The 135,207-nt window shown below is 46.4% G+C and overlaps 7 protein-coding genes across 13 annotated transcripts; 2 read left to right on the forward strand and 5 right to left on the reverse strand.

Annotated features, from left to right (window-relative positions):
• Positions 1-1,233: 1,233 nt before the first annotated feature.
• Positions 1,234-12,368, reverse strand: FUCA1 (alpha-L-fucosidase 1). The gene is made up of 8 exons (XM_075604445.1): positions 11,881-12,368; positions 7,636-7,770; positions 7,384-7,521; positions 6,412-6,517; positions 4,904-5,104; positions 4,452-4,642; positions 3,908-4,007; positions 1,234-2,782 (listed from the first exon to the last, which is right to left on the reverse strand). The coding sequence occupies exons 1-8, from the start codon at positions 12,255-12,257 to the stop codon at positions 2,642-2,644; spliced, it is 1,389 nt and encodes a 462-aa protein (XP_075460560.1). The 5' UTR covers positions 12,258-12,368; the 3' UTR covers positions 1,234-2,641.
• Positions 12,369-12,431: 63 nt separating this feature from the next.
• On the forward strand, positions 12,432-39,640 carry HMGCL (3-hydroxy-3-methylglutaryl-CoA lyase). Of its 3 annotated transcripts, none has more exons than XM_075604447.1 (9): positions 12,432-12,585; positions 17,189-17,272; positions 20,894-21,001; positions 26,868-26,963; positions 27,690-27,838; positions 29,343-29,406; positions 30,215-30,403; positions 32,871-32,996; positions 36,066-39,640. In XM_075604447.1, the coding sequence occupies exons 1-9, from the start codon at positions 12,502-12,504 to the stop codon at positions 36,165-36,167; spliced, it is 1,002 nt and encodes a 333-aa protein (XP_075460562.1). In that variant the 5' UTR covers positions 12,432-12,501; the 3' UTR covers positions 36,168-39,640. The 3 variants fall into 3 exon arrangements, with proteins under 3 accessions (XP_075460562.1, XP_075460563.1, XP_075460564.1); XM_075604448.1 differs by having other exon boundaries at positions 12,456-12,751; XM_075604449.1 differs by having other exon boundaries at positions 12,456-12,736.
• Positions 39,641-46,077: 6,437 nt separating this feature from the next.
• Positions 46,078-74,277, forward strand: GALE (UDP-galactose-4-epimerase). Of its 4 annotated transcripts, XM_075604453.1 has the most exons (13): positions 46,091-46,234; positions 49,778-49,868; positions 59,394-59,531; positions 66,191-66,315; positions 66,626-66,741; positions 68,284-68,397; positions 69,261-69,437; positions 69,963-70,076; positions 70,163-70,229; positions 71,661-71,746; positions 72,114-72,191; positions 72,402-72,516; positions 73,388-74,277. In XM_075604453.1, the coding sequence occupies exons 4-13, from the start codon at positions 66,195-66,197 to the stop codon at positions 73,444-73,446; spliced, it is 1,047 nt and encodes a 348-aa protein (XP_075460568.1). In that variant the 5' UTR covers positions 46,091-46,234; positions 49,778-49,868; positions 59,394-59,531; positions 66,191-66,194; the 3' UTR covers positions 73,447-74,277. The 4 variants fall into 4 exon arrangements, with proteins under 4 accessions (XP_075460566.1, XP_075460569.1, XP_075460568.1 ...); XM_075604451.1 differs by lacking the exon at positions 49,778-49,868 and having other exon boundaries at positions 46,078-46,234; XM_075604454.1 differs by lacking the exon at positions 59,394-59,531 and having other exon boundaries at positions 46,089-46,234.
• A 261-nt stretch (positions 74,278-74,538) lies between these two features.
• LYPLA2 (lysophospholipase 2) lies at positions 74,539-82,530 on the reverse strand. The gene is made up of 9 exons (XM_075604456.1): positions 82,324-82,530; positions 76,931-76,962; positions 76,575-76,640; positions 76,315-76,362; positions 76,168-76,238; positions 76,017-76,090; positions 75,694-75,795; positions 75,431-75,604; positions 74,539-75,348 (listed from the first exon to the last, which is right to left on the reverse strand). The coding sequence occupies exons 1-9, from the start codon at positions 82,399-82,401 to the stop codon at positions 75,298-75,300; spliced, it is 696 nt and encodes a 231-aa protein (XP_075460571.1). The 5' UTR covers positions 82,402-82,530; the 3' UTR covers positions 74,539-75,297.
• Positions 82,531-82,787: 257 nt separating this feature from the next.
• On the reverse strand, positions 82,788-85,614 carry PITHD1 (PITH domain containing 1). 2 transcript variants are annotated; one of them, XM_075604457.1, is made up of 6 exons: positions 85,365-85,613; positions 84,904-84,947; positions 84,753-84,830; positions 83,787-83,891; positions 83,265-83,373; positions 82,788-83,099 (listed from the first exon to the last, which is right to left on the reverse strand). In XM_075604457.1, exons 1-6 carry the CDS (start codon positions 85,551-85,553, stop codon positions 82,998-83,000), a joined length of 627 nt encoding a protein of 208 aa, XP_075460572.1. In that variant the 5' UTR covers positions 85,554-85,613; the 3' UTR covers positions 82,788-82,997. The 2 variants fall into 2 exon arrangements, with proteins under 2 accessions (XP_075460572.1, XP_075460573.1); XM_075604458.1 differs by lacking the exon at positions 84,753-84,830 and having other exon boundaries at positions 85,365-85,614.
• Positions 85,615-85,781: 167 nt separating this feature from the next.
• ELOA (elongin A) lies at positions 85,782-112,267 on the reverse strand. Its single transcript, XM_075604450.1, has 11 exons — positions 112,143-112,267; positions 100,664-100,720; positions 98,432-98,544; positions 97,209-98,226; positions 96,462-96,558; positions 92,995-93,156; positions 90,912-91,009; positions 89,003-89,183; positions 87,937-88,048; positions 87,549-87,742; positions 85,782-87,286 (listed from the first exon to the last, which is right to left on the reverse strand). Exons 1-11 carry the CDS (start codon positions 112,212-112,214, stop codon positions 87,225-87,227), a joined length of 2,166 nt encoding a protein of 721 aa, XP_075460565.1. The 5' UTR covers positions 112,215-112,267; the 3' UTR covers positions 85,782-87,224.
• Positions 112,268-113,578: 1,311 nt separating this feature from the next.
• Positions 113,579-118,583, reverse strand: RPL11 (ribosomal protein L11). Its single transcript, XM_075604459.1, has 6 exons — positions 118,449-118,583; positions 117,122-117,269; positions 116,872-116,978; positions 115,464-115,595; positions 114,411-114,521; positions 113,579-113,650 (listed from the first exon to the last, which is right to left on the reverse strand). Exons 1-6 carry the CDS (start codon positions 118,452-118,454, stop codon positions 113,621-113,623), a joined length of 534 nt encoding a protein of 177 aa, XP_075460574.1. The 5' UTR covers positions 118,455-118,583; the 3' UTR covers positions 113,579-113,620.
• Between the last annotated feature and the right edge of the window lie 16,624 nt (positions 118,584-135,207).

Genomic DNA, 135,207 nt, shown 5'->3' on the forward strand with positions numbered 1-135,207 from the left:
TGTTACCATGGTAATGCAACACCATGTGACATTGCAGTATCCTTCGACGCTGCAGGATAGCGGCACGAAGAAATACGGCATGTAGGTTTGACAGGTGTCCAGTATTAAACCAGACTGTCCTGTATTTGGACACACTGCTATATATATATATATATATATAAATAAAACAAAAAAAGGGGGGGGGGGGGAAGGACAGTCCGGTTCAATACTGCACACATGGCAACCCTATGTGCCAACCTTCTGCTGCTTCCTCCTTACTTTGGCCACACACCCTAGGCTGCTGACACCTTCCCCCGATTGGCTGCTGCTGGGTAATTCAGCCATTCAGGATGGAGAAAACTGTCCAGCCCCCTGGCAACTGCCCTCCTCTGGGAAATTGGGGAAATCCTGCAGCACTCTTTTGATCCTCTCACACAGAACCAGTAGTGGGATTCAGCCAGTTCGAGCGAATCTGTTCCTGGGACTTCCCAAGCTTGCCGAACTGGTGCATTAGCTGGTAGTAGAATCACTTGTCAGTCAGAGCAGGACTGCCTGTGAGGTGCGCCCTCTAGCAGTCTGACCCGGAACTTCCGGTACTGCTGCTATAGAACACTCCTCACCTCATGCTGCACTCTCCTGCTCTGCTTCAAGTGATTCTTCTGTCGCTGCATACCATCTCCCTGTGCCCACCCACGTAGGCATGGGGGAGGGGGACATGTGAGGGGGGGACTGGGGGAGATGTGAGGATGAGGCCTCGGGCATGGTCAGCGCTTATGCGCTGACCCGTGCTGCTGCTCGAAACTGAGCCCCTGCAGCCGCAATGAGAGCGGCTTTAGCAGGGGCTCCCGCACGCTTGCGGAAGCGTGTCTGACAGAGTTTTGAAATTTGGCGCGCGCCGGTCACGTGAGCGGTTCGCCCAATGAGGGCGAACCAGCTCCGTGACGTCACTGGCCCGCCCCCTGACGGCGCGCTGTGTAAGGCCAGGGAAAGCACCGCTTTCCCTGAGCCTCAGCACTGTTTGCGGCACTATGTCCCAGGCATGATGAGGCAGACTGGGAGGAAATCTAATGATGAGGGGACTGGGGAGGATGATGATGAGGCGGACTGGGGGAGAAGCTGATGGTGATTTTTCACTATGAAAGGGCGGTAAGGCGAGAGAGAACCGGTTGCTAAAATTTCTGAATCCCACCACTGCACAGAACCCCAGTTGGGGAACACTGGATTAAGGGGTCATACATTATTGAGAACCAAAAATGGACAAAAATATTCATTTATTATAAGAAGTATAAGATGAAAAAATGTTGCATCAAGGAACCTGTCCCCCAAACAATTCAGCACCCGTTTGCAAATCAAATTAAGGATTCAAAAAGGTCAGAAAGCACACCACATTTTCAACTAAAAAAAAGCCATAATTCTCTGGCACTGCAAACCTCACACACAACATAAGAAAAGCTTCAGACAAGCAAGTGGTGAGACGTGCATCAAACCCCAGCAGACACCTTCTTCCAATAACATACTGTACATTTAAGTGCATTAGACATGAAAATAATTCTTCATATAGTGCAACGAAACTCTGGACTTGTTCTTGTCCCAGATTCGCAGAACGTTTGCCCCAAAAGACATGGGCCTTTATTCCAAGTGTGATTAGCGCCGCATGAGCACTATTGCAATTTACAGAAGGGCCCTTGTGTATATTGATGACAGGAATTTTCATTGTGTTAGATGAAGTGACGGAAAAGAAATGGAAGTATACAAACACGCGGAGCTGACTGTATAATGAATGAATCCTTCCTGTTAGCTGTCATGTGTCTATTAGAGCAGGAGTTCTCGTCTCCAGTCCTCAAGACCACCCCTCGCTCCCAACAGGTCAGGTTTTAAGGATATCCCAGCTTTAGCACAGGTGGCTCAATCAGTCCCTGCTTCAGCACAGGTGGCTCAGTCTTCGACAGCCTCTGATCGAGCCACCAGTGCTGAAGCTGGGATATCCATAAAACCTGATCTGTTGGGGGGTGCGGGGGGGTTGAGGACTGGAGTTTAGAACTCCTGCATTAGGCCTGGGTACCGTTGCATCCGGGGGCCCGCGCGCACTTCACTCACACGGCAGAGGGGTCACGCCCCCCCCCCTACCTGCTCCCAAAAAAGTTTCCTGCAGATCACGGTGCAGTGAGTTGCACGCGCCACCGGCAAGCAAGACAGCCGTGGGGACGCGTGCAACGGGGCCTTAGCCTTAGAAGGTTTGGTCAGTGAGATTACAGCTGCACACGGTGTTTGCGGGGAAGAAGTCATCATTTAACTGATACTGATCATTTACAAAGGGAACAGGCTGTGACTGTAGAGCTACACGATTGATTGGTTACTTCAGAGGCAACAGAACAGATTAAACAACTATTTGATTCTCTTACAAAATATATATATAAAAAAAAAAAACTAGATACAATTAATGTGTGAGATTATGACTGTGGGCAGTGGTCACAGCCATAACTATGCAGGTGCTTATCACAGGTCCGCCCGAACAGCTAAGGATTTATTAAATCATCTCTCCAAAAAGCTTTCCCTGATTACACAACAACAACAAAAATCAGACAACAGTTTTAAGGCCTGCGGCCGTCCTGAGTTTGGACTAATCCCAGCAGCGTCTGTGCCAATTCAGTTCTGCGACAGCTTATTTTACTCCGTCTAGTTTAATGGTCCATCCGGATTCCACTGGAAAGGCTCCTGGAGGAATGAGAGGCAGAGAGATGACCAGTCCTTGCGTTGAGCTTGGTTTCCAGGCGAGCTGGCCCGTCATCCCCAACATTGTCACCTGCAGGAAGCAATTCAATGGATATTTTAAAGCTATGCCCATAAAAAGTACAAATGATCTTCCGGTTTTGTGAGATTGTTTATTATTAGAGAAGATGAGGGGTACAATGGTTTGTACACCAAAAGAAATTCACTTATATGCACACTAACCAAAATTTAAAATCTAACCATTAATAATCTATCCTTAAAACATATATTACCAATATATAAATGTGAAAACATATAAAAATAAATTAAATAAATAACTAGTGCAACCATACAGTCTTAGTATATATGCTCAATGCTGGAAAATAAGAGACTGCAGGGATGCATATCAGCCTGAGTGAGCAAAAAAGCCCACTACTGCATTGATCAGCCTAATAGATAATAACCTTCATAAGGGTGGTTGGCTAAAAGTCTTGAGCAGAACCTAGACTAGTACTGCAAGTCCTGCCTGGCCACTACCCTATTTTTATATATAATTGGCTGATCTAATGAATGGCTGCCTAGTACTGTATTAAAACACCCCCATGAAGGGGGCTGACATCACCAAACACGCGTCCAACGCGCGTTTCCCTCCTACTACGGAGCTTCCTCAGGGACAAAATTTGCACCTACCTCTCATTATCAATTGTATTATTATTACACTTATACACATTTAGTATGGTTTAGTCGATCACTCCCTTACCCCCCGCCTTCTGTGCAATTGTTTATTATTAGCACTGACGTTTGAAATAGAAGTGGCGAGGAAATCTCCATGTTGCATCTCTTGAGACGTTACTTATGGTGCAGGAAATGACAAGTACCATAATCATCAATGTTATTTCACAGAATTGTCACCTCTCTGTGTACCCAAATTTTCTAGCAGCAGAGACACGGGTAACACTGGAGGTGGGTTCAGCGCTAGCTACTAAAGAAATTCAGGCTAAAATGGAAACTTAAACCACGTCCATTACATGGGATGATTTACCTGCTTTTTTGTACTGATATTTCTTAATATCTATAACACATTAGGTTATTACCTAACATGGATACAGAGTTGAGTCTTAATTGGGGTGTGGCTTCTTCCCTCTGGAAGTATACCAGGATAGGAGTAAGACTAATTATAGCGAGTTGACAGTTTGAGTAAACAATTATTAACACTCACATTAGTCAAGGAAGAGGTCTTGGGTGAAAGCAGCTTCAATACATTGTCTTCTGGCCAGTTCAGGAAGATACTGTAAACCCTGGAACCTTTTGACGTGTACCTAAGTAAAATATGATATTCAAATGTTTAATTTGTCCTGGTGGGAGGACGATCCAAAGCAGCAGAAGAACAGCGGTCTGACCAGAGCCTGTGACATCTATGGGAGAAACGTAGCCTTGTATTACACAAAGCTGAAGCCCAGCTCATATAATGTCAATTCAATCTCCAGGAATACCCTCTTAGATCCCTCCAGTGGCCAGGTAATAACAATCATGTCTAAAGGGAACCAGCTGCTTTATTGCCTGCACACACACATGTTCATAACATCACACAGGAAATACTATGGCCACCAACACCTTCTACCTCTGGATATTTAGTGACCACATCTCAAGATGACTCATCCATTAAGTCATTGACCGCCAATCTTCATGAAATGTCAGCTAGTGTCACAACTTGCAGTCACTGTGTGCTCATTCCCCGTGTTACAACCATGACAGAGCCTTACCAAATATTGACTGTAGTGTTCTCCCTCTGCACCCGCCACGGTTTGGTTGCATAAATCGCCTCTCCATTGATGCTCAGCCACTTCCCAACAGCTCGCAATCTCTCTTGGAAAATAGGCATGATCAGACCTTCCTTACTGGGCCCAACATTGAGAAGATAATTTCCTCCATAACACACAGTCTGAACAAGTTCCTGTGGGGCAAGAGGCAGCCAAAATAAAAGGGGGAACATGTTAAAAGAAACAACGCAGGACATTGATATCCCTACAAGGAACATGCATACAGAAATAATACTGCACGGACCTCTGTAACACTACAGGTAATAAATAGAAATAAGTGGGACATTGTTCATGTCACGGTAGACCAGTGCTTAGCACTAGGACTGATAATCAATGTTAATTAAGCAGTGGATTCATAGTGGCAGGCAGTATAAAATGATCATGGCTTCACTCACTTCAATGATGCCATGCTCATCCATCAGCTGGTTGACCTGAATGTTGCGTCTGTATCCCCAAGAGTACTTGTCAATTGTTGTGCACATCTCCCACTTGTGGTCGAGCATAGTGGTCGGCTTGAATTTATCAGCACAGTTGTAGTATCCTCCGTGATAGCAAGAGCAATTTTGACACCATCGGTCGTTCACCACCACAGTGTCCTGGGAGACAAAACAAATGTTAGATGTATACAGTAGAATAGTAGTGTATGCTGTATGTGCTCCCACATTCCATATACAACAGGACAGAGACATCTCTGCAGCGGCAGGCAAGGGGCCCCACACACAGAGCAGCGGCAGGCAAGGGGCCCCGCACACAGAGCAGCGGCAGGCAAGGGGCCCCGCACACAGAGCAGCGGCAGGCAAGGGGCCCCACACACAGAGCAGCGGCAGGCAAGGGGCCCCACACACGGAGCAGCGGCAGGCAAGGGGCCCCACACACGGAGCAGCGGCAGGCAAGGGGCCCCACACACGGAGCAGCGGCAGGCAAGGGGCCCCACACACAGAGCAGCGGCAGGCAAGGGGCCCCACACACAGAGCAGCGGCAGGCAAGAGGCCCCACACACAGAGCAGCGGCAGGCAAGGGGCCCCACACACGGAGCAGCGGCAGGCAAGGGGCCCCACACACAGAGCAGCGGCAGGCAAGGGGCCCCACACACAGAGCAGCGGCAGGCAAGGGGCCCCACACACAGAGCAGCGGCAGGCAAGGGGCCCCGCACACAGAGCAGCGGCAGGCAAGGGGCCCCGCACACAGAGCAGCGGCAGGCAAGGGGCCCCACACACAGAGCAGCGGCAGGCAAGGGGCCCCGCACACAGAGCAGCGGCAGGCAAGGGGCCCCGCACACAGAGCAGCGGCAGGCAAGGGGCCCCACACACAGAGCAGCGGCAGGCAAGGGGCCCCACACACGGAGCAGCGGCAGGCAAGGGGCCCCACACACGGAGCAGCGGCAGGCAAGGGGCCCCACACACGGAGCAGCGGCAGGCAAGGGGCCCCACACACAGAGCAGCGGCAGGCAAGAGGCCCCACACACAGAGCAGCGGCAGGCAAGGGGCCCCACACACGGAGCAGCGGCAGGCAAGGGGCCCCACACACAGAGCAGCGGCAGGCAAGGGGCCCCACACACAGAGCAGCGGCAGGCAAGGGGCCCCACACACAGAGCAGCGGCAGGCAAGGGGCCCCGCACACAGAGCAGCGGCAGGCAAGGGGCCCCGCACACAGAGCAGCGGCAGGCAAGGGGCCCCACACACGGAGCAGCGGCAGGCAAGGGGCCCCACACACGGAGCAGCGGCAGGCAAGGGGCCCCACACACGGAGCAGCGGCAGGCAAGGGGCCCCACACACAGAGCAGCGGCAGGCAAGGGGCCCCACACACAGAGCAGCGGCAGGCAAGGGGCCCCACACACGGAGCAGCGGCAGGCAAGGGGCCCCACACACAGAGCAGCGGCAGGCAAGGGGCCCAAGCGAGATACCTTGACAGGACTTTCGTTGTAGAGCCAGGCTAGGAAGTGTGTGGAGTTCCAGTAGGTATCTGGTGCTTCCCAGTCGCCATCTGACCAGATCAGATCTGGTTTATACCTAAATACACAGAAGTTCAATGGAAGATTGTCTTATTGTGCTAAGAGCACAATGTGACAGAGATAGCATACAAAAGCACCAACACTATATCGTGCCTCCATAATGTTTAAATAGTGATTATCAATAGTAAAACAAAAAAATCAAGTGGTTACATGCCCAAACTTGGTAAGTCTCTTAATTAAATCAATGCCCTGCAGCCTAAAAAAATTAGTTTCTCTCAAAAAACCTATGTGGAAAATTGCTTGGCGCAGTCTGTCTGTTCACAAGAAGAGATAGAGCAGAAATAAAAAAATTCAAAAAAAAGGTGGGTACTCACATTTCAAATGTGTTGATTAAAAGCATAGAGGTGTGGTTAATAGTTCTTCTGTTAACAAGGCAAACAGACTGCACGATGTGCTTTGTTCTGTTTTTTGTCTCCCTTCCTGAGATGCAGACCTGAAGCAAGGATACGGCTTGTGACCATTTAATTCCGCATTAGCTGCGGTTCTTGCACCAAGCTCAAGCTAGCGAGTGTGAGTGTAAATTTCATAGGTCCTACTGAAAAGTTGTGCCATTTATGTTGAACAGATTATACTATATGCTCTTTTTTCTTGTTTCCGCATAATTATCCGGATCCACTACCTGCGCCCAAGAGAACCCGCACCAAGCAATTTAGCACCATAAGACAAGCAGAGGCCCACTGAGGAATAGGGTCACATACTCTGCCCTCAGGACCATGACACAAGAAGCAGCGCACAGGGGAACATGGTCAGATATTCCATGAGGGATCACTTGGTGCTGACACTTCAGCAGAGAAGGTGTTAGGTTCAGTAAGATGTGGCAGAAAACGAGCCGACTGTGCAGTGTGTGTTCCTAGCAGGTCTTACCTCGTCACCAGGTCATACAGCTCAGGCATGGTCTTTGCATAGACAAAATGCTGGGTTTTGAAGCCGTTCTTTTTGTCGATCAAGTAAAGAGGATGAAACCACTCCATTAAAGAGTGGTACAATCCATACCGCAGGCTCCTAAAACAAAAACAGGAGGACAGATTTGAGAACGGATTTCAGATAGTATGCGACAGAGCAGCTTGCTCAGCTGTGGTCACACAAATGATCTGACCAACAAGCTACAGAACAAACCTTTTCTTCAACGCTTCTCCGAGATCCCCCACCAGGTCGCGATGCGGCCCGGTATCCATAGAATTCCAGTTCCAGGACACGGGCGAGCCCCAGTTTGTGAAACCTTCATGGTGCTTTGTGGTCAGAACCACATATCTATAAGGAGGAAATAAAGACTTATTTACATAAAGAGACAGGCAGACGAAATCAGATCGACTGTACAAACATTCGTATTATTTTACAGACAAGGGGGAAGAAAAATCAGACTTTCTCGCCCAGCAGGTTTCTAAACATCTTGTTCCGCTGCTTAGAATGAGGAAGCTGTGGGAGAGCTGGGGATGGGGGGGGTGGGGAGGGGGGGTTTGGTGGAGACGAGAGGATGAAGCCCAGAACTACACTTCATGACTCAGCATTAGCCACACAATGGCTGCGGTACAATTATCAAGGTGCTGGGCTTTGTGCATCTCATGATACTCTCCCCCCTCCCGTGTCTCTCACTCTGCGGTAAGAAGGTCACTGCCTCTATATTTTCATGATTTGATATCCTGTTGCTGCAGGAAATGTCACTTCAACCTTGGAACATTCGCTGTATGCAGCTGGCGTGCTGGTTAATAGGTGCCTGGGCCTATCCAACCAACACTAAACACCAATTAGAAGGGCTGAAGGAGCGGCTCAGCGAGTCAAGACACTCACTGAGAACAATGACAGAGTTTGGAGCTCCTTGTGACCTTGGGCAAGTCACTTTGTCTCCCTGTGCCTCAGGCACCAGAAACAGATTGTAAGCTCATCTGGACAGGGGCTATGTCTGTAAAATCCTACGTGCTGCGTACCGCGCCCTATTCTGTAATTGTGACGCGCTTTGAGTCCCATTGGGAGAAAAGCGCTATATGAAATAAAGTTATTATATAGAAAGTCATATTACATGGGTTTCAAACGCCTGAGCAATGTCTGCAACACTGACGGGGGAGGGATGGATATTAGGGAGCTTCACGTACACATATTTAAAGCCTGCTAAGGAGGTCTGAGATAATGTCCGATCAAATGTGAACAGGTATAAAATGGAACAGACACAACCGACCCAGAGATCCACATTCCCCTGAAAGAGCTCATGAGACCAGTGTAAAACTTGTAGTCCATTTAAAAGTACCCTGAAAGATGGGGTGCTACATTTTACGCTCTATATTGGATTTGACTACTAAAAATACAACCATTTCATGTCCTAATGGGAATGCCCCAGCCCAAAAGGAACATGCTGGGCTATTAACCAGCACACAGATTACAGCCAGGGCTGTCATGAAAAAGTTAAAACCCAATAATAAATAAATTACCCAGAAGTTGACCTTGCATATAGTTTGAGGACTTCCTCCTTTTCAACTAACAGGTATTTAGCAATGGTTTCCTAAATGATAATGAGAACGGGTAACTTCCCATTCTCTTATGTGATCAAAGTGCGGAAAGAATCCCCCTGCAATGTGTATACAACACCCTCCACGTCACATGTTCTAGTCTGTGCAGACAGAGACATGAAACCCTATTAACCCTTAGGATCACCAGTAATTGAACTTGTAAACTCTGCAGATCTCCTGTGCTGTCCCAGCACTGTCCATGTCACAGCCTGAGGGCTCATACTGCAGGGGCTGTGTAAATGCTCAGTGCTATATAATAAACTAGATGGTGAAATGCTGGCTTCACACAGGTTGCAGTAATCAAAATGACTAATAATAAATGGTGTCTCTCCCTCATCTATCTTCCTCCCATCACTTTCCATTAACACCTTATGATGACCCCAATTCTTTCCGCCTCTTCTCCAGCATTCTTGGAGCTGTGGCCCAAACAGACAGACTAGCTCGATCTTGTAGTATTATAGATAAGCACGGTTACGATCCTGTCACGTTGGCCCACACAACTGTAATTTTGCATAATATTGAACTTTGCATTCAAGTGTGACTGGAATTTATTAGGGGAACGGAACAGAAGTCTGTAGAAAACAAATCATTAACAGTAGAAAGCAGGACGGGAAGACTTGGGGCCAGTAGAGTGACAGAGGGGGGCTGCCATTTAACCTTCACTCAGGGCTTTAAATGCCAGGCTTGGTATTAAACTCCCACTCACATATAAACTCAGTGCATTCAGTTGTACAGAAACACCCCTGTAACGCTTGAAACTGTAGAGATTTAGGAGTTCTTTTAAAAAGTGTTTTTTTTTTTGTTTCAGAATAAGATTGTGCCCAAGGTGTGCGAGTGCAAGAAAGAAAACCTGCTCCAGGCAAACAAAAGGACACTCCTCAGAATATATTTCTCACGTGCTGCACCTGTAATTTTCAGATACTGTACACTCCTCCCCCCAGTCACCAGACTTCTCCTACCCCTCCCCCATATCTCTCTCCCCATCACACCCCCCCATATCTCTCCCCCCCTCCATATCTCTGCCCCCCCATATCTCTCCCCCTCCCCCCCCCATATCTCTCCCCCTCACCATCTCTCCCCCCCCATATCTCTCCCCCTCACCCCCCCCATATCTCTCCCCCTCACAACCCCCCCATATCTCTCCCCCTCACACCCCCCCCCATATCTCTCTCCCCCTCACATCCCCCCATATCTCTCTCCCTCACACCCCCCCCATATCTCTCTCCCTCACACCCCCCATATCTCTCTCCCTCACCCCCCCCCATATCTCTCCCCCTCACCCCCCCCATATCTCTCCCCCTCACCCCCCCCCATATCTCTCACCCCCCCCCATATCTCTCCCCCTCACACCCCCCCATATCTCTCCCCCTCACACCCCCCCATATCTCTCCCCCTCACACCTCCCCCCCATATCTCTCCCCCTCCACACCTCCCCCCCATATCTCTCCCCCTCACACCTCTCCCCCTCACACCTCCCCCCCATATCTCTCCCCCTCACACCTCCCCCCCATATCTCTCCCCCTCACACCTCCCCCCCATATCTCTCCCCCTCACACCTCCCCCCCATATCTCTCCCCCTCACACCTCCCCCCCATATCTCTCCCCCTCACACCTCCCCCCCATATCTCTCCCCCTCACATCTCTCCCCCTCACACCTCCCCCCCATATCTCTCCCCCTCACACCTCCCCCATATCTCTCCCCCTCACACCTCCCCCATATCTCTCCCCCTCACACCTCCCCCATATCTCTCCCCCTCACACCTCCCCCATATCTCTCCCCCTCACACCTCCCCCATATCTCTCCCCCTCACACCTCCCCCATATCTCTCCCCCTCACCCCCCCCATATCTCTCCCCCTCACCCCCCCCCCCCATATCTCTCCCCCTCACACCCCCCCATATCTCTCCCCCTCACACCCCCCCATATCTCTCCCCCTCACACCCCCCCATATCTCTCCCCCTCACCCCCCCCCATATCTCTCCCCCTCACCCCCCCCCCTATATCTCTCCCCCTCACACCCCCCCCCCATATATCTCTCCCCCTCACACACCCCCCCCATATATCTCTCCCCCTCACACACACCCCCATATATCTCTCCCCCTCACACCTCCCCCTCACACCTCCCCCCCATATATCTCTCCCCCTCACACCTCCCCCCCATATCTCTCCCCCTCCCCCCCCATATCTCTCCCCCTCACATCCCCCCATATCTCTCCCCTCACCCCCCCCCCCATATCTCTCCCCGTCACCCCCCCCATATCTCTCCCCCTCACCCCCCCCATATCTCTCCCCCTCACCCCCCCCATATCTCTCCCCCTCACCCCCCCCATATCTCTCCCCCTCACCCCCCCCATATCTCTCCCCCTCACCCCCCCCCATATCTCTCCCCCTCACCCCCCCCATAACTCTCACCCCCCCATAACTCTCCCCCTCACCCCCCCCATAACTCTCCCCCTCACCCCCCCCCATAACTCTCCCCCTCACCCCCCCCCATAACTCTCCCCCCCCCATAACTCTCCCCCTCACCCCCCCCCCATAACTCTCCCCCTCACCCCCCCCCATAACTCTCCCCCTCACCCCCCCCCCATAGCTCTCCCCCTCACCCCCCCCCCCATAACTCTCCCCCTCACCCCCCCCCCATAACTCTCCCCCCCCCCCCATAACTCTCCCCCCCCCCCCCCATAACTCTCCCCCCCCCCCCCATAACTCTCCCCCCCCCATAACTCTCCCCCTCACACCCCCCCCCCATAACTCTCCCCCTCACACACCCCCATATCTCTCCCCCTCACCCCCCCCCCCCCCATAACTCTCCCCCTCACACCCCCCATATCTCATCTCTCCCCATCACCCCCCTTCTTACTGTGCTCCGGCCGCCTGGAAGAGCTCGGCCCAGGCATCCGGATCGTAGAACTCCGCGGTGAATTGGGGCGCAAAGTCAGCGTACGTGAACCCGGGCGGGTAGTTCTTCTGCATGAAGCTCACGTACTCCGGACTCTTCTGCTCCCGCCAGTTCCACCAGAACCACTCGCTGCCGAAGGACGGCACGGAGAACACACCCCAGTGCACGAACACCCCGAACTTCGCCTCGTCAAACCAGGCGGGCAACGGCCGGGCGTCCAGCGAGTCCCAGTTGGGAGCGTACTGCAGGGAGGCCGGGGTGACCAGCGCGGCGAGGAGCAGGAGGGCCATTACCCGGCGGCGGGTCACACTCCCGGGGGGGCACTGGTCGGGATCCATATGTTAGCACTTGGCTCCTACACGGAGGAAACACTTTCTATTGTCAGCGTGACTGTGATATCCAGTCATGTGACCAGGCACCGCTTGATGTCACCGTACCACGTGACCGCAGCGAGCGCTTGCCGTTTCCATGGCAGCAGTGCGTGACTGTAGGCTGTCATGGGAGTGGCGCTTCCGGCCCAGGCCCCGCCCCTCCCCGCCGTGACGCGCTGGACCCGGAAGCGTAGTCCTGTCCCCGGTGTTAATGATGGCGGTCGCGGTGTCCGCACGCAGAGTGCTCCCGTGGGGGCGGGTGACAGGCCGGGCTGCCGAGGCCACGCTGCGGCGGGTGAGGGGCTTGTGATCCGCGCGATCACCGTGTTTACATCACGTCCTCCTTGTGTGTGAGGTGACAGGAACCTCGGATCTGTCGCTGACCCCGTCCCGCCTCACACACAGGGCAAGGAGGGCTCGGGGACATGCATGGCACTGCCTTTGAAGTGGGTGAACCCATTGTGAGTCTCAATGACAGCTCCTTGTGACATTGAATAAGTAATTTGACCTGTGCCTAAGCACAAGCACTGTGCCTGTGCAGTTTATTTATATATACACACAGACACCGCAGCTATATACAAGATGTGGCTGAAAACATTCATGGTATTTCTTTAACAAGTCCCATAACCGTGTATTGTAGGCAGTTCTGAGGGTAATTTGAACATCACTTTTACATAATGAACTGTTAAAGTGATAAAGTACCCCAATAAGCACTTAGGGACTCAAAAGGTTGTACTTTAATATATGTTCATTACATTTTGGCATCTCCAACATTGTTCTTTATTGTCTTTCACAATAAAATGTACACAAAAATGTCCTATTACCATAAACTTTAGCACGCGTTTACTCCCATTCATATGAAGGGGCGCAGAGGTGTGCTTCTAAATACACTAAATACACTTTTGTGGATCTGAACCTTTGGCTGCGCTTATAGTACTAGCTACAGCGTGCCGTCGCAGGTACTTGATGTCCGTTGTGGGGGCGATGTGCAGTGACAAAGCTACCAAAATCTCTGAAGTCATGAGAATCGGAGATTAAGTCTAGGTCCCCAGTAGGTTCTGCAGCGGACACTTCGGCGTGTGCTGCATGAACAAGTACCATTACTGCCCCTCAATCTGGCCGGGCACACTACATACATTGGTGCGCAAATTCCCCACGCGGTGAACGACAGATTTTACGGCAGACAACAGAATTGTGTTTAGACTTAGCGACCGCGTCACGTGTCCAGGAGTACCAATCATATTGCAGCTTTCCCTAGCCAATCAGACGGCAAGAAATAGCAGCCAATCATAGCGCTACTTTTTTTTTCTTCTGTTGACTAAAAAATCTTTAGCCACACCCCCTCAACACATGTTCAGTCGCTAATATGCATTCATAGGTGAGACCACAGATCTCGGTTTCCACACGTACACTTGCGGCCACCCCACCGGGGGTACGTGCTACAGTGCAGACTGGGACCGCGGCCTTACAGCGACGTCAGTGGTTCAGCCAATGAGGGTGAACCGCGCATGGCCACGCCTCTGCCACGCCCGGGTCGCCCTCCCTTGGTCTCCTGCACCAGAGTGCAAGAATCACAATAGCTCCCGTGATGGCTGATGTCAGCGGTCACATAGGCAGTACTCTAAGCACAGCCTTAAACAGGATAAGGAGCTGATATTTAGTACTGCACATCAATGTTGCTTATAGTTCCAGTATTAGGGATGCTAGCAATTAATGACCCTTTATTTGTCTTAGAAATAGATAATTTGGTTACTACTATCCATCCTGTCGCATGTTGGCTAGGAGTGACATTTGACTCCTGCCTTTCCTTCTCCATTCACGGTTTAGCTAAAATGTTTTGCTTCTTCCTCTGTAATATTGCCAAGATCTGCCATTTCCTCTGTCAATCTACTTCTAAAACTGCTAACAGGCCTCTTTGCCTCACAACTTTCTCCTTTGCAATCTATCGAAAATTCTGCTGCTAGAGTCATTTACTTTCTCCCAAAACAGTCTCTGCTCATCTCCTCCTTAAATCTCTCCTCTGGCTTACCATCAAATTTTAGATCACGCACAAAGTTTCCTCCTTACCTTCGAGGCTCTCCACTCATCTGCTCCTTCCTACATATCTCGCTATGCCCCTGCTTGTCTACTGTGCTCTGGTCATAACTGTCTCCTTTCAAACCCTTTCACCTCTACTGCTCTCTCACCTTAAACCTTTTCCCCTCAATGCCCTTCTCCCTCACACTCAGTATGCGCCAAGCATCTTCTCTCCCCACCTTTAAGACTAACCTTAAAACTAACCTCTTAAGTTAAGCATTTCAAAACCCATGATTCCTGGCTACTGTCCCACACCCAGTCACTCCTACCAACCATTGTGGCCAAGCACTGCCATCTACAGCACTTATTCCCTCAACTGCGGTCTCTGCAAGTCCCCCAACATACCACTTAGGCTAAGATTATAGTGCTTACTTGTGCTTACTTGTACTGTAACACTGTTGTTTTATAATGTAAATCCCTGATTGTATACACCTACCTACCTACACAACTCAGAAGTCCATAAAGCAAATTAGAGATGAATCAGAAAATAAATTTAACAAATTAGCCGGGAGCAAATTGTAATACTTCTTTGTTGTGATAAAGCTTAGTTGGATCCTTTTTTCTTAATTTTAGTCCTGTTAGTGTGATCCCCACTGATAGCTGCCCCAAGCGTGTTTCATCTACATTAGAAACTTCTTCCAGGGTCATATCTGGGTGGTTCTTACACAGACACACACACACACGCACACACATGCTCTAACGTCCTTGAGCTACATTATGGTTTATTTTTAAATTGGCGTGCATTCTTTCAAGGAAATAGAAGATAAATAGATGTCAATAATAAAATCATACAACAACATTATAAAAGCTGAGTAAAGCTGTACTCCTTTTGAGTCCATTTGGGACTCTTGATCCCAGAGTATATATTCATCTTAGATTCTACTTTTTGTAACAACGATTTAGTTAAATCTGCATCCTTATTCACAATTGTAGTTGATCTATAACCACAAAGGTGAAGTCATTTGTATTTCCTTGATGAGCCTCCCAAAAGTGCCTGGATACCAATGTTTTAATAGGGTCATCATCCCTTTCAATGGCCTTGATGTGCTGCTGTAACCGCTCTCACCTCCCTCGTTGTCATATTAATATAGGATTATTTGCTATGGCAAATTAGCGTATATAGATGACACCTTTGCTTTGACATTTAAAACACCTTTTGATCTGATATTTATCTATTTGATCTATGAAGATTTTGTTTTTGAGGCATATACACACACATGGCATCAGAGGCATTTCTGGAAACTCTAATTTGATGGCTTATATTTACAATTTTGGAGGGGCATAATGATTTCTGATAAAAATGTCTTTCACATGTTTGTCCTTCAGCCTTAACATTGAGGGCTCCTCTTCAAAAGCTTCTCCAAGTTCCAAATTCCAACGTGTTTTTGAATGTTATTTTCTGACTCATCTCTAATTTGGCTTCTGGACTTTTCAGATGTGAGGGACATAGGTGTATGCAATCAGGGATTGACATTAGAATAGAGTTGTGGTACAATTGTTATTATCATTGTATGTAGAACACAGTATTTTCAGACTTGGTGCAATATATACCGTATTTGCCCGATTATAGGGCGGCCCTGAATATAAAGGCGAGTATGGTGGACTTTTCAATGCAACTTTATTGAAAAAAACCTTGCCTTATAATCAGGCAAAACGATGTGTGTGTATATGGATGTGTGTGTGTGTGTGTAGTTGTCGATTAAATATGGAAGGTATTACCATTAATAGGGTGGCCCATATCGTTATTGAAATCTTTGTATTACATTATCTGTTTCTTTTATCATTTGCATACATAATGTTATTTATATGGATTTGGCTCAATAAGGGGCATATTATAGCTTTACCCTAACTGAAGTGAGAGCTTATATACATAGAAGTGTGCTGTGCATCTCCTTGACTATTTACAAATAATTATACTTTATGGCAACCAAATTAATAAAGGGTCATTAATTAATTTAATCAGTAATGCAAATGATATTGGCGCTATAAGCAATGTTGATGTGCAATAGTAAAAGTCGGGTCCTCATCCTGTCTTTAATGTTGTAATGAGACGTATGGTAATAGGGAATTTTGTATTCATTTTATTGTGATGTTTATGAATGACACTCTTGGGGATGCCAACATTTGGTGAACATATATTTTTTGAAGTACAAACCTTTTGAATTGGAGGGCTTATTGGGTTACTTTCTATCTCTTTGATAGATTATTATGTAAAATTTATAAGATGCCCTCTGCTTTTTACATCAGGGTTGTGTCTCAGCCTCTAATATTATAACTATCTTTTGCTTTTCACAATCTTTGGGAATAATAAAAATGGCCGCTGTGAGCTAGTCAGTAAAGGCAGCGGCAGTGGAATGCGCTGGGGTCAGTGGAATGCGCTGGGGTCAGTAAGGGCAGCGCCAGTGGAATGCGCTGGGGTCAGTAAGGGCAGCGTCAGTGGAATGCGCTGGGGTGAGTAAGCACTAGTTTTGCTGATGATACATGTGACACAGGATGAGCTGCTTTGGTTCATTATTGTACATTGTAACAATACAGCCTGCATGTTACAAAATTCCTTTCTTCTCCCCGTTCTGAAACCCCTCACTCGTTTGACATCCTCACAGACATGCTGCGCCTCTGATCAGTACCTCCCCTTTATTTGTATATTATGGTTTTCAATCCCGTTTATGGGACTGGAACAATAGGAGGCCAGTGAAATGCTCACTATTCGTGGCTATATATGTCATGTCCTCTTTGTCTTTAATGTGGAAATCACAGAGTAGGCGGATCAGTTAGCATTTCTCAGAGCTGCACCATGTAACCAGGACCGTGCTGTTTCACAGATCAGCTATTTACCCACTCGCTCGTTCCCAAAGGAGGTCAAGATTGTGGAAGTTGGACCCAGGGACGGATTGCAAAATGAAAAGGTATAATGAAGTTCCACTGAGTCACATGATGACTACAACACAATTATTTATTTATAAAATGTTTTACCAGGAAGTAATACATTGAGAGTTACCTCTCGTTTTCAAGTATGTCCTGGGCACGTAGTTATGATAATACATAGGTGCATTAAATGAACAGTCGTAATACATTATATTTACAGACATTACATGGACAGTTAGAGATAATATATGGTTATGGGCATATATATTTAACAGTTACAAACAAGGTTAAAATGGAGTTAGAAGAGGTAGGCTAGGCTTTACCCAACCCAGTCACCGAGCAGCGAATGGCAGCAAACAGCTTACACTTTTTGGCTACCGCCTTTGCAGCGACACATGTGTAGGCTGAAAGGGTTGTGAATGAATTCCGCTAGGCTTTGAAATTCCTTTGTCCAGTCATATACACTGCAGAGGGTGGGGCTGAAGAAACGCATAGCAGATAGAAGAGAAAAAAGGCGGTGCACAGCTGAAGAAACTCACCAAGGGTAGGTAAATAAGCAGTATTAAAAATGTATTGGCATATGAACAGGAATAATGCGTTTCACCACGGATAGCGCTTTGTCAAAGAGTAGAGGACTCCTAACGTCCATTCTCTCTTGTAGTCCTTCCACACCTGTAATCCCCACCCACTGAGCGCTTCGTTGTGCTCCCGCGCAGGTGATAGATAACTTAACCACAATGGCTAATCATGGGTGGTTGGATACAGGTGCTTCGTCTACAGAAAAGAAGGCTGCATTTAAATATACAGCTAAAAATATATATTACTCGCAAAGTAGCAAACAGCTACATGATAACACATTGAAAAAGAGAATGGTCTAATTCACTTGGAACAGACATAAATATGGGCACTCAAAGTAAAAAAAAATCCTGTATACATAAAGAATAATATGCTGATGTAATCTTAAGCTTAACAGTCTATTTGAAATGTATAATTATTCTTGTATTATGTATTATTTAAAATCTCTTCTTTTATCTAATTGTTAAGAAAATATGGACATCATCTGTAAGGCAAATTGTATGCTATTGAACTTGGATAAAGATTTAAGACCTTTTACAATCCAAGGTCCCACTTTCGTATACAAAAAAGCCAAATTGTTGGCGTCTCGCATATCTCCATGCACACTCGTTAAGCCCATTACAATTCTAAGTAGTACAAGGTTAGTAAAAAATTATAAAATCAAATCTTTCATAAACTGCAAGACTAATTATGTATTGTATTATTTATTTGGGTATGTGGGAAGAACCATAAAGCCCCTAAAACATTGAATAATGGAGTATGTTCGTTCCATTAAAAAGAGACGTTAACACGTCCAGTATTCAGACACTTCACAGAATGCGCCAAAGGGGGAATCAATAACTTTAGCTTTTATGGTATAGAACATGTTGAGATGCCGACCAGAGTGGGGGATAGACAGAATATGTTAAATAAACGTGAGATGGACTGGATATTTCAATTAGTGTCTCTCACCACTCTGTATTAATACCGATTGGGAGTTTCACCATTTCCTTTGATCCATTACATATCCTTTCTTGCACAAGAGTTTTTATCAAATTCCCATAAAAGGGTTAATAAACTTCAAAGTATGTATGACTTTCGCTTAGATCTATCACTATGTCCATTAAACTGTTGTCATTGGGGATTATTGTCAATATATGGGTTGTAGATGATTCACAATATCTTTACGATTCCTTTATGACCGCTTTTCTGTATATTAACTGTAGCTTATGTTATCTGTTTGCAGTTACATCGCGGAGTTTGCTGTAGTTTACGATCTAATACATTGGACCCAGAGCCAGCACTTTGAAGCCTTGAGTTTAACTACAAGAACATTGTAGTCTTAATATATAAGAATAATTAATACATATAGTCTATGCTGATAATAATATAAACATAGCTGCTGTAATTATGATCTTCCATACAAGATGGGGACTCTATATAGAATCAAGTTCTGGATTCCTTAGGAATAGTATATTATGATCTCAGCTAATGTAGATATTTGCGCATGCTCTCAATTACCTGAAGGGGTTATTGTTATTTATGCATTACACTATGGACATCGGAGATATTTCATATTATATTCTAGGCTGTACATGATTATATATGATTCAAGATGAGTACTATATTGTGCTTATTAAATCTTCTGATTAATTATTTTCACAACATGTTTTATAAATATGTTCATGTACATGTTATCATGTGATGTATTTGTTTCCTTTATAGCATACAATTTGCCTTACAGATGATGTCCATATTTTCTTAACAATTAGATAAAAGAAGAGATTTGAAATAATACAAGAATAATTATACATTTCAAATAGACTGTTAAGTTTAAGATTACATCAGCATATTATTCTTTATGTATACAGGAATTTTTTACTTTGAGTGCCCATATTTATGTCTGTTCCAAGTGAATTAGGCCATTCTCTTTTTCAATGTATTATCATGCAGCTGTTTGCTACTTTGCGACTAATATATATTTTTAGCTGTATATTTAAATGCAGCCTTTTTTTCTGTAGACGAAACACCTGTATCCAAACACCCATGATTAGCCATTGTGGTTAAGTTATCTATCACCTGCGCGGGAGCACAACGATGCGCTCAGTGGGTGGGGATTACAGGTGCGGAAAGACTACAAGAGAGAATGGACGTTAGGAGTCCTCTACTCTTTGACAAAGCGCCATCCGTGGTGAAACGCATTATTCCTGTGCTAGTGTTTTTTAATCCTGTTCATATGCCAACACATTTTTGATGCTGCTTATTTACCTACCCTTGGTGAGTTTCTTCGGCTGTGCACTGCCATTTTTCTCTTCTATCTGCATACCGGATTTTGGCTGGAGCACGCCAACTGCGGTTCACCCTGCAAGAGAAATCCAGTGAGTGCTTTTTTAAGCCTCTTGGATACCGTAATCTATCCGTTACTTTTGGATACAATAGAGGCTGTTTTTATTGATGATACTGTGACGAAGCGGCTACATACTTATCAGGTCTTGCAGTTCCAGACCTGTTTCCCTGTTAGTCACAGTGCACATACATTTCTATTTAGACATTATATGGACAGTACATCAAGAATTAGAGGCTTTATTTGCTGAGATTTATGTATCCGTCTCTGCAAGTGAACTGACTCTCATCGTTTCCTATGTGTTTGGCTACGCTATCACACAATGGTTTTGCTATGCATGGGGTTTGACGCACTATCTCGTTTGGGATTCTCCCAAGCACATTTTCTCTGAAACGCATAGCAGCAAGCAATCCCAGATATTAACCCTTAGCACGCTGGTTCTGTGCAGAGGGGAGCAGCTCTTGGGGAACCCATTCAGATGTCCCCATTTGGTCATTAGCCGATGGATATAAGCAGATTTGTTTCATGTGTTGTCCCCTTTTGAGTGCGCTGCATCATTTCCCGGTGCCTAACAGTTTTACTGATAACAGTTCATGGTGTAATAAAGGCGCTTCCATGAATATCATATTAAGGAAGGGACTGGGTTTGTGTTAATATTACACTGTTACTTTGTCACTAAGCTTATTCCCCGAAACCTTGTGTGTATTCCAGGGTGTGGGCCATTCTTCCCCGTGTCTCAGCAGATATTTGTATATTTTTACAGACGATTGTCCCAACGGAAGTGAAAATACGCCTCATTAACATGTTATCAGAAGCAGGACTGCGAGCTATAGAAGCCACAAGCTTTGTCTCACCCAAGTGGGTGCCACAGGTGTGTACATCAGCCCTGCTAATAGCGCGGTTATAATGTGTACGTGAGTGTCACACAGCCCTGATCACAGCGCGGTTATAATGTGTATGTGAGTCACACACAGCCCTGATCACAGCGCGGTTATAATGTGTATGTGAGTCACACACAGCCCTGATCACAGTGCGGTTATAATGTGTACGTGATTCACACACAGCCCTGCTAATAGCGCGGTTATAATGTGTACGTGAGTGTCACACAGCCCTGATCACAGCGCGGTTATAATGTGTATGTGAGTCACACACAGCCCTGATCACAGCGCGGTTATAATGTGTACGTGAGTCACACACAGCCCTGATCACAGCGCGGTTATAATGTGTACGTGAGTTACACACAGCCCTGATCACAGTGCAGTTATAATGTGTACGTTAGTCACACACAGCCCTGATCACAGCGCGGTTATAATGTATACGTGAGTCACACAGCCCTGATCACAGCGCGGTTATAATGTGTATGTGAGTCACACACAGCCCTGATCACAGCGCGGTTATAATGTATACGTGAGTCACACACAGCCCTGATCACAGCGCGGTTATAATGTATACGTGAGTTACACAGCCCTGATCACAGCGCGGTTATAATGTGTACGTGAGTCACACACAGCCCTGATCACAGCGCGGTTATAATGTATACGTGAGTCACACAGCCCTGATCACAGCGCGGTTATAATGTGTACGTGAGTGTCACACAGCCCTGATCACAGCGCGGTTATAATGTGTACGTGAGTCACACACAGCCCTGATCACAGCGCGGTTATAATGTGTACGTGAGTCACACACAGCCCTGATCACAGCGCGGTTATAATGTGTACATGAGTCATACACAGCCCTGATCACAGTGCGGTTATAATGTGTACGTGAGTTACACAGCCCTGATCACAGCGCGGTTATAATGTGTACGTGAGTCACACAGCCTTGATCACAGCGCGGTTATAATGTGTATGTGAGTCACACACAGCCCTGATCACAGCGCGGTTATAATGTGTACGTGAGTGTCACACACAGCCCTGATCACAGCACGGTTATAATGTGTACGTGAGTTACACGGCCCTGATCACAGCGCGGTTATAATGTATACGTGAGTCACACACAGCCCTGATCACAGCGCGGTTATAATGTGTACGTGAGTCACACACAGCCCTGATCACAGCGCGGTTATAATGTGTACGTGAGTTACACACAGCCCTGATCACAGTGCAGTTATAATGTGTACGTTAGTCACACACAGCCCTGATCACAGCGCGGTTATAATGTATACGTGAGTTACACACAGCCCTGATCACAGTGCGGTTATAATGTGTACGTGAGTCACACAGCCCTGATCACAGTGCGGTTATAATGTGTACGTGAGTCACACACAGCCCTGATCACAGCGCGGTTATAATGTGTACGTGAGTCACACACAGCCCTGATCACAGCGCGGTTATAATGTGTACGTGATTCACACACAGCCCTGATCACAGCGCGGTTATAATGTGTACGTGAGTTACACACAGCCCTGATCACAGCGCGGTTATAATGTGTACGTGAGTCACACACAGCCCTGATCACAGCGCGGTTATAATGTATACGTGAGTCACACAGCCCTGATCACAGCGCGGTTATAATGTGTACGTTAGTCACACACAGCCCTGATCACAGCGCGGTTATAATATGTACATGAGTCACACACAGCCCTGATCACAGCGCGGTTATAATGTGTACGTTAGTCACACACAGCCCTGATCACAGCGCGGTTATAATGTGTACGTGAGTCACACACAGCCCTGATCACAGCGCGGTTATAATGTGTACGTGAGTCACACACAGCCCTGATCACAGCGCGGTTATAATGTGTACGTGAGTCTCTAACACAGCCCTGATCACAGCGCGGTTATAATGTGTACGTTAGTCACACACAGCCCTGATCACAGCGCGGTTATAATGTGTACGTTAGTCACACACAGCCCTGATCACAGCGCGGTTATAATGTGTACATGAGTGTCACACACAGCCCTGATCACAGCGTGGTTATAATGTGTACGTGAGTCACACACAGCCCTGATCACAGCGCGGTTATAATGTGTATGTGAGTCACACACAGCCCTGATCACAGTGCGGTTATAATGTGTATGTGAGTCACACACAGCCCTGATCACAGCGCGGTTATAATGTGTACGTGAGTCACACACAGCCCTGATCACAGCGCGGTTATAATGTGTACGTGAGTCTCTAACACAGCCCTGATCACAACGCGGTTATAATGTGTACGTTAGTCACACACAGCCCTGATCACAGTGCGGTTATAATGTGTACGTGAGTCACACACAGCCCTGATCACAGCGCGGTTATAATGTGTACATGAGTCACACACAGCCCTGATCACAACGCGGTTATAATGTGTACGTGAGTCACACACAGCCCTGATCACAGTGCGGTTATAATGTGTACGTGAGTCACACACAGCCCTGATCACAGTGCGGTTATAATGTGTACGTGAGTCACACAGCCCTGATCACAGCGCGGTTATTATGTGTACGTGTCACACACAGCCCTGATCACAGCGCGGTAATAATGTGTACGTGAGTCTCTAACACTGCCCTGATCACAACGCGGTTATAATGTGTACATGAGTCACACACAGCCCTGATCACAGCGCGGTTATAATGTGTACGTGAGTCACACACAGCCCTGATCACAGCACGGTTATAATGTGTACATGAGTCACACACAGCCCTGATCACAGCGCGGTTATAATGTGTACGTGAGTCACACACAGCCCTGATCACAGCGCGGTTATAATGTGTACGTGAGTCACACACAGCCCTGATCACAGCGCGGTTATAATGTGTACGTGAGTCACACACAGCCCTGATCACAGCGCGGTTATAATATGTACATGAGTCACACACAGCCCTGATCACAGCGCGGTTATAATGTGTACGTTAGTCACACACAGCCCTGATCACAGCGCGGTTATAATGTGTACGTGAGTCACACACAGCCCTGATCACAGCGCGGTTATAATGTGTACGTGAGTCACACACAGCCCTGATCACAGCGCGGTTATAATGTGTACGTGAGTCTCTAACACAGCCCTGATCACAGCGCGGTTATAATGTGTACGTTAGTCACACACAGCCCTGATCACAGCGCGGTTATAATGTGTACGTTAGTCACACACAGCCCTGATCACAGCGCGGTTATAATGTGTACATGAGTGTCACACACAGCCCTGATCACAGCGTGGTTATAATGTGTACGTGAGTCACACACAGCCCTGATCACAGCGCGGTTATAATGTGTATGTGAGTCACACACAGCCCTGATCACAGTGTGGTTATAATGTGTATGTGAGTCACACACAGCCCTGATCACAGCGCGGTTATAATGTGTACGTGAGTCACACACAGCCCTGATCACAGCGCGGTTATAATGTGTACGTGAGTCTCTAACACAGCCCTGATCACAACGCGGTTATAATGTGTACGTTAGTCACACACAGCCCTGATCACAGTGCGGTTATAATGTGTACGTGAGTCACACACAGCCCTGATCACAGCGCGGTTATAATGTGTACATGAGTCACACACAGCCCTGATCACAACGCGGTTATAATGTGTACGTGAGTCACACACAGCCCTGATCACAGTGCGGTTATAATGTGTACGTGAGTCACACACAGCCCTGATCACAGTGCGGTTATAATGTGTACGTGAGTCACACAGCCCTGATCACAGCGCGGTTATTATGTGTACGTGTCACACACAGCCCTGATCACAGCGCGGTAATAATGTGTACGTGAGTCTCTAACACTGCCCTGATCACAACGCGGTTATAATGTGTACATGAGTCACACACAGCCCTGATCACAGCGCGGTTATAATGTGTACGTGAGTCACACACAGCCCTGATCACAGCACGGTTATAATGTGTACATGAGTCACACACAGCCCTGATCACAGCGCGGTTATAATGTGTACGTGAGTCACACACAGCCCTGATCACAGCGCGGTTATAATGTGTACGTGAGTCACACACAGCCCTGATCACAGCGCGGTTTTTAATGTGTACGTGAGTCACACACAGCCCTGATCACAGCGCGGTTATAATGTGTACGTGAGTCTCACACAGCCCTGATCACAGCGCGGTTATAATGTGTACGTGAGTCTCACACAGCCCTGATCACAGCGCGGTTATAATGTGTACGTGAGTCTCACACAGCCCTGATCACAGCGCGGTTATAGTGTGTACGTGAGTTACACACAGCCCAGATCACAGCGCGGTTATAATGTGTACGTGAGTCACACACAGCCCTGATCACAGCGCGGTTATAATGTGTACGTGAGTCACACAGCCCTGATCACAGCGCGGTTATAATGTGTACGTGAGTCACACACAGCCCTGATCACAGTGCGGTTATAATGTATACGTGAGTCACACAGCCCTGATCACAGCGCGGTTATAATGTGTATGTGAGTCTCTAACACTGCCCTGATCACAGCGCGGTTATAATGTGTACGTGAGTTACACAGCCCTGATCACAGCGCGGTTATAATGTGTACGTGAGTCACACAGCCCTGATCACAGCGCGGTTATAATGTGTACGTGAGTTACACAGCCCTGATCACAGCGCGGTTATAATGTGTACGTGAGTTACACACAGCCCTGATCACAGCGCGGTTATAATGTGTACGTGAGTCACACACAGCCCTGATCACAGCGCGGTTATAATGTATACGTGAGTTACACACAGCCCTGATCACAGCGCGGTTATAATGTATACGTGAGTTACACACAGCCCTGATCACAGCGCGGTTATAATGTGTACGTGATTCACACACCGCCCTGATCACAGCGCGGTTATAATGTGTACGTGAGTCACACAGCCCTGATCACAGCGCGGTTATAATGTATACGTGAGTCACACAGCCCTGATCACAGCGCAGTTATAATGTGTACGTGAGTCACACAGCCCTGATCACAGCGCGGTTATAATGTGTACGTGAGTCACACACAGCCCTGATCACAGCGCGGTTATAATGTATACGTGAGTTACACACAGCCCTGATCACAGCGCGGTTATAATGTATACGGGATTCACACACAGCCCTGATCACAGCGCGGTTATAATGTGTACGTGATTCACACACAGCCCTGATCACAGCGCGGTTATAATGTGTACGTGAGTCACACAGCCCTGATCACAGCGCGGTTATAATGTATACGTGAGTCACACAGCCCTGATCACAGCGCAGTTATAATGTGTACGTGAGTCACACAGCCCTGATCACAGCGCGGTTATAATGTGTACGTGAGTCACACACAGCCCTGATCACAGCGCGGTTATAATATGTACATGAGTCACACACAGCCCTGATCACAGCGCGGTTATAATGTGTACGTGAGTTACACACAGCCCTGATCACAGCGCGGTTATAATGTGTACGTGAGTCACACACAGCCCTGATCACAGCGCGGTTATAATGTGTACGTGAGTTACACACAGCCCTGATTAATAAACCACAGCATTTAGTGAATGAACCACAACATGTGCGACATTTAATAACTGCAGTACCGTCCTGTATTGTATCTTTCCTTGTGTTTGGTCTCTTTTATAAACTTTGAGTCCCATTGGGAGAAAAACGCTGTATAAATAAAATTATTAGTAGTAATTACAGTTTGGTTATAATGTGTACTCAGTATGACTCTGCCCATTGTTACACGCAAGGGAACCACTGAAACGTTTTTATTGTATATACTCTCAGACAGGGAGTCTCAGTTTCTTTTGTATTGCAGAGCAACAGAAAAAAAAATGGGCATATTATTTCAAACCTGTTTTTCCCCCACAGATGGCAGATCAAATGAGCGTCATGCAGGGAATCCAGAGGTTCCCCAACATCAGCTACCCCGTCCTCACCCCAAATCTGACCGGATTTCAGGCCGCGGTGAGAATGTTACGTCCTGTAATTAATGGATTATTAATGGGAGATCTGTCCTGGGCACGACACTGCCGGAGAATGTAAAAGGTGACAGCTCACAGGGTGACCAAATAAAAGGCTCTGACCTCCCCGTCACTAGTCTCCTTTCTGTCCTATGCAGAGCGTGGTCTTGTGCCTGTGTTGCTGAAACGATTTATATGGGGGGGGGTTGCAGTGTTTCCCCCCATCCTACTTTCCTCGGGATACCAGCATTTTGTGCTAGAAAGTCCAGCGCTGCAAAAGAAGAGCTTGAAACAGTTGGATGATGCATATGGCCTGTGTATGCCGAACGGCAGGGGCTCTCTACTCCACTCCTCAGGATCCCCCCCCAACAGGTCAGGTTTTAAGGATATCCCTGCTTCAGCCAAGGTGGCTCAATCAGTGGCTCAGTCAAAGACCACCTGTGCTGAAGCTGGGATATCCTAAAAACCTGACCTGTTGGGGGGCCTTGAGGACTGCAGTTGAGAGCCCCCGCCGCATGGAAAGCAGATCCTGCTGCATTTCACAGCGTCAGATCGGATATTTAATTAAAGATGGGAAAATTGGTTCTTATCTGCTGTCAAGTGCTATGTTTGTCTTAGATATGGGAAAAAATCCATTTGATACACCCCCAATCTGCCCCGCTGGTTACCCCTCTCTCTCACACCCAGACAGACGTCCAGCTGATCATCTGTCCTATTTGCCTCTTGATAGGTCGCATGTGGTGCCAAAGAAGTGGCCATATTTGGAGCAGCGTCAGAGCTCTTTAGTAAGAAGAATATTAACTGCTCCATAGAGGAAAGTCTGCAGCGATTCCAGAGCGTGGCAGCTGCAGCTAAAGAAGCCAACATCCCAGTGCGAGGGTGAGAGAGGCAGGAGGGAGGGAGCACAGTATGTGAGAGAGAGAGGAGCAGGAGGAGGGAGCAAAGTGTGTGTGTGTGTGTGTGAGAGAGAGAGGAGCAGGGAGGGAGCACAGTGTGAGAGAGAGGAGAAGGGAGGGGACACAGTGTGAGAGAGAGAGGAGAAGGGAGGGGACACAGTGTGTGAGAGAGAGAGGAGGAGGGAGCAAAGTGTGTGTGAGAGAGAGGAGCAGGGAGGGAGCACAGTGTGAGAGCCAGGAGGAGGGAGCAAAGTGTGTGTGTGTGTGAGAGAGAGAGGAGCAGGGAGGGAGCACAGTGTGAGAGAGAGAGGAGAAGGGAGGGGACACAGTGTGAGAGAGAGAGAAGGAGGAGGGAGCACAGTGTGTGTGTGTGAGAGAGAGGAGCAGGGAGGGAGCACAGTGTGAGAGAGAGGAGAAGGGAGGGGACACAGTGTGAGAGAGAGAGGAGAAGGGAGGGGACACAGTGTGAGAGAGAGAGGAGGAGGGAGCAAAGTGTGTGTGTGAGAGAGAGGAGCAGGGAGGGAGCACAGTGTGAGAGAGCCAAGAGGAGGGAGCACGGTGTGAGAGAGCCAAGAGGAGGGAGCACAGTGTGAGAGAGCCAAGAGGAGGGAGCACGGTGTGAGAGAGCCAAGAGGAGGGAGCAAAGTGTGTGTGTGTGTGAGAGAGAGGAGGGAGGGAGCACAGTGTGAAAGCAAGGAGGAGGGAGCAAAGTGTGAGTGAGAGAGGAGGAGGAGGGAGCACATTGTGAGAGCGAGGAGGGAGCAAAGTGTGTGTGTGTGTGTGGAGGAGGAGGGAGGGAGCACAGTGTGAGAGAGAAGGAGAGAACGGTGTGTGAGGGAGCAAAGTGTGTGAGAGAGAGGAGGAGAGAGCACAGTGTGAGAGAGATTGAGAGGGAGCAAAGTGTTTGTGTGACAGAGTGTGAGGAGCAGAGAGAGAGAGAGAGAGGAGGAGTGAGCACAGTGTGAGAGAGGAGGAAGGAGGGAGCACAGTGAGAGAGAAAGGAGGAGGGAGCACAGCGTGTGTGCGTGCGAGAGAGAAGGAGGGAGCACAGAGTGAGAGAGGGAGGAGGAAGCACAGAACAGGAGGGAGGAGGCACAGTGAGAGAAGAGGGAGCATAGTGTAAGAGAGAACATGGAGAGAGGGGTGGGAGGGAGCAGGGGGAGAGAGGTGGGTGGGAGCAGGGGGAGAGATGTGGGTGGGATCAGGGGGAGAGAGGTGGGTGGGAGCAGGGGGAGAGAGGTGGGTGGGAACAGTGGGAGCGAGGGGTGGTTATTGGGTGTCTGGGCTATCATTGATTGGGAAGGCAGTTTGGAGGCATGCTATTGGACCTCTCTGTTGTCACTGATTGGCTAGGTATGTGCAGCTGCTTCTAATGAGCCATCTTGTTTTACTGAATGAATGTGCTCATGAAAGGATTATTTATGTTCATGTTCCTCTTGATTTTCATTCTGACTAAACGTTAAAATCCACACATTGTGTAATTGCAGGTATGTGTCTTGTGTGCTCGGGTGCCCATACGAAGGAAAGGTTGCTCCCAGTAAAGTGGCTGAGGTGAGCATCAAACTGTGATATATCTGCACTGGGACCAAAATCCTGCCCGCCGCGTGCACTGGGACCAACCCCCAATGAACCTGGACCAGCGCTCCCCACCGCATGCCAGAATTTGGCCTCTGCCGGGTGCAGTTATCTTCCAAGAGATCAGGGGAGGGTAGGATGGCACCATAAAAAAAGGAGGGAAATGCCGAAAATGGCGCAATAATGTAACGCCACGTCAGCCGTGAAAACCTCCCTATCCACCTGGATTAACCAGGATGAATTCCAAATTTGTGATGAGCCTGATTTTATCTTTTAAAATGCGAGTAGTCACTCGACTAGATACCGGAAGTTTTCACAGCTAACGTGGCGTTACGTTATTGCGCTATTCTCTGCATCTTTCTCCCCACCCCCCCCCCCTTTTTTTATGGTACTGTCCTATGCTCCCCTGATCTTTTGGAAGACAACTACGTACATCTAGGAACTTGAGAAACCGTTCCTTGTTTAAGGGTTTGTGTGGAGGTATTTTACAAATATTCTTGTCAATTGCACATTTATCTCTTATTCACTTTATTTGTTATTGCACAAAACATGTATTGATTTGATTATTTATTTTTGACAATTCACAGTAATGTTTGATTAGATTAGTATTCCCTTTTGGTTGGATTACACTGTTTCACTGACAGACACTGGAAGCGTGGACCCAGACATTTGTCTGTTCTATACTCTGCTGGGTGCGTACTGGTTATGTACAGAAGGCTCTTATAACTGCCTTGCTGTGAGGTACTTTTAGGTGCAGGATCTAAGTTCTGTGCTTTGCTGACAGGTGGCTCACAAGATGTTCTCCATGGGCTGCTATGAGATCTCCCTGGGTGACACGATTGGAGTAGGTACCCCGGGCAGTATGAGGGACATGCTGGTCGCTGTGATGGATGTGGTTCCAGTCCAAGCTCTGGCCGTGCACTGTCATGACACATATGGACAAGCTCTGGCAAACATACTTGTGGCTCTGCAGGTAACATACAGATCTACAATTCCAGTGAGGAAAATGTATATACAAATGGATAATGCTGAGAAGGTGCAATACTGTATAGTGAAAAATATAAAACGGTGAATATGTAGCTAAAAAATTATTTTAGAATTCAAACTCGTATAATGAAATGTAAAAAATGGATGAATTTCTTGCAAAGGAAGGAGGGAGCGATATTATGCAAGTGTTGTAGAGTGTGGAAAATTAGTGAAAAATATAGGGGGATCGCAAAATATAAATGTTTGTAGAAAGTGAATGAAATCAGAAGAACTGAAAAGACTTGTAACAAAAGATATTAAAAATGTGGAGGGATAAAACAAATGAAAAGAAAATGTCCTCCTCTATACCATCAGATGTAGCATGCTGGGTCTTCAGGCAGCTTCTTCACAGATGAACCACATCCACATGATGCCTACAACACAAAAAGCAGAAGCGCGCACTTCATAGTGTAAAAAGTTTACAAAATGTAATATACAAGAGAACGATAACAAATGCATTCTTAAGGGGACAATTTAAAGCAGCATGTACAGATAGTATCGCATAATCGCCAGCCCGCACGTCTCAGAGTTGTGAAGCGATCGGAAGTCCTTTCTGCACAGGCCACGTGATTCCGGACTGTAGTAGTCTCAACAGCAGTAAAGATATGAACGTCCATCCACAGATGTTTATCCAGACCATGTACAGTACTGTAAGTCCGACCCCGGAGGGCTGGCTGGGAAAAGCTCCTGACAATGAAGCACGTTTTGTGATGTCATTCAGCTGACCGAGTTGAGCGACGCAGAACTGCATGGAAAACCAGCCTCTGCCGTGCAGAATCCATTCATCTGAGCGCCGGCTTTTTACACTTTATATTCTTCATTGTCAGGAGCTTTTCCCAGCCAGCCCTCTGGGGTCGGACTTACTGTACATCAAGCATGTCAAACTCGCGGCCCACGGGCCGCATGCGGCCCACATGAACATATTTGCGGCCCTGCTCGCCAATATTTAACTCGCGCTGCGCGTGTTTTCTTCAAAGGGAAAAAAAACAAAAAACCTCACCCCTCTCCTGATTGGCTGGCGCGTATTGGAACGCTGCCAAAAAATTTTTTGGGCCCGGAGCTTGCATAGTGAGGCCCGCCTCTTCCCGCTGCCCGCAGCAAGTCAGGTGACTACTGCTCCATGCCTGCCTTCAATTGCTTCCCCCTTGCCCTCCTGCTCCGATTTCCTCCCCCATTCCGATTTCCCGTGTCTGTGTGTGTGTGTGTGTGTGTGTGTCTGTGTTTCTGTCTGAGTGTGTATCTGAGTGTGTGTGTCTGTGTGTGTGTGTCTTGAGTGTATGTGTGTCTGTGTCTGAGAGAGTGTGTCAGAGAGAGTGTGTCTGAGAGAGAGTGTGTCTGAGAGAGAGTGTGTCTGAGAGAGAGTGTCTGAGAGAGAGTATGTCTGAGAGAGAGTGTGTGTCTGAGAGAGAGTGTGTGTCTGAGAGAGAGAGAGAGAGGGTCAGAGAGAGGGAGAGTCAGAAGAGTCAGAGAGAGAGGGGGATTCAGAGAGAGGGAGAGTTAGAGAGAGAGAGAGTCAGAGAGGGAGAGAGAGAGTCAGAGAGAGGGAGAGAGTGAGTGTCAGAGAGAGAGAGGGAGAGAGTGAGTGTCAGGGAGAGGGAGAGAGTGAGTGTCAGGGAGAGAGTCAGAGTCAGGGAGAGAGTCAGAGAGAGAGTCAGAGATGCCAAGTGTCAGGAAGAAAACATTAATTTTATCGTTCTTTTTTTATACTGTACTTTTCAAAATAAACCTACAGTTTTTTTGCGGCCCACCTAAACTTAAACCTTGTTTATTTGGCCTGTGTTAGCCTTTGCGTTTGACATGTTTGCTGTACATGGTCTGGATAAACATCAATGGATGGACGTTCATATCTTTACTGCTGTTCAGACTACTACAGTCCGGAATCACGTGGCCTGTGCAGAAAGGACTTCCGATCGCTTCACAACTCTGAGACGTGCGGGCTGGCGATTTTGCGATATTATTTGTACATGCTGCTTTAAATTGTCCCCTTGTCAATGCATTTCTTATCCTTCTCTTGTATATTACATTTTGTAAAAAAAATTACGCTATGGAGCATGTGCTTCTGCTTTTTGTTTTATATATGAATATAGATGAAGAAGCAGGGGGACGCCAGGGGTCTTACCGATGAAAGTGTATTTAACATTTCAGCTCCCGACAGAGTTCTTGACAACTTTAATATGTGACAATGTTTATTTAGCATACAGTAGTGCACCCTCTACTGGGACTTTAGCTATCCAAACAGCAAAGAAATGTCCTGCACCACAACCACGTCTGTGTGTGTGTGTGTTATATACACAAACACACACAAGTGCTGTGTGGGTTATATCCAGGTGCACCTTCTATATACACACAGACACTTTGACCTTGCTGCACGTAGTCGTTTCTCTGTGACTTTGACGTGTACGTCTTCTCTGCAGATGGGGGTGCAGGTGGTTGATTCCTCCGTCGCAGGTCTGGGAGGATGTCCTTACGCTCACGGAGCCTCAGGGAACGTGGCCACAGAAGATGTGGTTTACATGCTGCACGGACTCGGGATCCACACGGTGAGTAACCCATCCAGATGCCCCTACACTTTATGATGGTGCCTTTAGTGCAGACGCCGTCGTTATCAGCAAGGGGCACCTCACTACATCCAACATGAGCTCTAACAGCAGCTCATCCCTGTCTGTAAACAGAGGGGCTTTCTGGCAAACCAGGGTATTATTATCGTTTATTTGTAAAGTGCTAACATATTCCGCAGCGCGGTACAATGGGGGTACAGAGATTTGATAATGATATAAACAGAGTTACATACGAATACAAATAAGGTCAACCATGAACAAACAGATACAGAGAGGTAATGAGGGCCCTGGCTGTGAGAGCACACACTGTAGAGGGAATACGTTGAAACAAAAGGTAAAGTGGCTGCTCAGTGTGGCCATACTCCAACCTTAATAAGATCAGCTGTCTGGCTGAACCATACTCCAACCTGATGGATTGGGTTGGAGAGGGGGGAGTTGCATGTTAAAGGTATGCCAGATAGGCTTCCTTGAAAAGGTGCGTTTTCCGAGGGTTTTTGAATGTGTGAAAGCTAGGAGAGGCGGATGGTGTGTGGTAGGGAATAGCAGAGAAAGAGGGCAGCATGTGGGGAAGTCGTGTAGGCGGGAGTGAGGGGAGGTGATAATGCAGGAGGAGAGTCTGATGGTGTGTGGTAGGGAATAGCAGAGAAAGAGGGCAGCATGTGGGGAAGTCGTGCAGGCGGGAGTGAGGGGAGGTGATAATGCAGGAGGAGAGGCGGATGGTGTGTGGTAGGGAATAGCAGAGAAAGAGGGCAGCATGTGGGGAAGTCGTGTAGGCGGGAGTGAGGGGAGGTGATAATGCAGGAGGAGAGTCTGATGGTGTGTGGTAGGGAATAGCAGAGAAAGAGGGCAGCATGTGGGGAAGTCGTGCAGGCGGGAGTGAGGGGAGGTGATAATGCAGGAGGAGAGGCAGATGGTGTGTGGTAGGGAATAGCAGAGAAAGAGGGCAGCATGTGGGGAAGTCGTGCAGGCGGGAGTGAGGGGAGGTGATAATGCAGGAGGAGAGGCGGAAGGTGTGTGGTAGGGAATAGCAGAGAAAGAGGGCAGCATGTGGGGAAGTCGTGCAGGCGGGAGTGAGGGGAGGTGATAATGCAGGAGGAGAGGCGGATGGTGTGTGGTAGGGAATAGCAGAGAAAGAGGGCAGCATGTGGGGAAGTCGTGCAGGCGGGAGTGAGGGGAGGTGATAATGCAGGAGGAGAGGCGGATGGTGTGTGGTAGGGAATAGCAGAGAAAGAGGGCAGCATGTGGGGAAGTCGTGTAGGCGGGAGTGAGGGGAGGTGATAATGCAGGAGGAGAGGCGGATGGTGTGTGGTAGGGAATACCAGAGAAAGAGGGCAGCATGTGGGGAAGTTGTGTAGGCGGAAGTGAGGGGAGGTGATAATGCAGGAGGAGAGGCGGATGGTGTGTGGTAGGGAATAGCAGAGAAAGAGTGCAGCATGTGGGGAAGTCGTGCAGGCGGGAGTGAGGGGAGGTGATAATGCAGGAGGAGAGTCTGATGGTGTGTGGTAGGGAATAGCAGAGAAAGAGGGCAGCATGTGGGGAAGTCGTGCAGGCGGGAGTGAGGGGAGGTGATAATGCAGGAGGAGAGGCGGATGGTGTGTGGTAGGGAATACCAGAGAAAGAGGGCAGCATGTGGGGAAGTCGTGCAGGCGGGAGTGAGGGGAGGTGATAATGCAGGAGGAGAGGCGGATGGTGTGTGGTAGGGAATACCAGAGAAAGAGGGCAGCATGTGGGGAAGTCGTGTAGGCGGGAGTGAGGGGAGGTGATAATGCAGGAGGAGAGGCGGATGGTGTGTGGTAGGGAATACCAGAGAAAGAGGGCAGCATGTGGGGAAGTTGTGTAGGCGGGAGTGAGGGGAGGTGATAATGCAGGAGGAGAGGCGGATGGTGTGTGGTAGGGAATAGCAGAGAAAGAGTGCAGCATGTGGGGAAGTCGTGCAGGCGGGAGTGAGGGGAGGTGATAATGCAGGAGGAGAGGCGGATGGTGTGTGGTAGGGAATAGCAGAGAAAGAGGGCAGCATGTGGGGAAGTCGTGCAGGCGGGAGTGAGGGGAGGTGATAATGCAGGAGGAGAGGCGGATGGTGTGTGGTAGGGAATACCAGAGAAAGAGGGCAGCATGTGGGGAAGTCGTGCAGGCGGGAGTGAGGGGAGGTGATAATGCAGGAGGAGAGTCTGATGGTGTGTGGTAGGGAATAGCAGAGAAAGAGGGCAGCATGTGGGGAAGTCGTGCAGGCGGGAGTGAGGGGAGGTGATAATGCAGGAGGAGAGGCGGATGGTGTGTGGTAGGGAATACCAGAGAAAGAGGGCAGCATGTGGGGAAGTCGTGCAGGCGGGAGTGAGGGGAGGTGATAATGCAGGAGGAGAGTCTGATGGTGTGTGGTAGGGAATAGCAGAGAAAGAGGGCAGCATGTGGGGAAGTCGTGCAGGCGGGAGTGAGGGGAGGTGATAATGCAGGAGGAGAGGCGGATGGTGTGTGGTAGGGAATACCAGAGAAAGAGGGCAGCATGTGGGGAAGTCGTGCAGGCGGGAGTGAGGGGAGGTGATAATGCAGGAGGAGAGTCTGATGGTGTGTGGTAGGGAATAGCAGAGAAAGAGGGCAGCATGTGGGGAAGTCGTGTAGGCGGGAGTGAGGGGAGGTGATAATGCAGGAGGAGAGTCTGATGGTGTGTGGTAGGGAATACCAGAGAAAGAGGGCAGCATGTGGGGAAGTCGTGCAGGCGGGAGTGAGGGGAGGTGATAATGCAGGAGGAGAGGCGGATGTCGTGGACAGAATGTAGGTGGCGTTTAGGGATATATTTGGGGATGAGGGCTGAGATGTAAGGGGGGGGGGCAGCGTCGTTGAGACCTTTGTAACTCAAGAGCAGGTTTTCCATTTGATTGTAGAGGATATGGGACGTCAGTGTAGGGATTTACGTAGTGGAGTATTAAGGTATTAGGAGAAGCTTCCCTGATTGGAGTTAGAGATTAGTTCAGACATAGATCGGACAGGGGGTTGGGAGCAGAGGCAGAGCCGTGTGCTCATTATCTGTCTCCTAATTTATCTTGCTTTGTTTAGGGCGTCGACTTAAAGAAACTGACAGAAGCCGGAGCTTTTATCTGCAAGGTTTTGGGAAGAACAAGCGGCTCCAAAGTGGCCCAGGCAACGTGCAAACTGTGACCCGCAGCGCACACATACAGCGTCTCATGGGAGGCCCCCTGTATCATGTGACCTGCAGCCCACACATACAGCGTCTCATGGGAGGCCCCCTGTAACATGTGACCTGCAGCCCACACATACAGCGTCTCATGGGAGGCCCCCTGTAGCATGTAATCTGCAGCCCACACATACAGCGTCTCATGGGAGGCCCCCTGTAACATGTGACCTGCAGCATACACATATACAGCGTCTCATGGGAAGCCCCCCATTTCATGGCGCAGACACAGAATAATGTGTGTAAACTTTGTGAAAAAGAAGCAATATACATGGACATAATTAGAATTGCAGGCGTCGGACACAGGAGGACTGTATGTAATGCCGCTCTGACGTGAACCCCATCAGATCCCTACTCAAAGAGTTCACAATTTACCGACCATCTCCCTTCATTAAAAAGACAGCTCATCTGCATCCGAATATGCTTTGCTCATCCTACAGGGGAGTCATTGTTATGGTCACATTGTGTTCTGGTTCAGAGCGTGGTGTGAGGTGGAGAAATGCTGGGAATCGGGACAGTGAAGACCCCACAGGACAGCCCCTTTACAGTGAACAAAGCATAGAAATGTAATAAGAAAACCTATCCAAATCATATTTTAAAAATATGTAAGAATAATGGGGAGATTACTATAGAATCAAAGGAAATCAAAAAGATGAGGATGCATTTATAAAGTTCATGCAAAATGTCGAGTTACCAAAAATTGCATCAGAAGAAAGAGAACGGCTTAATGAACCCATAACTGCAGAAGAGATCATGAGATCGATTAAGCATTTCAGAATGGGAAAGCTCCAGGACGAAATGGTAGTAATAGATAATTTTATAAAATACCGGGGGAAGAAATGGTCTCCATGAAAGAGACATATAAAGAAATAGTAAACACAGGAGAATAAGGGGGAAATTGCATTTATTAGGGGTTTGCACAAGGAGGGAAAAGATCCGTTAAAACCAGAGACATATAGACCTATATCATTACTGAATCAGGATGCTAAAATACTACCTAAAATGTTAGCTGATAGATTGTCAGAGATATTGCCAAAACTAATACATAGTGACCAAGCAGGGTGTGTGAAATTAAGATCAGCGGTGAAAAATATTAGAAAATAGCAGCCATGAACGGGACAAAAACTAACATAAGGGATAACAAAAACAACATTATTTTAACGGTTGATGCTGAAAAGGCATTTGATAATGTAAGCTAAAAATATTTCTTCACTATAATGAAACATTTTTGAATAACAGGCACAGTTCTAAAACCAATCAAAGGAATGTATAAGGACACAAAAGCCCAAATCATGGCAGCAGGATTAATGTCACAAGAATTCAATCTGTATAAAGGGACTAGGCAAGGGTGTCCTTTGTCACCTTTGCTATTTAATATAGCCATTGAACCATTAGCGAAATATTTAAGAAGAATGGAAAAATATAAAGGAATAAAGATAGGAGAAATCGAATCTAAATTGTTTATTTGCAGATGATCTGTTATTAATGGTATCTAACCCAGAAAAAGCTTTAGGGGAAATAGATATACCTATGGATGCATTTGGGAAATTCTCACTATTTAAGGTAAACTGTACAAAGACAGAAGTATTAATACTCACTAATAAAAATGATGTGACATGGGATGAGAGGCTGCCATTTAAAAGGACATGGAAAGTGATAAGATATGTAGCTATAAATATAGACCCTGATCTAAGTAAATGATATGCAAATACAATACAGTAATTATAAAACCACTATTAAGGAATTAGAGGGGTGGCAAAATTTACATGTGAGCCGCCTTTTGGGAAGATGACAACTATTTAAAATGGTTAGTTTCGTTAGGATTCTATACCCTTTGCAAATGCTGCCGTTATCAATTAAACAGATTTTCCAGATTTGAATAAATCAATAAATTCATATGGAAGAAGGGGAAAAGCAGAATAGCTATATATATATATATAAAAAAAAAACAACTACCGAAAGAAGGAAGGATAAATCTAACAGATATGAGAGCACACAATCTGGCATGTATAGCGAGACATATAGGGGACTGGATACCAGAGAAAAACTATTATGCAGCTCTAAAAATAGAACAACAAATGGTTAAACCATGGTCACCAACGGAAATACTGCACACAAAATGGGGAAGTATACCAACAGAGATGAAAGAAATCTGATAGTAAGAGAGACATACGCGTACCATGTATCGAAATGTTTGCTCCTACACGGAAATTCGACATTTCAGCCGGGCAAAAGCCAGACAACTTTTCAAGAGTGGGGAAAGAAAGGAATACGGTGTATTGGACAATGACGAAATAAAGATCTAGAAAGATATATAACTTTCAAAGAATTCAAAGAAAAACTGAATCATTTCTCATATAGGCAAGCGACACATTACGGTAGAAGTCTAGAAGAAGAAAAAAGGAATAATGCATTTGCTAACTGTTTTGACTTCACAAGAGATGGGAAGTACTCGAGATCAGAGCTTTCTAATTTCATTAGAAATAAAGCGTTTTCAAAAAAGTATAGAAGGGATGCACCAAAATGGAAATGAGACTTTAAGGAAATTGATCATATAGACCTTAGAAACAAAGCGGAAGTGAATCCACAAGTCAGTGCATCCGAGTCATACTTGCAAAAATAGTCAATTTAGACTTAGATATGTCTCAGATGTCTGAAAGGATATATCAATCCTAAATGTCCCATAATTAAGTGGTGAGCAATGTAAATCTTCAGAAAGTCTATATGCAGCTACATAAAGCCAATAAGCGCAGCGTGATACTCGGAAGCACTGCCTACTAAGGCTGAGATTATAGTGGGGCCGTGCGAGCGCCCGAGCGATGGGTGAACTCAGCTTCCAGCGATTGGAGAGGCGTGGCGGACGTGTCACCAGGCTGGTTGGCCCTCATTGACTGAACCGCTCACGTGACGCGGCCACGATTTTAATGAACCCTAACGGTGGATGCGAGATAAAGAAGCCCCTGAAAAAGGATAAGTTTCCCCCCCTCCTTAGATAATGGGCAAGTGCAGAGTATGCAATAGTGCAGGCAAACGGCTATTGTGTGAGACTAGGAGGAAAACATGTGTACTTGGGTAAATCCACAGGGAACTGAAAGCGTGGATCCGGAAGCAGTGAAGTATGAGACAAAAATAGAAATGAATGGGGCACAGCAGCAGGAATAAGCAGCCAGGCGGGACAAAAAAAAATCAATACAAAATTAACTTTATTTGGCCATGGACAAGTGGAGAGGCAAGAAAAACCTCGGACGCGTCTCGCACGGGCGCTTTGTCAGCGAGTTAGTCTGACAGGATTAGAGAGAACGCGCAGACTAATAATCTCAGAAACATGCAGGGAGATGCAATACAAACTGGCACATGGGGAGATTTTTGCGTTTGATATTTGATATAAAAGGGAAGGTAGATTCGGAAAATAAATGCCCAAAATGTTTTATGGATTCGGTGGGATCCCAAACATTGTTCATGGGACTGCCCCATAGTGAGTACATTTTGGGATCAAGTGTTGGAGTTTATTACAAACATCACAAAAATAGCAAACACTTAAGGAACCAATATGAATTTTATTTGGAAAAGTGGAAATAAATGAAGGGAAGGGGAAGGGGGGATAAAAAAGTTCAGAGAATCGGTGTTGCTGGCAGTGAGGGAAACTATTATGCTACAGTGGATCAAAGAAGATCCTCCAAGATAAGAAATTGGAAATACATGTCTTATACAATTAATGACGTTAGATAAAATGGAGGCAGAAAACAAATAAACACCGAATATAGAAAAGCTTTTTACAAAATGCGACCCTTATATTGAAGTTCTCCCACAAAAAGACAAAGAAGAAATTAAAAAAAGGTGTTTGAACAAGTGGTGCCTTAAGAATCAGCTAAGAGGAGAATAGATGTCCAATACACTGCACATAACAAAAGTAAGGTATAAAATAGTAAGAACACAGTGAAAATAGAAGTAACATGAACAAGTTGGGCAAAACATAAGATGTTGTTGATTTTGTTTTATTTTAGGTATATCAATTACTTTAATTATTAAAATGATTTAAAGGGTTAATATTATTTGTAATGTTGCGTTGATATGTAATGAAAATGTCTCAATATGATTGAAGTTTAAGATTTGATTTGCAAATATTGTTGTGATTGTTGTAAGTGATTATTTGTATATATGAAAAACAATAAAACAATTTATTATAAAATAAATATATATTAAAACAGCATAGAAACATACAGATGTAGCGGACATTATTGCACGTGTTAACGCAATGCGTTGCAATAACGCTGGTGCTTTATTTAACATTTGGTGCTATTGAAAACAATGGTTAAGGAGACAACACGTGTTATGTGAGGCAAAATTAGGTGAATCCTTGATGGAGAGGGATTTAGGAGTGCTTGTAGAAAGCAGGCTTAGCAGTAGTGCCCAATGTCAGGTAGTAGCTGCAAAGGCAAATAATATCTTATCTTGCATTAAACAGGTCATGGATGGAAGGGATTATTATGCCACCGTAAAACCAAACCATGAAAATGGAGTACAGTTTTGGGCACCACTCCATGAAAAAAAAAAATATGGAACTAGAAAAAGTGCAGAGAAGAGCCACCAAATGAATAAAGGGGATGGAAAATCTGATTTATGAGAGGCTAGCTAAATTAGATTTGTTTACAAAAAGAAAACCACACAGAGATCTCTCCTAAGTAGGAGAGTGGCAGGTAAGAGCCTCTAATTAGATGCACTGGCAATTCTATCAAAATGTTGTGGGAGATTAGTGGAATAAAGGGTGCCTGCAGACAGGTAGGTAATACCAATCTATGTGAAGACAGAAAGTTGCTGCCTTAGATCAGGGGTGCGCAAAGTGGGGGCGCGGACGTTAGAGGCCCCGCGCTTCCCCGAAGGCATTCAAATTAAAGGCTGGGGATCGCATGAGGCCTCTGTAAAACTCCCTGACCTCACTTACCTTACCATCCAGCGGCACGTCGTCATGGCAACCCATCATGTGACGCCGGTGCCGTGCAGGATGAAAACTTTGCGCACCCCTGCCTTAGATAATGGCTCTGTCAAGGGTTATGGTAAATAAGGTATGATCAATGAATGTTAACATTACAATCTATTGAGTACATCTAAAATAAGTGGAAACTAGTACAACAATGGACAGTACAAAAATGGTCAAATACATAGCAGTGAGTATTAATCATATACATAATACCTCAGAGGATAATACTGCACAATGCTCACCTCTAAGTAATGGTATTGGTGGTTGGGAGGGAGCAGTGCAGAAAAATCGTGAGTCGACCAAATATATTGCCTCAATAATACAGAGATGATGTCACGTGCGCTAAACACTTGTTAGAGATCCAATAGTAAGGATAAGCAGGCAGCCGACAAGGTTTGGGAAAGGCAAATTGATCCCTCTTGCAAAAACCTGAATTTGCTGGGATGTATTCCTGTGTAGAGCTCGACTCGTACTGAATACACAGGGTGGTCTCAAAGCGGTAAGCATGACCAGATAGGTAATACCTTCCATAAAAATGCTCCGAAACCGACAGATAATGTGCGCATCCAGGTTGAACAGGAGACTGCTGACAGAATGAAGTTAGGGAGTAGCCCCCGCTCTCTCCCAAGTCAGGCAGAAAATAATAAAGGGGCAGCGGTGCAAAAGAACACAGCGGACGACCCAATCTGATCTGCCCTGCAACGTCTACTACTAACTGAAATTATCTGTAGCCTGCCGATAGGATAAACAGTGAATGGACAGTGAGGGTAGTCCCTATAGAGTCGCCCTAAAGCTGCAGATAGAGGAATACCTGGTAGCTGCTAAGCTTTCAAAAAGCGCACAGCAGAGTCTAGGAGCTACATCCGAGTGAATACACAGATGCCAGAAATCGCTGTGAGCTCCTGACCTCCGACAGTGACTGTGCGTGTCCCAGACGGATAAAGGACACTGACAGTGACATCAGCGAGGAACCCAACATAGTTTCACATAGGCACTCTCAAGGGTAAGTGATTTGTTTACATGAGAAAAGAGGCGTCTAAAAGGGGATGATATAACTAATTACAAATATATTCAGGGTCAATACATGGAGCTTTCAAAATAACTGACAACCTTGAAAGGAGCTTAGTGCTCAGTGAGCAGGCCCTGGCTGTGACTTAAGGCTACAGGAGAGAAGAGCCAAGAGAAAATCGACACAAGCCAGGTACGCAGTCTTCTCGCACACTCTTCGCAGGGTTCCCTAAACCTCCGATTCTGGATCCGGAGGAACCCATGCAGCTCGCAGGCAACAAATTGTCGTTCGGAGAGAAACAGCGCAGACGTGATGCCGGACTCTGCCTGTATTGCGGAAATGCTGGGCACCAGGCACTCATTACAGGATCGTTACTATTGGACAGCCGGGGAGGAGCTGGTTGTCCAATAGTAACGCTCCTTCTCCGGTAACATGTTCCCCAGCTCCCACCAGCATCAGCTGTTACCGGCTCAACAAGGATGTCCTATGCTGCCACCGCCACCACCAGGATGTCTGCCGCTGCTCCCACAACATCACCGTGGTCCTCCTCACCCTCGCAGCAGTCTTCCTCACCCTCCGCCGCCAGCTGTAGGTAAGAGAGTGCAGAACAGTAATTACCCGGCGCCGGTCCAAGCCCCCCTGGTGCTGGGTAACTTCCGGATACCGAAAATAGTGTTGGGTAAACCGGGTGACTACCCGGTTCTCGGTACATCACTACTTTGGACTTGTTGCTCACTTGGAGAGCAATATAGTGGGCTGCACCAGTAGTCAATTGCTGGTTAGTTGTTATATTTTCAGATATACTGTTGATTTTAGGATATGTACATTATAGCTAGTATGGATTATTGATGTAGATTGTATTTGCACATTGAGATATATTGTCTGAGTAGATTTAGTTTGATTTTTAGATGATAGTATTGGTTAGATACATTGTATATATTATTACATTGTATAGAGAAGCTATTGATAGCCGGACAGTATGGGCGCTACGAATACTTATTTTTGTTTGAGACGTTAATGCCCGTTCCCTGACCTATAACACAATGCTGAGACATTACAGCCCGTTCCCTGCGTAATTCACATATAATAAAAACCAAATCTATTTTCTAGATTTAAATTTATATGTGGATCTTGAGTATAAAATTCAATCAGATATTTATAGAAAGGAGAATGCCAGGAATTCACTGCTTCATTATAACAGTTGTCACGCACGCCCCCTGGTTAGAGGCATTCCAAAGGGGCAGTTCCTGCGATTACGCCGGAACTGCTCCACATTGGAGGCCTTTATCCATAGGGCGAAAGAGATGAGAGGGAGGTTCCTGTCGAGGGGGTACGATGGTATAGACCTTGATCAGGCTTATCAGCATGCACTGAATATTGATAGGAATACCCTCACCAACATGTCAGCCAAAAGTACACAGATAGACACACAGGCCGAGAACACAGAAGCGCCATTCTTTATTACAAACTATAGCGAACAAGCAAACTCAATTAAAACTATCATACGCAAACATTGGGCCACACTTTCACTAGACCCTTTACTAAACAAAATAGCATGTGTGGGACCCAAAATAGTGTTTCGTAGAGCAGCTACGCTAGGGAATCTCCTTTCACCTAGTTTGTTGAAAAATACAAACACCAACCAAAATAAACTGTCTTTTTTTCCAAAATTGATTGGATCATTTAAATGTGGGCATTGTAAGATTTGTCCTAAAATGAGGAAAGTTAAACATTTCACTGATAGAGAGGAAACGCGGAAATATCAGATAAAAACCTTTATGTCATGTCAGACCAATTATGTCGTATACCTGCTACAATGCGGATGTAAGAAACAGTATGTGGGGCTCACCAGCAGAGCCTTAAAAATCCGCATTTTAGAACACCTAAGGCTCATTAAGAATTTAGACATGACACATCCGGTCCCAATCCACTTTAACAACTGTCCATTGGGTTCTGTGGATAACTTTAGCTGTTGCGCTATAGAACACATAGTCCTCCCCCCTCGGGGAGGTGATAGAATCAGGCTCCTACATCAAAGGGAGGCGCATTGGATCCACACACTAAATACATTACAACCCAATGGACTTAACGTAGATTGGGATCTACGTTGTTTTCTTTAAGAGACATATAGGAGTGTTACATGTGGAATGCATATATGTATTTATTACAGTCCTCCTCAAAACAGAACGTTTAATGTGTATTTCTGACCTAGTCTCCGCACTGTCTCCTTCATCCCCTTCCCCCTCTTCCCCCCCCCCTCCCCCCTCCCCCAACACCTCCCCCCCCCCTTTCCCAACCCCCTTCCTCCCCCTCCACTTTGGCTACCTTACCCTTGTCCTCCTCATTCCCCACCTGCCTTCCCTTGATTCACTGGTCTATAAGTCATAAATATGTTTAAATTAAAACATTAGGAAGCCCCTATATGTATGACTCACTTGTAGATGTATAACTTGGCTTACTGTGAATCTAGTGTTGAGCATATTCAACTTGCAGTGTTTGCAACAGCTTTTTATTTGTATTTATACACCTGGAATGTGCTGCCAAACAGTCTTATCATTTTGATATTGTGTGTGTCTGTATATACATTTGAGATGCTCTCCGTGTATAAAATATGTTTACAGTGAGTTGCACAGACATTAAAGACTTTAAATAGCATGGATATTAGCTAATAGGCACAAAGCACTGAAGGGGTTAAAGTTTTAATGCCGCTTTCGCGGGCTTTTAGGTATTTAAGAGGCTGTCACCACTTCTCCCCACTCCAAGACGAAGCCCTCTGTGTAAGGGTGAAACGCGTTGAGGGGGAGATGCTGGTGTAGCCCTGGTGTGTATCAATAAAGTTTTTTTGGAACTAGCCATCCGGGAACCCTTCTTTGGACATGCGCAGTTGCGCCGCACTTCTACCCATTCTCGTTCCCTGCGTAAGGCTGCGTCCATAGAGGGGGGGAGCAGTGCTGAACAGCGCTGACGCTGAGGCTCGCCTGCTGAAGCTGTGCGATTTAATGAACATGCAGGCGAGCCAGCGGGCGCGATCGGGTGGGGGGTGGTGGGGCAGTGACGTCGCTGGGCCAATCGCCCGCGACGCACTGACGTCAACGGCACCGTGACGTTGACGCTGCTTCGCGCTGATTGGATGTTTTCAGCCGACAGCGCGCTGAAAAACGGCTCGGCTGTCGGCTGAAAAATCCAACTCAGCATGCCTGCGGACGCTCGCGTGAGCCCCCTCTAGCGTTCGCACGGCTCAGCGCTGCTTGTCCTATGGACGCATAGGACGCATAAGGCTTGTTTTATAGTTCTTGCTGCTGCACTTGTGAGCGTGCGACCGGCATTGCGCGTGCACGTTGCGTGCGCGTTTAGTTTGTAAGATGCAAGCAACAATGGTTGCGGTTAGGGAGCGTGACTGATGTGACAGCGTTAGGCCGCGCTGTGATTGGTTCGCGGCGTGGCAGCAGTGCGAAAATACAATTTTATTGTAATTTCCCTGGTCTGCCGCGCAAGCGCTCACGGCCGTGAACGGGTGCGTCCCTTGTATAGAAACGTTTGGCTAACACAGGCAATTATAATTGACGCGCGGCCGCACTATATTACACGCCTATCAACACAATTCATAGACATTACAGCCCGTTCCCTGCGTAACAACACAATGCTGAGACATTAGAGCCCAATTCACATCCATGGCTTCCCCAGTGCACAATAAGATGCTATGTGCTACTGCAGAGGTGCCACACGACCCCCAGGACACGGGAGCTTCCCGGTGCCTGAGTGACAGTTAGTGACGTGAAAGTGAGTGACGTGGCCGTAATCTTCTACAGTCACGAAGCGAAGGTGCAAGTTCCACGTAGCCGTGCCCAGCAAAGCGAATGAATGGATGGGAGCGGGGCCATGCGCTTCAAGCCTCGTTCTGAGTTTGAGACGCAAGGTTCCCATTCTTGAAGTGAGTGTCTACTTGTGGGAGCTCCGCCCACTATCGTGTAACTCCGCCCACACTGGCCGGCTTTCCACCTCAGCACTGAAAGGAGAATCAGACAAGGAGGACACCCGATGGAGAGGTGAGTGGGGGCAGCGACTCATTATTGCCAGAATTAGAGACGGCCATATACAGAGTGGGCCGAGGAGCTGATATCCGGGGGGAGAGTGAGTGGTGAGGGGGGGGGGAGGAAGAGAGTGAGGGGAGGGTAAGAGAGTGAGTGTTGAGGGGGGGGGGAAGAGAGTGAGGGGAGGGGAAGAGAGTGAGTGTTGAGGGGGGGGGAAGAGAGTGAGGGGAGGGGAAGAGAGTGAGTGTTGAAGGGGGGTAAGAGAGTGAGTTTATTTTATTTATGTATAAAATGTTTTACTAGGAAGTAATACATTGAGAGTTACCTCTCGTTTTCCAGTATGTCCTGGGCACAGAGTTATAATGACAAATAATACATGGTTACAAATACAGTTACATAAGTGAACAGGGTATACATTATATACAAGACATTGCATGCACAGTTAGAGATAATATATATTATAGGCGCATGAAACAGTTACAGACCAGATTAAAATGTGAGACAGCTTTAGTTTTGAAAGAACTTAGACTGGTGGTGGCTGTGAGAGTCCAGGTAGGTTGTTCCAGTTTTGGGTGCACGGTAAGGCCGCACTTATAGTGATGGCGACGCGACCGATGACCTCGCCACTAGCGAAAGTTATACTTCAGTTTTAAGCGACGTCGCTGGCGACAAGGCCAGTGACATCACGAAGGGGGCGGGCAGCGCTCTCTGATTTGGTTTAGAGAAAGTCAGATGTGGCGACTGTCTCTAAAAAAAAATCCAATTTACCCGGCTTCAAAATTTTTGGTCGCTCCATCGCCGTCACGCTTACTATAAGCGCTTGCGACTGAGTGAGTAGATTTGTTTGGAGTGATGTTGCGTCACAGTCGCCGGGCACTATAAGCGCAGCCTAAGAGGAGGAGGAGCGGCCCGATACTTTGCTGAACCTTGGGACCATTAACAGTCTTTTGGAGTCTGATCTCAGGTGATAAGTGCTGCATGTGGTAGGGGTGAGGAGCTTGTTCAGGTAGCTGGGTAGCTTGCCCAGAAAGTATTTGAAGGCAAGACAGGAAAGGTGAACTTTGCCCCAAGACTCAAGTGGTGACCAATTCAGTTCTTTGAGCATTTCGCAGTGATGTGTGTTGTAGTTGCATTGGAGAACAAAACGGCATATTGAATTGTAGAGGGTGTGAAGCTTGCTAAGGTGTCCCCATAGTTGATAATTGGTATTGGCATCTGCTGTGCAATACGCTTTCTGACCAGCAGACTTGGGGAGGATTTGTTCCTGTAAAGTACACCTAGTTTGGCTTTGGTTTTGGATATCAGGGTATCAATGTGTATCCCAAATGTTAAATGAGTCAAACCATATGCCCAAGCATTTAAAACTAGTAACAGGAGCTAGGGTGGTGTTAGGGTTGGTTCTGATCTGGAGCTAAGTAATTTGAAGCTTTAAAAATGTAGCCTTGGTCCCAAATAGCATTGTTACAGTCTTGTCAGTATTTAGAAACAGTTTGTTTTGGGAAATCCAATTTTCAAGTCTCAAAAAGTCAGATTGAAGTATGTGTTCAAGGTCAGAGAGGCTATGGCTGTGTGCATATAGGATTGTGTCATCTGCATACATGTGTATTGAAGCTCCCTTACAAGCTGTAGGAAGATCATTGATGAACACTGAGAAGAGTAGGGGCCCCAGAACTGAGCCTTGTGGGACACCACAGGTGATTTCCAAGGGGTTAAAGTTATAGCCTGAGATGGACACATGTTGGGATCTACCAACATAAGTAGGAATGAAACCAGTATAGTGCATGCTTCCCTATTCCAGAGCACTGGAGTTTAAGCAAGATAACATGATCAACAGTATCAAAAGCCTTTCCAAAATCTATGAACATTGCACCAGTGAGTTGTCCCCGTTCCATTCCAGACTGGATTTCATTGCAAACTTTTAGCAGGGTAGTTACCATGGAGTGTTTGGGGCGAAAGCCAGATTGTAATTGGCTAGGGAAATTTGTCTTCGTATAGTAATCCCTTAATTGTGAGTGAACACATTTTTCCATTACTTTGGATAGTATTGGGAGAAGAGAGATTGGCCTGTAGTTTGAATGTTTTTGTCCCTACTTTTACACGATTGGGACAAGTCTGGTAGTTTTCCTGGTCTTGGGGATATGGCCTGCAGACAGAATAGAGTTGACTATGGAAGCAATTGGTTTGGCAATGGCTGGGGCACCAAGTCTTAGGAACTTAGATCGCAGTAAGTCAGGTCCACATTGGCTGCTTAGTTTTAATTTGAGGAGTGCTTGTGTAATCTCTTCTTCGGATACTGGAACAAATTGAAAATTGTGGGCAATGTTGGGAGGGGTTGGGGCTATAGGGGTTCTCTCAGAATGAGATTCATGTTTGTGGTTCGGGTTGCGTTTCGCTAATAAGTTAGTAGCAAACCCCACAAAGTAATCATTGCAAATACATTCAATGTAAGTGGGGTTTGTCAGAGTAATATCCTCCTTAGTGATATTACTTGGTTGTTGATGGTTAGAAGGCTGGAATATATTGTTGATAACCTTCCAGAAGTTAGCTTGGTTTCATGTATTCTGCAGAAGATTGTCAGAGGAATATTGTGTCTGGAATTGAGTCGATTCTGTACCAAGGGCAGTTGGTAAGATCAGCCAGAAACTGTTGTGTGTTAAACTTTCTACATTTTCTAATGAGGAAAACTTTAGGGCTTGATTGGGGTGGTTTAATTTTCCTTACACAGTACACTATTGCATGGTCTCTGAAAATATCAGGAAGGATGCCAGAGGATTGGATTCTGCTGGGATTTGAGGAGAGAATCCAGTCTAGCAAGAAATGGGTGTTGAGGGGGGGGGAAGAGTGCGAGTGTTGAGGGGGGAGAGAGAGAGAGAGAGAGCGAGCGCGTGTGTGTGTTGAGGGGGGGAAAGAGTGATTAAAAAAGAAGTTGCCTCCAAAGTCGAGCGCACAAAGCCTGAAACAATGAGCATTTCTTATAGATGGGTACTGGAGAACAGACAAGTTAAAAACTCAAGGAGTCCCTTACCCCCTTCCCCCTCCCTTCCCCCCTTTCCCTATGTATTTGTCTGGTTTGGTTATTCTTTAAATGTGTTAGTGGTACAATAGTTGTTGTTAATTTGACCCCATCAAGACTGTTCAAATTTGACTGACAGTTGGCCAGACTGGCCCATATATTATTTAATGTGAAAACTGCTAGATTTGGTCCTAAATGTTCCCTTTTTTCATTTTCTGTATCCCATTGAAAACTGCAAATAAAATGAAGTTTAAAAAAAAAAAAAAAGAAGTTAAACGCACACTATAAATTTAAAAAGTGTATTAGACGATTTTTTATTGCACAATGTTGCGGGGCTACACATAACCACTTTCTCAGGAGGGAGGGGGGGAGAGGAGGGGGAGACAGAGGGGGGGTGTGAGGAGGTGGAGAAGGAAGAGAGGGACAGACTGACATACACAGACCAATAAAGACACAGAGAGGCCCTTATTCTATAACGTGTGATAACGCCCACACGGAAAGCGCCATTAACTTCAATGTATGGAAATCCTTGTCTCCCCGTGCAGTACCGCGGGATCGGAGCTAGCACACGTTATAGACAATATCATGAGAAAATTACGTCACTTCAGACACCGAGCATTACACTGAGCTCTTGAGGTAGGGATTGTTTAAGCTGCATACATTGTGAGTACTCTATAGGAATGTGTCATCTGACTCCTACACACACACATCATTCTACATCACCTAAAATACCGGTTCAGAAGGATACAGTTACAGTACAGTATTACAGTCCTTGAACCTTCAGGGTGGTGAGATGAAGGGCCTTTAGTAGACTGAAACTTGGGTTTCTGATTTCAAATCAACTTGCCTTGATGTGCTGTATTATTCTGCTGAACTGTTGGTATGGGTGACGTATGGTTCTTTGGTTATGATGCATGCACACACCCGTTTATTGCTTTACATATGTGAGGATGGAGTATATGGTGTATAAAGTTTGATAATGTGTGTGTGTGTGTGTGTGTGTTACGCACGCACACACACACACACACCTGCTCTCAGTGAAGCTAATTCTCCAGAATGGGTCCGGCTTCTGCTATTACCTCCTATTGTGATGGTTGGAGCCAGTCACTGCTCCTGGTGACGTGTCACTGCTCCTGGTGACGTGTCACTGCTCCTGGTGACGTGTCACTGCTCCTGGTGACGTGTTTCGCAATGGTGACCCGCCTAAGATCAGGGAGGTGATACAGGTTACTCCAGATCTGGGAGCGGCAGGCCATCAGTACGTGTTACATTAATTTCATTTACATGTCAAACTCCATATCAAGCCATCCTCTTATCTGCATACACTAAATCAACAGGCAGCAGTCAGTGAATGTCAACTGTTATTTGTCATTGCCTCGATTTGTTACAGGTTTATCCTGCTGGACTGGCAGATAATCCCCTTGCCACACCCGCTCTATGCTACTTGGAGCGGCCTGGCTGTTGCCCTCACACACGTCTCCGCTTTACATTTAGACAATAGAGGCAGTGAGTCAGTGTGTGTGATTGTGTGTGTGTAACAGCCACCCAACCCCACCATCCCTCCTCTCACCCGCCCCCCCCATTTCTCCTCTCAAACCGCCCCCCCATTTCTCCTCTCACCCCGCCCCCCCATTTCTCCTCTCACCCCGCCCCCCCATTTCTCCTCTCAAACCGCCCCCCCATTTCTCCTCTCACCCCGCCCCCCCATTTCTCCTCTCACCCCGCCCCCCCATTTCTCCTCTCACCCCGCCCCCCCATTTCTCCTCACCCGCCCCCCCATTTCTCCTCACCCGCCCCCCCCCATTTCTCCTCACCCGCCCCCCCCCCATTTCTCCTCTCACCCCGCCCCCCCCATTTCTCCTCTCACCCCCCCCCCATATTTCTCCTCTCACCCCACCCCTCATTTCTCCTCTCACCTCACCCCTTCCTCCCATCTCTCACCCCTTCCTCCAGAAGAGGAGGACTGAAGATCACAGGTGCGGCACAGGAGGAAGACAGCTGGCAGTGGGAGAAGAGGACCATGTCAGCAGGGCGACAGAGGAGTTAGGCCGCGCTTATAGTGCCGGCGACGCGACATTGCGGCAAAACAAATGTATTGCCGCCGTTGCGTGCGCTTATAGTAGAAGCGGTGCGATGGCACCTTAGGCTGCGCTTATAGGGCCGGCGAACGCGACGGTTACGTCACGCTGCGGTTGCTGGAAAAATCAAGTTTACTTGACTTCCAGCGATCGCGACCAAACTGTCGCGTCGCTTCTACTATAAGCGCACGCAACGGCGGTAATACATTTGTTTTGCTGCTACGTCGCCGGCACTATAAGCGCGACCTTAGTGAGCGGGCGGTAGCAGGAGAGCACTGAGACAATGTAAGCAGAGCAGGAGAACGGCCAGCCGGGGAGGACCTGCGCTGTAGGCAGACACCGGAAGTTAGTAAAGAATTCCGGATCGGACTGCTGGGGTGCGCTCCTCCCCGCCCGTCCTGTGCCGCCTTGCTCCGCTCACATGGTCCTTAGTGCTCTTCTTTCACCAGCCGCTGTCTTCCTCCTGTGCTGCCCTGCTGATATGGTCCTCTGTCCTCTTCTCCCGCTGCCAGCTGTCGTCCTCCTGTGCTGCCCTGCTCCCGTCGACTTCAGTCCTCCTCTTCTGCTGCCACCACCCTACTCGCCAGCTGCTAATATCAACTCGCCACGGGCGAGTGTATTTGTCGAGTCCTGCTCATAATACTTGATTTATGGATCATTTTCACAGTTGTTTGGTGGTTTAATTGGAGTAGATGATGAAAGCCTGTCACGAGAGCTTGCGACAGGCTGTAATTTACACCAAAAAACTATATATAAATATATATATACCTGGGTTTGAACTGGGACGAGACTTAAGATATGATAAATATAATTTATTCCCTGATAAAGGTGAACACGGCAAATATGTACAAATAACAAGCAAAATATAGACACTTACGTAAAAGGGAAATGATGAAGCAGTCACAGCTGGACTGGCAGTTCATACAGCAATCTTCATAGTCATAAAGACACCCAAAAGCATGAACAGACCTCGGGCAGGAAGACAGTGCATAGCGTTTCTCTCAGCAATCAGGAAACCATTCAGGTGGTATCAGGTAACCATATCAGCAAACGAAGACAAAAGATATATGGGTGGACAGCAGTTTATAAACCTTTGTCCCTCTATTCTTAACCTTAAGCACAGGGGATTGGTTTTCAATTACCTCCAGCCACTCACTAACGTGGGAAAGCATTCTGACCCATGCCCCCCTGCTAGTTGGCCCATGCACAGTAGAGCTCTGGGGGTCTCATTTCTGAAGCCCCACATTTACATCAGGAATGCCAGCCAGTCTATCCAGTTGGAGTTCTGGCAGGAAAACCTTTGTTGGAAGGTGTTAATCTGGAACACTTAAGACCTGTTCTGGTTTGGGCCTCGGATAAACAGGGAGGGTGACAAAACTCTTTGAACAGCACTTAAATCCCAGACATAGCGGCGTCCCCAGTGCCATCTGCTACCTTATGGCCCAAAAGAATTTCCTTTTGAATTTATCCATACCTTAGGATACACTATTAAGCATAAAACATAAACGTATTAAAATATCCGGTTCCGTTAGGTCTAGCAGGTCCAAACTTTCCAGTTCTCCTTGCCAGAACTGGGACACCATATGGTCCAAAAAGCGACTTGCTACGACCCAAGAAACCGGAGTTACACAAATGCACATTAAATCATTTTAATACAAAGATCTCCATTGACAAAGAAATCTCAGCTTTTCACTAAATCCCCATTGAAAACAACGGGCAGCTCCGCCATAGACTTTCAATGGTAAATCGCCGCCATTGAAGTCAATGGGGGTTTTCTGCCATTGAAGTCTATGGGAAAAGTCCCGAACTTCAAGGGGGTCCATACTCCGTCTGGTTGGTCTGAGGGGGCTGGAAATGGGCATGCATTAAAGCCGGAATCTTGGCTACATGTCACCCAAATCCCATCCCTCTGGGCATTCCAGAACCGGAGATATGGACTTACACATTTCAACATTTTACACTTAGTCATTTTTCTGAGCTGTTTCTGCCGCCGCCATTGAAGCCTATGGCGCGACCCGCTCTATCTGGTTCGACCCTTATCGGGGGTCCAGGATTCGGGGACCCGGTGGTGGTCGAGTGGGGGGACGCCTAGGAACTAGGGGCAAAAAGAATTCTACCCCTAGGTGCCCTAGAACTGTTTATTCCCCCGCTAATTGACGTTGAACTTGACCCAGTGATTTTAGCTCTTTTGAAGGACATTGTATCCGCTTTGCGGTTTGCGGTCTGGACGGCAGCCAACTAGGTTACCTCGAGGCATCTCCATTGAAGTCAATGAGCCCATTGACTTTCTATGGGAAACCGCCGCTCTTCCTCTCGGACGCCACCTGCTGGTCACTACAGGAAACAGGACTAAAACAGCACAAATTCCTATTGAAATGCATTGAGCCCTAATGGCGTCCAATGGGGACCTGCAAAATGGTGCCTGAAAAGGCGGGAAAATTACACAAAGAGCTATAATCATTAAAGAACTATTAACCCTTGTGCTCCTGGATGGATTCTAGTGTGTGTGTGATGCAAACACTAAGTAACCAGACATTATAATGGAACAGGGGAACATGCATTTACATGTCATAACAAGGGTTACATCACATTTCTGGACCTCAGCCCAGTTAACCCCTTGTCTCCCGGTGCGGTCAGGGGTGGCCAAATGGGGTGCAACCCCTTTAATCCCGGGCCAAATCCCCTCCATCGTCACAAGTCCATGCATAGGTTTACATTGCAATTCTGTTCTATGAAATTGCAGATCCCATATAATATGAGGTTTCTTATTAGCTGTCTCAGGAAGTGTGGAGCAGTCTCTCTTTGTGACTGTGTTGTCTATAGCTCTGACTAAAGACACGTTACACACAGCTGTGTGCTGCCTGTACTGCTTTGCTGCCCTGGAGACACATTTATGAAAGCTGCGATCTCTCTCCCATTAAAGTCAGAGCATTTTGCACAAGGTGAGCAGTGTCTCTGTGCAGCAGCCTGTGGTTTCACGTTCCTGAGCTGAGGGCTCATGTCCTGTTCCTAGGCACGGCCCGAATGACTGGTGTGTGTATCTTCCGTGTACATAGTACTTCACAGCAGTGTAGCCCCTGCTACAAAAAAATATATATATATATATATATATATATATATTTAATTAAAAAAATATAGAAATAGTCGTGTAAAAAAGGCATTTATTCTGCACTAGAAGCTAGGGTGCGAAACGCTGCGTCGGGGTTGTTTTTGTAGATTTTCTGCAATTCATGCCATTTCTGGATTTCACCACAGGACAGATCTTATTGATTACCTGCAAGTATATATAGTGCTTATCTATTTCTACAGTGGTTATTTCTCACTTATGTACTTGCTTGTTCAGGTGACCTAGGTGGTATTGCATTGGCAATTACTATTATCTGCAGTGTATAGTTCACAGCATACAGCTTCACATGCTTTGACCGGCCGGTCTTTACATACGTCTCAGGAGTTTCTTTTTTCTCCTGGGTAGTATCATTCCGATCTTATTACACACAGATCCATGTGTATAGCATTGCCGTTTCATGTTGTGTATTTTCTATCAGCTGTAGGGATCCCATGGGGACTGTTTTAACCTTTAATGTTTGTTGTGTAATCCATGTTCTTTAATAAACACATTTTTCATATTATTATATTGCTTGAGTGCTTTTAGTGTGATACTTTAATCTTTTCTCTTTTTTCTAAATTCATATTATTGTCCCCAGCACCGTCGTTCAGCTGCTATTCTTTCTAGTTAGTATTACATGATAGTTTTTTGATTTGAGCAATTCAGTGTCACTTTTCAGTTAGTTGCAGGATCACATTATATATATATATATCTATATATATATATATATATATATATATATATATATATATATATATATATCTATATCAAAAAATAAATAGATGATACCGTTCTGTGGCTAACGAAATGCTTTTATTTGTGCGAGCTTTCGAGATACACTGATCTCTTCTTCCGGCGATGTTACAATGAATGAAGCAAGGATAACTTAAAAACAGTGTCTCTTGGAATGTTATCTGTGCTTGTCCTTCCCCCGTGTGGATGTGTTTTATGGCTAGAGGTGTCACCTCTAGCCATAAAACACATCCACACGGGGGTAGGACAAGCACAGATAACATTCCAAGAGACACTGTTTTTAAGTTATCCTTGCTTCATTCATTGTAACATCGCCGGAAGAAGAGATCAGTGTATCTCGAAAGCTCGCACAAATAAAAGCATTTCGTTAGCCACAGAACGGAATCATCTGTTTATTTTTTGATTATTGAAGCTCGGCTAACACGGTACTGATACCTCTACATGTGTGTGTGTGTGTGTGTGTGTGTGTATATATATATATATATATATATATATATATATATATATATATATATATATATATATATATATATATATATATATATATATATATATATATATATATATATATATATATATATATATATATATATATATATATATATATATATATATATATATACACACACACACACACACACACACACACACACACACACACACACACACACACACACGTACTCATTTATTCTGCACTATATGTGTGTGTGTATATATACATACATACACACACAATTCTGTGAAAAAAAGAAAATACACCCTTTGAATTCTATGGTTTTACATATCAGGACATAATAACAATCATCTGTTCCTTAGCAGGTCTTAAAATTAGGTAAATACAACCTCAGATGAACAACAACACGTGACATATTACACTGTCATGATTTATTTAACAAAAATAAAGCCAAAATGGAGAAGCCATGTGTGAAAAACTAAGTACACCTTATGATTCAATAGTTTGTAGAACCACCTTTAGCAGCAATAACTTGAAGTAATCATTTTCTGTCTGACTTTATCAGTCACTCACATCGTTGTGGAGGAATTTTGGCCCACTCTTCTTTACAACGTTGCTTCAGTTCATTGAGGTTAGTGGGCATTTGTTTATGCACAGCTCTCTGAAGGTCTAGCCACAGCATTTCAATCAGGTTGAGCTCTGGACATTGACTGGGCCATTGCAACACCTTGATTCTGTTCTTTTTCATCCATTCTGTTGTAGATTTGCTGGTGTGCTTGGAATCATTGTACTGTTGTATGACCCAATTTCGACCAAGCTTTAGCTGTCAGACAGATGGCCTCACATTTGACTCTAGAATACGTTGGTATACAGAGGAGTTCATGGTCGACTCAATGACTGCAAGGTTCCCAGGTCCTGTGGTTGCAATACAAGCCCAAATCATCACCCTTCCACCACCATTCTTGACAGTTGGTATGAGGTGTTTGTGCTGATATGCTTTGTTTGGTTTTCGCCAAACATGGCACTGTGCATTATGACCAAACATCTCCACTTTGGTCTCGTCTATCCAAAGGACATTGTTCCAGAAGTCTTGTGGTTTGTTCATTGCAAACCTAAGCCGTGCTGCCATGTTCTTTTTAGAGAGGAGCCTTTTCCTGGCAAACCTTCCAAACAAACCATACTTGTTCAGTCTTTTTCTAATTGTACTGTCATGAACTTTAACATTTAACATGCTAACTGAGGCCTGTAGAGTCTGAGATGTAACTCTTCTTTTTTTTGCAATTTGTCTGAGCATTGCACAATATGACCTTGGGGTGAATTTGCTGGGACGTCCACTCCTGGGAAGATTGGCAACTGTCTTGAATGTTTTCCACTTTTAAATAATCTTTCTCACTGTAGAATGATGGACTTTAAATTGTTTGGAAATGACCTTGTAACCCTTCCCAGATTGATGGGCAGCAACGATTGCTTCTCTAAGATCCTTGCTGATGTCTTTCCTCCTTGGCATTGTGTTAACACACACCTGAATGCTCCAGACCATCAAACTGCTAAAACTTCGGCTTTTATAGAAGTGGTCACACTTGCTGATGATCAATTAATCAAGGGCATTTGATTAGCAGCACCTGTCTGCTTCTTAGCATCTTAATTCCTATGGAAGCAGTAAGGGTGCACTTAGTTTTTCACACATAGCTTCTCCATTTTGGCTTTATTTTTGTTAAATAAATCATGACACGGTGTAATATGTCATGTGTTGTTCATCTGAGGTTGTATTTACCTAATTTTTATACCTGCTAAGGAACAGATGATTGTTATTATGTATGTCTTTATATAGCGCCAAAAGTGTATTCAGCGCTTCATAAAAAAGACAATACAGTACAGGGAATTATAATAATTCAATAAGTGCAGCAAAATCGGACAATAGGAAAGGAACTCCCTGCCACCGAAGAGCTTACAACCTAAGGTTGAATTATGTCCTGATATGTAAAACCATAGAATTCAAAGAGGGTGTACTTTCTTTTTCACACGTGTGCGTGTGTGCGCGCGGCGGCTAAACCCTGGCAGTTATAATAAAGAGCCAGAGAAAGACAGAAAATAATTGTCTAAAATATGCAAAGGTGGGGTCCCCTCAAAGACTAAAATGTAAACAATGAGTCAGCGGAGAAAAACTCATTGTTTACATTTTAGTCTTTGAGGGGATCCCACCTCTGCATATTTTAGACATTTATTTTCTGTCTTTCTCTGGCTCTTTATTATAACTGCCAGGGTTTAGCCACCACCTTCTGGCTACACAGCATCTAGCGTATTCATTCATTATATTTTCATTGTTGCTCTTTTTTCTGTGTTTACTTGGGTTTGTGTAGATATTGTTTTTTTTCAGTCATTTGTATTATCATGTGTTGCTGATCGGCCGATCTCCATTGCATTTCCAGGGGAAATTATTTTCCCCTGGATTTGCATTATACCTATGTATTTTGCATGTTACATATTTTGGGTCCCTACATTTTTATTGTGTATTCTTTGGTTCAGCAGTGTTCATTTAGTATGTGTTTAGGTATATTTTAATATTATTTTTGTGTTTTGTATTGCTAATAAAATCCATTTTGTACTTTCACATATTTTTCGTGTGCTTTCAACAAACCCTCTTTTTTTCTTTTTGTGTTCGTATACATACATACATACATAGTGTGTGTGTATTTACAAAAAAGGACAGCGCGGCCTCCATAGCGTAATATAGTACAATATACTTTAATAAAAATAAATTACGGCCACTCACGAGTGAAATAGAACAAACGCTTGGGATCTGTGAATAACACAATCAACAGGTAGTCACCGTTAGTCCTCTATTGGAACACTGAAACCTTGTGTGTAACCATGTCTAACGTCGCGTGTAAGATAGAACCGCTTCCACTTCTGGTTACAATTTGGGATTGCGCGTCCGCCCTGTATTCCCCCAGCGGAGTCGCGACACCACTTTCCGTTCCACGGCTTGGTTACATCCGTGGTATTGACTTTACCAGGCTCCTGGATGTGTATCACAGTCCTAAAACGCAAACCAACGCGTTTCGTTGCAATTCACTGCGACTTTATCAGGGGACGGAAATTAGAGGTCTGAAAGCCCTTTAAATAGCTCGATCCTAATTGATTAGAAGTCCAATTTTAACCCGTTGGGGTAAATAGGAGTGTCTGCTATTGGTATGATATACAGGGATGAACATACAACACAAAACACTGTGAATAACAACAACAAAAACACATGCAGAGAGAGACCTTATAGTAATATGTGCTGTTAAAATACAAGTGAAACACAGAAAATATCAAATAACATAAGTAGTGATCACATACAAAAAGAAAGATATAATTACTAGAAAGATGAAGAAATCTAAAAGGGATGATGAGGCCTACGCTAATGGTAGGGTTACGGATTGGAGAAGGAACACACATAGGTTTTTATTACGCAGTAAAGACCAATCTAAATCCCATAGAGGGGTATATGAACCCAGGGACCCCCTAGAGACCAACAATCTCGCCCACCAAAGGTTAACAAGGGTGGATTAGAAGATACAACTAGTATGGTCTTACATACCAATGAGGATGAGATTGGTAAGTCCACGTATGCATGTTCTCATGTAGATGAATCAATTAATAATGAACATGAAAATGCCACACATGGTGAAAATAAGGGAGGGACAAGATTATGGTGACTTGAACCCACGCTCTAAGGGCACTGTTGTCCCTGCTACATGCTCCTCGTCGTCTTCTTATTTTTTTAGGGAAATCCCAGAGCGAGTGTGTACAGAAAGCAAATCTAGACTTCACCTGAAGAAGAAAACGAAGTTCAGGGGAAAAAGAGCAGGGCGGCGTTGCCAAAGATCGAAGTGGAACCAGCTATTAAGGGAAGAACCACACAAGTATGGAATATTTGACTTATCATCGCATGCATTTTCTTCTCATCAATTTTCACAAAACCAGATAGGTTTGATCTATTTATGGATCTAAATAAATGTATCCGTAAGATTACCCTAAAGAGATATTTTATTATGAGGAACCTGATTTTAATACTCAGGAAGAGGTGTGTGTATACAGGCATTGACAGCAATATTAAAAGAATCAGATCCTATAACAAGTCTACAGCTTCCCCTAGTCGTGGATTATCCATGTGTGGATTTTATATCCAATACATTGTAGAACGTAGTCCATAATTCTGGCTTAGTACTGGGAGCACCATTTGCAGAGTCCACTCAAACTATTGTATCTGGCACTAATATGGTGAAAGAGTCACAATTTACTATTCATCTATTATTTCCATCTGACGATCCAGTCATTAAGTGTTCACCTTTTGTGCCCAAATCTCTCTCTTTTTTTTTTTCCTACCAGTCGAAGGGCAGTTTTATTGAAACATTTTACATCATGGTCCTCCAAGATTTGGAGAATTTATGCTCTAGACCAATGAGTAGGAGAAATATATCCCATTTAGAATCAGCTGCCCTGAGGGAGTTCAGGGATTTGGATCAGATTGTCATTCGTCAGGCTGACAAGGGAGGTGGTATTGTGGTTCAGGATGGGGTGCTCTACGTGCAGGAAGCTCATCGTCTACTACAGGATCAAATATTTTATCAAGACTCTAATTGATGATCCTACTTGTGATTTCCAATTATTATATCAGAGTCATCTTGTGGAGGCAAGAGAGAATAAGGTCATTAGCAGGGCCCGACAAACTTGGCAAAAACTCACTCCCCCTCCCCCAAAAGTCAGTCACCCCTCCTAAAAACACTCCCTCCCCCCCCCCTCACAACACTTACCTGCGGCAGGGTTCGACGGTGTGGCGTGGCCTTATCTGTGTTCTCCCCTGCAAATTCATGTTTTCATCCTCCAGTTCCAGTTAAAATGGCCGCGTGGTATCAAATGATGCCGCGTTGCCATGGCAACGGGACACGGCAATGTGGCTCCGTGTGACGTAACGTAGTGTCACGTTGCCATGGCAATGCAGCGTCATTTGACGCCGGTGCAGCCATTTTAACTGGAGCTGCAGGGGGAAAAGATGAATTTGCAGAAGAAGATCAGGGGACGCCGCCGCAGGTAAGCAGTCGACAGCGGCCACAATGCAGTCGCCCGGGGTGACCGCCTTTGTCGAGCCCTGGTCATTACTATGTCTGAATATACATTCCTGTAAGTGGAGAACCCTAGGATTTCTATCTATTACCACCTCCCCAAGATCTGCAAAAGTCTTGATTGTCCACCAGGGCGGCCGATTGTGTCAGGGGGTGGAGTCGACATCCAGCGTGTCCCAATATGTGGATTATTATCAATAGCCCTATTTCATCTCACTCAGATCATATCTGAGGGACTTGCTGCATGTCATCGACGCTACCAAGGACATCCAGTGGAAATCCACCTACCTGTGGGCCACCTGCAATGTCTCCTCCTTATACACTTGTATTGAGCATCGCAGGGGCGTGGACGCAGTGAACTAATTTTTGGGAAGGGATGTGTCGTTGCACCCAGATCAGAGAACATTTTTGCTTTCTAGTATCAATTTTATTTTACTGTACAATTATTTTTTGTTTGAGAATACCTTTTATTTACAGATATGTGGAACGGCCATGGGACCTGGTTCGCCCCCAGCTATGCAAACCTATACCTGGGGTTGTGGAAGGACCTTCATGTGTGGGCCAATGCTAGGCTGGGGGTGGGCCTGGTGTTCTATGGCCGTTTCATTGATAACATCATTCTCATCTGGGATGGTAAGGAACAGGAATTATCTGCCATTTTCAAAACGTTCAATGAGAACGAGATAGGTTTGATATTTATTCATGAGATACAATCAATGCAGATTACATTCCTGGACCTCGAACTATTCACGTGTGTGGGTGATCATCATATTTATACTAGAACTCATTTCAAAGAAGTTGCTGTCAATAGCTATCTGCATGCTTCCAGCAACCATCATACAAAATGGCTAGATAACATCCCCAGAAGTCAGTTTTATAGGATCAAAAGAAATTGCACTTCCCAACAAGATTATATCAAGCATGGCCAAGAACTAGCAACTAAATTTCTTGCTAAAGGTTACAATAAGGAATTTGTACTAAAAGCGTTTCATGAATTTAGGCAGGCCGACAGGAATAATCTTCTAATCCAATCCAAGACTAGATATCAATTGAGACAGTTTCAAGCTGATACCTCATGTGAAGGTGAGTCAGAATCAGGACAATTGCCCTAGGTTCATCACCAGGTATAGCCAAGCTGCCTCAATGATTAAAGGGGTATTAGGGAAACATTGGAATATTCTAAAGAGTGATCCTATATTAGGATCCTCTTTACCATCCACTATCCCTGTTATCTATAAGCGTGCAAGAAACATTACAAATATTTTTGCACCTAGCAAACTCGGAGATATTATTATTGATCCACCTGCTCTGATTAATCTACATCAGGGTAACCATGTTTGTGGGCGAAAACGCTGCCTCACTTGTAAACATTTGGTTGTTAATAATTCATTTCTGTCTTTTTCCAGTTGAACACAACTTGAGGTTAAAGGGAGGATTAATTGCCTTTCATCATTTGTTGTCTATTTGATATCATGCTCCTGCGGCCCACAATATGTGGGTCGAACAATTTGTGCTGTTAGTAAAAGATTTTTGGAGCATAGAAGGAATGTAATCAATGGGAATCAGGCACACAGCCTATCCAAACACTTCCAGCAGACACAATAAAGATCCGTCCTCCATGAGTATCATTGGTTTAGAACAGCGGTGCGCAAACTGGGGGGAGCAAGACTGTCTGCGGGGGGCGCGGGGTTTACAGAGGCCCTGCGCACTTCCTGAAGGCATTTAAATAAAGTGCCGGGGAGCGGCAAAGGCATCTTTAAACCTCACTTACCTTGGCTCCGGCGGTGTCTTATAAACATCACCATGGCAACGTGGTGTCAAATGATGCCGCAGCAAAGGTAAGAGGGGGGGAGGGTGGTGCGGAGAAAGGGGAACTGCCGGCAGGGGGGCGCAGGGAAAAAAGTTTGCGCTCCCCTGGTTTAGAACACATTCCTCTGTCAGTATTGGGAGGTGATAGATTCAGGAGGCTCTGTCTTCGAGAGACCTTCTGGAACTATACCCTGGATACTCTGTCCCCTAAGGGTTTCAATGAGTGCACTGATACTAGCACATTAATTTAGGTCTGGATTCTTCTCTCGGGTGATTCCTCGTTTGTTGTCCAAATCGTCATTTTTTTAGATTGATTCAAGCATTATGTATTTTAAATGTTGACATGAATATGTTTATCTGTAGTTTAATGGATTTGTAATATGAATTCAATTGTATTTATTGATAATATTATGAAGTTATGAGTTCTTTATCAAAAAAATTTAGCAAGTTATTACCATTGTATGTTTATAGATTTATATGCTTTTTTTAAAAAAATGTTTTTAATTAATTTATGATTTATTATTTTCGTGTAGTTTTTCTAAATTATATATATTTTTGTATGTTATCACTATTTATATTATTTGATATTTTCTGTGTTTAACTTGTATTTTAACAGCACATATTACTATAAGGTCCCTCTCTGCATGTGTTTTTGTTGTTATTCACAGTGTTTTGTGTTATATGTTCATCCCTGTATATCATACCAATAGTAGACACTCCTTGTTTACCCCAACGGGTTAAAATTGGACTTCTAATCAATCAATTAGGATTGGGCTATTTAAGGGCTTTCAGACCTCTAATTTACCCTCTGATGAAGTCGCCAGTGAATTGCGCGAAACGCGTTGGTTTGCGTTTTAGGACTGTGCTACACATCCAGGAGCCTGGTAAAGTCAATACCACGGATGTAACCAAACCGTGGAACTGTAAGTGGTGTCGAGACTCCGCTGGGGGAATACAGTGCGGACGCGCACTCCCAAATTGTAACCGGAAGCGGTTTTACATTACACGCGACGTTAGACATGGTTACACACGAGGCTTCAGTGTTCCAATGGAGGACTAACGGTGACTACCTGTTGATTGTGTTATTCACAGATCCCAAGCGCTTGTTCTATTTTACTCTTGTGAGTGGCCGTAATGTATTTTGATTTTTATTTAAGTATATTGTACTATATTACGCTATGGAGGCCGCGCTGTCCTTTTTGTATTATAGTTATCGAGGAAGGAGGTTGTTCCTGAGGACAGCTGTCGGCGATTCCAGCGGTTGTATTTATTTTTTCTTTTGGCAATTTTTGCTATTGGAAGTCCCTTCCCTTTGGTTCTGTTTGGAGAAGGAGCGGCTCGTGAGTAAAGACACTGACTGGCACTGAGATTGTTGCAGGGGAACCTGGTTCAATTCCTGGAGTCGGCTCCTTGTGACCTTGGGCAAGTCACTTTATCTCCCTGTGCCTCAGGCACCAAAAACTTAGATTGTAAGCTCCACGGGGCAGGGATCTGTGTCTGCAAAATGTCTCTGTAAAGCGCTACATAAAACTAGCAACGCTATACAAGAACATGCTATTATTATTATTACCCCTACCCCATTTCCCTAGTCCACCCTTCCTTGTCTTACATGTTAGTCTATCTGTTTGTTGTGTTAAGCAATCCTGATATATATTCTAGTTGCTATTGCAATCCTCTCATTATTTATTATTGTTCACATGTTCATCTAATTTTGTGTGTGTGTGTGTGTGTGTGTCAAGTTTTCACCCACACTCTGGGAGATTACTCTACCGGGTGTTGTGCTGGTTCACAGAAGCTCTGAGGTTCCGCCGTTGTTATTGGGGATGACAGGACAGGCTTTTGGGGTGATGGATGTTCATTTCTCAATGGTGTGGCGCCTCCATCTCTTGCAGGCTCCAGTAGTGCTGGAGACAATCCCTGCAGGAGAACCCTCTCATACTCCCCATGATAGATTGCAGTCTCAGGCAGGAGTATATTTTATAAAACAGGAACAGCTTTATTGTCCAAACTCACAGCATACAGCATACAACTGATTCTGGCTGTCCCTTCCTCCGAATCAACCCCTGGCAAGGGCCCGAGAGTCTATCCTAACTCTTCCCATACTTCCTGGTGGAGTAGGAGGTATCCGTCCCACTCCCCTAGGGGAGGGGATAGAAGGTGGTCGGAGCCCTGTACACAAGCTTCCTGGGACAGTCTCTCTCAGGGGGAGAACACTGACTACATTTGGTGGTGCAGCCCCTTAAGTATCCAGGAGGAGGGTCCAAAGTCTGAGCCAAGGATTGGGTAGAACACGGGCCTTAGTCCCGTGTGTGTGCGTGCGAATATATAAAGTACAATACAGAATTAATTTGCGCCACCTATCACATGATGCGACAAGAAATAAGAGACTGTCCCTGATCTGCGTGCCAACACGACAGGAGATAGTCAATGACAGCCTGGGAGACAGCTAGTAACAGTCTGAGAAACACACACAGAGACAGCTAGTGGCAGTCTGAGAGAGAGACACAGATCTAGTGGCAGTATGACAGCCTGAGAGAGACAGCCAACACGATTTTAGGCTCCAGTGAGGGCGTTGAGAGAAGAAGTCCCTTCACAAGCTGTAAAGCGGATATTTGCTAAGCTGTTAAGACGCGGCCAGATAACAGACAGCTGGGAGACCTGTTCGTCCCATTTTAAGTATCCTTTGTGAATGTACACGATCATCTCACAAATATTCCATCCTTAACAAGCCTGCAACACGACTACACACCATCTTAAGATAACAGCTCCAACGCTGTGCTGGCATTAACATTGGCCTATTTGGCTGCTACATTAGACACTGGGACTATATATAAGGCACAACATCACAGCATCATTATTTAGAGTGTAATATGTATATATTGTATTGTGCAGGTTTTCCCTTAGGCCTCGGCCAGGCTCTTCGCTTGCGTGCTGAGGCACAGGGAAAGCGGGTGCTTTCCCTGACCTTGTGGTTGCTTGCCCTGCGCTCCGGGTGTGGGCGGGCCAGTGACGTCACGGAGCTGGTTCGCCCTCATTGGGCGAACCGCTCACGTGACCGGCCCTGCGCTCCGGCAAGCGCTTGCTTTTTAAAATTGCCTAAGACCTACGCTTCCGCGCGCTTGCGGAAGCGTAGGCGAGCCCCTACTAAAGCCGCTCTAATTGCGACTGTAGGGGCTCAGTGCTGAGCGGGAGCGCGCCTCAGCGCGCCTCCGCCAGCAAGCAGTAAGCATGGCCGAGGCCTTAGATTAGAGGCCATTGGACGAAGGGTTCCCCTGACCATAAAGCACTAGTTAAGATTTATATACACACGTCTCATTTGTCTGGTGGGTCTGACTATGGTGTACTAAGGGAGGGTGGACTCGGTCCCCACCCTGACACATACAGGGACATAAGAGGGGTTACAGCAGTAATGCACGGGACAAAATAATGAGAGATAATGGGAATAAGCGCTACAGACATTAAATTAATCATTAGGACAAGGAGACCCTGCCCTTTAGTCTGTGTTATGGAGACTGTCCTGTGGTTGCAGAATGAGGGCTGTGTTCTAAATGCTAGTTTCTAATTCCTAGTTGTACTTGTGCCCAGTGGCTGCTAATCCTGTGAGGTTAATAATAAGGCATCTCTTGTCCCCCTCATGTTCTGTTCCGTAGGACTATGGCTCGGAAGGTGCTAGTGACGGGAGGTGCTGGGTACATTGGGAGTCACTGTGTCCTGGAGATGCTTGAGGCCGGATACCATCCCGTGGTGATCGATAACTTTCACAACGCCATCCGAGGTGGGAATCTCACTCCTTCCCCTGACTGTGAACATGCAACACTGTGTATAGCAATGTATCTATAGCCTGATCTGAAAAGATATAAGCGCTCAAGCGCTCAAGAGCCATGAGAGTATTGGAATGTGCAGGCAAACATTATTAGCTGAACATTTTGCAGCATTTAGAACATCTGTGCCATTTATATTTTACATTGTCTGAAGTTATTCCAAGGCCATCAGTTGAAGAGCCCTGTTGTATAGTATTAAGGAGCATCACTGGCCAGCTCTAACCTACTTTGCTCTTGCAGTAATCAGTGTGTTTCCTCTATAAGGGGCCAGTAACCTCCCAGAGAGTCTACAACGAGTGCAGGACCTCATGGGGAAGGAGATTGAATTTGAAGAGGTGGATCTGCTGGACCGCAACGCTCTGCACCGCTTGTTTAACAAGGTACTGCAGAGCTGACTTAACTCTTTCTCTACCAGAGAAGATGGCAATGCACTGCAGAGAATTACATTATAGCATTCTATCTGCATGTATATCTATATAACGTGCAAACCAGTAAATGTTTGCATGCAGAGACATCATTTAATCGTGTGTGTGTGTGTGTGTGTGTGTGTGTGTGTGTATATATACATGCGCTCGCGCGCTGGTCCTTCTTGCAGTGAAGTGTGTGACTTCAAATTGTAGCAGTAGCATGTCTAAACAAACAAAGTAAAAAGTAAGTGCTTAAACCCCCCAAAAATCAAGTTGTATGTAGACAGGGGTCAACGTCTACTGGGTAACCTGACAGAAACTAAAGCCACACCCACTTTCTGCCTAGTGATAGAATGTCACAGATGGGGTATATATACTAGTGAGAAGGTTCTGGAAGTCGGGTCCCTGGGAGTCAGGAGTGGAGGAGCCTCACTGTATATATGTATATAAGTTGGTGTATAGGCAAGAGTTATTTGATCTGTCCCCTGGTTATTGTTTTACATTCAAGGAACGTACCACACTAGAAACACTGCAGGCATATGCACGAGTAAGCCTATGTCCTTACAGAGAGGTCCCGTAGATAGCGAACCAAAGCCATAGTAGGATTGGCCCATATAACCGGTCCCATAACTAATTCAGACCCAGTATACTCTAAAGTGGCATTTAAAGCACAGAACCGAAATAAGGATCCCTGGGGGATGGATGTGAGTCAGAGCCAGCAAGGGGCCCGACTGGGATGGGTCAGTATGGGCGTTTCCAAGAAGAGTGACAGGTCCAGTGTACTATTTATATACACACGGTACAGTACCTCCCTAAGTATAAGATGAGTGTAACTAGGGAAGAAGTCATTCAGTACAAGCAATGCAGGTGTTCATAAAATAAGAGTGTAACATGTTAAGAGACCAGACACCTATGATCAAATAAAGATTGCTGTTTGTACTACAAAAGTTCCTGGTGCCATAATTTTCCATCATTGTTTCATCTACACCGAGCCTGCATGGATCCGGGCCTGTGAGAGGTGTGCGTGAGACTGAGCAACGTTATGTAAATAGGCACATGAGGGAGAGTTACATGTACAGCAGCGAAATTGTGTATTGAATACAAATATGTTGCAATTTACTAGTGAGACTCATAGCTGCTGCTGCTGAGAACAAGAACCGCCCCCAAGGGCCACACGGAGAAAATGGAATATTTAAATTCTAGCGCAAATTGCTCAAATGTAGAAATAGGAAAAGAAAAATACAATTAGTTTGATATGAGGTGTATTAACTCCTACTGATACATAATCTATTAATATATTCTATATAATAATACATTAAACGTGATTATTTTAGAGAGATTTTGACAATGTGAAAAGCATATTTAGTTATTTTTCTTTTGCTATTTTTCGTCTCCTAAATTCGGGGAATTTGCAATGGAGTGTATATATATATATATATTCCATTGTCACCTCATGTCTGTCACTTAGTGAGGTGACATTGGCATTTTATGACTCTTGTTTTAACCCGTCCCCAGCACAAGTTCTCCGCAGTGCTGCACTTCGCTGGACTGAAAGCAGTCGGGGAGTCTGTGGAGAAACCTCTGCTCTATTACAAGGTCAACCTGACCGGCACAATCCAGCTCCTGGAGGTGAGAGGACGGCAGTTCTGCATGCTGCACAAGAGGAGGGGAAGGGGGTGTAGTGTGCAGAACATGCAGAGGAAGTAGAGCAGCACTGCATAGGGACACAGCATGCAAAGTGCCACAGGCATACAGTATAGAGGGGCGAGCATGCACAGGCAGAGCGACATAGCATAGGGAGCAGAGCATCAGGGGCGAACAGGCAGAGCGACACTGCATAGGGAGCAGAGCAACAGGCAGAGCGACACAGCATAGGGAGCAGAGCATCAGGGGCGAACAGGCAGAGCGACACTGCATAGGGAGCAGAGCAACAGGCAGAGCAACACAGCATAGGGAGCAGAGCAACAGGCAGAGCGACACAGCATAGGGAGCAGAGCAACAGGCAGAGCGACACAGCATAGGGAGCAGAGCAACAGGCAGAGCGACACAGCATAGGGAGCAGAGCAACAGGCAGAGCGACACAGCATAGTGAGCAGAGCAACAGGCAGAGCGACACAGCATAGGGAGCAGAGCAACAGGCAGAGCGACACAGCATAGTGAGCAGAGCAACAGGCAAAGAGACACTACATAGGGAGCAGAGCAAAAGGCAGAGCGACACAGCATAGGGAGCAGAGCAACACAGCATAGGGAGCAGAGCGACACAGCATAGATAGCAGAGCGACACAGCATAGATAGCAGAGCAACAGGGGAGCAGAGCAACAGGCAGAGCAACACACCATAGAGAGCAGAGCAACAGGCAGAGCGACACAGCATATTGGGCAGAGCAATGTGCAAGCGCGCAGACAGGCCAAGTGACACTGCATAGGGAGCAGAGCAACACCCAATAAGTGACGAGACTGAGGAGTTAATGAAGTTTTGGCTCTCTGTTCCAGGTGATGAATTCTCATGGGGTGACGAGCCTTGTATTCAGTAGCTCAGCCACGGTATATGGTGATCCGGATTATCTCCCCATTGATGAAAATCATCCTGTGGGAGGTTGCACCAACCCATATGGGAAAACCAAGTACTTCATTGAGGAGATGATAAAGGATCAGTGCAAAGCTGAGGGGGTGAGTATAGGAGTGCAGGGCACAGGGGGCGGTGTGGGAGTACAGCACCCACAGCCAGGGCACAGGGAATGGTGGTACTGTACCCATAGCTGGGAAACTGTTGCATGCACTATCAGTCTCAGTGAAGTAGGTCCCGAGTCTGTCCCAGCCATTCTAGATTCCTCTGCAAACTCCTTCCCTCCCGCAGTGGGAGATTGATTGCTCTCGTATCTGCTTCCTTCTCCAGGCAGCACAGGAAGGTCCCACAGAACCCCTCCTGTATTCAGGTTTTACACCTTGTGCATTTTTTTTCTTTCGGTCTCCACAGAATTTGGTTCTTCTGGATGAGGATTTTGGTGTAGATTTGGGGTTGCTTTGGACATGGTCGGCTTCTTGCAATCAGTAGCATTTCTTCTGTTCATCTTGCCCTCGGCATTAAGTATCTGAGGGAGCCGCTGTAACTTGGGTTGTCCGGCTCTCGCTCACTGTCCGGCGTACGGACACAATGTGTACGTGACCCTTGCATACTCCTGTCCCTGCTTTTAGGAATGGCGATCCATTCTTCTAAGATATTTTAACCCTATTGGAGCCCATGTGTCTGGAAGGATCGGGGAAGATCCCCAAGGAATCCCAAACAACCTGATGCCATATGTCTCACAGGTGCGGCCTATTAGAGTACTTGAATCTTCATTTACACCTGTTCTGTAACGTGTGCCAAGTTGTGACGTGTTACATGTGTGCTACAGGTGGCCGTAGGACGTCGGGAATATCTGAATGTGTTTGGAAATGATTATAATACTCCTGATGGGACAGGTAAGTCATACAGACTGTGTATATACATACTGATATTTATATATACACACACAGGCACATCCACTCATTGTAATTAATATATTTAAATATAAAGCTACCTGCTCATTATGTGACAGGATTGTGTGAGTTAAGAAATACTTCATATCTGTGATCGGTCATCTCCTAGGAAGTGACAGTGCCAGAAGAGGCACAGAGCTTTTTTTTGATAGTTGATGATCAGTACTACTCTACACTGTGTCTAATTGGTCTCTCTGGCTTATTTGACTGCACGTGTTTTTTGTCCTTTGGAATCTCCTGCACTTGGTTGCTACCTCACTGAATATTCTTCCAAAGAAAGGGCAGGGGGGGATAGCACCCAGAAAGAGGGACACAGAGAGAACAGTTTAGTATTGCAAGGTAAAAAAAACAGCAATATTGCTGTGTTACCTCCAATAGTTCTACTCGCGTGGGTTTAAATGCACATATCACAATCAGTTGCAGAGATGTTCTCATGTGGGTTATTGATCTCGGGAGAGAGGAAACGGAATAGTGCAGACCGTATATAAAAGCAAATCAACTTTATATCAAAATATTATCAGCCCTCCAGATTCAACACGTACAGGAAGGTCATTCTTTAAGGCATAAAAACAAAACCGGTAGCTCCCAGAGGTACGGCGAGTCGGTGATATCACCGCTTCTGCAACGCTGAGATCTGCTCCAATTGGACGTCTGTTGGCGTTACTTCTGGTTACGGTCGCCCGGAAACACAGACCGCACTTCTCTATCCTCTCAGCTCACACCGTCAGGGACTCGACGAAGCTGCAACTACAGAGAAGTGCGGTCCGTGTTTCCGGGCGGCAGTAACCAGAAGTGACACCAACAGACATCCTATTGGTGCAGACCTCAGCGTTGCAGAAGTAGTGATATCGGGACTCGCCGTACCTCTGGGAGCTACCGGTTTTATGCCTTAAAGAATGACCTTCCTGTATGTGAAGAATCTGGAGGGCTGCTTATATTTTGATATGAAGTTGATTTGCTTTTATATACAGTCTATTCCGTTTCCTCTCTCCCGAGATCAATAACCCACATGAGAACATCTCTGCAACTGATTGTGATATGTGCATTTAAACATACTCTTGTGAGTAGAACCATTGAAGGTTACACAGCAGTATTGCTACACTGTTCTCTCTGTGTCCCCTTTCTCCCTCGGTGCTATCCCCTGCTCACTTTTCTTTTGAACAATCAACGTACCTGAAGAAACTCCTGAGACTTTCTACTGCAATTTTTTTTTATTATTTTTGTGTTTCTTTTGTATATGCACGTTTTTGAAGATTTGTAGTCTTACACGTTAGTTTCACGACTATTTATATTTCCTAACTTGCTTATTCTGTGTGGGAGCGCCACCTAGGAGGTTTGTGGGCTACTGCTACCTCACGGTGTGTTTGATTCCAGGTGTCAGGGATTATATCCACATTGTGGACCTGGCTAAAGGTCACATTGCTGCTCTCAAGAAACTGGAGACCAGCGAGGGGTGCAAAGTAAGTAATGCCTGCATAGCGCTCTTCCATCACTGACCTTCCTGCTGTGTCCCTTCCCTATTGGTGACCTCCCAGTACCTCTACTCCAGATGTATCCTTTTCTAATAATCATTATCTGCTCTTGAGCCCAGTGCAGGATCACAGGGGACGTCATGTCTCGTTTTTTACTTCTGCTTTAAACGTATTCCTCAAATGCTCTTTACTTACACTTCCTGTTCACGTATTTCTGTCCAACATGGACTCTAAATGAACGCCATGTACAGTAATGTGGAGTTTATTAAATCAGAATTCTGGAGATAAGTGTCACAGCCGCTGTCTTATTACACACCTGCATGTTGTGTGCTTTGTTGAACGTGTCCTTTTGCAGGTGTATAACCTGGGTACCGGCACCGGATATTCTGTGCTCCAGATGGTTAAAGCAATGGAAAAAGCTTCGGGGAAAGAGGTGGGTTGTGTGAGCGACATATTTGTCCTGAATAGAAGTGTTTTAAGAGTCACCTGCAGAGACTGCTTGTGATTTAATGATCAGCTAATATAGATGTTTGAATACACATCAGAGATTATGTATCCTTGAGGGCTGCTCTGAAAACAGCCCTCCCCCCCCTCCTCCTCCTCTTAACATGAGAAATGAAACTGAGGCTTCTCCTGCCTACAGGTTCGGTATAAAATAGCTGCCAGGCGGGAAGGTGACATTGCTACATGCTATGCAGATCCTGCACTGGCTGCAGCGGAGCTGGGCTGGAAGGCAGAGTGCGGACTGGACAGAATGTGTGAGTATTGAGCAGATGAGGCACATATGGTCCATTGTGTGATACTACAGAGCATAGATACACAATTCAGTCTGTGATATTACAGGGAACAGACATGCACCCCTCTCTCCACCTTTGCTGCCCTTAAATTATCTGCAGGCCCCTTTTGGCACCATTCTAATCCCTCTTCTTACTTCCAAAAGACAATCTCTGCTATTACATTAGAGTCCTGATTATCCATCATCTCGCATACCGGCGGTAGAAGGAGAGGACTGCAGAGTACAGGAACGGCACCGGTGGATGACAGCTGGCGGCCGGGGAAGAGAACCATGTCCGCAGAGGAATGGAGTTGAGACGGCTGGCGGCGGCAGGAAGGAGACCATCAGACCCTGTGAGCGGAGCAGCATAGAATGGCCAGGGAGGAGCGCACTGTAACAGCGGACGTCAGACACTGGTCAGCTTCCGGTGTTACAGCACGCTCCTCCCCGGCCGTTCTATGCCGCTCTGCTCCGCACACAGGGTCTGATGGTCTTCTGCCTGCTGACACCAGCTGTCTTAACTCCATTCCTCTGCTGACATGGTCCTCTTCTCCGGCTGCCAGCTGTCATCCTCTGGGGGGGATCATTTCCGTGTTATCCACCACGGTATCGGTCCCATTTAGGTCGGATAACCGAAACGCTACTGTATTCACACAAGGCCTATTTATGCCCTTTCCCTAGCTGACCAGGGGGGGCAGAGGATATGTTGTGGATTCTGCAGCCACTAACTCAAAAACCCTGCAAGCTTCACTGTACTCAGTCTGTGTGTCACTACTTTCAGACACATACTACCTTTTTATCCCCGAGTCTTGCTAACCTGGTGATTGAGCGCACATTTCTTGTTTTCTTCCCAGGTGAGGATTTATGGCGTTGGCAATCCAAGAATCCAACTGGCTTCAGCAAAGAGCCATGAGCATTGCTGGACTAACTTAATACAGGACAGACCACAGAAAAATCTCCTGTTTGTTTTTTTTTTTTAATGCCTCTTCTAGTATTTAGCTTAATATTTATATTTCAGAATGTTCAGTAAGGCAGCGATTTCTCATGAAATAAATGCGTGTGAATGTTGGCTCTGCCTCCTGCACTGGTTTAGTACATGAGTAAGGTAACATCATGGCCACACACACTTCTTCTGATTAACAGTAATGGGGATTCTTTAAGCTCAGGTGGGTTAAGAACAAACTGGAATCTTTGCATTTAGAAAAAGTTTCATGAAATAATTTGGTCTTAACCCTTTTACTCACCATAACTTATATAATGTGTGATTGAAATATATTGCAAGCCTACTGTAACCTTACTCATTGAGACCCAAAAGGTCAAACTAGCTGTTTGTGCGTAGGTTAACTAGCTATGCACTTTAATCCAACCTTTGCAGAAAAGCTGTGTAATGTGTCAGGCATAAGCTTATAGGGGGTCCATGTTTAAATGGACATGAAGCAAAAAGGGGACACTGCTCATTTCCATGTTATTTCCCAAAATCCCTTGCTGTGGACGCATTGTATGCTAAGAGATAATGGTGAAAAGCAGCGCTGCAGCCCTGTGACCGTGCTCACACGACTTATTTTTATTTGCAGTCCTAAACCTCGACTCATGCAGGGCTCACACTTGAACCTGGCAATGTCAAAATGCAGTTTAGATGCAACTTCCACATTCCTCAAGAAACATGTTCTTTTTCCTAATTTATGATCTGTCGCTTTCATAATTAAATGTAATTTTTTTTGTTACATTTTCTATTAAAATGCTGATTTCAAAGCAAATGAAAGTGTTATACTTTTGTGATCTAGTAAGAGGTTATTTTCCAAAGTGCCACCATGCCCTAAAGCAAAAGGTCTCTGCAGCGATCACTGCTGCAAGAATAGTCCTGTATATCAGACAGTCAGACAGCTTATCCACGCCTACAAACTTGCAGTATACTGACTGACAAACAACTAGTTGTGACACTGTGTAATGTCAGCGGACAGAAAGGAAATATTTGTGTGAGGTAAAAACGTCATCAGGCAGCATCAAAGGTACAACCTGGTGTTTTATTTATATAGCTCAACACCCCCAAGCAATATCGCCTCCGAGCCCAGAACCACCTCAAGTCATGAACACGGAGAGAAAGCAGAAACCAATGAGTTTTACGGTTAAACAGGAGCACTCTGCTCTCTTTCTGTTTCATGTCAAACTTTACAAGAACATACGCAAAGTGCTTAAAACATGGTGTGCTGAACGGGACGTCAAATAAGCTCCCTGTAACATGACATCGGTATGCAGCAGGATCATGTCAGATAGGTGGCAGGGGATACATAGTCACAGTACCTGCTGCTGTGGCCCTGAGCGCTGCTCCTGAGAGAGGACGGAGAGTTTAAGGTACATTCACAGATTGCTCACAACACTCTGTCAAGACTGGAGGCCAGGGTGAGCTGCTCCTCTGAGGTATACTATGGCTTCCTGGTGTCACCATAAAAGGTGAACTGTGACCAGCAAATTGCATCAGCAATACAATTAGCAGACTATCTTGTGACATCAGAACATGAAATGTAATACTATGAGGATGTGTGGAGCAGCAGTGATGTGACCTCCCGCACCATACAACGGCTGGAGGGAGAGGAGCAGCAACTCCCACTCTGTACCTTAAACAGCTCCAGCCACGTGGCCCAGGTAATACTGAGATCACATACCAGCACAGAGTGTGGGGGTGCAAGGGGCAAAGAGGGAGACGGGGAAGGAAACACTGGAGGTGGGGCTGAGTGGCGCCTTCCTGCCGCTGTTCATAGTTGAGCTATACTCGCGGGAGCATCTTCTGCATAAAATCGTGCACCGCCGTCATTTCCTGCAAACACAAACAAAAACATTCAATAACAGGCGCAGGACTGCACGGGGCGACATGAAGAGGAAGCACAGGGAGTCCTCACCTCCTCACAGCTGCTGTGCATTACTCCAGGATACGTTTTAAACTGGATTTTAGACGGGTTCAGCATAGACTTTAGCTTCTCTGAGGTCAGGTTGCCGAAGCGCACGGGAACCATGGGGTCCGACTCCCCGTGACACTGCAGGATGGCAATGTCCTTATTCACGCCGCTTGCAGCCTGCAATAAAAAAAGGAGGCAGACGTCTTTCCAAATGCAGGAGTGTCGCAGCTCATCTCTGCCCCTCCCGAAAGCCCTCCTGTCAGTACCTGAGGGAATGTCTTGTGCAGGGGCAGCCAGCAGCTGAGTCCCACTACTCCAGCAAGCTTCTGCTGGCAGGTGAGGGCTGTATACAGCGACAGGGCCCCCCCCTGAAACAAAAGCATATTAGAAATCAGTGTGAGGCACCCAGACAGATGTGGATCACTCATTGCATTAGGAAAGGACTGGAAGATGAGCATATAATTCAGTGTATATCTAGACACTGGTAATATAAAAAAAGTGAATATTTGGAAACAAAAAAAAGACAGGATCTGCCCTCAGTATAGATATATATATATATATATATGTATAATACACAGAATATAGGCACCTGAGAGAATCCACCCAGGATGATCCTGTTGGCTGGGATGCCGCTCTTTACCTCGTGTTCAATGATACTTTTAACTGTAAGAGAGAGAGAGGGTGTCCGTGCAATGACCTCTGACCCCAGAACCCCCACAACTCTGAGATCAGCCCCTTACTGCTCTCTGCTGCTTTCTTGATCCCAGCCTCATCTTCTGGAGCATCGGGACTCAGCCCCATCAGGTCAAACCTGCAGAGAGGAGCGCAAGGAGTGAGCCAGGAGTGCGGTCCAGTGAGTCCCACCCACCCCGAGCTAGACCACATACCATGATGGCATCACCATCCTCATGTTCAGTGTGACCGGGATACGAGGCCTTAAGGGAAGGAGACGGTAAATAAGAGGGGAAACGCACACCTCACCGTGCACTCACACTGCTTGCAGCAGCACACAGCCACAGCGTTCAGCATGCAGACACCTCACATGCATTTCACACACATTGAATATCCATCACATTTGTGTTCCTAGAGCACAACTGAAGCACTCGATATAAAGCTACTATATTTCATACAAGGCAGTGATACTCACGCGTGGGGACAGATATACTTCACGTAGGGCAGCCTGATCGCAGATAGGGACTCTGCCCAGCCGTGCCTGGGGAACAACCCAATGATCAGACACCTTGCTACACACAAGACTAAACAGCCAGTGAGCTACACAGAGACATACATGCTAATACAGAGACACACAAACACTGGCTACAAACACACAGACACCACACTTGCCTAGAGTGAAGATAAACTAAACACAAACTAAACTAAACACAAACAATGTTCAGGGGAGGAAGAGTAGTACATGAACGAACAATATCCAACATCCGAGCGCATTCCTGATTCCACAACTCCCCCCGTTGTCTCGGAGCATCTAGGAAAACCCATACTCACCCCGTGTCTCCAAGTCCATGCAGAAATATGACCTGCCAGGAGAGGAGAGGAACGTTACACACACATTTCAGTTAGGGGGTGGTGGAAGAGCAATATAGAAGAGAGTTACCAGGGAGCCTCAGAGGGGCAGACGGGTAACAGAGGAACAGAAGTTGGAAATCAGATAAGAACCAATTAGCCCACCAAGCCTGCCCATATTCTTATCTGCTGTAATGAGTAAGACCCCCATTTGATCCTTGGTTCTCTCTCATTGAGGGTAGCCTTATGTCTATCCCAAGCATTTTTTTAATTCCCTTGCTATATAGAAGCTTCCATCACCTCTGTTGGGAGGCTGTGTCATGAATCCACAACTCTTTTTTTGAAGTACTGCCTCACATTTCCCAAGCCTACTGTACCTTCCTCAGCATCTAGCACTTCTCTGAAACTTTCCTCCTGTACTTTATTGAAAGTTTCAATCACATTCCCCTTCTCCCCTCCAAGCTGTACATATTAAGGTCTTTTCTGATAAGTTTCATGGTGTAGATCATGCAACATCTTAGTAGCCCTTTGAAGATTGTACAATGTATGTCCTTCTGGAGATAGTCCCCTGAACACAATAATGTAGCCTAGATCTTACCATTGATCTATAAAGTGGCATCTGTACCTCTTTTTGCTGCCAATACTCTCCGCTATACAACCTAGCCTCTTGCTGGCTTTCCCCATCACTTTGTTACATTGCTTATCTACTTTTAGGTCAGCTGAAATAGTGACTCCCAGGTCTTCTCTATCGCACTTGACAGTGTCTACAACAGTGGTTTTCAACCTTTTTTGGGGTAGGGAACCCCAGAATTCGATTTTGAAATTCTGGGGAACCGCAACTCTCGCCTCCTGTCCGTCAACCTGTTGCCCTGTCTCTCTGCGTCGTCGTTCCCCCCCATCTCTCCCCCCCTCACTCTCCTCAGGCCTCGGACATGGTGCCGCAGACCATGCGGACGCGTCTGCATGCTAAGCGAACAGACCGCCTTATGGCAGTGTTCGCATCCAGGCGGCGTGCGGGCATGCATGAGCGCGTTGCGCAAGAAATCAGTTCAAACTGATATCATGGAGTGACAGGCCGGTCACGTGAGCAGTTCGCCCAATGAGGGTGAACCAGCTCTGTGATGTCACTGGCACGCCCCTAGACACGCCCACAGACGGCGCGCGTACCATGGCCAGAGAAAGAACCCGCCTTAGCCTCCTCCTGCTGCTGCTTTTTTGGCAGTGCGCTGCCTTTTTTCTGCACTTTCCCTATCACTTTAGTCACCTGGTCAAAAAACAAAATCTATTATTAGGTGTTCCTGACAATCTCACCCGGATAAATCCAAGCTGCCTGGAATCTTGCAAGTTGCTATACTTCAGATATGCAACTATTCTATTAGGAGGGTTTCCATTCATTGCCCCACTACTGACAATCTCACTGGCCTATGGTTACCTGCCTCCTCCATACTACGGAAGTTTTAGATTTTCTAAAAGCCGTCTTTTTAGCCTTTACAATACCTGCCATCTCATTTGAGAACTATATCGGCTTTCATTTCTTTGTGCTTTTGTTAACCCGCCCCCGACACAAAGCGCTGTTTCTTTTAGTGTTGCATATTTTAGTGTTTCGCCCATTGCTCCCGTACTGCACTCAAATATCTCCACCCTGCCAAAGAATCCCTTAAATATTTTCCAGTCTCTGAAAAATCACCTCCAAAAAAAAATCTAACCTTCGTTTTTATGCCCGTCTTCATACTAAACCACACATTGATGATCACTAGAACCCAAGCTCTCGCCAGGTATCTGATCTGTATCTGATACACCCTCGCCAATCGCCCGAGATGCCCCCTTCAAGGAATCCAGGGTGTCCTTGCATCAGAGACTTGCCAGCCTATATCTGGCAGATTAAAGTCCCCCATAAAGATGACCTTTCATTGCCATTTTAGTGAGGTTCTCGATTAACCCCCTGTCAAAGTCCCCCTCTGGTTCTGGAGGACTGAAGATCACCCCAGTAGATAACTTGCTTACCTGTTTCAAGCATTACCCAAACCATCTTTTCTCCATAGCCTTTTATTAAATGTAGCTTTTGTGTTCTTCACATAAAGGGCAACTCCTTCCCCGTCCCTCTCTAGAGTATAAGGCCAGGGCCATGGTCAAAAAGACCGCGCTGACCCGCGCTGAGGGTAACCATTATCCCTATCAGCACGGCTTTAGACGGCGCTTCCGCAGGCGTGCGGAATTGGAGCCGATATCAAAATTTAAGTTTTCCCGCTGAGGGAAGCGCAGGGCCTGTCACGTGACCGCCAAAGGCCAATGGCAGTCCGTGACGTGTCGCGCTAGCCCCGCCTCCCGCCGGCTCACAAGCACGCTCGCTGACGCTCATGCAGGGACACAAAAAAGCTCCTGCTTGAGCAGGAGAGCATGAGCGTCAGCGCTGTGAATGCCACCACGTCCTAGGCCTAAGACTGCGTCCATAGTGCAGGATATTGCGTGAGCTACGTAGCTCACGCCGAAACAAACACTAGGACGCCAATGCATATGCGCTACAGGGAGAGCGGCGCTTCCCAATGCAAACAAATTTGTTTTGCAAGCCCAACGCCGGGGAGGAGGAGCGCGGAAACTAGCGCGTTCTACTATGGACACACCCAATGTCCATCTCAATGACTTGTATAGCGCATACACGGAACCCAGACCCTATGTGCATCAGTAATACCCACATTATTCACATTATTCAAATCATCCCACATCATTATTGCAATTAGTCTTGTTTTTATATTACCCAAACTACAAACAGTTGTACACATAGCCTGAAGACTTTCATTATAGCTCTTCCTAATCCTTCCGGTTTCTTCTGTACACCTCCCTCTGCCAGGGTTCTTGATCATTTTCAGCTGACTCCTGTTCCCCTAGATAGGTTTCCTGCTACAAAATCCCACCAAATCACTGCCTCTTGGAAAGGGGGGTAGTTTGATTTATCCTGACTCACTTCATTGCCCACCTCAGCTAGTTTAAATACTTGCTAATGAAGCATCCGTACTGGTCACAGAATATCCCAGTTCCCTTAAAAGATAGATACAGGTCAATACTCTTATATAAGACGATATCTCCAAAGCCCTTTTCAACCACACATCAAAGTTTCTGGTGTGAAGAAAAAATATTAGCACTAAAGCACTAAATATTGGCAATACCTTTGAAAAAGCCATTGAGGTTACTACCTGCCTAGGCGCTGTCCCCAACTCGCTCCTGCACTAACCTAATTTCATCCCTAGCCAGGTCATTCGTCCCTAGGTGTACAATTACATCGACCTCTCTCCTGTGTTGCTGCCTTAACAATTCCCAGAATGTCCCTTCTATCCCACGGAGTTGTATCTCTCCATAGGCAATTTACCTCCCACTCACCACTGCCTCCAAAATACATACCTGTTACAATCAAATCTCACAAGGGGAGTGTAAAAACAATTTGTGTGTGTAAATCTACAACCCCCGCACTCACAGAGCCCACAGTAGATTTAGATCCTCCTCCTCCTGAAAGGCCACTCGCTGTACAACACCAAACATTGCAATAGGTATAAATGCATTTGACAATTGTGTGTATTACGCCGTGTTCAAACCCCTGCCCGTTTAAAACTCACACTTAAAACAGTCGCAATAACTACAAGTTTACAGGCCGAGCAAGCTCCCAGGGCAGCTTGGAATACTTCTTTATATACAGCACACAGCCCAGCCAGAGCCAAAACACAGACCAGGCAGTTCAGATCAATTTGTAACGCGCTTAAAGCAGTACACGCTGATCGCCCTCTTTTATTTGCCTCTTCTTGCCGTTTTCAACACAAATTCTATTTTTTACAACTGATGGCTCGGTTCAGGAGAGAACCATTTGAAATATTAAGTGTCTGGGAAGTTAAAATGAAGTTCTCCCCAGAGCGCACTGCAGTTGAAAGGTAACCATGCTAAGGTCAGACGCTACAGATTATGACTATTATTTCTGTTTTAGATCAGGACACTCAGAGCAAGATACCATTATTATTAGTTAAACAGGTGTCCCAGGGGGGAGCTGCTTTACCCCGCCACGCCCGTAGCAATCACACAAGTGGGAAAATAAACATATTGTTAACTCCCCTGCAAACAAAACACTATACAAACAGATCCAACTCCCCTGCTATATTTTCACTCAGTGAGAAAGTTAGTGTATAGAGAGATCACAGTGTATATATATTTACAGGTGTCACAATATGAGGTGTTGTGTGGAGAGATCAGTGTATGTATATATAGATAGAAGTCCAAAGTCAGAGCTTGAGAAAAGACCTTGTGGTCGGAAACGTACGTTGCGCTGGAGCATGTAGATTGCCTGATCCATTGATAATAAAACTCTATGAACATAAAATCTATTTGAGTGTGCTGCGGCCTTGCTACGTATTTACAGGATGGGTTGGTGTTCCCTGTCCATCTGCAAGCACCCAGATTTCTGTTAAGTATATTTTTCAATTTTTATTGGTGGTTTATGAGCCTCTGTTTGTGTGCACCCAGCATCTTTTTGTTTATATATCGATAGAAGTCGCCGTGTACATGGATAGATCATATAAAAAGATTATAGATATAGAGAGAGAAAATAAAAGTATCACTTGTGAGCACATTCACATGTCTGAGACAGGTCTGCAACCCTGCCTTTCACCATTATCACCTAGCACAGCGGTGCGCAAACTGGGGTGGCGCGGGCGGTTGCAGAAGTCCCAAGCTCTTCCCCAAGGCATTTAAATGAAATGCCGGGGGACCGTGCAAGGCCTCTGCAACCTCTACTTACCGAGGATCAGCCGGCTTCAGGACGCGTGACAATGGCAACGCGGCATCAAATGACGCCGCGGAGTCATGTGACATCACGGTTGCCACGGTAACGTGACAGCAAATGACACCGCGGGTCACTTGACGTCATCACGCCGCACGAGGTAAGGGAGGGGGGGAGCAGCAAATAAAAGTTTGTGCGTCCCATACCTAGCATACAGTGCTTCCACTGCAGCAAGGGATTCTGGGAAATAACATACAAATGAGCACACACCTTTTGCCTGGAATCCATTTTTACATGGAACCCTTTTCACCCACCATAACTTAAAATGTGATGGTGTGTGTGTATATGTATATGTATGTTTTTCAACAGCAGTTCCCAGGAATCCTTGGGTTCCCCAGCCACCCTGCGATTTTCAGGTCATTTGAAAATGGTACCAGATACACAAGGATTTACAATATATCTGATCTCAGACGCGCTGTTAGAGAGGATTGGGGGGTTGCTCAGATTTCCCCCCATAATTATAAAGTTCCTTATTCATAAAGTTTTTTTGTTTTTTTTGTTGTTAACACTGATGTAGACATATGGCTATTTTGATACAATACACTGTATATCTTACCGCCGCGGTCTCCCGCTCCTCCCCGGGCACGGTCACAGCGTCGGTGAGCAGCGGCACAGACATGTTGTTCCCGCACATGCACCGGAGAGCCTGTCACCAGTGACCTCTGACCCCTCCCACGTCCGGCCCCAACCGGGAAGTAACAATTAGCCGCAACCGCCTCAGCCCCACCGGATGTAACCCCGGCACGTCACGTGACCACCCATACAGAACGTCACCTCCCTCTTCAGAACCCGGATGGACACATCTGCGCCGCCATCTTCAGTGTGGCGGAAATATTTAGTGCGACCACGAGAAACACCGACACACAGCACCCAACTGCCGGGACACGTCACGGACACATCACGCACGCTGCTGGGGACTCATAGTGACCACAGAACAGTCAATATTTGGCCGTCTCCGCCCTGCCCTCCACCCATTACGTATCCCAGCTGCCCCGATGTGGACACACACACACACAGTGCTTTAATAAAACACATTTGTTTATTTAATCACGTCACAAAAAAGACTGTCTCAAACTTGTCTGGAGATCTAATCTCCCTGCCACAGATTGTGAAGTGTGATGCAGCTCCTGCAGGATGTGTGATTAAGGTCTGGTAATCTTAGCAAGCGGTTAATGTTCTTTGTCACTGCATCTTATGTCCTCCTATGCTGTCACTACTTCCTCTGTGCCTCTATGAGATGAAGTGAGTCTGCAGCGTTGTCTGTTTCACGTTGTGATCAGTTGGATTTGCTGCAGCTTCATAATTGCAGATGGTTACTTCATGGCGATGAGCCTGCCACATGTAAACAAAAACACATAAGGCACACATACCCCACATTCAGGACCCTCCATAAACAAGCTGCAGCTTCTCCTATTACTTAACACATTACATGGAGCAAATTAGTAAACAAATATAAAGCAGATATGTTCATATACGTGGCTGGTATCTGTGTCTTACCTCTGCCCACTCTCCCCGGAGTCCGATGTAATAAATCTTTGTTTTTTCTGCTCCAAAGTTCTTGGAGACGTGAATAGAAAGATGGGACACGTTTGAAAAGCGGGATATCCTGAAATGGCAAAATAATTAAATGTTCAACAGCACTAAGAGTATAGGCACAGCTGCTGTCTGATCTGACATCATATTGGATATATGCAGGATGCCTGCGTAACAAACTTGTCCTTATAGCACAGGATAAGGGAAAAGTGCTTTACATGAAATGCTCTACTGCCTCAGGCACCAAAAAACATAGATGATTGTAAGCTATACGGGGCAGGGACTGTGTCTGCAAAATGTCTCTCTAAAGCGCTACGTAAAACTAGCAGCGCTATTATTACTACTACTGTGCAACCCTCACATTTATAGAACGTAGTCCTTTTTGTCAAAATGCCTCTCTGCCCTGTGTTATCCGTGTAAACTTCCTGTGGTTTGCGCTCATAACAAATCTATGGACAATAATAATAATATCCAGAGGATTCATACTTTGTGGGATACTCTAATTCTCCAGCAACATCAATATTCAGACTGAAGACCTGATCCGCTTCTCGTCTGGTGTCATCAAAACTCATCTGAGGAATATTCTTAAACCTGGAAGAGAAAAAGAGCTTTGTGTCCAGTGTGGAAATGCAGAAACTGCTGGAATCTCTCACAGTCTCATGTAATGTTAAGATCCTCATTCTACAAGTCATAGGAGCATCAGACTTTTGTATGTCGTACTAAAGCAAGGCTCTTGATCTGGCGGCCTGCCTGTCAAATGCATCCAGCGAAGGGCCTTGATGTGGTCTTTGAACTCTCAGCTGTTTAATGTAGGTCCTGTTATGAACCTGTGAATGACCAGTCTATTGGCAAATTTTTCACTCCATTAGAGGTGAAGAGAACGTTTACAGGTTGTGTTAGAACCTGTAAAAAGGGCATACCGTGAAGTGGTTGCCGGCTTATAATGCTTTGGCCAAACAATTTAACTAAAATGACCCTTGCCCGTGAGAAGAAAAACACAACTATTTAATGACTTAATTTGTCATATTGGATCTAGTATTGGGGCCTTTTGTCTTTTGTTGTAAACATTGGGTCACAATCTCAGTAGCACTCCTTTTGACACAAATATATATGGTGTGGTAGGTTTGCGTTCTGAGCTTGCAGGGATAGCGTGTTTAAGCAACTAGTAGGAAATGAGCAGGAGCAAAGTGCAATGGGAACACAGGGATTCATAGGGAATCTATAGCTATGTTTCTGAACTCTGTGATTGGAATTAAATCCATTTTATTTTTCACATTTACAGTAATAAACGGGCAGCCTGAGTGATTAGATCTTATAAATCGGGATAGAACAGGTTTAACCACTTCAGAGCTGATGACTGGGACTGTTACCCAGCACCTCTATATGGCAGTGAAGAGGTTACCTGTATGGGCATCACACTGTCCTACTAGAGAGAGAAAAAGCAGGACTCACAGCCGCATCTCCGCAGGGTGTGAATCACTATCCTCACCAATCAGGATTATTCCCTTTAATTTGACGTTTCCTGTGAACCTGACAGACAGGGCAGTGAGTAGGGGAACAGAACCAGTCAGGACACAAGCAGGGTATTAAACAAAATACTTACGGAATGTTAAACAGCAGCTCCTCGTCATCGTCACTTTCTACAAACTGAAAACGCAGTGATGATCAGGCCTTAAAAACCAGAGTCTGCAGATCTCAGCCCTAATATACTTTATTGCAGTGTGTACAGACAGAACACCAGTGTCACTGCATTATACCCACTGTCTGATAACACCAGTGTTACCAGTACACTCACTGATAACAGGTTACGGAGATATCATGTCTGATCTTTGTATATGTGCACACATTGGATGTGTTAGATAACTTTTATCAGCTTTATCCTAGGTTTGTTTTTTTAAATTCCTATGACAGAGAGCGCACACACACACACACACACACACACACACACACACACACACACACACACACACACACACACACACACACACACACACACACACACACACACACACACACACACACACACACACACACACACACACACACAATAATATGACATGTAACCTTGCTGCGGTCCCCCCTCTCCTCCCAGGCCCGGAACACGCTCCTCCCGCTGCCCTCCCGGCTCTCGTTCAGACATTGCATCTTATCCAGGTCGATCCTCTGGTAGAGCCCGTACTCTAAGCCCCGCTCCGGAGCATCCGAATGCTCCTCACCACACGAGCAACCACCATGACTGTGCCCGTGCGCCATGTCTGCAGCCCGAGCCGCCGGAAATCCGCCATGTTGCTACTCTCAGTGACAGTATAAACCCGCCGGAAGTTGGCCATTTTACTGCTCCCCTCTGATAAATACACAAGCACTGCATTATTGTACTACTCACAGTAACTGAACACCGGAAATCCGCCATCTTACTACTCCCAGTAACTGGATAGTCACACCAGAAGCAACGGGGGACACAGACACAATGATAGATTAGGCTGCATCCAGTGTTCGCATTTTATTAAGATCCAGATAAAATCATTTGCATATATCTGTCTAATTAAAATATTTCATCTCCATGAAACCACAAAAAGTTTTATTTACAAAAATGCAAGAGGCCGAATGATACACCAGAACCCTCTACACACCCTGTACACTGATTCCAGGACACAGAGTGGCCGATCTGACTTCTACCGAGGCCACAAGCCCAGGGCTGGATCGTGTGACACGGTGACCTGCACTCAGTGGGCTGGCAGCAGTGTCTCTGTGCCTGCACCAACCTGACAAGTTTATAGAGAAGTAAAAACACGTGTCTGCAGGAGTCAAATGAGCTAAAGATGGGAAGCTGACATGGAATAAATAGTGTGCATCAGGCTGATTTCTGGTTCATGGGGTTATATAAAATGGCTTTGGAATTTAAGTGTATGGGGATTTGATGCTGCGCCTGACTTTGCACTGTGTGAGAGAAGCAGTAACGCCTATGTCTTGGACCAGACGTTTCAATGGAAAAAACTCTGGGTCATAAGAATAAATTATGGTAAAACATGGCAAACTCTGTGGGGATGTAAAATCTTTCAGAGGATTGTATGGACGAGTTAAAATATATGTACACGTGAAGTTAAAAGTGCACAAACAAAAATCTGGTCTTTCCCAATTCTCCAAACATTGAACAAGTGTACGTTACAAGAAGTCGGTACACTGCTCAATACAATTCTGTTATTAACCAATGTAAACCTGCAAAAAAATACACAAAATCATTTACAGGACGCTGCAACATTTCAACATCAGATCCATGACCACAAATATTTGTGTAGGATTCAAGAAACAAATTAATTTTCATGATTATGTGACCCTGCCTCAGAAGAAAACACCTGCGTGTGGTACATTTGGCAGTAACACCAAACTGTGGAGCCGTGTACAAACCAGTTTACAAACCATTCTGAATCACTACAAAAAGGAGCAGATATTCAGCCAATTCCCACAGCTGCCTGATTAATCCCATGTGCCACTCACATGTGAATGGATTGATGTTACTCTAACCCAGCACACTGATAACTCCCTAATACTTAGATATGATCATCAGCGGGAGAAGCTTGAAATGACCCCTGGCACAGACACCTAGCTGTGACAGCACAGGACACCGTGAGTGTAATGTCACAGTAACAAGGAGGAGGTTCATTATCTTAACAACGTCAGGTATAACACAATAAAAGGGCTCCTGGGGGACTATAAATATGATGAGGGAAAACATGTATTAAAAGCATGAAAGTGTCACAATGATGTCCCTTGTTCTTCAGAAGGTGACCTGGAGAGGCTGAGCTGGAGGGGGAGTCTCCTTGTAGCTGGGGCTACCTCCGCTATGAATTCATGGAGGATCTCTCCTGCTGTCCCTCCCCAGCTGCCCTCACCCAAGAAACATACAGTTCATTTTCCTCCTGAGGTTTATCGCCGGGAGAACCTGTTCTTGAAAGCTTTGATAGTCTTGGCCATCATAGGAGCAACTTCTGGAAAACAGGAGGGAGACGCAGAGTTACCGTCCTGAGAACATGGCGTCCGATTCCCTGCACCAAGGTCCCACAGAAACCAGCACTTTTACCTTGTGATGTCAAACAAGAGTTTATCGTGCTGAACGTTAACCCTATATAACATCAACCCATCCAGGACCTGCTGACAAAGCAATTACCACCCTCCCACAGGAGGAGCTAACCCCCCAGATGTAACACATTCCAGCCAATCACTGTTTCTTATCAACCAGAGGCCACATACTTTTGACTTGTGGCTTGCGGGGGTCGTAGCCGGGCGGGTTACTGCTCTGTGTGGGTGGCGTGCTACTTGTGCTTGGTCCTTCGAATGACCGTGGTCCTTCGAATGACCGTGGTTCTTCTGAATGACCGTGGTTAGTGCTGCTGATACTGCTTATGCTGCTTATGCTGCTACTGATGGGCATGAAGGGTTTAATCCTGCAGAGATGGAAGGAGGATAAATCACACACAGGATGGGACAGTTTTATACACTGGACAATCAGTTCCAGTCCCAACATGTTCCCCAGTTGCAGCTTTTTCTGAATCCTGCCCCTTGGACACAGACACAATGTGCCTGTCAGTCTGAATCATGCTTACACTGCTCTGTTTCACTGTGATCCTCCCCACTGTACCTGATCTTCTCGTCGACAGTGCCTCCTCCTGTCCCGAACCTCTCCTGCCTCCTGCGCACATCCCGAGGGGGCTTCACTGTAGAGTTGACAAACGCCATCTTGGCTTGTCTGCCTGCAGAGGGAAGGCAGAGTCACAAGAGGAAGGAGGGAAAGAGAAAATAAAGAGCAGAAGTTACTTCACTGGTGAAGAGCAGAGGGAGAGGTTACTTCACTGGCCGCGTTAGATGCTCTGTGCATCTGTGGGATTTGAATGTTGTCTGTATGTTTAGAACCAGGACTACTGGTGAATTTCGGAAACGATGGGAAGCTTACGTCACCAACACATATGCTTGTGCTGTGCAGCTTGGATGGCCTAAAGACACAGTTGCCACTTTGTGAAGGAGTGAAGGTTAGCACACCCAACAGGGTAACTCACTAGTCAGCAATCAACTTCAGGCAACTGCAGATAGAGGCAAAAGCGGAGTTTCGGCTCACATGGCCCTTTCTTAATCCAGTGGTCCAAGTGTCTTTTTGCTACAATGCGCTGTCTCCGTTACTGTGAGTTACCCTGTTGAGCGAGCTGAGTGTTCTTTGCTTCTTTTTTTTATTTGTTGATTCTTGGATACACAGGGGATTATGACTCCATTATAATTACTTTGTTAGGATTTTTTTGTGACTGGTATATGTGGCTTGCCATTTTCTGTCTATACAGACACAGCTGTGTTCTACCTGCCCCAGTTGCCCCGCCTCTCTATACAGACATAGTTGTGTGTTCTACCTGCCTCAGTTGCCCCGCCTCTCTATACAGACACAGCTGTGTGTTCTACCTGCCTCAGTTACCCTGCCTGTCTCTATACAGACAAAGCTGTGTTCTACCTGCCTCAGTTGCCCTGCCTCTCTATACAGACACAGCTGTGTTCTACCTGCCTCAGTTACCCTGCCTGTCTCTATACAGATACAGCTGCGTGTTCTACCTGCCTCAGTTACCCTGCTTGTCTCTATAGATACAGCAGTGCACCCCAACCCTGGCCCAGTAACCCCATGTCTGTACAGCTCTGACTGGTTTAACCTCTGGGTCGGCTCCCACCTTTGGGCTTGTTGGCATGAGCAGAGCGAATGTTCTGTGTCAGCAACAGCAGCCGCTGCTCGCGAGCCTCGTGCAGTCGCAGGTACATCTCCCTCCATGACTCAAACTCCTCCGCTTTCTCTTTCTTGAAGTCTCTTTGACAGTGGTTCATCCACAAGCGATCTGTGTCTTCAACTAAAACCTGCACAAGAACCGCCAGCAGCGTCATCCAGTGCCCAGCTCAGCGGAGCAGTGCAGGCCATCGGCCATTGATATAACACAGGCTAAAAATACCAGCACAATCACACCAGTCCCCAACGGACAGCAGCAGCTGCTCCGATACCAACAGGAGCTGTCAAGGGAGCTGGGAAGAGGCCTCTGTAACTCAGCAGATCGTCTCTCTAATCAGACTGTGGAGATCACCAAATAACACAGGGGTGGCCAACTCCAGTCCTCAAGGGCCACCAACAGGTCAGGTTTGAAGGATATCCCTGCTACAGCACAGATAGCTCAATCAGTGGCTGCATTTGGAGTATGCTACAATAAAGTAATATCTTTATTGACAATTCTATTTTTGTCTTTTCTGTTGCTGGTATACCTTTCTTCTTGAGATGTTCATTTTTTTGTACTTATTACACACAAACACCCGCCTACACCTGGTATACCTTTCTTCTTGAGATGTTCATTTTTTTGTACTTATTACACACAAACACCCGCCTACAAAAGGGGCAAGTGCACCCATCATGGCATTCAAATAAACATACTTAACCCAAGCCCACAGATCGGAGTAGAAGAAGAGATACACATCGCACGCAAGTGAACAAATTGAAGTGTATTGCACAAAAAACAAACAAACAAAAAAAAACAATGTTTTGGTCCTAGCATAACATAAGACCTCTATCAGGGTGGTGTTGACAGCCCTGCAACGTGCTGCCTCCTCTTCTATGAATCTTTATATTTGCAGGTGAGATCAACGTTTCGCTCCCTGTTGAAACCTTTATGAAGAAGATCTTGGATAAAGGTCTCAATGGGGACAGAAGCGTCGATCTCACCTGCAGATAAAAATATTCACTCGTGTTTTTTTTATCAAGACGTTGTTTGTATATAGATATATAGATAGTGAAGCGATCTGGTGGTGAAGGGGTTAGCCAGACAAAAAAGAGGAAAGATGGCGGTGCACAGCCGGAACGATCACCAAGGGTTGGTAAGTTTCAAAAAAATGTTTATTGGCACATTATGCAGGATAAAAGAAACGCTCGTGCGTTTAACGCACAGCGACGCTTTGCGTGAAACGCGTAAGAGCGTTTCTTTTATCCTGCATAATGTGCCAATAAACATTTTTTTGAAACTTACCAACCCTTGGTGATCGTTCCGGCTGTGCACCGCCATCTTTCCTCTTTCCTGTACACCGGATCACCCTGACACCAGCAGGAGTACGCAGACTGCAGGTCCACCTGACAAGAGACCAACCGTGAGTACCTCTTAGGTCTCTTGTACCGCGGGACATATCAACCATTCATGGACTTATTTTTGAGACGGTTTCCCTGATTTTTTTTTGTGACTGAGATTTGAAATCACTGTAGATCCTGTGCGCACGGATGCCGATCTATGATTTTACTAGTCACCTAACACAAATCTACTCAATGCATTTATGTGGTTCTTCAAAAAAAATCATGGATTAGAGGCTCACTGTTTACATCCGTCTCTACATCTGTCCCTATGCTTGTGAACTGATATTTAAATGATTCTGCAAGGTTACAATACCATACATTGAGGCAGCCCCAATATATATTTTCACATATTATGCAATAAGGTTTTCAGATGCACTGTTTGGTTTGGGATCCTCCCAAACACGTTTCTCGGGTTAGCCCGACATAAACCCAACAAGTGTCTCAGAAGAGGGGTTGGGGGGGGCACAGCTCACACTCACGTGGTTACACTCCTCTATTCGGTACAGCTGGTCCGGGGTACACTTCTCCAGAACTGGCTCTAGCACGGAGTACGGGACACCTCCCACTTCATAGATAGCTGTAAAACAAGAGCATCCCTCAGGAACAGCATCTGCAACCCACCACGAGAGAGGGGAACCAACCCTGTGACCAGTGGGTAACAGAGACCCATCCAGTTAAAAATGAACATGGCAACCCCCTGAAGATGAGAATGCTTTATACTGGTTGACTGCTGCAAGAGGGGGAGAGAGAGAAGACCCTGCTACTAATATGGCGACTACCACTGTGTCAGCTCTGCTGTTACTCCCTTCACTCTGCGGTTAAGACCCCATATAACCCCGGGACAATGACTGATTACAGCTGTGATGGAGGAGGCTGCCCCAGCCCCCAACCCAGAACCTCCCTCCCAGACCCCAGCGCCTCCCTTACCTCCTTCCGCTCCTCTCCATGCGCAAGTGCTGGGTTTTCGCGCCAGGGAGAGAGTTCTTTGTTTGTGAATCTGGACCTTCCAATTAGCCCGCTACAAGCCTCGCCTTCCGATTGGCCAGCTACAAGCCTCGCCTTCCGATTGGCCAGCTACAAGCCTCGCCTTCCGATTGGCCAGCTACAAGCCCAGCACCCTCCCTAATGATTGCCTATGGAGCAGGGCTATGAGGTCAGCATGATACAGAGCCCCTGATTGGCCCCCTCCCCTAGCAACCAGTCCCTGATTGGTGCAGCGGACTCCCATAGGCTTCAATGGAGCCAATTTTCTTAAAGAAGCCAGCGCAGCCTGAGTTCAGACTCACTGGGGAAAGATTCAGCTGCTGTGATCTCTCTTTGGAACATGTTGATCTGTGCAATTACCCCACTGCCCTGTGCCATCCAAAAGACTTTATTCCCGCTCCCCCGGGTGAAACTGACCACTTGTATGTTTCAAAGAAAAACTCTTTCATTTCTCATACCCTCCCATTTTATTTACTGATGCTGACTATGTTTTATTTTGTGTACTGTACCCTCTAGATTAAACTCTTGTTTGATCGCTCTATTGTCGTGACCGAGTGTTATCCCATATGCTTTTGTGTAACTTGTGACCTACTGTATATTGTGATATTTGCTCAGAGGCTACCCTCAAGTGACCTACTGTATATTGTGATATTTGCTCAGAGGCTACCCTCAAGTGACCTACTGTATATTGTGATATTTGCTCAGAGGCTACCCTCAAGTGAGTTCAGCTAGGTTTGTTACTGTATATGCCTTGTGATTCATAACTTGCTGTGCACTCACTGGGAGTTCTGCAATTCTCTAGATTAAATAGAAATGTCAGTGTCCCCAGAGACCACCAGGGTAATAGCAGTTGGGTTGGGATCATTGTGATCTTGGTACGGGGATTGTGTAATTGTTTAGCGTGTTCTGGGCACCCTCTGCATTCACGGAGGTTCCCTTGTCCCCAGAACCCATACTGGTATCAAGGTAAGGTTGTATAATCTGGGTTCCAGGCATAAGAGTGTGACTCTTGGAGTGGGGCCCCTAGTCGTTCTGGGTGGTAACTACCCTCCTAACAGTCAGGTTAGGATTCCAGTGTGTAGTCTGGGTCAGTAACCCCAGGCGTGGGTTGGCAGTATCCCAGGCATAAAAGAGCGTGTTTCTTGAGGTGGGACCCCTAATTGTTCTGGGGGGTAACTACCCTTCTAGGGAGGTCAGGCTAGGATTCCCAGGGTGTACTCTGCGTCAGTGTTCCCAGGATTGGGTGGGTGGTGTCCCGGGTATAGGAGCGTGGCTCTTGTCGTGGGCCCTCTAAAGGTTCTGTGGTGAGGTGATGCTACCATCCTGGCAAAGTGAGGCTAGGGATGGTAGTGAGTCTGGATAGATTCCGTATAAGTGACCCGCTGTTTTGGGTATCGACGGTCTAGCGCTCCGGCGTGATCAGAACGCTCCGTGACGGCCGTCCGTCACAACAGCAAAGTGAACATACGGCACACCAGTTATCCGGATTTAGCTGCACATCCAGCTACCGCTCAGCACAACCCACAAGACTTCCCAAGTGTGACCTGGGCTGAGACACAGCACCCCCCCGGTACTTACAGTCTATGTTGTTAGCAAGGACCCGGATGCACTGCTGGTACAGGGACGTCATCTTGGGCAGGTATGCAGTCTTGGATCCAGAATACACCTGCATCTTGGAGTTGAATCTGCGTCCTGTGAACCCTGAGGACTCCTCGTCCTCCTGAGCAGACGTCACCGGAGCTAGGACAAGAGCAGGAGCCATTACAGATACACCCAGGATGAGGAGTGTCATGATAATACCATTAGATATTATGTATTTTAATTAATATGGTGCTTAAGGGGTTAAGGTAGCTACAGTTTGATTTAAAAAATATAATATATATTGGGTTTATGATAAGTCAAGACTCTTCCTAGGCCTGTGCAGACCTACAAAGAGGACTTCATTGGGTGGACCATCACTAAAAGTGACGCGTAATTTAGAAGGCAATAAGTGATAGCCAGATACTATTCAGTCAGACTCCAAGAAAACTAAACGTTTCTGAATAATTACTGGTGCATTACAGAGAGGTGAAACACAGGTCATGCCTTAGTTGGAGGACTTTATTAAAAATGAGAATATCATGTGACGTCGTCTACTGTACATATTAAGAGTTACATATCTGCAACCGTTGCAAAGAGTCGCATGCAATGAGACCACACAAGACATGAGTAAGAGGTGCCATGGACAGATCTCATTTGTCACTCAAATTTAGGAGCAAAATCTCGATTAGTCTCGTTACGTCCGTCATAATTGCCTGGATCTGTTGATATGACTCACATGTCTAAGTACTAGAGAAAGGAAGATGTGAGAGCCCGAGTGAGGCAAAAACGTAACCGTCGTTTATTAGTTTTATTTACTCTCGTAAAACCGTCAACCTAGCAGCTGATTTACAACAGGGGTGGGCTTATGTTGTTTCTATGGGGGAAAAAATAGTACATAAGACTTGGCATGGTATTACAGAAATCCAAATTCAACAGAGGTGTGATTAGGATGAAACACTTTAATTTTCATCTTTCTACACCAGTGACCCCTCTGGAGGAAAACCTATGACAACGTATGTTAACGTAATATATAGGGATTTCTGTTTTATCCTATTATTTTAATAAACTGTCCTGCATTTACTGTAATTGTATGTTCTTGTAATTATCTTTTTCTTTAATCTGAACCACTGTATGTGTGTATATATAACATTCTTTAATAAGTGATGCTTTGGGCTCTGAATGAACTGTTGCACGCTCTGGAGAGAGTATTTATATTTTCGGACATATTTTGCTACAACAGATAAGTGTGTGTGTGTGTGTTGCATAGTTTTTTTTCTATAATGAACAGGGACCCGAGACCCTGGCAGATATATATATTAATTAACATATTTTGCTTATTTCTTGGGTGGTGAAAGTGGACAGACATGATTGCAATTGAGTAAGGGGTTAATATATTGACTCACTAGCTGAGAGACCCGGCGTTGCCATGGATGTAAATGCGTAATAGGTAGTATTATTTATAACTCGTGGAACAATAGGTGAGTATTTGTTGTAAAGGTTTCGGGGGGGGGAGAAAGGGGAGCGGGGGGGGGGGGGAGAAAGGGGAGCGGGGGGGGGGGGGGGAGAAAGGGGAGCGGGGGGGGGGAGAAAGGGGAGCGGGGGGGGGGGAGAAAGGGGACCGGGGGGGGGGAGAAAGGGGACGGGGGGGAAGAAGGGGAGCGGGGGGGGAGAAAGGTGAGCGGGGGGGAGAAAGGGGAGGGGGGGGAGAAGAAAGGGGAGCGGGGGGGGAGAAAGGGGAGCGGGGGGGGGAGAAAGGGGAGCGGGGGGGGGAGAAAGGGGAGCGGGGGGGGGAGAAAGGGGAGCGGGGGGGGAGAAAGGGGAGCGGGGGGGGGAGAAAGGGGAGCGGGGGGGGGAGAAAGGGGAGCGGGGGGGGAGAAAGGGGAGCGGGGGGGGAGAAAGGGGAGCGGGGGGGGGAGAAAGTGGAGCGGGGGGGGGAGAAAGTGGAGCGGGGGGGGGAGAAAGGGGAGCGGGGGGGGGAGAAAGGGGAGCGGGGGGGGGGGAGAAAGGGGAGCGGGGGGGGGGGAGAAAGGGGAGCGGGGGTGGGGGAAAGGGGAGTGGGGGGGGGGGAAAGGGGAGTGGGGGGGGGGAAAGGGGAGTTGGGGGGGGGGGTGGAGAGCAGTGGGCATATGTATTGTCATAATTTATGTATGGGCATTTCCCCCCCCTCCTCCGTGCGTCCGTCCCCCTGCTGATTCGGCTGGTGGCCCCCCCCCCGTTCCCCGTGACTCCCCGTTCCCCGTGACTCCCCCCCCCCCCGTTCCCTGTGACTCGCGCTCCCCCCCCCCCCCGGCGCCCGCTTGGTCCCCCGATGTGCCGTCCTGCTGAGTGAGGCGTGCAGGCGGCTGCAGGAAGCGCCCTGTGTGGGCCTAAGACTCGCGCTCCCCCCCCCCCCCCGGCGCCCGCTCGATGTGGCGTCTGGCTGAGCGGCGGTAGGAAGCACCCTGTGTGTGTGGGCCTGAGGCTGAGGCGGGACGCGCAGTGGGCCTGAGGCTGAGGCGGCATGCGCAGTGGGCCTGAGGCTGAGGCGGGACGCGCAGTGGGCCTGAGGCTGAGGCGGGACGCACAGTGACTTACCTGAGCGGGTGGTAGCGCCGGGGAGGTAAGGGAGCGGCTGGGGTAGGAGGGCCGCGCTTCCCGTCCAGAGCCAGTGCAGGACGGCGCACGTGAGGGGGGGGAGGGGGGCGGACAGAGGGTGTGTGTGTATAGAGCTGCTGTGTTGTGTGTGTGTGTGTGTGTGTGTATAGAGCTGCTGTGTTGTGTGTGTGTATAGAGCTGCTGTGTTGTGTGTGTGTGTATAGAGCTGCTGTGTTGTGTGTGTGTGTGTGTGTGTGTGTATAGAGCTGCTGTGTTGTGTGCGTGTGTAGAGCTGCTGTGTTGTGTGTGTGTGTGTGTGTGTATAGAGCTGCTGTGTTGTGTGTGTGTGTGTGTGTGTGTGTGTGTGTGTGTGTATAGAGCTGCTGTGTTGTGTGTGTGTGTGTGTGTGGGCCGTCACTCCGCCTCAGGCCAATGAGAGGTGTGCGGGGGCGGGCGACCCAAGGGACCAATGAGATTTCCCCTAGGGACACCGGACATCCAGGCAGGCAAACATACAGTGCTTTCACTAATATAGTATAAGATTGAAAGTACATTGCGCAGGAAAAAGGCGAGTTGGCTATAATAGCCGTGCGTATTAACCATGGTTGCATAAATCCAAGTCATGTGCGTGCGGTTATATGGGGATGGATTGAGGGAAGATATTGTTAATTTGAGGGACCTTTGCAAAGGTGATAAGTGGGCCAGCTAGAGAGCTGTGTATTAACCCTTGCCCCATATGCAGGTCACGTGCTCACAGGTGTGCCAATTGTGACAAGGAGTCACTCACTGTCTGATATAAGTCAACACACACACACAGACAGGCAGATACCTTTCCTCTTCTGGGGAGAATGGTGGCGCGCACACACACACACACACACACACACACACACCTTTCCTCTTCTGTGGAGAGAATGGTGCAGCTTCAGTGGAAGGGAGAGGCCGGTAGTAGGGCAATGGAATATCTGGTAGCACTGGCACCTGATCTATCTGTGAATGAAAAGGAATGAGTGTGGTACATACATATATACAAACAGGCTTCCTATAATTTGCAGCTCCGAATTATTTGATTTACTTATTGACGCAACTATGAAAATAAAACATAATAAGAATAATTATGCCGCATAATCCGTCACATATGAATTGCAGAGGCGCTTTCTGTTAAGAATGAGTATCTAACATGAACCCCCGTCCTTGGGCAGCTTCACCTGCCGGACACCACTAGGTGACAAGTCACGTAAGCCTGCAAGTGATCAGAGCCGGCCTGCGATTGGTGCTGTGCGTGTAATCTTACAGGTCAAGCTATAGCAGGTTTATGATAAATGACCCTTTGTTCATTCCCTGAACAAATCTGCATAACAGGCACGGTGTCAGAAACAGCTTCAGATGCTCTAAAAGCCATAATTTTATATACTATCTGCATCACCATCCTGTTACACAGGTAAGAGGAATATATCTTATTCCTATATAAGCCTATTCTATGAGAGATTCTGTATCAGTCTGTATGGTACAAGCCCTCATTCCTTCTCTGTGCTACGCCATATGCAACCACCTTCCCCATGTGCCCCGCAACACACAGGCACCCATCCCCGTACACCCGCAACACACACAAACCCTGTACGTGACCCTCACAGTCTGACCTTGGTCGACATAACTGGGGGGGATTCTCTCTTGCGGGCCCCCCTGTCCTTGGCAGGCGCTGGCTCTTTCTGTTTGGAGGCGTCTTTGCTCCTGGGCTCTGCTCTGCTCTCGCTCTGCTTCTTGCTGGCCCTGTCAGATGAGGTGGCCACTGGCTTTGCCACTGGTTTCTTCTTCTTTTTCTGCGGCAGGTCATAGCTCAGACACGATTCGAAGGACTGTGTTGGCCGCTCAAACTCATCGTCCATACTGGGGTCTCTTACAGGCACTGAGAGCTTGCATTTCTTGTCCTGCTCACTTGCCTCGGGGGTCCTGGGTTTGCCCTTGTGCTTGTCCCTGGCCCCTGACCCAGGCTCCGCCTCTCTCTCCACTGGTCTCTTTCCCCTCTCTGCAGTCTGCATGTCCACGTCCTGCCTCTGCTTCTCACGTTTGTATTTCTCGTGGTGTTTCTGCTTTTTAGTGTCTGTGGAATCCTCTGCCTGACTTCGGGAAACACTGTGTCTGCTCTTCTCCTTCTTACAGGGGTGCTCCCGGCTCTCGGGGGACAGTAGCTTTTCCCTGCTGCTTCCGGCTGAGGGGGGATCTTGCGGTGTCTCCTTTGAGGCGAGTTTCTCCCTCTTCCGCTCTGAATTCAGACTCTTCCCTTCTGGCCGGTGCTTCTCTTTGTGGGAGGATTTGTGCTCTTTGCTCGGTTTATGGTGAGTTCTGTCCTTGGTATCTGTTTCTGACCTGCAGGTATCCACGTACAGACTCGGGGGGCTGTGGGGTGGCTCGGGGGAATACCCCTGCCCATCGTCCGAGTCCTCGCGGTCAGAATACTGACGCCAGTTCTCCTCCACCGGCTCCTTCCTGAATCCTCTCTGGGGCTCAGCCAGTCTCCTGTGCCCCATGTCGCTCCGGTGAATCGGCTGCACGTCCTCCTCATAATCCTCCTCTGCTTCATCTTCTCTGGGGGACGGAGACCTCGGGCGCTTCCTAACGCTGCTCTTACTGTGCTCTCTCTCTTCGGGATCTGCAACTCTGGAGGAGTAGATTCAAAGGGAGAATAAACACCATGAAACATCCCCTCACATGAGGGGGATGCAAAAGGTCTTGCGCTATATGACACGGGAGACTCAGATATTGTTGCCCTGGCACATGGAGCAGATAATGAGGCATCTATAGCATCAGATCTACCTCAAGTAACTCAACGCAGATGAGCCACAAAACCGCAGACGCTGCTCACCTCTGAGCTTCCTGTGGTACCAGTTTCTTCCACTGAGCGACCAGACTCTTTGCGAGATCACCGACCAGCTCATGCTTCCGCAAGCCATTCACCGCCTTCCCAACCCCCGTCTCCTACACAGCGTGACAAAGAGAAGACCAGGGTCACTCACCTTACAGGACGATGCGAGTGGAAATACACTGCCAGAGAGTCCCTTCTCTAGGGGTGGTCTTTGACTCTGCCCTCTCCTGCATATCTCACAGCACAAAGTCCTGCCGTCTCCACGTTCGAAATGTCACCAAGATACACCATTTTATAACTCATGATGCAACTAAAATCCTAATTCACTAACTCATCCTGTCCTATGTTGACTATTGCAACCTTCTCCTGGTTGGCATTCCCCTTGTCCGTCTGTCCCAACTCCAATCCATCCAAAACGCTGCCACTGGACGCCTCTACCTCACTCCCCACTCCGCTTCTGCTGCTCCACAAGGCAAATCCCTACACTGGCTTCCCATAATCTTTAGAATTAAATTTAAAACCCTAGCTGTGATTTACAAAGCTTAACAACGCTGCCTCACCTTACATCTCGGCCCTCATCCTCAAATATATTCCTACACATCCGCCTTTCCTCCTGCCTTATTACCTCCTCTCACTGCCGTCTACACGACTACTCCTCCCGCGCTGCCCCCTCTCTCTGGAAGTTCCTACCACGCACTCTGCCATAGCTTTCAGATATTTAAAAACTCACCTTTTCAAGGAAGCCTATTTGTCATACGGCTAACATCCAACTACCCCCTCCCCCCCCCCCTCCAACCCCATTGGGACCAGCAGTTCGACCAATCACCAATCCCCACCCTACGCAACATCCCTCCCGCCCCCAAACCTTAATGGAATAAGCGGTCCGGCTGGGTCATATTCCAACCTGAGCTACACTCCGTGTTACAATGAGCAGCCACTTTACTTTATTGTTCCAGCATTGTCCTTCATTCCCTCTCAATTGTAATGTCTCACGTTTTTGTGCATGTCCGTCCTGCGCTACATTCAACCAGGGACCAGGATGGATTGGCATTGGTTGTTAGTGTGTTTTGTTTGACACACAAGCCATGCCCCTCTGGCCCCTGTGCGCAGTGACGCCACACGTGGGCATTGGCTATGCAATACGGCTGCGGTGTCTGACGAGGTTGCGTCGCGGGTCATGGGTCGCGCACCCGCACCACGTGACATACCCGGAAGTTACCGCAACTGGCCCACGCGATCTAGTGGTGAGTATAAATTGCACTCTGTATGTAACTTATGTATTCACCTTGATAAAGGACTGTAAGTCCGAAACGCGTTGGTGTGTTTTGTACTCTATATTTTGATTCATTAAATAGCTTTATTTTTATGGGAACGTACGCCTGCTGGTTTTATTGCTGCATTCAGCGCTGGATATAGTGCTTCGTTTTTTCCCTCCCCCCATTTCTTCATGAAGATCACCTACAAACGGAGGCACATTCAACCCTGGGACACTGGAAACATTGGACTTGCTGCTTATGGTGGATAAAGAATCCCAAGTGAGTTTATTCCAGGTTGTCCCTATTTATCTTGTCTGTAAGCAAAGGATGTTTCATCTACTGGTCACCGGCAGGTGTTTCTGAAATTATCCTTACCGCCTTGTCATGTGGGTTTATTTTCAACCGGGCTGCATCCTTTGGGACATTTAAGTATATAAGCAATACAGGGTTGTTTTCCATACATATCTACAATTTCTTACTACTACGAATTGTCTTGAGAGCACCACACATTTTTTCATATGGGTCATATTCCAACCTGAGCTACACTCCGTCTTACAATGAGCAGCCACTTTACTTTATTGTTTCAGCATTGTCCTTCATTCCCTCTCAATTGTAATGTCTCACGTTTTTGTGCATGTCCGTCCTCATTTGTATGTACCGTTTGATGTAATAAACATAACTCTATACCCCCATTGTACCGCGCTGCGGAATATGTTAGCGTTTAACAAATAAATGATAATAATAATGTGATGTTCTCATCGCTCTGCTGTGCTTCCTGTCTTTCTGCATATTAAACACTCTACGTTTCTCTTGTGACGCTCCGCTCAGACAGAGAACATCGTATACAGATACCATGGATAAGGATCCCATGCCCACAACGCCGGACCCAGAGATACACAATTGATATCAGGGGATGGATACAGAATGTTTCAGTGTGTCTCTCCTCTCAGTCTGTTCCCCACAGCACAGATCTTACCACCAGGATGTCAACAGTAATTGGCAGCTCAGCAAGTCTCTTCAAGGTCTTCTGAAGCTGGGGAAGAAAGCACAGTTCAGAGGTATTTTTTTCTCGTTTGGACATGCTAATATTACACAGAAGCACAACCCTCAGCTCACATCATTTAGAGAAAGGCAGGGATGCTGCAGAAACCTGGCAGGATTATAATGGTTCTGTATTGTGTGGTAGAAATAGCATACACAAGCGCTAGCACTATATCATACCTCTAAAGAGATTAAATGGTGATAATCAAATCGTTATAAAACACAAAAACACGTGGAAGTGTCCAACATAAGTACAAAGTCTCTTAAATTTAAACAATGTCCTTCCAGCAACCTAAAAAAAACGTGTTTCTCTAAAAAAACAAAACACCTATGTGGAAAACTGCTCGGCGCCGGTTCTCTTGGGCGCAGGTAGTGGACCCGGATGGTATGCAGAAACAAGAAGAAAAAAACCATATAGTGTAATATGGTTAACATAAATGGCACAACTTTTCGGTGAAATCTATGACGTTTCCTCTCTCTTGAGCTTTGTGCGAGAAACAGAAGGGATGCGGAACAAATGGAATTGTGGAATTAAGGCTGAGTGACCCTTTAATCCGCATCACTTCTGTTTCTCGCACAAAGCTCCAGATAGCAAAAATGTGAGTGCAAAACTTCAGAGATTTCACCGAAATATATTACACTATATGTTTTTTCTTGTTTCCGGATACCATCCAGATCCACTACATGCGCCCAAGAGAACCCACTCCAAGCAATGGGTCCGTATTATCAATCTCCCCATCTGAGATACTCAATGCTCATGTAATTTATCTCACAATAACCTCAGACACTTGGGTGAACAACAGTATCCCATATCTACAATATCCCACAAAGCAGGCCTGCCCAACTCGTAAAGTCAGAAGGGCCGAACTGCTCCAAGGAAAAAAAATTTGGGCCGCACAGGTTAAATCATCATCATCATCATCATCATCATCTCTCCTCCAGCACCTCTCATCATCATCATCATCATCCTCATATCTCCCCCAGAACCCCTCACTATCAATCTTTACGATACTCCCCATCTATCTCTCATACCCCCCATCTCTCCCCCTCACCCACACAATACCCCCCTCCACATCAAACACACAATACCCCCCTCCACATCAAACACACAATACCCCCCATCACATCCCCCCAGCCCATTCCATGTCAGCATCCCCCCCACAAGTCAGCATCTCCCCCACGTCTCTCTTCCCTCAATATGACACTCTCTCCCCCTCCCCTTAATGACACTCACTCCCCCTCCCCTCAATATGACTCTCTCCCCCTCCCCTCAATATGACACTATCCCCCTCCCCTCAATATGACACTCTCCCCCTCCCCTCAATGTGACACTCTCCCCCTCCCCTCAATATGACACTCTCCCCCTCCCCTCAATATGACACTCTCCCCCTCCCCTCAATGTGACACTCTCCCCCTCCCCTCAATGTGACACTCTCCCCCTCCCCTCAATGTGACTCTCTCCCCCTCCCCTCAATGACACTCCCCCTCCCCTCAATATGACACTCTCCCCCCCCTGCAACTCACATCACACCCTCCCCCTGCAACTCACATCAGTATCTCCCCCCCTGCACCTCACATCACTCCCTCCCCCCCTGCCCCTCACATCACTCCCTCCCCCCCTGCCCCTCACATCACTTCCCCCCCTGCCCCTCACATCACTTCCCCCCCCCTGCCCCTCACATGTCATCAGCCCTGCCCCCCCTCACATGTCAGCAGCCCCCCCTTCACATGTCAGCAGCCCCCCCTTCACATGTCAGCAGCCCCCCCCTCACATGTCAGCAGCCCTCCCCCCTCACATGTCAGCAGCCCCCCCTCACATGTCAGCAGCCCCCCCTCACATGTCAGCAGCCCCCCCTCACATGTCAGCAGCCCATCCCCCCCCCTCACATGTCAGCAGCCCCCCCTCACATGTCAGAAGCCCCCCCCCCCTCACATGTCAGCAGCCCACCTCCTCACATGTCAGCAGCCCACCTCCTCACATGTCAGCAGCCCACCTCCTCACATGTCAGCAGCCCACCTCCTCACATGTCAGCAGCCCACCTCCTCACATGTCAGCAGCCCACCTCCTCACATGTCAGCAGCCCACCTCCTCACATGTCAGCAGCCCCCCCCTCACATGTCAGCAGCCCACCCCCCCTCACGTCAGCAGCCCACCCCCCCTCACGTCAGCAGCCCACCCCCCCTCACATGTCAGCAGCCCACCCCCCCTCACAGCCCGTTTTTCACACCGACCCCCCTCCCAGCCCGTTTTTCACACCCCCCCCCCCCCCACCAGCCCGTTTTTCACAACCAGCCCGTTTTTCACATCCACCCCCCCACCAGCCCGTTTTTCACAACCAGCCCGTTTTTCACCGCCGCATGTTGTGCAGGCCTGCCACAAAGGATATTGTAATCAGATTTTTCACAATGTCCAGGGAAAGATGGATGTGTCACAACTACATTGTTCTATTGTAAGCTCTTTGGGGAAGGGTCTCCATATTTATTATATTATTATTATTATGTTGTCATTTAACAGTTAAACTTATTCCCATTGTTTGTACTTTATTGACCTAGTATTGTAACTTGGGCTAGCACTATATAAATAAAACTATACATACAGCAAATTACACACACATCTAAATATTACAGCGCTAACATCTACCTTCTAAACACGTTACAACTTTTGTTTGTTGTCACTCTAAGCATAGCTAGTGGTGTCAAAAAATATCAACACAACTGTGTTACTATGATGTGAATAACAAGTAAAATATCATATATTTTGCATTCATTTCTGAACACTCAGAGCTGTTTGTCTGTAACATCAAAGGCATGCATTGAACTAGGGTTGGGCAATAACAAAAAAAATGACCAATATGAAGAAATGTATTGTGATAATATTTATTGCAATAAATATCTTCAATAGGAAACAAAAAGACACCAACTTTTAAAAAAAATTTTTTTTATTATTTTGTTAAAAAAAAAAATATGTGGTACGGGATTGAGTTATCATTTATTACAAGTTAAAGGTGTTTTAAATAAATTACATTTTAAAAATGATTAAAATACCCTGCCTATCACTGAACATCATAGATGCTGGTAAAGTGGGATTAAGTTTTAATCCGTCTCCTCTCAACATCTCCGATGTTCAGAGGAAGGGGACAAACCGATCTCCAGGGATAAAAGGGGGCTGCTATCATTTAGGGTTGGAGTGTGAAGGGGAGGAGCTGGACCCCCTTTTACAGATCTGCCTTCTAAGGAGGTGATCCACTAAGGTTTGTAAAGCACCGGATCCGGCATTAACTGCCATTCAAATCAATGAGCCAACCCAGGATCGGGTGTGTTAACTGTAACGGACCTTAGAGAATCCCCCCGATGAGGCTGCCCAACTTAAACAGTATGTCACCAACTGTCCGTAAGATGTCAATGACACCCATGGTGGGCAGTACGAGCGTGATTTTAAAAAAATCTATCGATTATCGCGATATAATCAAATTAGTAGATTGTCAAACTCTACTTTGAACAAGAAACATACAGCAAATATCTCACTCAGAATGTGTGATACATGTGACCAAATGGTGCAAGACTGAGCTAAAAGATGTATATCTCTGCAATAAGTAACATTAACAAGGTCTTCCCACTGCAATATATTACAGTCCCTGGCAGAGAAGGGCTTGTTAGATGTGTCCCATATCCAGTCAGTCTCTGGTACATAACATTAGCCAGCAAATCCAGCATACAGAAAGCGAGATATTCCGGGTTACGGTCTACATAGTCATATGTGTGCACGTATGAGTGGGTCAGTGCGTGTCACAGATACACACTGACAGTGAGCTGGGGATGGGGGGGTAGAGCCGGAATGTTTCAATGTTTGTTCACCCCTGCTTACACTGCCGTGTGTCTAGATACACATAACCAAAATCATGTTTTCTTTTCGCTGGGTGCAATAAATCTGTTAATCTTTTGAGTGCCCTACTGACTGAGACTGCAGTGGAAGAGTTGCAGGGGTAGGGAGATCAGAATTGCAAGGGGGAGTGGGGTACATGTGCATGTGTTTACATGTTGCTTGAGAACAGGAACATTTCAGAACCATGCCATAGCTACCTTTATCAATAAGGAGATAAGGAAGACCTAGGAACTACAGACTAATCAGAACAAGCGGGATATGGCAGTGGATACAACACAATGGACCACATCGAAGTTGTACGTAAAGTAATTTCCTGAAGTAATAAATACGATCTACCACTCAGATTATGATTCATACATTACGTAAAGGCATCTGAATCTGTCTACACCTCCGCCATTTAAATGAATTAAGTCTTAATGATTAAGACAAAATGTTGAAGTTACATAGTAGATGAGGTTGAAAAAAAGACATACGTCCACCAAGTTCAACCTATGCTACATTTAGACAACAGATAATGTATCCTATATTTGTACTTAACAGTATATTAGAAGGCAAACAAAAAACCCCAGTGAAATATCATCTAATGATATCTCATAAGGGGAAAATATTTTCCCTCCTGACTCCAAATTACTCCCTGGATCAACACCCTTCCCATGTTTACTTATTTGGTATATCCCTGTATACCTTTCCTTTCTAAAAAAAGATATCCAACCTTTATTTGAAGATATCTATTGTATCTGCCATCATAGTGTCCATGGGTAATGAATTTCACATTTTAACTGCCCTCACTGTAAATAACAATTCCTCCAACCTTAAGGGATGACCCTGTGTCATTTGTACTGCACTTGGGATGAATAGCTCTTTTGAAAGCCGCTTGTATTGTCCCCATTATATTTGTATATAGTTATCATACTACCCCTCACAAACGCCTCTTTTCTAATGTAAACAAATCTAATTTAGCTAGCCTCTCCTCGTAAATCAGATTATCCTCCTCCTTATTAATTTGGTGGCTCTTCTCTGCACTCTCTCTAGTTCCATAATGTCTATTCTATGGAGTGGTGCCCACAACTGTACTCCATATTCAAGGTGTGGTCTTATTAATGTTTTATAGAGGGCCATACCAGTAATTATTTACTTCCCTTCCACCCATTGCCCGTTTAATGCAAGATAAGATCTTGTTTGCCTTTGCAGCCACTGCATGACTTTGGGCACTATTTCCAAGTATTCCTAAATATTTCTCCCTCAAGGATTCTCCTAATGTATCCCCATTTAATTTGTCTGTCTATCCTTGCTTCCCAAATGCATAATCTTACATGTATCTGTATTAAACCTCATCTGTCATTTACCTGCACAAGTTTCCAGTCTCTCCATGTCCTTCTGGAGAGAAATTACATCCTGCTCTGATTCTACTACACAATTTAGTGTCAACAGCAAAGATGGAGACTTTGCTCTCTATGCCAACCTCAAGGTCATTAATAAACAAGTTAAAAAAGCAGGGGTCCCAGTGACCGATCCTTAAGGTACCACAACTTTAGCACAACCTGAAAAAGTTTCATTTACAACAACCAAGGCTGCGCTTATACTGCCGGTGACAGCGATGCAACGTCGCAGCAAAACAAATGCATTGCCGCCGTTGCGTGCGCTTATAGTAAGCGCGATGCGACTGATTGGTCGCGATAGCTGGAAGTCATCTCTATTTGATTTTCCAGCGACCGTCGCCGGCACTATAAGCGCAGCCTAAGTGTTCATTGACATTATAAAGAACATTTACATGAATGCCACATTATCCATTAGATTACATGAAGATACAAGCAAGATGACAATCAGCAAGAGTGTGCAACACGGGGGGACATCATGTCACCAAAGCTCTTCACGTGTTGCTGTGAAAAACAGTTCAAAACATTGAATTAGGAAGGAAAGGGAATTCAAATCAAAAAGGTGAATATTTGAGTCTCCTATTTGCAGACAAAATTATTTTTGCCACAGTCCAGAAGACCTCCATCAACAAATCATAGAACTCAAAGCAAGTAATAGAGTAGGCCCCCATACGAATCTCAGCAAAGTGACCAAAGTGATGTTCCACAAATGTGTGAACGCTACAAAGAGATAAAAAAAAAATGGAGAAGAACTAGAAGTTGTTGAAAACGATGTCTACCTTGGCCAGCAAGTATCAATGGATGGGAACCTTTCGAATAAAATCAATAGGAAAATGAATAAAGGATGGAGCGCATTTGAAAGAAACAAGACAATTATTCAAGGGAACTTTCCGCTGTGCCTCAAGAGGAAAGTTTTCGCCCAGTGTATTCTGCCTGTGCTCACATGTGGATGTGAAACATGGACCCTAAATGCAAAGATAACTCAGAAGCTTCATACAATTCAAAGATGTATGGGGAGATGTATGTTAGATATTACCGAAGAGACAGGAAAAGGAATGAATGGGTTCGAAACCAAACAGTCTGTGACATCATCACATGGGTGAAGAAATTAAAATGGCAGTGGGCCGGACATATTCTAAGAAATTACCGTCATGGTCCCCGACTGGATTCCACAGGATATCAAAAGACCAAGACGACGACCAAAAATAAAATAGGAGGATTAAAACAGGAAGCGTGTTGGATCATTGGGGAGGCCTTCCTCCAGCAGGGGATTGCGTTTGTGTGTTTTTAAGTATTGCGGGATATTTAATTCCTTGACCACAACCTGATGGACGGGGGTTGCAATAACCCCTCCATGTCATATCTATTGCAGTGTTTCCCAACAGGGTTCCGCGGAACTCTGGGGCTCCTTGAGAGCATCAGAAGGGTTCCGTGGGATTTCCCAGAGCAGGGCTGTTAGGGGGCTGGGTAGTTTCCTCTATCCTGGTTGGCTGCACTAACCTGCAGCAGCTATTCAGGAGGAGGTGTGGCCAAGCAGAGGAGGAAGCAGCATGGACACGAGACAAGAGGTGAGGCTGTGTGTCTGTCCTGTGCCCCCCCTCTGACTCTTTCATTCTGTGCCCCCCCTCTGACTCATTCTGTGCCCCCCCTCTGACTCTCACTCTGTGCACCCCCTCTGACTCTCTCACTCTGTGTGTGTCCCTCTGACTCTCTCACGCTGTGCCCCCCCCTCTGACTCTCTCACTCTGTGCACCCCCTGACTCTCTCACTCTGTGCACCCCCTCTGACTCTCTCACTCTGTGCACCCCCTCTGACTCTCTCACTCTGTGCACCCCCTCTGACTCTCTCACTCGGTGCCCCCCTCTGACTGACTCAGTGCCCCTTCTGACTGACTCAGTGCCCCCCTGGGGGGTGGGTGATGTGAGATGAGGGGGGGTGTGATGTGATATGCAGGGGGGGGGGGTGATGTGAGATGCAGGGGGGGGGTGGGTGATGTGACATGCAGGGGGTGGTGGTGATGTGAGATACGGGGGGTGGGTGATGTGGGATGCGGGGGGGGGGGTATATAAGGATGATGATGATGATGAGGGGTGCTGGGGGAGAGATGAAGATGATGATGATGATTTTACCCGTGCGGCCCAAATCTGTTTTCCTTGGAGCAGTTCGGCCCATCTCACTTTACAAGTTAATATGTATTGGCGGGGGCATTTTTATTATGTATTGGCGGGGGCGGGGTATTTTTATTATGTATTGCGGGATGGGGTTATAGGTATTTAGGAGGGTGGATTATTTGGTATGTATTTTGTAGGGGGGATTGAGGGAGAGTGAGGTAATTGACGGAAGGTAGGGGCGAGTGAGATGAGAGGGGGGAGGGAGTGAGTGAGGAAGAGAGGGAGTAAGAGTGACACGCAGGGGATAAATACATGGGGGGGGGAGAGTGAGTGAGACGGCGGGGAGAGAAATACATGGGTAGAGGGTGGGAAATAGAGGGGGCTCGTGAGGTGTGAAATGTTGTGATTTACCCCTGTCGAACCTAATATGTGTCAGCCAGATAGGAGAGTTCCCTGAGATTTTTCAAAATACTTCAAGGATTCCTCCAAACAAAAAAGGTTGGGAATCACTGGTCTATTGTATTTCATGCAAAAGGTTTTACATTTGTTATGAATGTTTGTGGTCCCATAAACCCCCCAAATCAAGAGGACACCTACCCCTTTCATTTCATGGGTTATAATTTATATCACAAATCCCAATCCCATGATCATTACAAGAGGTGATCATGGAGAATACCCCTCTGCACAAAATCACAAAATGGAGGTGCAGCACTATTCTCGCCCCCTGCGAACAACTGAAGAATTATATTAGATAAACTCCTATAGTCAATAGGAGGTCGTTTTGCGGTTTCATTTTTGGGGTTACCTTGGTAAACATGTGTTTTTGATTATCACAAGGAGTACCCCCTCCTCCAAGCATGTGCTGAAGGAGGGGGTTACGCCATCATTACTCTGTGATTTGCCAAAACAGTATGTAAGCCTATATACATATCTGGTATCCGTGTACTCAGGGCAATAAAATGTAGTATTCCATGATTACACTAAGCTTCTCCAATTAATCCGAAGTTAGTCGTCTTTATATCTTTCCCATAAATGAATACTGTTTCCAGCAAAACTTCACAGCCAAAATGTTTTTTTTTTGTGCAACCATGTCTAAATTCCTTACGGCATGTATTTTCTGAAGATATATACTTTCATGGGGGCTACTTTTCTGCTAAAGGGTAGTTATCCATTGTCAAATGGCATGTCCCTTTAGTGTTCAGCCCTGAAAAAATTCAGACAAACAGAGCACTACGTACATAGTTACATAGTAGATGAGGTTGAAAAAAAGACATACGTCCATCAAGTTCAACCTATGCTAAATTTAAACGACAGATACTTTATCCTATATTCGTACTTACAGTATATTGATCCAGAGGAAGGAAAACAAAAACCCCAGTGTCATATCATACAATTATATCTCATAAGGGGAATAAATAAATTGCTTCCTGACTCCAAATATTGACAATGAGATTTCTCCCTGGATCAACATCCTTCACATATTTACTTATTTGGTATATCCCTGTATACCATCCCTATCTAAAAAGATGTCCAACCTTTTTTTTAACAAATCTATTGTATCTGCCATTACAGTCTCCATGGGTAATGAATGCCCTTACTGTAAAGAACCCTTTCCTTTATTGCTGGTGAAATCTCCTTTCCTCCAACCTTAAGAGATGACCCTGTGTCCTTTGTACTGCCCCTGGAATGAATAATTATTTTGAAAGTTCCTTGTACTGTCCCCAAATATATTTGTATAAAGTTATCATATCCCCTCTTAGACACCTCTTTACTAATGTAAATACATCTAATTTAGCTAGCCTCTCCTCAAAGTTAGATTGTCCTCTCTCTAGTTCCATAATGTCTTTTCTAAGGAGTGGTGCCCAAAATTGTTCTCCATATTCAAGGTGTGGTCTTACTAATGCTTTATAAAAGGTAGCATAATTATGTTTACTTCCCTTCCATCCATTGCCCATTTAATGCAAGATAAGATCTTGTTTGCCTTTGCAGCTACTGCTTGACTTTGGGCACTATGGCTAAACCTGCTGTCTAAAAGCACTCCTTAATCTTTCTCCATCAAGGATTCCCCTAATTTATCCCCATTTAATTTGTAAGCGGCCTGTTTATTCTTGCTTCCCAAATGCATAACCTTACATTTATCTGTATTAAACCTTATCTGCCATTTACCTGCCCAAGTTTCCAGTTTACGTAGACTTATTATTATATTCGGACCTCTAATTGCCAAAGCAGTATACAAACCTATACATATTGGATATAAGTGTACTCCGGCGACGACAACATTTAGTATTTCTTTTGATACATTTTGATGCAAACTCTAAACTCAGGGGTTTCTCGGAGCTTGTTCGGTATCTGTGTATTTGAGTTTAGAGTTTGCATCATACATATATATATATATATATATATGTGTGTGTCAAAAGAAGTACTAGTGGGCGTGGCTAAATGTATACAACAAAAAAACAGACAAAGATGCCCAAAGCTACTTCCAATGTGACAAAAATACACAGTGCAATACCTATATATTCTCTTGAAAAAAGGGTCATTCAGTTTAACCCTTTGGCCAAAGCGTCTTAATCTGCTGCCACTTACAAGGCATGACCTTAGCAGGTCCTAACACTCCCTGGGTTAAAATTCTTATTAACCTGTATAATTACAGGAAGAATGATTACATTGGATCTGTCGTAACCTGGCAAAATGAAACTGACCTGCCAACTTGGAAAGACGCTTTGGCCAAAGGCTAAATGACCCTTTTTTGAAGAGAATATATAGGTATTGCACTGTGTATTTTTATCAAACTCTAAATTCAGCCTGATTTTTTTTCTCAGAAATGTTCACCATTTAAAAAAAAAAAATCCCAGTCAAAAATGTTGGCGGGGAAAGGACGTTACTCCCATGTTTGAATTCCTTGGGGGTGTTCTTTTTCAAATGTATGCTTTAATGGGAGGTATATTTATACTAGAGCGTAGTTTTGCCTCAGCGATGATGGCATATAGCTTATCTTACGACTATTGGTCAAAATAGTATGTAAAGCTATATATATCTGGTATCAATGTACTCAGGAGACCCAGGGCAATAACATTTAGCATTTTCTACCCCCATGATTACATTAAACTGGTATGAGAAATTGTGATGCAGCGTCTGCAGTATGTGATCTCGATCATTTTGTTATAAAATGTACACAATTTATGGGAAAATACATGCTACTTATGTTTGAATTCATTGGATCAGACAATATATACTAATTGGATTCTTTTTTAAGATTTAGTAGTTTGGGGTCTGATTGACCAAAAAGTATGTACACCTATACATATCTGGTATCAGTGTACCCAGGCGACATTGGGCATTCAAATCTAGTATTCATTTTAATGAAAGGATGAAGGTTGAGTATTTTTCTATCAATGCTATATCTTGGTCACACGAAATACAATTCATTAAAGATTGACAGATGAAAAAAACAACTTTGTGCTGAAAAAATGATTTATAGTTTTCATAGAAAGTCTAACACAGGAATCACGATTGAAAAAACACAGAGGAACAGGTTAAAAACATACTTGACCACGTAGATGGCAACTGCCCTTGGCAGCAAAAAAGTTAACACGATACACCCCACACACACCCTCCCTTAGCAACCCATCCTCCAGCTATCCACTCACAGACCCCCACTCCCACAACACGTTACCCCTGCGGATTGTAATGCTGAAGGGACAATGTCGGCTAAATTACGAAGTTAATAATCCTGATTTTGTTAATCGCTTGGGCTATTTTCTTATACTCTCCAGTAACAATTCCCCAACCTTACACGCTAGCCATATAATACCCCCCACCCCCATAAAACTATACAACCCGTCACCCCCCTCACAATTCCCTACACCTCACAATCCCCTGCCGGGTTACAGCCCCCGGGCCTCCAGTCCGCATTATCTCTCGGCACCCTCACTATCCAACCTCGCGCCCCCCCCTCCATTGCCCTGGACGGTGATCTCTCAGCCCCCGCCAGGGTCTCGATGCTCTCTTCATTGATACATTATTATTATTATTAGACTCTACCTTCTTCGGCTCCGTATTGGCCGAGAGTCGGGATTGCAGCTTCTCAACAACTTCCAGCACGGACTCCGCCATCTTTAGCACTGGCACTAACCGTACCGGAAGTGCCCTCACCAGCCGCTTTCTCCAGCGCGCCTCGCCATCTTTCTCAATGGCGGCCCGATGCACGTAACCGGAAGTGGTCGCCTGACGTATGCATTGCTGGAGAGATTTCTACCTAGGCGCCATCGCCATCTTTATTACTGGCAAGGGGGTTTGGGGAGACCTGTGACAGACCAAGTGTGGGAACCTAGAACCTGCATATTTGGTAACTTGCTTACAATGTATTACCAGCACAGTGGGAATGGCAGGCGATATAGCAGTCTTTGCAGGTGGCATGAAAGAATTTTGACAAACCAGTGACAGTACACATCTCACTCATTTCCCCAATGTGCCTGTCACTACACCTTCCCAGCAGGAAAGAGACCTGTTACCAGTCACAGCTTCAAACCCCTCACCGGGTGCCGTAAGACAGCAGCACAGGGCCTTGAATCAGTGATGGGGGACCACCCTCTTGCGAGCAGCCGTGACACCCTCAGGATTCACATATGCTGCACACCTCTAGGTGTGGCTCTAACCTGTGTCAGTCTGATCTTATTCCCAACCCCACTAGTGTTGGCACCACATTTGAGAGAAATTAAGGGAAGGTTGGTAGTACAGATCATGGATATCAGGATCACATTTATAAAGGGTCTCAATAGGAGCCAGGCTGGTGCATTTAATAGAGCATGCAACATATGTTCATAACAGGGCAGGAGCCTTAACACTGAGCAGATACTTGGCTGTGTCTAATATTTAGAAAACTGCTGCACATAAAAGGAGCAGTGACTGGTAAACACATTTTAACCAGCAGAAGCAGGTCCCAGAGTACAACCAGACAATATAATTATCTGCTCCCACAGCCACAGCTGGGAAGGGGGTTACCATGACAGAGGTACCACCTTATAATTACATAGATTTATATTTAACTTTAAACAAAAGCCACTGAAGCACAAGATCAGGAGAATTCAGGGTTCACATTTTGCATGGGTAAGAAGTCTACACTTTGCTCTGTTTGGAGACACTAAGCTCTAGCACACCCCAGAGGTGGAATCAGGTACTAAAGGGGGAAGGAACATACTGCCCACCTGTTTAAAGCCTGAAGACAATGTGCACTGTAAGCACTAGAGTACTTCTATATCCACCAATACCCTACAGCACCCAGCAGTTACACACCAGACTCGCTGCTTGTCCAGGAGGGACCAGGCAAGCAGAGCATTGTACTAGAAAAGCTTCTTGAATCAAAGACTATTAGGGAACATTTCAGACTGGTGATACTCTGTAGCTATATCTACATGTTTATATCTGAAGCTGAATATTTTACTTGTGTGGAATAAAATAAAAATAAGTAGTCAGTGAAGTTGTATCAGAAATTTTATTGACGTTTTGGATAAAGCAGCATCTCACTTTCCAGGGAGGATTATTCCATCATACTGAAAAACAATAAATAAAATCACGTCAGAAAGATCAGGACAAGACAGATAAAACAAAGCAGGCACACTGAAGACGGATTAGGAGTTTATAAGTGAGATAGTGAAAACGCGCTGTTTCACCATCAGAACCGTGTCATGTACACGCCACTGGTATGTGCAGTACTGAAACCTCTGAACACTGCACTGGTAGTCACTGGAAGGAGTGAGTATGTTCCTGTCAGATTGCTCTTATGTCTAAATAGTAGGAAGCCCTCAAGGGTCATCAGCATTGATTTATTCAACTGCCCTGGAAGTCAGAGTGGCACTGATACAAAATGTATGTAGTTTCTGCAGCAGTCAGGCCAAATGATAATGCAGCAGGTTTAGTCAGAGCAGGTGATCTGCACCAGATTTTTTAACCAAGGCTGAGTTCATAGTCAGCGCAATTGTGCTAGCGAGCGAGAAGCACAATTGCTTAATGCCTATGAGATCGCCCCATGTGCGCGCACGACCATGTTTCGAAGAAATTTGTCTTTTCAAGCACGGCTGCATCATTAGTGGGTCAACCAATGATGGCGAACCAGCTTTGTGACGCGTCCACGCCTCCCCAATCCCCTGCAGCCAAGTTCACATATCGCTGGGGCTGCAGACGAGCGAGAGGCTATGCGGCCCGTCGCACAGGTAATATAATCTAAGCATAACAGTTTAGACAACCCTGAACATATACAGAACAAGAATCAGCCTCAACACAATACCCAGCCCACTGCACAGGCAGTTGTACCTTCTGCTGGAACCAGCGCATCGCCTCCTCCTTCCCGATCCGGTGCTTTGCTCCAATGCAGCCTGTCTTGCGCTTCTTATCTGCAATGCTGAAGCCTGGCCTGCCCAGCACCTGCAGAGTGAGAGTACAGAATTAGGATCAACCACCAGCCTTACCCTGTTACTACCACACAGCGCTGCTCTGCTGCAACATGGCAAAAATGTACCCGACATGTCTGTGCAGTGACAGCAGCAGAAACTGACAGCACATCTCCTGGAAGGCAGTTACCATGTAATAGCTTTACCCGTTTCAATTTATGTTGGTGCATACTATCTTAATAGTAATTTTATTTCAAATAGTGCTTTTCTCCAAATGGGAATCAAGTGCTTCACAATCAGTATAGCACATGGTACGCAGTGCACAAGATTTTTACACAGTCCCTGCCTAGATCTTATAGATTATTTTGGAGCTGGGGTGCAGGTGGATAAAGTGACTTGTCCAAGGTTACAAGGAGATGACACCAGGAATTGAATCAAGTTTCCCCTGATTCAAACCATGTTTTCAGAGTCAGTGTCTTTACTCAGCCACTCTTCTGCCCTTACAAATTAAGGAAATTACTAGGAACATGTCCTGTGAGCTTCCAAGTAACCATGCATTGGCGAGCAGCAGTAAGCCCTGGGAGCACCACCTTAAGTCCCAGGCTTCAACTGATCCCCACTCCAGTGAAAACAAAGTGGTGGCATTTCCTCCGCAGATCGCTTCTCACCACTCCCCTCAACGATAAATACTGCACTGCTCCTCCAGCGCTAATCACTAGTACCCAGTGCAAGAGGAGCGGCATTTATCAGCCTGCTGGCATTAAGCAGCTGACCAGCAGTTAATCTCCCAGCTGCGCACCAACACAACTGCTGAATGTGTACTGAAGAGAAATTGAGGGCTATCGCGTATATAAATGTTGCCTACCACTTAAAATCCCTCCCAAGCAGATGGACCAGTAACACTGCAGAGCAATGTGCTGCCACCAACAACACCCATAAGGACAGGCAGTGGGTGTAACAGCCACGAGACACGTACCACGTAGAAGTCCAGCCCGTAGATCCCTATGCTGGGGTCATATTTAATCCCCAGATCGATGTGCTCCTGGATGCCAAAGCCAAAGTTCCCCGTGTCAGAGAAGTTGTTTTTCCGCAATTCATATTCTCTGACCTGAAATAAAGGATAAGTACAATGAGCTGGTGGGAAGAGGTAGTAAAAGGTGGGAAAGATGGCAAAATGTGAGGAAATACAGAAAGGTCCAATAAAAATATAAGTAAAAAAATTACATTATACAAACAAGAATAGAATTCATCATAGTCCCTAATTTGCCAGGAAACTGCACAGACCACAATCTCATGTCACAGCCGTGAAATAAAATAACTTTTTACACCAAACCAAATAAACACCATCTTTAAATAAAAAGGAGAAATCCCTTTCAGGAATTAGCACAAAACAAGTGTTTAGAACAAGATTCCATCAGCAGTAACTACTGAACGCAAATTATATTCAGTCTGTCCATAGGCCGAGTCCCCGCTGGCGCTGAGCGCGCTCATGCTAGGAGCGCTCACAGCATGAGCACCGGGTGTCCTTGCATTCACGCGCGCAGGGGGGGCATTGCGGGTAGTTAAGCGCCAGAAAGTAAGATTTTGTTTATCTAAGTGCCGAGCGTGAGTGCCCACACACCGTGGAGGGGACGTACATATATCTATATATGTAAGTAACCGCGGCAAGCGCCGCCCGCTCAGCGCTAGCGGGGACTCAGCCTTACATGGGATGGAAAGAGTCAGACAAGACCTCACACCAGCAGCACAGCTGTGACTGAACACTGGAAACTATGTATGTCAGAACGTAAACATACTCAAGGGTCGCGAGGGACAACAAGCCTCACACAACATTAACAGGTATTTAGGGACCTGCTCTACTGAGCCGACAATCTAGTCCTCAAGTGCAAACCCTTAATGTTCTGGTTACATCAAGTATTTTGCAAAGGGCAAAATAAGGCAGTATTTCTTAATGGAGATAGGACTTGCAGACCCTCAGGTCAGACAATAGCAAGGCAGAGGTGGCCAACTCCAGTCCTCAAATTCCACCAACAGGTCAGGTTTTCAGGATATCCCTGCTTCCGCACAGCACAGGTGGCTCAGTCAAAGACTGCACCACCTCTGCTGAAGCAGGAATATCCTGAAAACCTGACCAGTTGGTGGAACTCGAGGACTGGTTGAGGACTGGAGTTGCGCACCCCTGATCTAAGGAGACATTACCAGAGTCTGCAGTGTCACCAGTCTTCCAATTCAGACTGATCAGCCTACAAAAAGGCCCCATACAGCAAGGGGGAATGCTATGTCGATCAGAGCAAGATAGATCTACAAATACAAGGATGCAGAATAGCATGGGCTCTGCCAGTGTGCCCTACTAGATGCTAGATTGCTGGTGTTAAGGTTCCTACCTTCAGCCCCTTCTCCAGGATCTCTTCTGCTTTGGCCCCACGCACGGTGCAGTGAACAGCGATTTTTTCATTCCTCCTGATGCCAAAAGACCTCACGGTGTAACGAGCTGCCGAGAACAGACACACTAAGTACCCGAGAGCAGAGCCTGCCCAGCAATAACCCCCACAGTACTGAAAGGAGCCAGGATAAAAGGTCCTCACGAGAGCCGCGATCACCACGTGATGCTTTATAATCCAGAAGCCCCCTTACCTTTGGAGAAGACTGGGGTCTGCCCAGTAAGCTGCTCCAGCACCTTGGCGGCCCGGGTCAGTCTGTCACCACTCTCACCAACACAGATGTTCAGGCAGAGTTTGCGGATGCGCAGCTCACGCATGGGGTTCTCCTTTTCAGATTTTTCCTGGAAAGCAATAGAGGTCAGAACTTCTACACTTGTTTACAGTCCCAACTATACAGACAAGAGGTCAAGGACCCATAGATACCAGTTTATATCCCCCCACTAAAGAGCCAGAGAGAGCGGTCAGGGACTTAGACAACCATGTACCACCACTGCAGATGTATACATCCCCCCTATAGAGCCCAGGATGTGACACCCGTATGCTGCCCCACCAACAATATAGTCAGGGAGAAAAGTAACTGACTTTGTACAGAAGCCACTATACAAACCTCCCCAGGTATACAGCTGTGAATACCCCACTATACATCCCAGGAGAGAGATGAAGGATCTTTTAAAGACAGACATACAGCAGTGTATATACTCCATGTGAACATCCCAGGTCAAGATGTCAGGGCCACTGAATGGTTCGCCCATAGTGCAACCAAGGGGAGGTAAGTCAGGGACCTTCAGGGGTGCTCAACTCCAGTCCTTAAGCCCCCCCCCCCCCCAAACAGGTCAGGTTCAAGATATGCCAGCTTCACACAGGTGGTGAAGTCGAAGACCGAGCTTCTCAGCGAACACCAGAACTTAAGCAGGGACTGATTGAGCCACCTGTGCTGAAGCAGGGATATCCCGGCAACCATACCTGTTGGGCGGGCACCTTGAGGACTGGAGTTGAGCACCGCTGTTGTACAGCATGGTATATACCCCGCCATACAGTCCCGCGTGAGTCACGTGAGGGGAACAATCACTGCAGACCGCGATATATCAGGGAGACGTGACAGTGACCTCATACTGTGTATAGATACTGAAACAACTTGACACCGAGCGGGGGACACAGTGCGGCCATATTTAAAAGGCCCCACTTTAATCAGCCACCGCAACTTTGCTTACTCGTGACCCCGCACACCCAAGATAACCTCACTGTACACAGATATACACCGGGTGTTCCCCCCGGGATTAAGTCCACAGCATCCCATGCAAGTCCCGTTAGCGCTGACACGAATCCGTGAGGTCCTTGGGCCTCCGCCGTTCCCGGCACACATCTCTGGTACGGAGCCCTGCGCCCACCTCAATACCCGGTGTGCAGACACCGCGGGGTCCCCGGCCGGCTTTTCCCTGGGCAATAGGTGAGCGGGGTCAGCCCCGCTGAGCGGATGGCGGCGGATAGCATCGCCCCGTTAACCATTCCCTCATACTCACCGCCATGTTGGTAGAATGGAAGAGATCGCGAGATTTCCGGCTTCGACTTTTATATGGCAGGAGGCCCAAGCGCGTTAGTGACGCCACAGCGGGACCAGCTACTTGCGCATGCGCATACGATCCTAACTTTTGCCTGCCTGAATACCCCGTGTCACCAATAGATGGCAGTATCACCCACTGGGCCCCATTGTTGTAATGTCACCGTCAAATAGAAAGGTTTTTTCTTAAAGAGGTAAAGCAGTTAAAAAAAAAACATTTTTTGTTTGTTTTAACATAGGAAGCCTTTGATTACCAACATTTCAAATCAATCCTTCTGTCAGCGTAAGGCCTCGCTCAGACAGGCTGCTATGTCCACGCGCTTGCGTGCGCGCCTCCGCTGCCGCTCCTGCAGCCCAGCGATTTGCACTCAAACTGCAGGAGTTGTGTCGCGGCGTTTGGGTTTGCGGCGTTTGGGGTCGCGGCGTTTGGGGGCGTGTAACAAACACATCACAGAGCTGGTTCGCCTTTATTGCCTAAACCAGCTCACGTGACGTGACTGCAGCCACAAATTTCAATTTGGGTTGTGGCGGCAAAATGTCGCAGTGTCAACGCTGTACTTTGCCGCCACAAGCAGTTTCTAGTGTGACAACTGTCATCCACTAGACTCAAAGAGCGTTCGCGCTCACGTCGCAACGCGGCCTGTCTGAGCGAGGTAAAAAATGCTGTATGGTGCTCAGGAACATTGATCAAAACAATATGAAATCCATACATATATTCTCCACCTGTGAAAATCCTAGGAGTATCAAGGAAATGATAGACCAAATATCATATATAGATATAACCCCTACTTCCACTATAACACGATGGCCTGGATGGAGTTCCACTAAGATAAGTAACAACTCCCACTTGCTAGTGTCCAGTCAGATTGATCGCTGTGGAGCAGTATAGAGGTGTGTAAGAGTAGTATTACTCACATCTGGATGGTCTTCATGATATTCCTCCTCTGGTAGGTGCATCCGGTCTTCCAAAGATGACAGCAAGGCAGTGTAGGAAGGTTGGAGCACAACTGAACACAGGAAAAGAAGAACAATCTGCGAGAGAGTGTATGTCCCATAAAAATATTTAATGGATCAAGCCATAAAAATACAGTGAGCCCACGGGCCCCCCTCTAGGTGGGGGCCCGTGGGCTCACTGTATTTTTATGGCTTGATCCATTAAATATTTTTATGGGACATACACTCTCTCGCAGATTGTTCTTCTTTTCCTGTGTTCAGTTGTGCTCCAACCTTCCTACACTGCCTTGCTGTCTGAGCGAGGCCTAACTCAACAGCTACAATGTATTTTTATATTACTAGGGTCACATTATCTATTGTTACAGTTTGCAGCTCAAACAGCTGGGAATATTACAAAGCTCTTGCACTGCTGGGGAGGTGGCTAAAGCCTGCTAAAGAAATCAAAGGATACTCAGTATACAGTATAATTAATTAAAAAAGGCATTAAGAGTTTAATTTTAAAATAAAAAATGGTAGTAAGTGTTATCTGATACTACACAACTGATTTATGTTACATAATAATAAAAACCACGTAGGATATTGCTTGGATTGCTCTTCTGTTGTTATTAATCACACCCTTTTATTAGTTGCAGAAAGTGATACCTACGGGGAGGTTAAAATGTCCGCCATCGTTTATACTCATTAAGGCAACAGAGGTTGCCATGGTAAACAGGTTAAAATCAGCAACGTATTAGGGTATATTTTTGACAAAAAATCGTCTTAAAGTAGCAATTCGCACCAATGAAAATATTTGCTTACTTTAAGAAATCTCCTCATGCCCTTTTCAATGCTGTTTTTATTTTTTATGTAGCGGGGTAGTGAGAAAGCCTGATCCTGAGCACTATTACTGATGAGAAGGTTCTCCATGTTGGGGGAACCTATGTTAATATCACAGCCATTTTGTATGTGTTTATGCAAATACCTGATATGTGCTGTTTTTCACAGAGAACTGTATTCATTGAAATGTATATCATGCATATTAATGTGATGATCGTGTGAAATGTTATATTGTTTCATCAGACGATGGTACCTGAAAATTTAGGACCCAATCGGGGTCGTTGGGAATCCACCAGAGGGAGAGTGTAGCGGGGTACACCCTGGCTACTATGCTGCCCTGGGGCTGGCAGTAAACCCTGGTACAATCAGGTTGCCAGTAGTTGGTATGGGGTTTTCCCCTTCACCTTTGGTACTGCACTTGAGTGACAGCAGAGGGTGGTACATCCTAGCTGGGACAACAGGATGCCCGTCTTCTGGCTGTACTTAAGGGCAGGACCGCTCTAAAGTTGGAGGTTGTTCCTTCCCTCTGAGGAAGGCAGGTCACACAATTGGGAGCATGAGATTGGGGCCTACCTATGTGCTCTTCCCTTTGGGGGAGAGTGAGTGTGATTATACCTCTGCCTCTGCTAGGGAGGTGGGGAAGAGCTAGGGCGGGTGCCCTTGGCCTGTAGTGGCGGTCCAGGGACCATCATCCAGTGGATGCTGACAGACTGTATCCGGCAGAAGACTGCTGAGTAACTGTTACTGCAGAAGTGTAGTAATAAACCATTCCTGGAAAGATATACTAGACAGCAAACAAGATATGTATAAAGGGAAAACGGATCAGGTGATGCACATGGGAACCGGGAGGACCCTATCTCCTCCCAAATAATCTAAATAACACACAAATGTTCCCGGCACTCAAAATAAAAACCAAGAGTGAATGGATCAGCCAAAATAGAATTTAATATTACACGTATGATGCACACAACGTTCAAACAAGGACCAAAAAGAATACTATGTACTCAGACAGGGAAAAAGACAGGGAAGGGGGGGAGAGAAAGGGGGGGAGGGAGGGTCAGGAAAAGGGGGGGTAAAAAAGTCCAGGGCAAGGGGGGCAACGTTTCGGGGTATGGAAACCCCTTCTCCAGGCCCGTACCCAGGGAGACCGTAGTCCCCTGGTAGTTCCCTTAACCCTGTGACTGAATACCTCAGATACACAGTAACAGACTATTGCTGAATATCTGAGCTGGATGAAGTCAGGCTGTGAACCAATAGACTCAATATAGATGGTAATAAACAACTCTGTGTAAGCTATGAATGTTACAGGGGAACTAACTGGCAAAGCAGGGCTCTATAGGGATAATGACCCACTAATGCAGACTTTGAAACAGGCAAGTGCAGGGAGCACTAGAAGTGCCCTAAAGCGAGCAGACCTGTAGGCGCAAGTTCCTCGTGGTGCAGACAGCCCAACTTCCCTCGAAGAAGTTCCCGTGAGGAATGAAACGAGCGTTGGGTGACGTCACGCATACGTCCATGCGCTGGCGCATTCAGGAGTTAGTTCCTGACCTTCCACGCACACCAAGTGTGTCTCGTATTTAGTTCGCTAAAATTGATATGGGCCGTTTCAGGAACCCATTAGCTACAGTCATACAGCCTCAATCTTACCCAGATGGTAGCCGATGAGAGCAGACTCTGCACACAGATCTGCTGGTGCAGCCCCTGTCACAACAAAGTTACCCGCACACGATCCATGGTGAAGTGAGTGCAGTTACTAGCACTGCATTAGGTGACTATTCTGGGGTAAGCAGGATCATGAGGCCTGATTATGCCTTACCTGATGCATAGGGGGAATATAGTCAACCTCCTATGTGTACCTACAGCCCATTAGCGGTGTCATCACTAATGTGGATTTACCCATCAGACAGCTATCTGGGTAATCATCTGTCTGACCTTGCATTATGATCTTATCAGCTAACAAAGATATGGGCCAGTCTAAGGAACCCCTTTGCTAGATCAAGTAAGTGTACACCTTATTGGTGTGGAATTCAACCACGTACCAATTTCCATAGGTCTGTGTGCATGTACATGCAGTCATTGCTGCATAACCCCATTAGCTACATTGTGGTTACATGGTTGCTACTGTCCACTAGACTGTGTATCTTCTGAGCAGTTCGTGTAACCAGTGTTCACCATTTACAGCTAACACTTAGGCCTTGGCCATGCTTAGCGCTTGCTGGCGGAAGCGTGCTGACGCGCGCTCCCGCTCAGCACTGAGCCCCTACAGCCGCAATTAGAGCGGCTTTAGTAGGGGCTCACCTGCGCTTCCGCGCGCTTGCGGAAGCGCAGGTCTTAGGGGAATTTAAAATTCCCCCGCTTGCCGGCACGAAAGGCCGGTCACATGAGCGGTTCGCCCAATGAGGGCGAACCAGCTCCGTGACGTCACTGGCCCGCCCCCGGCCAGTGACGCGCCCGCCCCCGGCCCGCCCCCTGACGGCCTGCTGACAGCGCGTGCGGTAAGCAACCGCAAGGCCAGGAAAAGCACTCGCTTTCCCTGCTCCTCAGCACGCCAGCAGGGAGCATGGCCGAGGCCTTAGTTACAAGGCTATAAGTGTTAATTCTTCCAGAATACAATCTGGTTAAATATCATCACCACTATTCTAACATTATTGTTTAGTGGTGAATCAGTATATGGGTATGTACATACGAACTCATCAGCTGTATCTAGGTATTCTTTGCCTATATATGTGAGAAGCTATCACAGATCAGGCATTTATGGTAATTGGTGGGAGACAGACTAGTGGAAGTGCTAGAAGAAGGTTTTAGTGATTTTTCCATTTTCATTATGTGATATTAATAAAATGTATTTATTTTGATATTAGTGGAGGAGAGTGCATCAAGGGGATCTTTCTTTTCGCCCTACAGGAAATAGCCCTGACATATTTTCATAGATCTCCCTCTCTCCCAATTCCTTTCTCTATCCACCGGGTGTGCTGCTGTTTCTATCTGCTCTGGGGTTCCTCTGTCTGTCTCCTTGTTGCTCCTGTCCTCTGTCCTTATAGTTTCTTGTTTCCCCCTTGCCTTTGTTTTGTGTCCAGACTCTTTATGCCCATGCTTCTGTTCCTGTTCCTGTTTCATGTGGAGTCCTGTACTTATTAAAGGCCCTTGCTAATTATCTGTCTTGTCCCTGTTTGTTCCCTGATCTCTGGTCTCAGTCCCTGCTCCCTATTCTCAGTTCCTGCAACCCTGCCCTGCTCCTGCCTTCCTGTTACCGAACCCTGCTTGTGATCCCGACGATCCTGCTTGCTGCTGCCACCGAACCCTGCTTGTGACCCCAACAATCCTTTACTGCTCCCTGCTTTACCAGCCACCAAGGTCCTACCCGCTCCAGGAGTCTCCCCTTGACACTCTCCGCTCCGGCACCACTTCGGCGGTTCTTTGGGTAAAAAATGGCTGCTCTGCCTCTCTCCCAGGACTTCACGTGCCAGCCGCAAGCAGGTAAGAATATATATTTTAGTTGGGGGGGTGGAAGCCCTCAGGATGTATCCGAGGCCCAGACCGTTTATGATTGCAAGTGTATCTGTATTTAATTTGTAGCTCTGACCCAGGGAGGTAACCTAAAGCTAGAGATTTTATATATACGGCCTTCTGACAGTCTCTTATGGCTATTCCGGCTGGGGGAGGGAAAAGGGGGGATTGCCTCTGGGAAATCAGTAACTCACCATGTTCTCCCGCTTGTCTCTTTTCTTATCTTTTTATATTCTCCTCCTTCTCCATGATAGCCCGTTCGGGCGACCTCGGCAAGACAGGGGGGGGGGCGAGCAACCCAAAATCGGAATCGGGTCTCCTTAATCCGGGTTTATGGAGTGTGGTCCCACCAACCAGGCCCCAAGTCACAACCTTATTCTATTGACTAAATAACGTCCAAACATAATGATTTGGGGCTCTAAATGATCCCTGCTTCGGAGTCTGTCCAATTTCGTACGGTTGTATTTAAGATGGCTGTCTATGAGCTAGGATTACTCCGGATTGGAGTTCTTTACTCAAGGAGCTTCAGTTTAACGCAGCCATCTTGGTCAGGCTCCAGACCAGAGGTGCGGAAACCTCCTGCGCTGCGCCCCCCCCCCCCCCCTGCCTGCTCTCTCTCTGTGTCGTGCCTCCCCCTTACCGCTTATGCGGCATCAAATGACGCCGTGGGGTCATGTGACGTCACGGCACATGATCCCGCAGCGTCATTTGATGCCGCGTTGCCATGGAGACAACGTTTCCCAGTCAAAGGGATCCTGATGTACTATTGGTATAAAAGAAAATCCCTAATTCAGTATAGATGCTGCAGTAGGACTAAGTATATAGCCAGAAAGATTATAAATGAGATTATTTATATAAGATTATAAATGAGACTTCCGGTCCGGCCCGTCGCGTCACTTCCGGTTTCGTCGGCGATCGCAGAATGGATCAAAACGGGTTCTGGGGTATGCTGGGCACACGATCGGACTCCTGACGAAGCTGCCACGCCAGCGAAACGCGTTGAGTGAACCTTGCAGCAGTCCAGACGTGTGCCCAGCATACCCCAGAACCCGTTTTGATCCATTCTGCGATCGCCGACGAAACCGGAAGTGACGCGACGGGCCGGACCGGAAGTGACGCGACGCAACTTCGGGAGTGAGGGGGATGACACACACCAATGCTGCGCATCGATTTTTATGTGTCTAAGCACAAGTTGCTCATGTAAGTGCAATAGTAATTGCCTATTTTCAATATATCAAACGTGAACATACAATGTTGCACTAGAGTCGTCTTTTTCATTCTATTGAGGGTTGTCCTGCTGACATCAGGGAGTGTCTACAAGCCAGACCCCCCTGCACAGTGCTGAATCCATCCACTGCATCTATTGCTGTTTCAAATGCTGTATTACAACTGGCAGAATGTGAGTTCCCATTCATGATTCCTGTGTTGATTGCTGTACCTGTATAGACATACCACACTATATTTATTTTTCCTTTGCATATATATGGTGACACCTGCGCTCCCCACAAGCTTCTCTTCAACAGTCCTGTTAACTACCTTATATTGGTCTTTTTTTAAATTTAAGTATCTCTTCTCTATATGTCTGTACATTAGTCTCAGGTTTTATCAGTTGTCAGTGTGATAAGGTTTAGTTTCCAGTTCAGCCGTTTCTGCTCTGACAATGTCCAATTCTTTACCTGCAAACTTTATCACAAGCAACAAGTCCAGGGAACACTTTTTCAATATTTGGCACCACTTTTTACAAAATTCAGCAATTCATCTGCCAATTGTTGGTTGATTTTTGACACGGACGCCATGTGGGATAAGTTTCTCTTTGTGGTATCTACAAAGAGTCAAACCGTGCAAATACAGGCGAACTTCTTTTCTTTTTATTTTCAGCAAGTCATTGTATATGCCAGAGGGGACTATCCGACTCAAATGCCAGTTCATCAGTGTCTCTGAAAATAATATTACCTGTGTCCCTTCTGAGAAACAGAACGCCTGTGCAACGTCTGCTCTTACGCCTGCTCTGCCAGCAATGTCCTCGGCCATCCTCCTGGAGTGCGGGTTAAAAGCAGAGTTGTATGCTGTGCATATTGTTGATCCACAAACGAATAAAGGCAGCAACAAAAGTATTGGAGTCATGTGTACCGTAGCATGCTAGCACCAAAGGGGCGTGGTGCAAGCCAAAAAACAAAGAAGTTGTAGGTATATAGAGAGAATGGCAGCACACACTGAAAAAAAACCTTTACCGTGCACCACACTTGCCTCTGCTGAGGCTTTTTTACAGTGTGTGTTGCCAAATTTTTTATATTTATTTATTCAAACAAAATATTAAGAAATTAAATATAAGATCTATGCAGTACATGGATATTACCACAAGAGGGATCAGTGAGCAAACAATAATATTCAAATATAAGATTATTAATTGCAGTACCTGAATACTACCACAGGAGGGCACAATGTGATAACACAATTATATTCAGGTATAAAATATTAGGTTATCCATGAAGTACTTGAATGCAACACAGAAGCACGTGATCTGGAAACAACAGTAATCAACGTGTAGGCATAATCGGATTTATATAGCGCTAACAGCATACGCAGCACTTTAGCAAATTATAATACAGGAAAAATAAAGTACAACCAATGGAGATAAGAGTCACAAGTGCATGATAACGTAATGCAAAAAGAGACCCTGTTCTGAAGAGCTTACAATCTAAGTGGTATTTTACGTGGCAGTTAGGTAGGTGAAGTGCACCTGGAGTCAGTAGTATTGGTGTAGATCATTTAATGAGATGCTTCTTTTACGAGCTGAGTCTTCAGCTGGGCTTTAAAAATGGAAAGGTGAAGGTGCTGCTGGAATATTGAGTGGAATAGAATACCACAGGTCGGGAGAGATTCGGGAGATGTTTAAGATGGGAGAGAGCTCTTGAGGTAAAAGGTGCAAGGATGAGAAAACCTTGGGTTGAGCGTAAGAGACGAGTACGGGTGTGACATGAGATCAATGTTAAGCTATATGGAGTTGCAGAGGAGAGGAGAGCATTAAAAAACAAGGAGGAGAAGGTTGAAGTTTAAACAGAAAGGAATAGAAAGCAGCAGAGATTCCAGGAGGCCAGAAGCAGACACAGGTCTAGAAGAGCAGACACAGGTCTAGAAGAGCAGACGTTGATTGTAGCACCAGCTTTTTGAAGTGAAACTTCTTACCCGGCACTGACACATTCAAAAATTGCATTGGTGGAAATCTCCATCACGGGAACGAAAATTGTAGCTGAAGTATATTAATGAGCATGACCAGACACGGCCCGCGCAGACACAAATAAGGGATTGCGCATGCGCAGAAATGGGCCGCGGGACAGGGAGCCGTGCATGCGCAACATAGCCCTGCAGATGTCCATCCATGGCCGAGCATGCGCACATGCACTCTAAATTCTCTCCTGTAACACTACAATGTTACCGCGCATGCGCATAAGACGCCTATTGCAATTCTGGTTTCAGCACACTTGTTTCCGGGACATATTCTGTTTACCCTATCTTGAGACACTCTCCTTCATCCCTAGCCTCTACCATATTGCCTATATACAGATTAGCGAGGGCATATATAACCATGGCTGGTCCAGACTATCTTTCTGCCCTCCTGTCACGTAAGTCCTAGTAGCTACAGGCAGTGACAGGCTATCCTGTGGGGTTTACCCCCCTCACGCAGCCTCCTTGAGCGGCAAGAGAGGAGGTGACACTTGGTCTGTGTTGCAGTCACACACCACAATCATGGTGCAGACCCTGTGCCCTCCCCTTTGGCATTAGGGAGGATGCCTTCCAAATGATAGAGGGAGTCAGTGCCTTCCCACCCGGGGAAGGGAGAGGAGCTCAGCGAGTGATACCTAACTATACAATTTCAGGAGAGTTTAATCTGTGTGCCTGTGTGTGTGTCTTTGTGTGTCTCTGTGTGTCTGGGCCTGTTCTGAGAGGGACTATCCCACGCTGATCACCTTTCTCATCTGCTCTTGTTTTCTGTATTAACTCCCTCTATTGTTTCTGTATTTCCCTTCACAGTTTGTTTTAAAATACATTATTTTACTTGTTTCATTTTTTGTTTCCCCTTTGGCGATAGTTCAGGATTATACATTTTAGTGGAAAACAGATGTTACTATTCAACTTATTCCAACCAGATCAATGTGTGCACACTGCAGTCATTTCATACATCTCTGCATTTTCTGTATCGATTGTTTTGTATTGGTTTATTTCGTTAATTGTGTGTAATTTTAATGCAAACTTGAATAAACAGTTGACAAGAAAAACATTATTAGATCAGCTGGTGGTATCTGTATTCACACCTAGTATATAACAAACACAAGTAACCTGTATCTACGCTCTACAAGTATGTTGGTATACAGATACCTCCATCTGACTAATCTGTAATCTCTAATGTTCATTCCAGTTGGTCAACACGGTTAGGTTACCTGTTTGTGTTGGGTATACAATATATACTAGGTTGGCATAGACATTCAACCCTCTAACCTTTTTCTACTCTGTACCAGTATACCAGTCAAACCATCCCATTTGGGTTAACACTGTTAGGCTACCTGTGTGTGTTGGGTATATTGTATGTGGCCAGATCTCCTGATGGGCTCCCCCTTACCTCCGCGGGTGGTGCCGGTGCCGCCGGAGGTTGCGGTCAGACTGCCGTAGGTAGGGAGGTTGTGCAGGGGCGACCGGGTCGCCGGAGATCCACGGCAGCTCCCTTTGCAGGGCGCCGCCATCTTGATCGTGCGCGCGCATGCGCAGTACAGTTGCGCATGCGCAGAAAGGTGTCGGGAGTTGCGGCGACCATTACAGGCACACACATGCGTAGCATACGGCAGCCATCTTGGGGAAGGTGCTCCGTGGGGACTACAGCCCCAGAAGGCCATGGGGCTAAAGATCAGATGGGGAAATACAGCCAATAGGGCTGCAGCATTGCTCCTGTCACAAGATTGATACATTTGGCGCGCTGCGAGCCATGCCAGTCAGAGCTCGGACATGAGAGTGTAAGGGTGTGTGTACATGGTGTCAGTAGGCCCCAGTACTAGGCCAGAGACTCCCATTGGCCCCAGCTAGGCCCCGACTCCTCTGTAAAGATTGTGGCTGCTACAGGGACCGGCCCGTTAGATAGGGATACTGCCTCAGTAGCATTCTTAGTGTCACGGACACAGCAGAGAACTTCGCACAGCAGATGCGGTCTGTGGTCTGGGACCAGACCACCACCGCATACAGAGACTCTTACGGTGGGACCCTCCAGCTGGATACCACCCCACATAGAGGCAGACGCCATCACGGACCACGTCGCTGGATCAGCTGATCCCTGAAAGGCCGCGTCCATGTTTAGTGCTTGCGGGCGGAGGCGCGCTTCCGCTCGGCACTGAGCCCCTACAGCCGCAATGAGAGCGGCTTTAGTAGGGGCTCGCCTACACTTCCGCGCTTGCGGAAGCTTAGGTCTTAGGAAAATTTTAAATTTTCCCGCTTGCACAGGGCCGGTCACGTGAGCGGTTCGCCCAATGAGGGCGAACCAGCTCCGTGACGTCACTGGGCCGCCCGCCGACACGCCCCCGACATGCCCACGGACGGCGTGCTGTCTAAGGCCAGGGAAAGCACCCGCTTTCCCTCAGCGCGCCTCTGCACGCCAGCAAGAACCATGGACGTAGCCTTACCATTCGGTCAGCGCTACCGGGTGCTGGAGCACCTGGCAGGTATCATCACATCACCAAATGCCCCAACAATAACACTTTAGTTGCGGGCACCGCTGTCGCACACATTGAGTGGGTTAGCTCTTGTGGACACCAGGGTGGTTGGGTGCCCAGGGGCACCTCAGTACTTTGGATTTTACATAACGTTAGGTAGGTCAGTGCTAAAGGTGGCGTTACTCACATCCAGACCCTGAAATAGGTATTTTCCAGGCTCTGGGTGAGTGTTAGGCCACTTAGGTATGATTTAACTACTGTACTGTTATTTACCTGGGTGCTCTTAAAGATGGGGTCCTATCCCACGACCCAACCAAAATTGTAGAGGAATTTTGGAAATTCTATCAGGAACTTTATAACAGGACTGACAAGGCCACACATTCACCTCCTAAAACTAGTCTCCCTCAATTTCTACGGTCATCACCTCACAACTCTAACGCCTGAACAACTATCAAAACTTAACCGTAAAATCTCCTGCGAGGAAATAATGTTAGCAATCAAAGGCCTCAAAAACCTTAAATCCCCTGGTGCTGATGGTTTTTCGGGTTTGTATTACAAACATTTTTCCAAAATTCTCGCCCTCCAACCGAGGAGGAAAGGACCCTACAAGTTATTCGAGCTGTCGCCCTATCTCCCTCATTAATACTGACCTGAAATGATTTGCCAAGATACTAGCCAACCGGCTCAATGAGTACATAGCGCATTTGGTGCACCACGACCAGGTGGGTTTTATCCCTACTAGACAAGCTGCAGATAACGTATGCCACATTGTAGACCTGAAGCATTCAGCGAGAGCGGGGGGTACGTCACTCCTTTGCCTCTCACTAGACGCTGAAAAGGCCTTTGACAGACTCAACTGGGACTTCCTATTCTCGTACTTAAGCATATGGGCTTCGCGGGTCGCTTCCTACAAGCAATCAGAGGTCTATATCAGCTCCCCTCAGCTAGAGTCAGATGCGTTGGCCTCAACTCTAATAAAATTCAAATAACCTAATGGCACTAGCCAAGGGTGCCCCCTGTCTCCCTTGCTGTTTGCACTCTCCATCGAGCCCCTGGCGGCCTCCATTAGATTGAACCCCAACATATCAGGGGTGACTATTGGTAACAATAATTATAAAATCTCGCTATTTGAGGACGACGTATTTCTGTCCCTCTCACGCCCTCTGATCTCTCTCCCAAATCTCTACCAATCCCTCAACGATTTTGGAAGTAGGTCGGGCTTCAAAATAATCACTCCAAATCTGTGGCTCTTGCAGTCAACTTGCCCAATGATAGTCAAACTCCTAAAACTTAATTTCGATTTTTCATGGCAAACTAATTATATCCCCTATCTTGGAATCAATATTACTAGATCATATGAAACTCTATACAAATTCAACTACCCCAAACTAATTAAAAACCTGAAGAAAGATCTAGGAGCATGGGGTAAATATAATATTACATGGATAGGCAAAATTGCATCTATTAAAATGAACATCCTTCCATGCATAATGTACTTTTTCCGCACTCTCCCTATTAAGGTTTCGGTTAGAGATCTTGAGGACCTCCAATCTAATATCACAACATTTGTATGGAATAAGAAGCGCCCATGGGTCTAAAGAGAGGTGCTATATAGGCCCACGATAAAAGGGGGGCTTGGCCTTCCTAGCCTGTTAAAGTACTATCAGGCCTCCCAACTGAGTCAGATTCTGCTATGGAACTCTGAGCCGCAAACGAGAGGCTGGGTGGATATAGAGAATGTTGTGTCCAAACCAGCAGATATTAATACTCTATTATGGTTGACCATATCTAGCAGACCACCGAACTCTATCTCTCACCCAATGATTAGACATTCACTGACACTCTGGGACTGCCTGAAAGTCAAACTTACACAAATCTGCTCCCCCATGATCCCGCTTTTTGGTAACCCAGATTTTGACCCAGGCAGACCGAGAGGTGCATTCCAAGTTTGGAGGGCAGCCAGTATTACCAGAGTGGGAGACCTGGTCACAGATGCTGGGATTATGCCATTTCCAGAACTACAAAAAAAAAAAAGGAATCTCCCACTCTCGGAAATATTCAGATATCTACGGGTTAAACATTGTGTCACTCAGTTCTGTGAGTCGGGTGATCCTCCCACACGCACCTATTTCGAATATTAATTTACATATAGATCTCAGGAGAGGGGCATGATTTCTGCCTTGTATTATTCCCTAATTAGCTCGGGGACTCTAACAAATATTCCTATATGCTAAAATGGGAGGAGGAGCTGGGTGAGGTCCTGGACCATGAAGACTGGGCTGATATCTGGGAGGCTGTGGCAAAAAGTTCGATCTGCACTGTGGTCAAAGAGAACTCCTATAAACTGTTATTTCGCTGGTATATGACTCCAGTTAGACTCCATGCGATATTCAACTCCCACTCGCCAGCCTGTTTTAGAGGGTGCGGAGAAAATGGCTTAATGTCACACATCTGGTGGAATTGCCCGAAACTTGTCCCCCTCTAGAGACGGGTTTACCTACTTATTAATAGACTTCTGAACGCGGATCTGAGACCAGACCCATGGTCGGCCCTACTATGCAGACCACTTCAAGATATATCAAAATCCTCAGCCAAATGAATTTCCCGCATCATGTCAGGTACGAGATGCTGTATTGCGGCGTCCTAGTAAAAACAGGAAGCCCCCTCTATGGCCATGGTAAAACGTAGAATATGGCATATCTCCACGATGGAAAACCTCACAGCTTTCCTGAAAAAGTGCTGTGACAAGTTCTCCCAGACCTGGTACCCACGGTTTTCTAAAGAAGGGGGCCAGAGAGATATCAGAGTATTGCTTTGGTGTAGACAGGTGACGACGATCCTTCTGGGCTGTTCTAGCACAGAATCATGACTCAAATGAGCTAGAGTAATAATTATCCATTTTGAATAATAGGTATGACTTGTAATATACAAGAAAAATACACTTGGACCTATACAAATAATGTAACCACCCCCCATCCCCACCCCCCTCATTTCCCCTTGTATTGTTATGTCCATTATGTGCTGTCCATTATTATTTAGTCGCAGAGTTACTATGGGACTTAAAGAGGACCCCAACAATTTGGATATTCGTTAATATATGGATCTGTGGGTCCGGAAGGTGTATGTCGAGGTTTTATGCTGTATGACACCCTTACCATTCCTATTTTATCTTCTGTATCCCAATTGAAAATTGCAAATAAAAAAAATAAGTTGAAAAAAAAAGAAACAAAAACATTATTTTATTTTTTATGTAACCAAACCACCACAACAATCTTGGACGCCTGAAACCAGGTCGTTACTCCAAACCCAGAAGAGATGTTCATCTCCTGGCTACGGTGAGGGGGTACAGGCTCACTAATAAAGGCCAAGCCCACTTGGTTGCCCCTGATCCATGTTTTGAGGCCCTAGAGTGTCAGCTCTTGGGCCTGACTGGTGGGTATGTACTGCATGCATTGTATGGAAAATATGCCTTTCCAGGAGTGCTAACCAGTGGAGATTCTCAGGCTATGAGTTTCAGGGTGGACTTTGCGATAAAAGTGTTGTCGGATTGTGTCTAGATAGCCGGGGACCAGAGTTGCTGGCCACCCAAAAAATGTATCCGGGAGCCGAGTCAGGTTCCTGGCTACATGTAGACACAGACCTCTGGACAAAGTTCTCCCTGGAAACCAGTTACGCGGTTCACTGCCAGGATGCCCTGCTTCAGCACAGAAAGGTAAAAGGGGGTATAGGGATACGCGTATCCCTGGTATAGTCAGGGGTCGCTAGTTTAGTGGGAGTCCCCCCCAGTATATGCCTTGCACCCAGTGTAGGGGTTTGGAGTGTCTCCAACCATCCATAAGTTTGTGAGAGTGAAATTATTTCTAAGTCCAGCTTCGATACATTAGAAGCCACTCTGAAACTTAACCTGAGCGTTATTTGAAACAACTTTTTAGATAACTTCTGATAGGAAGGTCTAGGAGCTCTGAAAAGTAAGATGTGCATCTTTTCAGTAGATCCTAGAGGGACTTAGAAGAAGTTTCTGATAATTTTATTAACATGGTGTACAACGGTATATGTTTTATGCCCTGTATATGAGCTGGGTAATTTCCAGGTCCCTGGTTCCGAGAGACCAGGTGGCCACCAGACTTGGTGCCACGGAGTCATCTTGGGTCCCGGACTTTGAAGTCTCAGAGATGCCAAGGTGTTAGAGCGGGCGGAGTACCGGAGTTACAGTATGCTTGAGTACCCAAGTCCCGGCATGAATAACGGCTATCCGGCAACCATTTGCCCGGCCCCAGACTCTGAGGAGCCTGGCCCAGCAGGGGGGTTCAATATGCCAAGTGGCAGAGGTGCCAGGTTGGCGCATGCCCCTTTGCAGAATTGAAATCCGTGCACGCCCAGCTTCAGGGTACCGGCAAATCGCTGATAGGCTGGTGGAAATATTCCCATGCGCTGATTGGTTGAGGTATTCTGTGAATGGGACTGAAATCCTATAAGAAACCTAAAAGGGAAGGGGAGGGTTAATTCCCACTTGTGATGCTAACCAGGAGTAGGCAATGTTTGATCATGATATAAAAATATAAACATCTTCATAGCATAGGACAGTTCATAAGACTCAGGATTCCAGATAGTCCAATGTTAAACACACTCCCATAGATTGTGCCACTAGTCATATAGGTAAGTCTTATGTGGTGGTCTAGGTAACCGTGTGTGGGACTGATCACATAAATGAAGTAAATGGATTACTCACTGCTGACCTTGGGGATATCCTGGTCCTGTCCTGCGTGCTCCTACCAAGGAACAATTGAAGAGAGTACAGGGAAAACGGCGGTGCATCTGCTGCTGCTGCTGAAGATTGGAAACCACAAACTGCAAACCACAAAATATCCTAGGTGCAAAAATTTATTTTAGGGCATAGTAACAGCCAAAAAGAACACTCTGACGCGTTTCCCGTGGTATCCCACGCTTTATCAAAGAGTTTGATAAAGCGTGGGATACCACGGGAAACGCGTCAGAGTGTTCTTTTTGGCTGTTACTATGCCCTAAAATAAATTTTTGCACCTAGGATATTTTGTGGTTTGCAGTTTGTGGTTTCCAATCTTCAGCAGCAGCAGCAGCAGATGCACCGCCGTTTTCCCTGTACTCTCTATAAGAAACCTAGCAGCCAATCAGCTCAGGAGATTCTAAGCGCCAAGGCAGCAGCGGCAAATTCGAAGTCACCAAAAGTTGCTCTGTGAGAAATAGACGCGAGCCGGCTTCAAGGATTTTGAGCTGAAATATTTTTTAAGTCCCGACTTTTTGCGGCTAAGTTCTACAAATCGAACATGGCGGTCACGGCTGGAACTATATGCCGGTTTGAGTTCCAGCCGGTTTGGGACTTACTCACGGTCGACCTATTTCAACACTCCGGCGCGTATCCAGCGGTGGCATGTGGAACTTCGTGCCGATTTGAGTTCCAGGACAAGTCCCGGTCAACTGCAAAATGTATTTTAAGGACTGTAAAGGACTAGGAAAGTCTAGTTTTGTCCTCAGACCCCCAGTAATTGTGTTTTCATCTGCATAATTGTAATCCATTGTGTGTATGTCTATTTCAAAGGAATAAATCGCAATTTGTTTTACTTCTTGGTTTTGCTCAGTGATTATGATCCCGGTATAAAGGTGTAATTGCCTGGTCTCCCGTGACACTGGCCTGCTGCAGTAGTGAATGAAGTACAGGAGGCTATTAAATCTAGCCCTGGCCTTACCTCCAAATATTATCCTGTATTTCAA

The sequence above is a fragment of the Ascaphus truei genome, chromosome 6 (assembly GCF_040206685.1).
Source record: "Ascaphus truei isolate aAscTru1 chromosome 6, aAscTru1.hap1, whole genome shotgun sequence".
Classification (NCBI taxonomy): domain Eukaryota; kingdom Metazoa; phylum Chordata; class Amphibia; order Anura; family Ascaphidae; genus Ascaphus; species Ascaphus truei.

Excerpts from the sequence above, each read along its gene's own strand:
- FUCA1 (XM_075604445.1), bottom strand. The coding sequence starts at position 12,257 with ATGGATCCCGACCAGTGCCCCCCCGGGAGTGTGACCCGCCGCCGGGTA. Across the intron at positions 7,522-7,635 it reads GGAGAAGCGTTGAAGAAAAG|GAGCCTGCGGTATGGATTGT; the intron begins GTTTGTTCTGTA and ends TTTTTGTTTTAG. Across the intron at positions 6,518-7,383 it reads CTGTATGACCTGGTGACGAG|GTATAAACCAGATCTGATCT; the intron begins GTAAGACCTGCT and ends CTGTGTATTTAG.
- HMGCL (XM_075604447.1), top strand. The coding sequence starts at position 12,502 with ATGATGGCGGTCGCGGTGTCCGCACGCAGAGTGCTCCCGTGGGGGCGG. Across the intron at positions 17,273-20,893 it reads ACGGATTGCAAAATGAAAAG|ACGATTGTCCCAACGGAAGT; the intron begins GTATAATGAAGT and ends ATATTTTTACAG. Across the intron at positions 30,404-32,870 it reads ACATACTTGTGGCTCTGCAG|ATGGGGGTGCAGGTGGTTGA; the intron begins GTAACATACAGA and ends TCTTCTCTGCAG.
- GALE (XM_075604451.1), top strand. Across the intron at positions 59,532-66,190 it reads TTAAGGGAAGAACCACACAA|GACTATGGCTCGGAAGGTGC; the intron begins GTATGGAATATT and ends TCTGTTCCGTAG. Across the intron at positions 66,316-66,625 it reads CTTTCACAACGCCATCCGAG|GGGCCAGTAACCTCCCAGAG; the intron begins GTGGGAATCTCA and ends TTCCTCTATAAG.
- LYPLA2 (XM_075604456.1), bottom strand. The coding sequence starts at position 82,401 with ATGTGCGGGAACAACATGTCTGTGCCGCTGCTCACCGACGCTGTGACC. Across the intron at positions 75,605-75,693 it reads TGCACAAGACATTCCCTCAG|GCTGCAAGCGGCGTGAATAA; the intron begins GTACTGACAGGA and ends TTTTTATTGCAG. Across the intron at positions 75,349-75,430 it reads TGCACAGCAGCTGTGAGGAG|GAAATGACGGCGGTGCACGA; the intron begins GTGAGGACTCCC and ends TTGTGTTTGCAG.
- PITHD1 (XM_075604457.1), bottom strand. The coding sequence starts at position 85,553 with ATGGCGCACGGGCACAGTCATGGTGGTTGCTCGTGTGGTGAGGAGCAT. Across the intron at positions 84,948-85,364 it reads AGAGGGGGGACCGCAGCAAG|TTTGTAGAAAGTGACGATGA; the intron begins GTTACATGTCAT and ends CTGCGTTTTCAG. Across the intron at positions 83,100-83,264 it reads TCCGGGGAGAGTGGGCAGAG|GCTCATCGCCATGAAGTAAC; the intron begins GTAAGACACAGA and ends TACATGTGGCAG.
- ELOA (XM_075604450.1), bottom strand. The coding sequence starts at position 112,214 with ATGGCGGAGTCCGTGCTGGAAGTTGTTGAGAAGCTGCAATCCCGACTC. Across the intron at positions 98,545-100,663 it reads TTACTGTTGACATCCTGGTG|GAGACGGGGGTTGGGAAGGC; the intron begins GTAAGATCTGTG and ends CACGCTGTGTAG. Across the intron at positions 89,184-90,911 it reads GAATAGAGGAGTGTAACCAC|GTTTTAGTTGAAGACACAGA; the intron begins GTGAGTGTGAGC and ends GTTCTTGTGCAG.
- RPL11 (XM_075604459.1), bottom strand. Across the intron at positions 116,979-117,121 it reads GACCCCAGTCTTCTCCAAAG|CTCGTTACACCGTGAGGTCT; the intron begins GTAAGGGGGCTT and ends TGTTCTCGGCAG. Across the intron at positions 115,596-116,871 it reads TCCTGGAGAAGGGGCTGAAG|GTCAGAGAATATGAATTGCG; the intron begins GTAGGAACCTTA and ends CCTTTATTTCAG.